Raw genomic sequence first — 138,127 nt, forward strand, 5'->3', positions numbered from 1 at the left:
GCCTCAGTCTCCTCATCAGAAAAATGGGGCGGATAGAAATATCTCTTTTAGAAAGTAAGGATTCAATAAATAACAATCAACAAATGTTAATGACTACTGTGGTTACTGTTACTTTATTACTATTATTTGCCTTGAATTACATGAACACAGTGCAGAATGGGAATAACCAATCCCTTAGCTCCCCCCTGCATTTCACTGCTAAACTTGACAGAGCTTTCCCTGAGCAGGAAGTGAGGCAGGGACTGTGTTCCTTGAGTGACAGATGGAGAAACTGAGGCCTGAGGAGGGAAAGGATTTGCCTGAGCCCACAACAGGCTCAGCAACAGCTTTTCCGAGACCTGGGAGAAAATGGAATGGGGGCGGGGAGCAGCTTGTCTTCCATCTCTGGCCTCTGCCGCCCTCTATAGGACAATCTGGGAATAAAACAGTGGAGTCGGGGACTCTGGAAGCAACCACAGCGGTGCTTGGGAGACTCAGCCCGCCTTACCCACCTCCAGGGACAACAGCTCGCTTCTTCATGAGGTGCCCGTCCCATTGCCTCCTGAGGTTCTACCATCGTCTCCCTGATATCATCCCAGGGGCACCCAGACCACTCTGAGGAGACAACTGTTCAGGTGGGGAAACTGAGGCCCACAGAGGGCAACCTCAGGAATGAGCCTCCCCTCTCTGAGCCTCAGCCTCCAAGGAGAACCCTCCTAGGGCTCCCTGGCACTGCCCTGTGATGACCTGCCTTCTCTGTGTAAGGCAATCCCGGAACGCTTCTTGTGGGGAGGGGGAGAAAAGGAGACTGTGGACTGGCCATTAATAACTATGGTATTAATATAAGTGACACACTATTAATTGCTTGCTTTTTTTTTTTTTTTGGCTGCACTGTGCGGCTTGCGGAATCTTAATTTCCCAACCAGGGATTGAACCTGAGGCCCTAGCAGTGAAAGCGCCAAGTCCTAACCACTGGACCGCCAGGGAATTCCTGTTCATTGTTATTATTTATTATGTTATTATAATGGTGCAATATTAATCATCTACCAGTAGCTAGGCAAGTTTTGAGCACTTAGTGTATGCCAGGCTCTGTTCTAAGGTCTTTTCATGTATTAACTCCGTTATTCCTCTCTCTGATCTTATATGGAGAGAACAGGTATTCATCCCAATGCTACCTGAATCCACGGGCTGCAGAGGTCCCTGGCCCAGGGGCTGCCCCACCGCCTAGCCAGAGACCTGGGCATCAGCCTCCCTGCCTGTCTCTCTCCCACAGCCTGTCAGTCCCCATGTCCTCCCTGCTTTCTCTCCAGGGTCTCCCTATAGTCTATCCCCTCTCCCACCAACACCCCTTCCAGGCCTCAATCTCCCATCCTGCCCCCAACAGCCCAGCCTCCCACAGCTCTTTCTAAAACACAGATCTGACCATGGCCCTCCCCTGCTCCCAATCCTTCCATGGCTCCCTACTGCCCCAGCCCTGTACCACAGCCCCAAGTTTCCTGCATAATCCAGCCCCTGCTGCCTTCCCCAGCTTCATCCCTCTTTACCTCCTCACTCCCTAAACTCAAGCACCGAGTTCATTCCAGACCTTCCATGAGCTGGTCTTACCTCCCAGCCTTTGCACATGCTGTTCCCTCTCCCAGGAACACTATTCCCTGCACCCAGTCACCTTGCTCATTCCACTCACTCTTCTGTTCTCAACGTCTCCTTCTCTGGAAAAGGGATGCGTTGAGGATCTTCCCCATTAAACTATGAGCCCAGGGCTGGTGGGAGTCAGGTCTGCTCCGGTCACTCTGTGTCGCCACCACGCAGCACCAGGCCTGGCACACGGTAGGTGCTCAGTGAACACTTGCTGAGTGAATGCATCTTGTCATAGCTAGGGAAACTGAGGCACAGGGGGCAGGACCTGCTGGGTGGGGGTCCCACCTTCACTGAGGATTTGGCAGGAAGCTGAGGACTTCCCGGGTGTCAGCCTGGAGAGCGTGGGGACATTGAGAAAGAAGTCCCCCGCCAACCCTGAACCAGGTGTGAGTCGTACCAATGCCTGACCTTGTCTGATCTGAGGAGGCAGGAGGGAGGCAGGTCGCGCTGGGGCCCCGAGCAGGTGGAGAGACTGAGGCACCCAGGAGGGGGTGGGGCAGAGCCTTGGGAAGGTGCCACTGGCGCTCAGCCAGTCACTGGGGCTCCCCCTGCCTCTGTCCCTTTCTTTTATTCTTCCTGTTTCTGTCTCAGTTTTTTTGGGTCTCTTTCTGTATTTCTTTCTCTCTGTGTGTCTATCCCATATCTTTCTCTGCATTTCTCTTTTCCCAATGTATTGTCTCTCTCCATCTTTCTCTCTCTCTGCATCTCTCTCTGTATCTGTCTCCATTTCTCTGCTGCCCACCCCCGCCAGGCATCTCCCCCTCTGTCTCTCTCTCCCTCCACGTCTCTGTCTCCCCTGCCCTCTCTCTGTCCCTCTCAACCAAGCTAGATAGGGGAGGAAGCACAGGGCAGGTGCGGCCTGGGCTCTTTGCCCGTTGCCGCCGGGGCTGCCCCGGATTTGTGGCTGTGCCTCCTTTATCTGGGGCTGCAGCTGCCCCTTATCTTCTGGCTTCAGGACACGAGACCAGGATTAGGGCAGCCCGGGCCAAGGACGAGAGCAGGCAGGGCCAGGCTGGCGGGTGGCGAGAGCCGGGGTGCCGGGATGTATGTGGCGCCAGTGAGCCTCAGGGGCTGGGGCTGCCATACGCATCTGAGTGTGTGCGTGTGTACTATGTGTGTCTGTGTGAGTGTGTGTGATGGTGTGTACGCATTTGCAGAGTATGATTGACTTTGGAGGACATCTGTGTGCGTCATTGTGTGTCTGCGTGTCGATGTGCATATTTAAGAGTCTGTGAGCGTGTGTCTGTGTGTCTACTGTATGTGTGTGCATGGATACACACATAGTGTCCACACATTTGTGGCTTCTTGGGGGGGGTGTCTGTAAGCTTCCATAAGGTCTTCAGCCCGGGCCGCACCTCTCAGGTGTCCCCCAACCCCAAGGCCTACCCCACCCACCTCCCCACCCCTCTGCCCCCAGGCCTGATGGCTTTCCCGCCTTGCCAACATGGGCCCCCCAGGGACAGGGCCCTCGATCTGTGACCTGCGGCTGCAAATGGGCCTGTGGGGACGGCTGCTGGCCTTGCTTTTCCCATCCTCTTCTGGAACCAGCCAGCTCCTTCCTGCCACCCACAAGGCCTCGTGGGCCCCATTCCAGCCAGTCGGGCCGGCTCCTTCCCTGGTCCCCGCGGCCCTTGCTCTGACCCCCAGCCAGGAGTGGGGGTCCAGCTGTGCCCCCTGTAGGGGCTGAGGCCTCTCTCGGCCCTCAGCATCATCCAGCTCTTGGTGAGGATAACTTTGTCAAATCAAGAGCCCCGAAAACTGGTTTCAGGGAGCCTCTTGGCTGATAATCAGCAGCCCTGTGCTGAGCCGGCCCAGTGACCCTGGACGATCCCCTCATGTCTCCATGGGAAGACAACACTCACTTCCCACAGCCGCGGGTCTGCACTGGGCACAGAACAAACATAGGAACCATTTCACAGATGGGGAAACTGAGGATCAGCAAGCTCAGCCACCAGCGCTGGGGGATGGAGTAACGCTTATTGTGGGGGGATGCTCTGGCTGGGGGGCAGCTGGAGGGACAGAGGACACAGAAGGTGCCGGGCCACTGCCACCCCTATGGGGCTGCTCCCTGGAGGGGTCCCTGAGGTGCAGCCCTGGGCCTGCAGGGCCTGGATCAGCTCCTGGCGCTAAGATGGAAACTTCTCCACCAGCCAAGTCCGTGTCTTGGCCAGCGGCTGCTGGCCTCCCAAAACCTCCACCTAGGCCTCCACCCATGAACAGAATACTCCCCCTGGGGAGCAGTGGCCATCAGGGGAGGGCAGGGGGCCAGCCCCCAGGGGACAGGGGTGGAGGAGCAGCTGGGGGCCATGGTTGAACGTTCTGGAGTCATCCAGCCCCAGATTTGAACCTCCGCCTTACTGTGTGACCTTGGGCCAGTGTCTTGGCCTCTCTGACCCTTGGTTTTCATGCCACGTGGGCTCCAAGCATGCTGGGGAAGGGGAGGCGTTGCCTGGAGCTACCTGGGGGTCGTGAGGAGGCAGTGAAGGAGCGGATCTAATTTCCCAGCAAACACCAGGGTGGGGGCGGGCAAGTGGCGGGGCCTGGGTTCTGGCTGCCCCTGCACTGTCCCACCCCTGCCTCAGCCTTGACCTTGGGGCCAGCAGGCTCAAATCAGCCCCAGGGGCCACAGGCCCTTGGGTGCCCCCTGCTCTTCGCTGAGCTTCTTCCCCAGCATCTGTGCACTGGGGAGACCACAGTCCCTGGCCACGGGCTGCACTTTCAGCGTGGGAGGTTCAAGGCTGAGTTCCACCCACCCTGCCCCACAGCAGCCCCAGTCTGGAACAAGGAAGGTTTAAAAATAAAGCATTGTAAATACCCGTGTTTCCTGAAAATGGAACCAGCCCCTGAATCCCCTCGGCCTCCCGGGCAGCTGGGAACAAACGGCTCCTTGACGGGGGTGGGGGCCAAAGGTGGGCATGCCCGTGTGTGCCCCAGTGCCTGCTACCATGTGAGTCAGCCAGTGTGACAGGGTGTCCGTCTGTCACCACCTGTCCAGGGGGTGACAAAGCCTGTGGTTGGCGACAGAGAGTGGCCGGGGTGCTCGGTTGTATGAGGTGACACACTGGTGTGTGAGGGCATCACACCTGTGTCTGGTGTGATCACGTGGGGCCGGCCCTGAGCGAGGCAGGGTCTCTGGGGGACTGAGTGTGACGGGGAGCCTTCTCCGTGTGTGACTGGGTCAATGTGTGTGTCCCTGAGTGTGGAGGGGTCTCCTCCCAGGCCGGAGTATGACTGGGTCTCCCCATGGTGGAAGGCGGGCATGGGTCCTACTAGCACCCCCGGGCCCCGTCCCTACGCCCCTGCCCCTGTCCACCCCGGAGGAAGAACCGAGTCTTTCAAGTCGCTGTTACCAGGGCAACCGTTTTATGAGGATCCACATGGTGGGCACATGTGTGTGTCCTGCACCTCATGTGTCTGCACGCATGGGGTCCCATGGCGCCCAGCCCAGCTGGGGAAGGGTGGGCAAGCAGAGGCGGCCAAAGGGCAGCTGGTGACAGCTTAATGATGGCTGGCCGGGGTGGGGGTGGGCTCCTGGTCTGGCTACGTGTATGCAGGGGGGGTACGCTTCCCGGACCAGCCCAGCATGTGCATGTGCGCCCGAGTGTGCATAGCAGCAGGGTCTCCTCGATTCCTGTGCGTGCATGGCTGTGGGGTGGGCACCCGGCGCTCGGGGTTGAGTGTGTCAGAGGGTTTTGTGTGAAAAGTGTGTGTGTGTGTAACGATCCGAGTGTACACGTGTGTAGGAGCAATCCTACCCTGTTCCCTGGAGTCGCCCCTGGAGCTGCTCTGAGGGCCAGTGGGCTGCTAAGTGTGTGTCTGTGTCTCTACAGGGAACTCTGTGTGTGTTGTGTGTGTGTGTGTGTGTAGGGATGGCGCTGTTCTCAGAAGGGTGTCCGGGTATGTGTGAGAACGAGGATGGTGCTGGGTGTGACCCTGCCTAGAACAAGGTTTGGGGGTCTGTGCGTGAATGGCCACCAGTGCCTCCACCCTCCCTTCAGGACAGGGTGTGTGTGTCACTGATAGTGAGTCCCTTAGCGTCACCAGTAGTGACAGACGCTTGGGCATTGCTCACCTCCAGCGGGCACGGTTACTCATACTTAACTCATCTGATCCTTACTGCAGCCCTAGTAGGATCTACTGCTAATACCCCCTGTTACAGATGGGGAAAACGAGGCACGGAGAGGCACGCACAGACCCCTGTTCTTTCCCTCCTGGACCGTGACGGGGCAGCCGCAGCGCCGCCGCTTTGACACACGCTCACCCTCATGCCCCCACTCACCCACTCACAAACTCACAATCGGCCTACATCCTGCTCGCGCATCCAGCGCGACCCACACCCGCATGAGCCCGCTTACAGCGGGTGATGCTGCCTGAGTGTCCCCTGTCACCACGTACACTGCGTAGTACTGCAAGTTGCACAGGCCGCTGGCGGGGGTGTGTGTGTTTTGGGGTGGGGGCGGGGGTCTTAGGAAGACCTAATGCCCTTACAAACCCCCAGGCTGCTGGGATCAGAGGAATGCAGACGGCCTGAATCAGAGTGAGGAGGCCCCAAGAAATCAGGCGGCGGGAGTGAGAGCCAGAGCTCCCGGCCCCAGGAACGCGGGCGGCGGCGGGGACACTGCGGCAGGAGCCTAAGTGCTGCGGCCGAGGGCCGGGCTGCGCGGCGGGTGTTTCTCAGTAACTAGGCCGGGGTGGGGCGGGGCCATGGAGGGTCCAGCCCAGCCCACCCCGCCACAGTCCCGCCCCTGAGTCAGCTTGGGGGCCGCTAGGGGGCGCATTGGGAACGCGGAGCCGTCGGGGAGGGGGCGGGGTGGGTTTGGGCTCGCTGACGGGTCGGGGGCAGCCCTGGGCCTTGGTGCTCGGGAGAGCGCCGTCGGGTGCCAGGGGTGGGAAAGGTATCCCCCCCGCAGGATCTGGCTCGGACGCCAGAATGGGGAGAAGTGCCACTTGATGAGGGGTGCTATGGACAGCGGGCGGCGTCGTCAGTCTCAGGGTATCACTTGCTGTTTTAGGGGAAAACTTTGGGTCTCAGTTCTCTGGAATGACTTTCTTAGGAAGGGGCCTTCTTTTGCTTTCTTGAAAGAGGACCTGGGGAGGACTAGGGGCCCACAGTACTCAGTGGGGTGCGGGGAAATTGTGGGCCATGATTACCGCCGGCAAGGGGAGTGTTGTGGCTCTTAATTCCGCGAAGGGGAATCTGAGGAGGGGTCTTGAGAGGTCCCGGATTTACGGAAGATGCGCCGTCGGGGTTCTTGGAGCCGGGGTGGGAAACTTTTAATCTGGAGGGACTCTGTCCTGGGGATTCCCCCGAGGGGATTCCTTGGTGAGGGGACTTCTTGGGGCCTTGCTTCCGGAAGGGGAGCGGGCAGGACGGGGAGGGGAGGGGTCTGGCAGTAAGACCAGGTTCTCAGTGGAGTGGGAGGACACTGAAGGTCGAGGGACTGGTGTCAGGGGCGCTGTGGCTCTTACCTCTGGGAAGAGGCCCTCGGAGGGGGGCATTCTGGGGCCCTGGCTTTTCTAAAGGATCGCCGCCGGGGTCTCTGGGGCCGGGGACAACGCTGTCTAGGGGTGTGCTGTGGCCCCGCACCCTTGTCACCTGCGCTCTTCAGGCACCCTCGGGCGGGGCGGGACGGGGCGGGGGCGGCTCCCTGTCCCGGGAAATCCGAGCCACCGCCCCTGGCCCCGCCCCCGGCCCCGCCCCCGGCCCCGCGCCGGCCGAGCTGTCCGCGGCGGGAGCGGCGGAGGCGGCGGGACAGTGCGCCGTGGAGCCGCTCCGAGCGCCCGGGCCCCTCGCGCCGCCGCCCCGGAGCCCCGCGCCGCAAGCCGAAGCCGCCCGCGCCGTCCGTGCGCCCCTGCACCCCGCGCCCTCCGAGCCTCCGGCCGTCCAGGGCACCCCCTCAGCCCCAGCCTCCGCCGGGCGGGGATGGCCGCAGCCCGCGGCTGAGCGAGCCCGGGGGAGCCCCATGGGCCGGCTCGCGCCGCGGCCGCCCCGCGGCCGCCCCCTCCGGCCCGGGGCCCCCCGGGCGCCGCGGGCCCAGGCGGCCCGGATGGCGGTCGCGGCGGCAGGGGCAGGGGCTGGGGCCGACGCGGGCGGCAGGCGCGGCCGCCACTGACGGCTAATCGGGCGCCCGGAGCAGGTAAGCAAGGGCAGACGGGGGGCCCGCGCGGTACCGGCGCGGGGGGAGGACCGGCCCCAGGGACAGAGATTGGGAGGGCTTCCAGGGACTCCGGGTAGATCGGTAGTTTCCCGCCTCTAGCCAAGAACCAGCGTGTGTATGAGGGTATGGTCAAGGAGCGACAGGTCCGCGCGTGGCAGGGGCGCGGGGGGCGGGAGGGCGATCTTAAGCTTCTCTCCAAGCCAGGGTCTGGCCAGGGGAGGGGGGCGTTCCTTGTCCGACGAGGCGGGAGGGCTTCTGCCTTCTCGGGCGCCCTTGGGAGCGTCTGGAGCGGGGTGGAAGCGGGGGTAGCCGGAATCCCCTCCCCAGCCTCTAGGAGGGCGAGACCCGGACACCCCTTATGCCTTGTGGTCTACAAGGGGCCGCGGGGGGCATCCGGATCCCGCAGACCCTGGGCGGAGGGCTGCCGTCGCGGCCCAGCTGCACGCAGAAGTAAACATCTGTCAGTGGCGCGTTCCAGCCGCGTTCCCTGCGCGCCGCCGCCGCTGCCGCCGGGGACACGGTGTCCTCCGGTAAGGGCCTGGCTCTCTCAGCTCCTGGAGCCGCTTGTTTAGCCACAAGAGGGCGCGAAACCCTTTGCGGGGGGCGGGGGGGGGCCTTAACGGCAAAGACCGGATTTGAAGGAGAGGAGGCTGTCCTCCTTCCTCGCTTTTTACAAAAGGCATCTCTTGCTCGGGATGGTCTCAGAATTCTCCCAGAAGGTGCGGTTTGTCAGTTCGCAGTCTTTAGGCCGAGGGGGCTGCAGACAGTGGGCAGATGTGGGCTGGGACTGGAGAGAGAAGTGGCCTCTCCCAGGGGTGGATGTCACCATGGTCCCCTCCCCAAGAAGTACTAGCATCCATATAGCATGGGGCCACTGGCCTGGCTCAGCGGGCCTGTGGTTACCTGCAAGGCTGGGCCACCAGCCCAGATTTGGGGAGCAGGACCAGGGGCCTAGGTGGGGGGCATGGAAGGCCAGACCCCTGACTTTCCTCATTCCTTTCTGCCCCGCCCCTCCCCCCCGCCCTGCATCCTTTTCTCTCTGTTCCATGACACTCTTTGTCTTTAAGAGCCCCGGGCTGAGGAAGCCCCAATGGGGCGTGACTGGTCTAGGCGGATGTCAGTGGGGGGAGACTCCCAGCTTTGCCAGCTTCTCCCCACCCCCACACCCATCCCCTTGCCTTGGGCCCGTTGGACACCCCTCCCCACACCCTTCATTCTAGGACTGCTGAGGTTCGGGGTTCTGCAGCCACTCCCAGGCCTTGCAGCCCACTCCCAGCGACCTGCAAAGAGCTAGTTCCAGGGGCGCAGGGAAGAAAACAAAACATGCCCCCCTGCAGCTGGGCACAGTGTCTGAAATTCCACCATCACTGCTTGTCCCTCAGGTTATAGGCCTCAGTTTTCAGGGGGGTGAGAAGAGGATATAGCTTTCAAGAGCCTGGAACAGGAGAGGGAACCAAACAGTCTGCAGCCAGGCACAAGGACACAATCAAGACATTGTTTCCACCAATGTTTGTTGGACAGCGATGGTGTGCGTGACTCTGTTTGGTGTCAGGCTCCTGGGCCTCGTCCTTCCAGACTTGAATCCAGGGTAGAGCCCAGAGTGGGGAGCAAAGGCACTACCTCAGGGTAGGAGGGTCAGGGGAGACTTCCTGGAGGAGGGGCATTGCGGCTGGGGCTATGAAGGATGAGTAGGAGTTCTTTAAATGGGAAAGGCAAGGGCATTCCAGGTGGTGGGAACTGCATATGCAAAGATCTGGAGGCAGGAAATAGCATGGGTGGTTTTGGAAAATCCAGGGTGCCTGGGGTGACCATGGGAGGGAGAGACTTTTCTGAAAGGTTGACAGAGGGAGAACTGGGCTGGGGCCTTCAAGGACGGATTCCTGGAGATGGGGGCTGGAAACACAGAGAGAGGAATGGGTCTTTAATGCATCTGGCATCCCTGGGCCCAGCTGTCTTTGCTGAGAGGCTGTGGGATTCCTCTGCAGATGCAATTTTCCTGGTCCCCCAAGGTGGGGCAGAGGGGTCTGGGGCTCAAGGCCCTCGATGGGAGATAGGGTCTTCCCTCTGCCGTGTAAGCATCAACTGAGCAGGCGCCATGGGAGGCTGGTTCTCCCTATTTCGCAGCTGAGAAAACTGAGGCTGAGCGAGCTGGAGGGATCTTTCCTTATGCTCCATGTAATTAATTCCCAAGCCCTAAGCTACTGTGTGCCAAGCTGTGTAGTAGGACGAAGCAGAGAACAAGACAGGCCCGGTGCCTGCTGCACTTGGCAGGGCAGGGGTGTGGGTTAGGGGGTGGACAGAAGGCTTTCAAACCAGCCAGCCAGCCTCCTGGACTTTCAGGGGAGGTAACGGCCACAAAGTAAGCCTGAATGGGGCCTGGGACACTTTGGCGTGGGTGTTCAGGAGCAGAAAGATCTTCCCTTCAAATCCAAGTGAACTCAGGCTTTGGCTGGTCCTGGAAGAAATCCAGCAGGTGGATCGCACATCCCAGTTGAGGAAACCGAGGCCCAGAGAGGGGCCATGCTGAAAGAGCTCAGTGTGTCAGGGACCCAAGGCAGAATTTGAACTTGGAGACATGGAAGAGGTGACTTAGGTCCCCTGGTTCCTAGGAAACCAGTGTGAGGGTTTGAGTTGCACTGGGGTCTGTGCCTTGGTTTCCCTTTCTGTCAGATGGTCAGCTTTGTGTGGTGTCCTCCTGGCCACTCCCGGAGGACCCACGTCCCTCGCACCACCCACCGGGCCCCATGCCAGCTGCTTAGCCGTGCCAGGCCTCATTAGGCTGATCCTGTTATTCCCCCCCAGGGAGGGCCCCCTGCCCGCCCCAGATGCCTGTGAGGCCGGTCCCAGACCGGCCTGGCTAAGCCAGACCGGTCTGGTATGGTTGAGGTGGGAATTTTACGGGCCAGCTGCAGAGGGCCGGGCCAGAAACGGCGGGTCTGGAAAGCTGGTGGCCCCAACACACACACACACACACACGCACACACACATGCGCGCGCTCCCCGGCCCAGTCTTCCCGAGAACACGCCCGAGTAGCGGCCGGTACAGGAAGAGGGCTCCAGGCACTGGTGGGGAATGGAGGGCTGACCCTGCGGGGCACAGGACACCCCCTTTTCTTTCCTCATCTCCCTGTGCTGTCCCCTGGCCGTTTGCTCCGGTCACACCGGTCCCCTTGAAAAGCCATCATCCTGCCTCTGAGCCTTTGCTCGTGCGGTTCCCTCCACCTAGAACACTCTTCCTAGATCTTCACGTGGGCTTAGCACAAATGCTGCCTCCTCTGGGAAGCCCTCCTTGACCACTCAGCTTAAAAGCAGCACCAGTCACTATCGCTTCACCTTGTTTTATTTGGGGGCTGTTGTTGCACTGTCAACCTCTAAATACCTTGTTTCTTTTCTTTCTTTCTTTCTTTGGCTGCGTGGCTTGAGGTATATTAGTTCCCCAACCAGGGATCGAACCCGGGGCCCCAGCAGTGGAAGCGCTGAGTCCTAACCAGTGGACCACCAGGGAATTCCCTAAATTACCTTCTTTTTTTCTTTTTTTGTTATTATCCATCTCCCTGATTGGATGGTGAGCTTGGCGAAGATGGGGGCCCAGGTTGGCCTTGGTCATCCTGAGCTCCCCGGCTGGCGCAGCACACAGTAGGCACTCAATAAATGTTGGGTGAATGTGTTGGGAGCAGAACCCAGCCTGGCACACTGGGCTTTCTGCCATGTGGGCCATCTGTTTACTTGTTAGTTCTGCTCTGCTGTGTGTCTTTGAGAAAACCTTTTACTTCCCTGGATCTCAGCCCCACTGGCCTCCCAAGCAGCAAGACCCTGCTTTTCCCTTTCCTCCCAGCATCACCCTCGTTACTGGGGTTGTGGAGACATTGAGAGAACAAGTTTAGAGTCAGACCCAGGTTCAACCGCAGCTCAGCCATTTAATTTCTGTGTGACCTTGAGTGAGTCACTCTACCTCTCCAAGCCTCAGTTTCCCTGTGTGGTAAATGGGGCTAATAATAATAATAATAACATCTTTTCCAGGGACTGCGGGGAGAATCAAACATGTGGAAAGCACTTAGCAGAGTGCTTGGTACTAAATAAATGGAATAGCCAACATTGCCAGGTGTTAGTGTTATTATTCTTGGTCTTGTTGTTGTTATTAGGGAGGCCATATGGTACAGTGGTCAAAAATGTGGAAGAGGGGGATTGAGGCTGGGGCTTTGAGGGATGAGTAGGAGTTTGCCCAACCTCCTGAGTTCAAAACCCAGCTTGGCCACTTACGCTCCGTTGGACCCTGAGGAAGTCACTTCAGTCTTTTGGACCTCAGTTTTTCTGTCTACAAAATGGTGATAAAACGGTCCACACCTTTCTGTGAGGCACTACATGTAAAGTGCTTAGAACAGCACCAATGGTGGTGTTTGCTAGTGTTAGTATTAGCTAATTTTTTTTGCTGCTATTATTAACACAAAGCAGCCAACACAGTCTTCCCCAGAAATCACCCTCTCTGTATGTCCACCCCTCAGCCTCACTTTGGCAAAGATAGACCCAGATCCCCTTAAGACAAGCTCAGGACCCGCGACTTGATTCTCAGAGTAGCAGGGAGCCAGTGATGGTTCTAGCGATTGGGCAGCAGGCAGCTCCTGGGCTGGGGGGAAAAAAGGAGATGCTGGGCTCCCACCTCTGGGCAGGCCTGGAAGGTTCTGCTGGGGGTGTCTGTGCCTGCACCCTCCCATGAGGCCACCCCACAGGCTGGCCCCTGGCCCCCACAGATGTGACATCGGAACCAGCTGTGCTAGCCAGATGTTCCTGGTTTACCCCCAGATGTGCATTGCCGGCTTGTGCCTGCCCTGGCCTCCCGGTTCCCACCATGGGGTGAGGCTGGGCCCTGGGCCCTCCAAGGGAGGGGGCACATTTTTGTGGGCTGTGGAATTTGTTTCTTGTTTTGCAGAACCATTGAATCTTGTCTTGAGAGAGGCGCAAGTCCCGCCCCTCATGGGGCCTCAGTTTCCCCATCAGTGGAACCCTAGGGAACCACCAGGGGCCACCTGGGGGAAAGGAGATGAACAGGGCTGCCCTGGGAATGGGCCCAGCTGCCAGCCCCAGACCTATAACACTGATGGAGGAAATGGAATTAAGGGCGTGCAAGCATGTGTCTGATGCTCGGGGCCCACTGCTGCAGGACTTCGGCCAGGCCTGCAGGACTTCACTGAATGAAACGGCCCTCCAGATGAGCAAGGTGTCCTGTGCAGCCCCTTGTACAGATGGGGAACTGAGGCTTCAAGACGGGGAGGAGCTTGCTCCCACGTTATTCAGCCACGAAGAGGCAGATCGGGGTGCGAATTCCGCTGTCTGCACCCCAGGTGCCACAGCATTCAGAAGTATCCTTCCTCAAGGCTGGCCCACATGTGCAGGCTGCCCCCACAGCTGCGCATGTGGCTTCCCAGCCTGGCCCGCTCTGCCTGTGGGCAGTGATGACAGCCCCACAAGCCACCCAGTCATTCCCACAGTTCTGGGCAGCCCGCCTCGGGCCCTTTCTGAAGTTGGGGAAACAGAGGTACGGGAGGACCAGAGACATGTCTGGGAGTGAAGTGCAGAGGAAGAACGGTGCTTGTGGAGGGAGGCACCACAGCTCCACCTGGCAACGGTGGATGGAATTACCAAAGCCCGCCCTTGCCTTCAGAGGACCCAGCCCAGGGTGCCCCTCCAGAAGCACCTCCACCGTCCAGCAAAGACAGACGTGGACCCAGACACTATTTTGGCAGAACTGGGCAAGAGGGAGGGAACTGCGGCTGGGAGGGGGCAAGATGGGGAGCAGGAATGGCTTCCTGGAGGAGGGGCTCTAAGAGCTGGGGCTTTGAAGGATAAGTAGGAGTTTGCCTGATGGGGCCAGTTCCCGATTCCAGGCCTCCCCAGGCTAGAGAGATGAGTGGATGGAGGGGGGGTTCCCCTCCCCTCCTTCCTCTTCCTGGGAACAAGCATGAAGTAGTTTCCTCCCTGAGGTCAGGAGCTCTGCAGGACAAAGGCTGTTGACCCTGGGGACAGGTATGCCTGGTGGGTGTTCCCTGGGAAGCTCGATGGAAAGGTGGAGCCCTGGAACTTAGCCGGGACATCAAGATAATAAGCAGTGTTTCCTGGTACCCTCAAGGAAGCTGCCAGAAACACCTACACACCCTCACCCTACTTCTCTGCTCTCTGAATAACTGGAGGTTTCTGCCTGGCTGTGTCTGTGGGCTACTCATCTCCCCTCTCTGAGCCTCAGTTTCTCCTCCTTCCCTGTCCCAGCCCTGGGCACTCTGTGGCCTCCAGCTAGGAGTGGAAGTCTATCCCAGATCCCTCTTGCTGCACTTCAGACTGGCCTGGCCCCCAGGAAGGGAGGTGTCCCCTTCCCTGGGCAGTGAGGATTCTCCAGGGTCTGGATATTGTTGGGTTGGGAGGGGACCCTGGGCCAGGCCCTGTCTGGGCAGGTGGGTGGCACCTGAAGTGCCAGCAGGTGTGGGGCTGGGCCGGGTACCAGTGGCCCTTTCCCCTGGGTCGCTCTTCTCTTCTTCCCACTTGCAGCCTGTGTCTGTGCCGCTCACTCTCCCCCGGAATCTTTGCAGCCGAGGGCCCGCCAGCACTGGCAGCGTGTTCATGTGTGTGCCCCCCGGGTGTGTGTGCGCGTGGCTGGAATGCGGGATGCAGGTGATGATGGGCATGCCCGTGCACGCACAAGTTCAAGTTCAAGTGCTCACAGGAGGGCTTGGAGGAGGCATGTGTGTGGTGTGCCCATTCTCTGTGTCAGTGTGCAAGAGACAATGTATCTCTGAGTGTGACGGTGCTTGAGTGTGTGAGTGTATCGAGGGTGTGCAGGAGCTTCCACGGGCACGAGAGAGTGTAAGGGGTGTGATTGGGGGAGCTCCTGAGTGCAAGTCAGAGGGCGTGTGTGCACGTGTGCAAATGCTAGTGTGAGTGGTAGCGCTCGAGGGTGATGTTTGTGCATGAAATGCCCACGTGTGAGAGTGAAACACACTAGCATGTGAGTGTGGTGATGTTCAGGTGTGTGTGTAATCCTGTTTGAGGGTGTGTGAGAACACTGAGTGTGTAAGCGGGATAGCATCTGAGTGTGCAAGAACATGTCGGAATATGTGAGCAGGGTAGTGTCTGAGGGTGTGTATGCAACAGTGGGCACACGTGAGAGGGTGTGTGTGTGAGTGGGTCAGAGCATATGTGAGCATGGGAATGCTGGGTGTGAGGGTGAGCCCCCAAGTGTGCCGTGTGAGTGCCCGCCTCCCCTTGACACAAGCACACACATCGTGCACACCTGGTCCCCTCCCTGTGCCCTCTGCCACACCTGCTGTCAGGTCTGTGCCAGAGACAAACCAGTTGGGTGACCCCCATACAGAAAGGCCCATTGTTAACAGACGCTTATCAGCTATGCCTGCCGGGCCCCCTCCACCAGCGGCCCCCTGCTTTCCTGCCCCCCATCAAAGCTCTGGGGGATCTGCGGCTCCAAGTGCTCCTGTGGCTGGGCCATCTCAGGGCTGGAGACCCATCTACCCTCTCAGCCCCCTGTTTTAGGCCGGCACTGTGCAGGGGTCTTATTCCAGTCTAACAGGGAAACCGAGGCACGCCACTCCAAGACTTGGGTGTGAGGACAAGCAGGGTGCTGGGGGTCCAGAGAGGACTTTGCCCACCTGAGGTCTTGAGCCTGGGTGGGTTTCCCTGCCTGTCTCCCCTTCCCAGGTTGGGTGTGGCCACTAGAGTTCTAATCTCAGCTCTGTGATCCTGGGCAAGTCACTTCACCACTCTGGGTCTCAGTTTCCCCATCTGTAAAATGGGGACAAGGACTCTTGTGAGGTTGAAATGACTTAATAATACGCATTAAGTTTGTAGAATGGGATCTGGCATAAAGTAGGGGCTCGTTAAGAGTAAAGGCAGTGGGTTTGAGCACCTGACAAAGGCAAGGGCTGACCTCAGCTTGCTGCACAACCTTGAGAATGAAATCTTCTCCCCGCATCCCACAGGCCGTTCATGACCTGTCCCCATCCCCTCCCTGCCCTCACCTCCTCCCGTGCTCACTCTGCTCCAGCCACACGGGGCTGCCTTGATGGTTCCTTCAACAAGCCAGGCATGGCTCTGTCCCAGGGCCTTTGCACTTGTGCTGTGTCCTCAGACCTCCAGGCTGGGCCAGGGTTTGTTTACATGCTCCCATGTCGGGGAGCTCACTGTCCATCACCACCACCAACAGTAATAATAATGGCAGTATCAAATACCACCAATAGTGTAAGGTCCTCGGACTAACTCCACAGCATTTGCTCCCCCCCATGTGGTGTGTGTCATGTCAAAGAACCAGAGTGTGAATCCCAGATCCTTTCCTAGCTGTGCCCTTGGCCGAGCCCCTCTCTCTGTTTTGTGCCTCAGTTTCCCCAGCTGTAAAATGGAGGTTATAATGCCTCCTTCGTGGTCTCAGAAGCTGATCTGGTACACAGTAGGCGCTTAATAGTGTCCTTTGTTACTGTCTGCCATAGTTCCAGTGCCGGTGCATCCATGGGGCGGGGGGAGAGACGGTTCCAGCCTTACTGCTCTTAATCACGCTCCACCCCACCCCCTTGCGCCATCACATGCAAATCAAATGCAAATCACATGCAAACTAGATGCAAACAGCACGCAAATAACTGCTCAGCTCAGCTCTGGCCAGCCTGCGCGGCCCGAAACACGCGCGTGGGGGCGCCCCGCATCCCGCGGCCGAGCCCAGGCGCTGACCGCCGTCCAGCCGGGCTTTCAGCTCTCCGTGTAAATGTTTACACCGGGCCGGCCGCCAGGCCCCGCGAGGGCCGACACCAGGCAGCCGGGCGGGGAAATGTAAACGCGGGCTGGAGGCCGCTCAGTGGCGGGGAGCTTCTCGGATAGGGTGGCGGTGTGGAGGTGCGCCTGGGTTATAAAACATCGACTGCGAGAATGACGCGACTAGGCAGCCACAACACTGAGTAATCGGTGCCCTAATGGGGGACGCTTAGGGCATTGTGGGGGCCCAGAGAGTGCCCCTGCGCCGGCCTGGGGCTGGGGGGTTGGAGCAGTCAGGGAAGGCTTCCTGAGGGAGCCGCCGTCCAAGCTAAGACTGAAAATGGAACGGGAGTAGGAAGCAGTGGAGAAGAGAATGTTCTGGATGGAAGAACCCGCTTGTGCAAAGGCCTGGAGGTGGGTCGAGGGCAGCTGTAGTCCTTTGCTGCTCACTTCTGGGCATCAGTTTGTCTGGAGGGGAAACCTAGGCTCAGAGAAGGTCAGGAAGTCACTCCCAGGACATCAACATGTCTCAACCCCAGGGCTCCGGCCTCCCGGACTGTATTCGAAGCACCACCTCTCCTCGCCGCCATGGTCCCACAGTGCCCCCTGCTGGTGATGTCCTCACCTTCGTCCACTCTTCCCCAAATTCACTGGGCTCCAGCCACCCCAGCCTCCTGGCTGGATTGGCCATCTGGGGTCACCGCCCAGGACCTTTGCACTGGCTGTTTCCCCTGCCTAAGGTGCCGTTCTCTTCTGCCTGGCCAACTCCTACCTTTGTTCAGGTCTCAACTTTCCTCAATCCTCAGGAAAGCGCTCTGGGACCCCCAGATGGGGGTGGTTCCCAGGTTACCCCTGGCACAGTGCCCACCCCGTCCTTGGCAGCATTCTTCCCAACCTTGTTCAGTGGTTCCTTGATGAATCACTTCTATGTTATGATTGATCATTAAGCAGGAGTGGTTCAAAATCAGGGGCCCCACTGTATCTCCGGTGCCTGGTCCAGCACCCCGTGCCCGTTCATTTGTTGCCTGACAGACAGACGGAGGCCGTGTGGCTGACCATCCCGTGCACGCAGGCTGAGGATGCAGCGCTGGAAGGCGGCGGCCTTGGCCTCGGTGCTCTGCAGCTCCGTGCTCTCCCTCTGGATGTGTTGGGAAGGCCTGCTCCTCAGCCACCGCCTCGGACCCGCGCTTGCCCCGCTGCGCCGGCCGCCTCGCACCCTGGACGCTCGAATCGCCCGCCTGGCCCAGTGTAAGCCCTCCCCCCTGTCTTGGGTCAGATACCCCCAACGACGCAGCGGCCACAATGGTGGAATTTCACGCAGTGGAGCAGGGCCACAGAGGCTTATTTTAGATGGGGTGGAGGGAGGGTGCAAATCCCCACAACGGCCTGGCAGGGGCGTCGGAGGGGATGGCCGCTGGGAACTGGGGTCTCTCGGCTCAGCTGTCACAAGGAATTAGGCTCTAGCCCTGAGGGGCCAGGGGACCAGATGGAGATTAGACCTGGGCATTCGGCCTGGGAGGCCACTGCAGCGCAGCGGGGGGTGGAGGGAGAGGGAGGCCGAACCCGAGGCCCTAGTGACCTGCCAGGGTGGACAGGGACCAAGGGGAGGGGGAGACAGAGAGACCCCTAGAAATAGGAAGAGTCCTAGAAACGGGGAGAGAAGCAGAAACAGAGAGGCACAGAAAGAGAGAAGGATGGGAGAGAAGACGTGGGAAGAAGATGGGAGGTATAAAAATGGAAACGCCCACCCCGGCGGGCGTGGCTGCCACGGCCCAGCTCCCCACTCGCCCCTGGCGCCTGCGCTCTGCAGGTTCTGTGGGGCCAGGACGGTGCGTGGGCCTCGACTTCTTGTGCGCTCATCCACACGTGCACCCGTGCGGGCGGGGTGCGGGCGTGGCCCCCCCGTGGGTAGGGGTTGCGTGCACGTCCGCACCCGCCCTGCCGGCCTACACAATCCTTCTTTCTTGTCCTCACAATGGACAAGCGTGGCCTCAGGCACAGGCTCCACTTCCGCCCCTGCCGCTCCCCCCTACAGGCGGCAAAGTCCCTCCCAGGACACTGAGTCCCAGAGACCCGGGGGTGCCCCCCAAAGCTAGTGCCCCAGGCCCGGGGGGCAAAGCACCCGTGGTGGAATTTCAGGCACCGGGGAGGATCTCAGCCCATGGTTGGGTCCTGCCTGCCTGGCATCCTGTCCCCGGAACCAGCCCTACTGGGGGAAGGGAGTGGCTCCCGATCCCCCAAAGTCCCAATGTTCTAGGCCCTGGGGCTAATGCGCTGATGGTGGAATTTCAGGCTTGGGCCAGGGGTGTGCGGACCTCATCTCTTTTGTGTTCCAGACCCTGTGCACGTGGCCAGGCCTGCTGGAGGAAGGCAGGGACAGATAATATACTAGAAGATTATTCATTGTTTACTTGAAATTCACATTTAGCTGGGCATCTGGCATCTGTATCTTAACCGGCAATCCCCTGAATTAACTCTCTAGAGACACATCTTTGGGGTGGGCACACTAAATGGTGGAATTGTAGGCATCAGAAGTGAGCCAGGTTCAACCCAACCCCAGAGCAGGCAGTGCCGGCCACCCTGCTCCTGCCCCTGGGCATCAAGAACTCAAAAGATGCTGTTTGGGGGCCCCCCACCCCTTTCCACCCTCCCAGTCCCAGCCAAAGTGGGGACTCTGCAAGTCTCACTGAGCAAACAAGGAAACTGGGGCACACAACAGGGCCATCACCTGCCTGAAACGACAAGGCTGACAGTGGCAGAGCAAGGCACCAGAACCTGGGCTTGTCTGCTTTCTGAGACCCCCTGTGGGAACAGACACACGCCCAGGGTGACAGACAGCCCTTCCCCCCTTGGACCTCCCAGGAAGCTATTTCTTTTGGCAGCCAGGTGCGCCAGCTTTGGAGGCAGGTGCGGGCTAAACTCAGGATTTCCTCTCTCAACTGCAAGTGTGACTGCCACCTGCTCAGGGGCTGGGAGCCCCCTGCCTGCAGACCCACTGTCAACACTGCCTGCCACTGCAACGTCTGCACTTATCTCCTGGGGCTGAGGAGTACTGGGTCAGGGGCAGCCACTTGGGAAATAAATGTAGACTGTGGGGTCCTGGGGATCTATGGCTCCGGGCACGAGCAGCTGTGGGAGAAGAGGGCTGGACTTGGGCCAAACCTGGGCACACGATGGAAGCAAAACTGCTGTTTGGGCTTCTCTCTCTGTGCCACTTGCACCTGCCTCGGGCACGTCTTTTCCCCTTTGGATGCCCAGTTTCCTCACCTGTAACATGGGGGTGGCCCAGCATAGGGGTGGGGGCAGCTGGGGCTGAGTAGGAACAGGGATTTGGATCATCACACCCCCTGCTGAGCCCTCCCTTTTCTTCAATGAGGTGAGAGCAGCTCAGTGAAAAGGGGCAAAATCCCCAGTGCTGCTCTGCATAGGGATGGGGTCCACAGAGAGTGCTGGGGGCAGGGGGTGTCCAGAGGAAGACAGACACTCGAGTCAGCTCAGCTCAAGGTGGGGCAGGCTGGAATGTGGTACAGTATGTGCCAGGTTCTGAGCAGTCCATCGTAGGTGCAGGGTCCAGAGAAGGGTGTCAGTAGCCCTGGGGACCCAGCGTGCGGGTGTGGATATGCACCCCCCCCCGACACCGCACAGAGAGGGTGCATGAGCGGGAATCCGGGAGCAAGATAAGTGGTCGGGAGAGGGTGCACTAGCACCTCTGAGTCTCCACAAGGCTCCTTTTTCTCAGGGAACAGCGAGGGTAGGGGGCTCCTTGCCACCCACCCACCCACTGACCCCACCCCATTCTCTCCATCCCCTCGCAGACCGTGCACTGCTGCAGGGCGCCCCGGACGCGGTGGAGCTTCGCGAACTGACGCCCTGGGCCGGGAGGTCCCCGGGTCCGCGCCGTCGGGCGGGGCCCCGGCGGCGGCGCGCGCGTGCGCGGTCGGGGACCCGGCCGTGCGGGCTGCGCGAGCTCGAGGTGCGCGTGAGCGAGCTGGGCCTGGGCTACGCGTCGGACGAGACGGTGCTGTTCCGCTACTGCGCAGGCGCGTGCGAGGCGGCCGCGCGCGTCTACGACCTGGGGCTGCGGCGCCTGCGCCAGCGGCGGCGAGTGCGGCGAGAGCGGGTGCGAGCGCAGCCCTGCTGCCGCCCGACGGCCTACGAGGACGAGGTGTCCTTCCTGGACACGCACAGTCGCTACCACACGGTCCACGAGCTGTCGGCGCGCGAGTGCGCCTGCGTGTGACCCTACCTCACCAGGCCTGGCGAGACGGCGGCCACGCCCCCCGCCCCGACGGCACCCACCGTCCCGCCTGGCAAGCCCTGCGACAGACTGCTCATGCGCAGAAAATGCCGTCGAGGGCTCAGAACTCTCGCGATAACTGTACCAAGATAAAGTGTGGAAAATCGAGCCCCTGTTGTGATTACGCGCTCGGGGGGTGCCCACATCTTGGAGGCGCATGAGGGCGTACGGGGAGGAGGCGCCATCTCCATTGGGAAAGGGGGACGGGTGCGGGTACCACCTGCAGGATGGTGGGAGGATCCCATTTGCTTAGGGGGAAAAGGAAAGTAGATGCAAAGAGGGTCTTGTTTCCGGGGTACAAAAAGGAAAGTGGGGTGAATGGGGGGATGTCGGCAGGGACCTTCTCTCCCACCTCTCTACAGGTCCCCGTGCCCCTTCCCTCCCTGCCTCCCCGCAGGGTGTCCTTCTAGGGAGGGAAAGTGTAACTACAGTGCAGATGAGAAGACTGAGGTCCAGGTGGACCAGGTCTCCCTCACCCAACAGGCCTCCTCGGGCCTGGTCAGCGCTCACCAGGGTGAACTCAGAGCCACTATCTCCTTTCACTAGCTAAAAATATAGTTCGCTGCCCATCTCCCTGCGGGGATAGGTCTGGGGCGGGCGCCAACCCCATCCAACCCGAAACCGGCGCCTGCTGCGGCAGAGCCGGGTCCCCAGGGACCTAGGTCCTGGGACCATAAAAGCTCTGGCCGGAGCCCGAGGGAGAATTTACGACAAGCCCCTGTGGAGGATGGAAAAAGCGCGGTGCGGTGTTTAGATTTGCCTGTGGTGTCACCTTGATGCTTGGCAAGTCCAGGACTGCGCCAGGGTGTTGGGTTCCCAGCTGGCGGGGAGGGGTCGGCAGGTCGCACGGGCTGAGGAGGGGCGGGGAAGAGTGGGTGCTCCCAGCACGGAGCTGGCACCCGGGAGACCGGATGGCGTGGACCCCTCCCCTTCTTCCCCTCAGACTGGGGTGGGGGTCTCGATGGCGCAACTCCCCCTTCCCATACAGCTTTCCCTAAGGCATAGTCGTCTCTCCTCTTCCCTCCCCCCACCCCAGACCGGGGCTCTCAGAGAACAGCCCCTTCCCTCCTTTACTGTTGTGTCTCCTACACTGGCCCCCTCCCCCATTTTCGCACACATCTGCGCTCCGGCCTTCCCAGACCCAACCTCCATCCTGAAGCTGGAGGACTCGAATCAGAAGCTGCCCCCAGGGAGTCTCACCCAGCCAGGCAGGAACACCCCCAGCTCCCTGCTCCCCAGCACCCGCCCTGCCCCCAGGCTGCAGCTGGAGACACTGGAGTCAGCTAACAGGCAGGACTTCCAGGGAGCTCCGAGAGCAGGGCTTGGAGGCCAGGTCCCAAACCGTGGGTGGCCTGCTTGGAAGGCAATTTCAGAGCAGGCAGGCTGGTTGGGGCCCCCACCCATCCCCGCAATCTTCTGACTCTGAGGTTTGGGGTGGTGGATTCCTACACTGTTTGGGCTGACTCAGCCCAGCCATGGCAGAGAAGCCAGAGTTCCCAGACGCTGGGGAAGCTGAGCCTCAGTTTCCCCATCCTAGAAGGCCCTGAGCCTCAGAGAGGGAAGTTGCTCAGCCCAGGACACACAGCAGGAAAATTGGCCTTGGAGCCCGGGTCTGTGGCCCCTGAAGCTTGGCTGCCTTGGTGTGCGTGTGAGTGTGTGTGTGTGTGCGCGCACACCCACAGCCTCCTGGGACCTCGGCCTTCCCATCTCCCACCCAGATCCAACCACAGGGCAGTGGCCCAGCCCACTAGAGAATTGGAACGTAAACAGGGCTGCCCCCACAGACCCCAAGGCTGGGGTTCTCAGCAGTGCACGCCACACACACACACATTCACACTCACACTCGGCACAGAGACTGCCACCCACACAGGGCTTAGGATCACACGCAGACCCACGGTCTACCTGCTTACATGCTCAGTGGTCAGGCACACTCAGAGAGGGGCGTCCTCAAGGTCACCTGCAAGAACACAGGGGCTGCCTGTTCAGTCACACACGGCCACGCCCACCCGCACTCCAAGCCCCTTGTGGTCATCCCGTCACACCCGCTCTCACAGTCACACGTGCCGTGTCACACCCTCTCCCCTTGCCCTCCTCTGGGTGCAGTTCCTGCCCCTCCTCTATCCTTGCGCTGGGTGGAGAACGTCCCCTTCTCCCAGCCCTGCCCCACGTGGACCCCCAGACAGCCCTGCCCCCAGTCCTACCCGTTCTGCGCCCCAGTCTCCCAGGCGGGCGCTGTAGGTTGTTGAGCAGCATTTCTGGCCCCCTCCCACTCGATGCTATCAGCCCACCCCCCAGGCTGTGACAACCACAGATGTCCCCAGACACTCCAAGCATCCCCTGGGAGCAGAATCGTCCTGGAGTGAGAACCGCTGGTCTGGAGTAAGGGAGGACACACCAGTTTTCCTCAGAGCATTCCCATCTGGAAAATGGTGTCAGTATTGCCAACCTGCATACCCCCGAGGTGGTTCATTGACAGAGCAGCAGTACTCACAAGCCAATCCACCAGAGCCATCACCAGTGGGTGGGGCACCCAGGCCAGTTCCCCAGGGGGTGAGTGTCTTGGTGGGTGCCCAGCAGCCACAGCCCCTGGTAGGTGACCGCCCCGTCCCCAGCAGGTGAAGCTCCTAGCAAGCGAGGTCCCACGGAAGCAACATTCCTGGCAGCAGAGGTGCCCGGTAGGGGAAGCCCCAGGTAAGGGAGAGCTCCAGCCACCAAGGTCCCCAGATGCCCAGCAGCCCAGGCCCCAGGCTGGCTGGCTCACGTGAACCAAGACGTGATACTGGTCACCATCTGGTAGTTGGGATCCTGCTGCAACTGCCAGCAGGCCTTACAGAACATCAAGCCCCAGGTGAAGGACCTGGGCCGCAGCGTCTCCCGCCAGCGGAAGCAGCTCAGGTAGCGGGTGTGGTCCTTGTCCAGCGCCAGCAGATACTGGGCCAAGTCCTTGGGGCTCTGAAAGTCTTCGATGTGGATAAAGGCTTCGGGTGGCAGGAACTGTTCATAGTTCCGCCTGCTGGGGCCCAGCACCACTGGCACGGCCCAGGCCTGCTGGGCGTTCTTCCACAGCTTCTCTGTGATATATTTCAGGGTGCAAGGAGTTCTCGAAAGCCAGGTAAAACTTGTACTGGGACAGCCTCTCAGTCATGACCTCCTGGGGCAGTGGCACGTGGGAGCGTCCATACACATCCATTTGGAGGTGAGGTTGCAGCTTCTGATCGTACTGCACCCTGACTGAGTCCGCCCTCCAGCTGACCACCACCCAGGCCACCAGCTTGGTCTTGGCCGAGACGTTCACCAGTGTGTCCACAGGCTGGCCAGGCCATGGCTCGAGCTAGCTGTACGGCGTGAAGATATCTGAGTCCTGGCGGTAGGACACAGTGAGGATGAAGTAGCCATCCAGGGCCTTCAGTTTGGGGCAGTTGCTGGGCGATTCCATGCTGAACCAGACCCAGCGCTGGCTGGGGGGCGGCAGGGAAGGAGTGAGCTGTGCCTTGGGCCTGGAGCTGACCTTTCGGTGATGCACAAGGACCGCATCCGCCCGAGGGTACTCACTGCGGTTGACGGTCAGGTGGCAGTTGGCTGTGCCGGGCCACATCTCTGAGCAGCGGGACAGAAACACCGGGGTGTTGAATGGACACGTCCACAGCAGGAGATGCAGAGGCAGGTGGGTGGAGGGCCCCTCAGTGGCCTGGGAGGGGGTCCCCAATTCGGGGACCCATGTGGGCTTGTCTCGGGACACACGCAGGTAGGAGAAGAAGCACGGAGCCAAAAGCAGCTGTAGCAACAGCCCGGGGAGACAGTGCCAGGAACATTTTATCTTGGCCCAGCCAGGTGGATCCATGGGTCAGAGAGGAGCTGGGAGGAGGGGACAGTGAACACAGCATTACTGCTAACAAAAATAATAACACATGCCTAGAAGGCAGATGCAGGTTACCCAAGTTCATCTTTATGAGTCCTGAGGTAGGAGGCACTGTTCTTATCCCTATTTTACAGACGAGAAAACTGAGGCCAAGGACTCAGTACAAGAAAATGGCAGAACTGGAATTCCAACGAAAAGCATCTAGCTTCAGAGTCCACTCATTCCTACCCACTAGGCCACATGATCTCTGGACCTGGGATACGTCCCGATGGCTCTCGGGTCCCACCTTGACCTTGACCCTGCCCTTTCCCAGCTTTCCCAGAGTCTTTCCCAGCCTAGGGAGAAGACAGAGCTGGTTACAAGATGCTCCCCAGTGCCCTGGAGCTGAGGCTTGGAGCCAGGGCTCTGTCTGGGAGCGGTACAATGTGATTACGTTGGAAGGTTATCTGATGGCTCACCAGGTAGTGTAGGAGTTGGGGGAAAGGGCATTCCTGGTGGACGAAACAGCCAACGCAAAGGTCCGGAGGTGACGGAGAGCCTGACAAGTTTATGGGGAGAGCACAGGAAGTGCTCAGGGAATAAGCATCCAAAGATGGCCCCCCTGGTCCCGCACTGGGGGATCCTGGGTGGCCTCTTGGCCTGACCGATGTCTTTCCACTCCCCAGTCCTTTCCGTCCCTGCAGGCGGTCACAAAGTCCTCCCAGACTCCAAAGCCCAACCACCAGAGCGGAATCTAGGACTTCGGTCCTGCCCCTCTCCACTTCCTGCGGCCCCGGAGCCACCCATTTTACAGATAAGAAAACGGAGGTTCTGAGCGATAGATATGTCTCTTGCCCAAATACACACAGCTAGAGCCCTTATGATCCAGAATCCAAACTCTCTCCTCTTAATGTAATTCCAAACTCCTCTCCCTCTTTGCAGGTGGAGCTCTCTGATCTACAGCCTGGCACTGTCCACTAGAACTTTCTGCTATCGTGGAAATGTTCTGTATCTGCACCATCGCGTGCACCCCTGTGGCTCTTGAGTCCTTGAAATGCAGCTGTTGTGTTGGACAGAGTTTTTAATGCTAAATTAAAATTTAAAAAGGTTCTCTCTTCTGTAAATCGAAGACAACTTCAAGATAAAAAGTAAAGGCAAAGCCAAAAACAGCCTCTGATAGCCAATTCAATGACTGAAAAACTTGACAGTACATTTGGGACCTCCTGGAAGGGCAAATCTGCTCCAACGAGACATTTTTATGGAGTCTAATTACAGATCAAGGATCTACGACGAAAACTGAGTGTCCGAATTAGGTGTGCTGGGGGTGTAAAATACACCCTGGTTTCTAAGACTTCGGATGAGAACGAGACAGTAAAATTATCTCAATACTTCCTCTGTTCATTACACATTTAAATAATACTAGTTTGGATCTGTTGGGTTAAAGAAAGCATATTATTAAAATTAATTTCACCTGCGTCTTTTACATTTTTAAAGTCGGTGGCTACTAGAAAAATATTAATTACACATGTGGCTTGTGTTCTGTTTCTACTGGACAGCATGTGCTGCTCCAGAATTTCTAAGAAAGGGAAATGAGGGATAATGACTCATTATTTGAAATGCACTCACCCTCTGGCCAGAGGGATTGGTGCAAATACCCACAGACATGCCAACAAAACAAGGGCGTTTTGGATAAGCTACCTGTCCATCGATGTGGGACTGGTCGAATTAGGGTCCCTTCTGACAACGGAATACTATGCAGTTATGAAAAATGAATAAAGCCTGGTTTTGGTATTGGGGTATCTTTGTCTGAAAAAACTTAAAACAGAACTAACATATGATCCAGCAATCCCTCTCCTGGGCATATATCAGGAGAAAACCATAATCTGAAAAGATACACGCACCCCAGTGTTCATTGCAGTACTATTTACAATAGCCAAGACATGGAACCAACCTAAATATCCATTCACAGAGGAATGGATGAAGAAGATGTGGTACACATATACAATGGAATATTACTCAGCCATACAAAAGAATGAAATAATGTCATTTGCAGCAACATGGATGGACCAAGAAATTATCATACTAAGTGAAGTAAGTCAGAAAGCGAAAGACAAATATCATGTGATATCACTCATATGTGTAATCTAATTAAAAATGATACAGATGAACATATTTACAAAATAGAAATAGACTTACAGATACTGAAAACAAACTTCTGGTTACCAAAGGGGAAACATGGTGGGGAGGGATAAATCAGGAGCTTGGGATGAACATACACACACTACTATATATGAGATAGATAACAAACAAAGACCTACTGTATAGCACAGGGAACTCTACTCAATATTCTGTGATAACCTATATGAGAGTAGAATCTGAAAAAGAATGAATATATATATACGTATAACTGAATTACTTTGCTGTACACCTGAAACTAACACAACTTTGCAAATCAACTATACTCCAATAAAATTAACATAAAATTTAGGGTTTCCCTGGTGGCGCAGTGGTTCAGAGTCCGCCTGCCGATGCAGGGGACACGGGTTTGTGCCCCGGTCCAGGAGGATCCCACATGCCGTGGAGCGGCTGGGCCCGTGAGCCATGGCTGCTGAGCCTGTGCATCCGGAGCCTGTACTCCGCAGCGGGAGAAGCCGCAACAGTGAGAGGCCTGCGTACCGAAAAAAAAAAAAAAATTAACATAAAATTTTAAAAAATGAATAAAGCCACTGTATTGGCACAGCTCTGCAGGGTGGATCCAGGTTTTCTGGAAGCTGAACTTCCATATTTTGGGAGCCTCTCTAAGAAACGGCAAACAAAATTGAGTCCAGACTTAGATACAGAAAGTAAACTTTATTTAGGGGTCCCTGAAGCTTAAGCTTCATCCACTTCATGGTAAATCCATGCCTGCCTGATACAAAACAGGTTCCAGAATTAAGTAGCTGGATCTAAATCTGCACCATCCAATATGGGGGCCACTAGCCCCATGTGGCTAATGCAACAGAGGAACAGAAATTGTGAAAGTCAGTAAATTTCAAATGTAAATTTAAAAACTGAACAACATAAAACAAAAAATTTTTTTTTATTAAACACTACCCCTTTCACTCCAGCCGTTGAAAATTTAGCATCCAAATAGAAACGGGCTTCAAGTGTAAAATACATGCCAGATTGCCAAGATTTCATATGAAAGAAAGAATGTAAAATATCCTATGTAAAATATCTCATTAGTAATTTTCTATGTCGATTACATATTGAGATAATGCTTTGGATGTATGGGGTGAAATAAGATATAGCATTAAAATTAATTTTACTGGTACCTTTCTATTCTTTTTAATGTGTCTGGTAAAAAGTTGAAAATTACATATGTGGCAGAAATCAGTTTGGCGGTTCCTCAGAAGGCTAAACACATAATTCCATATCACCCAGCAATTCCACTCCTAGATATCTACCCAAAGGAACTGAAAAGCAGGGAGTCTAAGAGATATTTGTATATCCATGCTCATAGAAACGTGATTCACAATAGCCAAAAGTTGGAAACAACCCAGATGTCCATCAAAGGATGAGTGTATAAACAAATGTGGTCCATCCATACAATGGAACATTATTCAGCCTTAAGAAGGAAAGAGATTCTGACACACGCTATACCATGGATGAACCTTGAGGACATGAGGCTCAGTGAAATAAGCCAGATGCAAAAGGACACATATTATCCTGCTTCTATGAAATATCTAGAATAGGTAAATTCATAGTGACAGACAGTAGATTGGCGGTTACCAGGGGCTGGGAGGGTTGGAAGGAGAATGAGTTTTTGCTTACTGGATATAAAGTTTCTGTTTGGGGTGATGAAAAATTTTTGGAAATACTGGCGGTGGTTGCACACCACTGGGAATATACTTAATGCTACTGAACTGCACCCTTAAAAATGGTTAAAATGTCAAATTTTGTGTCTCATATATTCTGCCACAGTTTAAAAAATAATGTGGGACTTCCCTGGCAGTCCAGTGGTTAAGACTCCGCACCCCAGGCACAGGTTCAATCCCTGGTTGGGGAACTAAGCTTCTGCATGCTGCATGGCGTGGCCAAAAAATAAAATTAAAAAATAGGGCTTCCCTGGTGGCGCAGTGGTTGAGAATCCGCCTGCCGATGCAGGAGACACAGGTTCGTGCCCCGGTCCGGGAAGATCCCACATGCCGCGGAGCGGCTGGGCCCATGAGCCATGGCCGCTGAGCCTGCGCGTCCAGAGCATGTGCTCCGCAACGGAAGAGGCCACAACAGTGCGAGGCCCGCGTACCGAAAAAAAAAAAAATTAAAAAATTAAAAATAGGGCTTCCCTGGTGGCACAGTGGTTAAGCATCCACCTGCCAACGCAGGGGACATGGGTTCGAGCCCTGGTCTGGGAAGATCCCACATGCCGCGGAGCAACTAAGCCCGTGCACCACAACTACTGAGCCTGCGTTCTAGAGCCCGCAAGCCACAACTATTGAACCTGTGCACCACAACTACTGAAGCCCCCGTGCCTAGAGCCCATGCTCCAAAACAAAAGAAGCCACCGCAACGAGAAGCCCGCGCACCTCAACGAGGAGTAGCCCCCGCTCGCCGTAACTAGAGAAAGCCTGTGTGCCGCAATGAAGACCCAACAGAGCCAAAAATAAATAAATTAAATAAATAAAATTTTAAATAAAAAAATAAAAATAAAAAATAAAAAGACCCTGATGGCTGGCGGGCTCCTTCTACTGGGCAGAGCTGGCATAACCCCCCGAATGCAGAGGGAGAAGCTGGCAGGTGGCCTTGTGTGATGAAAAGGGAGCGCGATTTGGAATTACACGTTCATGCCAAAGTTTCTGGAAAGAGACCCAAAAGACAGGCCTTTGGGGAGACAGCCCCAAGCAGGAGTGGGATGGAGGCTGAACTCTGACCACAAGCTACTTTGCGCCGCCAGGGATTTTGGCCGTGCACAGAAGGTTAATATGCGGAAATGTACTTAAGATGGATATAGTTTGTTTGTCCTGGGTTTATGGTGGCTCCTCCTAGGAGGCATGGAGGCCCTTGGCAGGGACCTTGAGAAGCGAGGATCCAGGAACGGGGCTGTGGGAGGCCGGGGGCTGTGGGAGGCCAGGGGCTGTGGGAGGCCGGGGGCTGAGATCCCACCCAAGTGGAGCTGGCGATATTTTTTTTCCTAGAAAGGAACTGAAAAACGCCATGATGGTGGGACACCGCAAAGATCAGAAAAACAAAACAAAGTTCCCCCTGCTCCCCTGCACCTCAGGTCCTCTTCCCACAGGACAGGGTGGGAAGGAGGAAGGGCTCTGTGTTGCTGATGGGGGCGGGGGGCGGGCGGGCCAGGAAGCAGCGGGGGTTCTAATCCAGAGCTTTGCCAGAGAGAGAGAGACAGACAGACAGGGAGAGAAATGCTGCTCCTCCTGGTTTGGCAAATCAATCAGAACTTCCCACACCTGCTACACCTCTGGCGCACCTGGTACCCAGAAAGACTCCGGGGAGAGCAGCCTGAAGGTCCTTTCCAGGGGGCAACGATGCCTCCTGGGAGAGGGGACATTTTCCCCAGGAGGCCTTACCTGGATGGACACTGTGCAGGACGGCAAGCAGCTGACCAGGAAGTTTAGGGCCGAGTCATAGCTTGTCACCCAGGGTGTGGATGAGGCAACACCAGGGAGGAGAAGGAGATGGACTTATTTATAGATGCAGCACAGCTCAGCCCAACACCACCACAACTGCCATCAGATAACACAGGGTGTCCTGTCCCATGAGCCGGGTCATCATCTAAAAGCAAAGGTGGGACTCTGCTAATCTCCACCATAAGACCTGATGAGGGAGGGGGTGGAGGAAGTTGGGGACTAGAGTCACCACCCTGGCCTCCCCTGTGGCCTCGAAGCACACATGGCTTTGGGTGTAAAGTTGACCCATCCATAAAGGGAAAAGGGCTGACCCAAACCACTGGTTCTCAAAGTGGTTTCCGTGGGGGCACCAGGGGTTCCATGGAGGATGGGGAGGGGCAGGTGACCAGAATTTCAAGCTTCTCACTTTCCTTTCCAGCAGATCCCACCCCCTTCTTCCGTCTCAGTCAGCAAACGTTTCTTGTGTACCTGCTACATGTTGGGCCCCAGGGATATTGCATGAAGCAAATGGGTGAGACAGATAACCCATAAGGAAACTTGTAAACAAACATAAATTATAAATTGCAAAAAAGGAGGCTGTGGCCTGGTCTGGACTTCCTGGATGTGTGAGCTGAGAGCTAAAGCCCCGTAAGAATTCTCTAAGTAAAAAAGGAGGATGCAAGAGCTTTCCAGGCAGGGGGTTCTCTGGTGGCGCAGTGGTTGAAAGTCTGCCTGCCAACACAGGGGACACGGGTTCAAGCCCTGGTCCAGGAAGATCCCACATGCCACAGAGCAACTAAGCCCGTGCACCACAACTGCTGAGCCTGCGCTCTAGAGCCCTCCAGCCACAACTACTGAAGCCTGCGTGCCTAGAGCCCGAGATCCACAACGGGAGAAGCCACCACTATGAGAAGCCCCGCACTGCAACAAGGAGAGGCCCCCTCTCGCCGCAACTAGAGAAAGCTCGCATGCAGCAATGGAGACCCAACGCAGCCAAAAATAAAATAAATAAAATAAATAAATTACAAAAAAAAAGATGTCTGCTTTAAAAAAAAAAAAAAAAAAAGAGCTTTCCAGGCAGAAGGGACAGCCTGTGTAAAGGCCCTGAGGCAGTAAGGAATGGCAGCATTGGAGGAAATTCAGGAAGGCTGAGTATTCAGGAGCAGGAGATGAGGTCACCACGTTGAGCTGCATCTGGCTGTGGTCATGATGGATATTTAACACAAAGGCGACAGGGAGCCATGGGAAGCTTCCAGCAGACCAGTCACCACCACATAGATTCCTGTTTTGAGATGCTGTTTCAGCCCGCAACGGGGGGACAGGGAAGACAGTAGGGCAGAGGCAGGGAGGCTGGGGAGGAGGGGGCTGCTTCGGGCAGGCCAAAGCCCGAGCTCCAGCTCCCAGGTACTATGATTCCCCTGTTCCCAGATGAGAAATCACTTCTGTGAGGCTGCTTCACACTGCCCGGATATCTACCATCTGAGTGTCCAGTTAGTTCCAGGCTGGCAGAGGTTCCAGGAGGCTGGGGTCCCCCAAGGCAGGGCATTTGTTTGTTTGTTTTTAAATGCACTGATTTTTTAATATAAATTTATTTATTTATTTTTGGCTGCGTTGGGTCTTCGTTGCTGCACGTGGGCTTTTCTCTAGTTGCGGCAAGTGGGGGCTACTCTTCGTTGCAGTGTGTGGGCTTCTCATTGTGGTGGCTTCTCTTGTTGCGGAGCACAGGCTCTAGGCACACGGGCTTCAGTAGTTGTGGCAAGTGGACTCAGTAGTTGTGGCATGCGGGCTTAGTTGCTCTGCGGCATGTGGGATCTTCCCGGACCAGGGCTCGAACCCGTGTCCCCTGCATTGGCAGGAGGATTCCCAACCACTGTGCCACCAGGGAAGCCCAGGCCATTTGTAATAGGGAAGAACAAGTCTTTTTTTTTTTGGCCGCACCACCAGCATGTGGGATCTTGGTTCCCTGACCAGGGATCAAACCCATGCCCCTGAAATGGAAGCACCTAGTCCTAACCACTGGACCATCAGGGAAGTCCCAGGAAGGACAAATCTGACTCTATATTAAGGCATAACCCTCCCAGACTTCAGACAATACTACAAAGCTACAGTAATCAGAACAGCGTGGTATGGGCACACAAACAGACATATGGATCAATGGAACAGAATAGAGAGCCCAGAAATAAAACCACACACCTACAGTTAATTAATCTTTGACAAAGGAGGCAAGAATATACAATGGGGAAAAGTCTCTTCAGCAAGTCGTGTTGGGAAAGCTGGATAGCCACATGTAAATTAATGAAGTTAGAACACACCCTGACACCATACACAAAAATAAACTCAAAATGGCTTAAAGACTTAAACATAAGACATGACACCATAAAATTCCTAGAAGAGAGCATAGGCAAAACATTCCCTGACATAAATTGTTCCACTGTTTTCTTAGGTCCGTCTACCAAGGCAAAAGAAATAAAAACAAAAATAAACAAATGGGACCTAATCAAACTTACAAGCTTTTGCACAGCAAAGGAAACCATAAACAAAAAGAAAAGACAACCTACAGATTGGGAGAAAATATCTGCAAATGATGCGACCAACAAGGGTTTAATCTCCAAAATACACAAACAACTCATACAACTCAACAACAACAACAACAAAATAACCGAATCAGAAAATGGGCAGAAGACCTAAATCAACATTTCTCCAAAGAAGAAATACAGGTGGCCAATAGGCACATGAAAAGATGCTCAACATCACTAATTACTAGAGAAATGCAAATCAAAACTACAGTGAGGTACCACCTCACGCCAGTCAGAATGGCCACCATTAAAATGTCTACAAATAACAAATCTTGGAGAGGGTGTGGAGAAAAGGGAACCCTCCTACACTGTTGGTGGGAATGTAAGTTGGTGCAGCCACTGTGGAAAAACAGTGTGGAGCTTCCTCAAAAAACTAAAAATAGAATTACCATATGATCCAGCAATCCCACTCCTGGGCATATATCTGGACAACTCCATTTTGAAAAGATACAAGCACCTCTATGTTCATAGCAGCACTATTCACAATAGCCAAGACATGGAAACCACCTAAATGTCCATTGGCAGATGAATGGATAAAGAAGAAGTGATAGCTACATAGCACAGGGAGATCAGCTCAGTGCTTTGTGACCACTTAGAGGTGTGGGATAGGGAGGATGGAAGGGAGATGCAAGAGGGAAGGGATATGGGGATATATGTATACATACAGCTGATTCACTTTGTCGTACAGCAGAAAGTAACACAACATTGTAAAGCAATTATACTCCAATAAAGCTGTTAAAAAAATAAATAAATTAATTAAAAAAAGTGGTACCTATATACAATGGAATACTACTCAGCCATAAAAAAGAATGGAACAAAGCCAATTGCAGCAACATGGATGCAACTAAAGATTATCATATAAGTGAAGTAAGTCAGAAAGAGAAAGACAAACACCATATGATTTCACTTGCATGTGGAGTCTAAAATATGACACAAATGAACCTATCTATGAAACAGAAGCAGACTCATGGGCATAGAGAACAAACCTGTGGTTGCCAAGGGGAGTGGGTTGGGAGAGGGATGGACTGGGAGGTTAGGGTTAGCAGATGTAAGCTTTTATATATAGACTGGGTAAACAACAAGGTCCTACCGTCTAGCACAGGGAACTATATTCAATACCCTATGATAAGCCATAATGGAAAAGAATATAAAAAAAAGAATGTACATATATATTTGTATTATTGATTCACTTTGCTGTATAGCAGAAATTAACACAACACTGTAAATCAACTATACTTCAATTAAAAAAAATATTGATTAAAAAAAATCTGACTCGGGATTTCCCTGGCGGTCCAGTGGTTAAGACTCTGCACTTCCAACGCAGGGGGTGCGGGTTCGATCCCTGGTTGGGGAACTAAGATCCCACATGCCACAGGGCGCAGCCAAAAAAAAACCAACAACAACAACCTTTGATCTGTACGATAAGATATGTGCCTTTTATAATATCTAAGTTAGGGCTTCCCTGGTGGCGCAGTGGTTGAGAGTCTGCCTGCCGATGCAGGGGACACCGGTTCGTTTCCCGGTCCGGGAAGATCCCACATGCCGCAGAGCGGCTGGGCCCGTAAGCCATGGCCGTTGAGCCTGGGCATCTGGAGCCTGTGCTCCGCAACGGGAGAGGCCACAACAGTGAGAGGCCCACATACCGAAAAAAAAAAAAATTAAGTTATAGCAATAAAGCATTAAAAAGAAAAATCTGACTCCATTTTATTTTTTTTGTGGTACGCGGGCCTCTCCCGTTGCGGAGCACAGGCTCCGGACGCGCAGGCTCAGTGGCCATGGCTCACAGGCCCAGCCGCTCGGCAGCATGTGGGATCTTCCCAGACCGGGGCACGGACCCGTGTCCCCTGCATCGGCAGGCGGACTCTCAACCACTGCGCCACCAGGGAAGCCCTCTGACTCCATTTTAGTTCTGACCTTTTACTTTAACTCTGTGCTCCTATTGTCTGTGCTTAGACATGCTGACTGCACCTTTTGTAAAAGGATGTTGCCTATAGCTTGAAATATACAGAATAGCCTGACCATGACCTGACCTGACACAGAATAACATTTGTTTTCTTGGAGGTTTACAGGAACATCGTGACCCGACCTTGACCTGACCTACATGGACAGATGCAAGAACAAAGGATCTGACACCACGCCCCTCCCTCAACTGGCCTTTAGTAGTGCTTTGCTGAAACCCTTCGAGGAGTTTGGGCTTTTTAAGGCACAAGCCACCGTCTCCTTACATGGCCCTGAGATAAACATTTCTCTGCTCCAAACTCCGACGATGTTTCAGTACTGTTTGGCCTCACTGTGCGCTGGGCACGTGGACTTACATTGGGTGGGTAACACATTTACAGAGGAGCCTTACCCAAAGCTGCTCATGGCTCGCTCCTGACAGGCAGAATTATCTGGTGACTTATTAAAATATAACTCATGAAGGTCACTGTGTCCTCAGCCCAAGGCCAAACCTTGATAGGCAAGCCTTCAGCCTTCGCACAACGGCCCTGCCGATATGGAAACTGAGGTCTAGAGATGGTCTCTCAGAATCTCAAGGGCAGCAGCGGGGTCTCCAGCTACACAAGCTGCTCTGCCAGGAACACTCTTTGCTTGCCCCCACCCCCCACTCGGCCACCTTGTTAATCCCTAGTCATCCTGCAGAGCTCCTCCAGGGAGCCTACCCAGATTCCTCCCCTGTCCCCTGGGCTGAATCAGATCCCTCCTCTGGCCCCCACAGCTGCCTGGTGTCCCCCATCATAGCTTTGGCCACCCTGTGTCATTTCCTCTGCTGGGCTGACAGCCCCATGAGGACAGAAAAGCCGGGAGAGCACAAGAGTGGGGAAGAGAGAGTAAGCACTTGGGCTGGGGCTTCCCTGGTGGCACAGTGGTTCAGAATCCGCCTGCCAATGCAGGGGACATGGGTTCGAGCCCTGGTCCGGGAAGATCCCACATGCCACAGAGCAACTAAGCCTGCGTGCCGCAACTACTGAGCCTGCGTGCCACAACTACTGACCCCACGCGCCTAGAGCCCGTGCGCAACAAGAGAAGCCACCGCAGTGAAAAGCCCGCGCACCGCAACGAAAAGTAGCCCCCACTCATCGCGACTAGAGAAAAAGCCCGCACACAGCAACAAAGACCCAATGCAGCCAAAAGTAAAAAACAAAAAGAAAAAACTCTATTCACTTAAAAAAAAAGAAAAAAGAAAAAAGAACTTGGGCTGTATCTCAAGGATTTAAAACCCCAAGGCAGGTCTCTTGTGGAGGGCTGACAGTGGGCGGGGCACTGCCTATTTCCACGTTTGGGATCAGAGTTTGGCTGGCTCTCTCTGCAACTATGTTGGGTGGGGACCCTGGTCCTGCCTTTTACTCACTGAGAGAGCTGAGGAGAGGGACTGCCCTTCTCAGGGCCTCAGTTTCCCCCTATATAACATAGGGCCTGTGCTAGCACTGCCAATGCTCCCTTACTCGCTCTAGAGGAAATGAGCTCCCCGTCGAGGGGAGGATCCAAGCAGGAAGGTTCCTCTGTGGAAAGAGTTGCTGTTCAACGGCGCTTTGAGAGGCCCCAAAGGAGCCAAGGAGGGCCTTTATCTGCCCTGGGGCCGGGCCAGGAAGATTCCAGGAGGCCTCTGTCTGACAGCTCCTGGTAGGCCGGGTCTGCAGCCAGAGGGAGGCCCTGGTGCTGCTCTTCTCCCACCTCTTTCCGGGCCCTGTGCTTCAGACCCGCTTGTCGCTGTGTGGCAGCTGGGTGATGGGGGTGGTCTCCACACACATCTGCACCTCAGGACCCCCAGACCCCTACAGTCCCCGGGAGTTCTAGCCATCTGTCACCAGGTCGTGGGTGGGGTGCAGGCTGGGGCAGGGGCAGCCGGGGGAGGGGGAGGGCACAGATGAGGATCTTTCTGTACCCCACCTGCCTGAGCCTCCCACGGGCCTGTCACAGCCTGAACTTGGCTCCATGGGGCAACAGGAGGCTGGGTCGGGGATGGTCAGTAACTGTAGCCAGGCGGAGCCCCGACCCGGCCGAGCCCCAGTCCCAGCTGAGCCCTGATCCCGACTGAAGAGAAGGGGAAGTTGGTGACTGGGGTTCATGGGGGGCATTTGGGGCTCCTGATCACTGACACTCTGCCCACCCACACCCCTCCAGCAAGTCCTGTCACTTCATAGGGACTGGTGATGAAACCCATGGGTGTAACTGAAACACAGGTTACCTGCTGCCCTTCCAAATCCCGTGCTGGACCAGCCTAGTGAGTTCCGGCCCCGCCCAGATATCACACCTGGCGCCAAGGGGCATACCTGACCGTGTCCTTACCCGGTGATTCCCCCCACCGCCCCTAACATCCTCCTTCTGAGTCCTCCTGCCACTGTCCCTCCCATCATTTAGTTTTATGGCCTCAAATCCACCTGTTCTGCCTGCGATTTTTGTGTTTTTTACATTAAAATTTTTTTTAATTAATTAATTAATTTTATTTTTGGCTGCGTTGAGTCTTCGCTGCTGTGCGCGGGCTTTCTCTAGTTGCGGCAAGCGGGGGCTACTCTTCGTTGTGGTGCGCAGGCTTCTCATTGCGGTGGCTTCTCTTGTTGAGGAGCAGCTCCAGGTGCGCGGGCTTCAGTGGTTGCAGCACGTGGGTTCAGCAGTTGTGGCTCGTGGGCTCTAGAGCACAGGCTCAGTAGTTGTGGTGCACAGGCTTAGATACTCCACGGCACGCGGGACCTTCCCAGACCGGGGCACGAACCCGTGTCCCCTGCATCGGCAGGTGGACTCTCAACCACTGCGCCACCAGGGAAGCCCCCTGCCTAGGATTTAATTTCAGACTTTGTTGACATTTTTGCCTGCCTCACACAGCTGGGAAGTGGAGCAGAGGGTGGGAGTGGAGGGGGTTGGGATTTGAACCAAGGCCTCCTGGCCTCGGGATGTGTAGCCGGACCAAACACCAGGCCCTGGGGTCCAGCCTTTGGGGGCTAGAGGAACCCCCTGCCCAAAGCCAGAGAGAGCCGAGAGACTTCCTGACTCTCTCTGGGGGAGGCTCGCCTGGCCAATGCCAGGTGGGGCCTCCCTGGAAAGAGGTTGGTGCCAGGGCCAAGAGTGGGGGACCCTAGTGACCCTCCCACCTCAGGCTTGACCTGAGGACCAGCACGGGGGTGGTGAGGTGGGGCCGTCTGCGCCCCCAGCCCTGGTCTCTGCCCGCATTGGACCCCTAGCGCGTTGCTCAGCCTGGCCTGGTGGGTGAGGGAGCTGCCAGCCCGCTGGAAATTGCACTCCCTGGGGCCTCAAGCTGTGAGCCAAGGGGCAACTGGCGGCTCAGGAGCAGGCCCCCAACACCGCCCCAGCCTGGGATGGGTGAGAAACGAACCACACGTGCAATGTGGGACCGGGATGGCGCTTGGGTACGAGGAGGGGCGCCCTGGTGTCTCCTGATGTTGGCCCCGGCGGCCAGGGCCCAAGGAGGGTTCCCATTCCCCTCTGAGCCTCATAAAAACTTCCAGAAAGAGGGAGACAGAGAGGTAGTCAGCTGCCAGGCATCAGCTCAGTTGGAGGTGGAGACCACACTGTACCCACTGGCCCTGCCCCAGCCTGAAAGGGAACCCTGGCCTGGCCCCCTGAGGGCCCCGTCTGCCTCCCAAGATCCTGGCTCGTAGCCAGCCCATGGGGAGGGCCCCAGGTGTGAGGTGTGTGGGGCAGGGGAGCCATGGGCCTGGCGAGGCTGGCTCAGGCCCGGGCTCACTGGTGGGCTTGGCACTGCAGCTGCCCACCTCACCCACCAGTGCCCCCAACCCCCATCCTGGGGCCTGGCTCCAGTCAAAGGTATCACAGGGGTCCCCGGGTGTCCACTGAGGCTCAGAGAGTGCCTGGACTTCACCTCTGCCCCCAACTCAGTCTCCCTTGGCAGAGCAGCAATTTCCCCCAGCCCCAGAAGGTTCTGGAATGTTCAGGAAGGCCTCATTTAACATCAGAATCCACCTGCAGCCCCTAGGTGGCGGAGCTGGGCTGCTATCTGGCCTCAGAGCTCTTGACTCCAGGAGCTTTGGAGTCTCTCTGGCCGGCAGCTGTGTGACCTTGGGTGAGTGGCGTAGCCTCTCTGGGCCTCAGTCGTGTCATCTGCAAAACAGAGCCCATGCCGGTATCCTCTTCAGGTGATTATCCTCCCACACCTTCTCTGCAAGGCGGGATTGTGGGCAGGGGCTGGAAACCCACAGGCCTGGGCCTCAGTTTCCCCTCTGATGGTATTTTAAAGGATATGGCTTCTCCCTGCCCGGCGTCATGGTGCATGGGGCTGCTGTGTGCAGAGGGGAACGGGGTGACAGAAACCTGGCGTCCCTGTGCTGCCCGCCCCCAGCCTCTCTTCACCCGGGCCCCCTGGCACGTTGGGGTCTTCCTGCCCCGGCACCCAGCCCGGCTGGGTTCATGGGGCTTAAATTTCAGCCAGTGGTGGGTTGAGGAGGTGCGGGCCGGACACGCTTCATTTTCCAATTTCTGGAAATGAAAGCTGTAGGGCCACCTATTGTCGAGCGGAAAAACCGTGTGAGAAAAAAACAATAGCGCCTAGGTGCACTGCTGCTGCCGAGACAGAGAATTCCAGGGGCTACGCGGGGCCGGGGAACAAAGGGCCTTTTTTCTCTCCCTGGAAAGTCTGGTGGAGTGTGTGTGGCAGTTTCGGGGTCAGAAAAGCCAATGAAGGTATTTTGCAAGCAAGAAAACTGTTCGGAGAAGATCTGTCGGGACAAGGAGCCAGAAGAGCATACATTTTGTTGGTTTGTTGTCAGAGGATGTTTTCCAATTTTCTAAGACACCTGTCCCTCCACTGGCAAAACACTGAGCCGGGAATGCTGGCAACCTGGGCACCGGGCCCGGCCCTGCAGGAAGCATATGGAGATGCCATGTGGGGAAGGTGTGCACAGAATTCCCCCATCCCCCTGCCCCCATCACTACTGGTGGTCTCCAGAGAGCAGCAATTTCCCCCAGTGCAGGCTCTCCAAATGTCCCGGAAGTCCTCATTTACAGTTGGAATCCCACCTGCAGCCACTTGGGTCTCAAAAGACCAGCTGCAGCCCCTGGCCCAGCCCCTCAGCCTGCAGGGTGACAGTTCCGGAATTGACCTCAGAACGAGGGGAGAGCCAGGCAGGAGAATGTCAGGCCACATCGGGCTCATCCTCTGCTCCGGACCTTCTTGTGGCCCCCACCGATTCCCGAGGCAGAGCCCACAGGTTCTGCTGCATCTCCCCCAACTCGTGTCCTCACTGTTCATGCCCCAGGACCTTTGCACGTGCTCTTCCCACTGCCTGGAACTCCCTCCACCCTGACAGCCACCTGATTCCCTCAAATAACCCCCTCTCAAATCACTTTATTGCTAACTGCCCTCTGCCAGCACTCCCCGTCCCCTTTCCTGCTTTATTTTTCTCCACAGCAATGACCACCATTTAACTTGACCATGTATTTGACTTATTTCTGTGATTTACTGTCTCTTGCCTCTCTCCCCAACCAGAATGTCAGCTCCATGAGGGATCTTGGTCTGTTTTGTTCCCTGCTGAGCCCCAAGCACCCTGAACAGTGCCTGACATACAGGACAGCCTTAATAAACACGCCTCGAATGAACAAATGAATGAACAGTATTAAGCACGGTGGAAAAATTCTCCTGTTTCCTGGCTTGTCATTGCCTTACCCAAGACTGGGAGTCCTGTGGAGACAAGGCCTGGGTCTCCAGCAGGACTTGGCACTCAGTAAATAGGTGCTGAATAAATGACGGCGCTGGGAGTCCCCACAGACAGAAGCTTGGGCTCTTACTCGGAGAACTGTAAACAAAGACTCCGGGGGACGCTGGACTGTAGAGCAGGAGTGACTCTTGTCCACCCTTCTCCCTGCACCCACCCCCGACTGCCCCTGGCCACGGGCTGTCTCCAAGGGGCCTACAGGTGAGGTGGTCCTGACCCTGGGCAACACGGGGCGGGCAACATGGGGCTCGGAGGGAGCCATATGGCAGGCACAGGCAGGCAGCAGGCGGGAGAGGAATGCTCTGGCCGACAGGAATGAATAAACAGGCTCCTTGGATGTCAGAGGTTGGGGGGTGGGGGACGCCTTGAATCTCATGCTTGGCTGAGGATGTTTGGACAAGGCAGGCGGCCAGGTGGTGTCATCAAGGCTAAAATTAGCCTCCGATTCCCGCTTAACCCCTCCCTCCTGGGCCGGGAGGCCGGGACAGGCCATCACTTCAGTGAGCACTAGCTTTGTGCCAGGCTAAGCTCCTCTGTTACATGAATGCATTGAATCCTCTCAATGACCCCGACAGTTGGTACTATTATTAGCAGTATTATTATTAATCCCCATTTTACAGGTGAGGAAACTGAGGCACCGAGAGAACACTTGGTGTTCTCACAACTCGCATGGGGCAGGGCTGGGATTTGAACCTGGGCTTCAGGGATGGTGCTCTCACCATCGGAGCCTTGCTGAAGGCTGGGGGACACAACAGGGACCCCAAGCAGTGGGTCCCCAAGGTGGGCACACTCCCCCCCCTTTTCCTCTCCCCCAGGGACCTCTTCAGAGCCACAATTTCAGCATCCAAATTCAAATATGTCCACTACAGTTGGCAGCTAGATGCGACCTCAGCTTCCCGCATCCACACCTGGGCCCTGATCCAGAGCCCAGAGCCCCAGGTCCAGCACCTCAGAGGGAGACACACCTGACAGGGAGGCACCCAGGGTCCCGTGGGGCCGGGGTCCCTCTGATCGGTCAGTGTGGATCAGCATCCGGGCGTTTGCCCATAACGCAGGAAGGCCAGCCGAGGCCTGCTGTTCACCCAGGCAGGATCAGGAAAGGGCTGCCAGAGAGAATCCAGCTGAATCTGAACTTCAGGTAGAAAATTAATCATGTTTTAGTGTAAGTATATCCCACGTATTGCGTGGTTCTTTGCTTATTGGGAGTTCAAACTTCACCGGCCGTCTGTATTTTTATTTGCTTAATCTGACAACTTTAGCTCACCAACGCCGAGCAGGCAGGCTACGAGGAGGTTAGATAAGCCACAGGAGGTGCTGGGTGGTGAAGGGGACTCCTGCCCAGCTCCTCAGGGCTGGAGTGGAGGGAGGACTGCTTGGGGGAGGAGGTGCGGGAGGAGCTTTGGGGCCTGTCTTCCCCACCCCCACCCCTCCAGGTTCTGCCTGCTCCGCCCGTTATTCATTTTTAGTGATGGTCACTGGGGCAGAGTGTGGGCAGGGAACACCTGGGGCCTGAGGCTCCCGCAGCTGGTGGCCTCACTAATGGGGACTAGACGGTGAGTGAGGGCTGGCGGGGGGGGGTCCCTGCCCACCAGGGGTCCCACCTGGGGCAAGAAGTGTCCAGTTTGGGGCAGGGGCAGGAAGCAGACCTCCTGCCATTTCCTTTTGCATTGAGATGGGGGACCAGGGACTGCATCTCTGGATTCTTTTACCTGATTCTACCACCACCCGGGCCAGGTCCTCCTGGGCCCCCCCGAGTTCCAGATGCTCAGGGGCGGGGCAGAGGGGGTGCTGCTCTGGCCCTCCTGGCTTCCTCCCACCCTCTGGTTCCCCACGTGCCTGCCTGGCCCAGTGCGGTACCCATGGGGGTTACTGAATCCTCACAGCCAAACTATGCTGTAGAGTGGCAACCGAGGCCGGGAGAAGGGGCTGATTGGCCACCAGTGGCAGAGCTGTGACTGGAACCTAGGACCTTCTCCCACCAGAGTCGGTGCTCTTGGCCACGTCCCTTTCTCTCTTACTTCTGAGCCATCTTCCATGCTGTTCCTCTGGCCTGGGTCACTCTTTTGCCTTTCTCCTGGAAAGCTCCTACACATGCTTCAGCACCCCTTTCTCCCCGGACACCCAGGCCAGGTCAGGTGCCTCCTCTGGGTCCCCCCTGCCCTGTGCCTGTGCAACCACATTACAGCCCCGGTCAGCACAAGCTATAACTGCCTGCTCACGTGTCCGTATCCACCACTGGACTGTGAACCTTGGGAGGGTAGACTGGGTCAGTCTTGGCCATTGCTACGTCCCTAGTGCCCAGCACAGGGCCTGGGACACTGCAGATGGAAGTGCTCTGGAGTTAGTCACAGGGCCTTGGCTCTACCCCCATTTGCTGTGTGACCCTGGGCAAGCAGCTATCCTTCTCTGAGCCTTGGTTTCCTCATCTGCAAACTGAGACACTAGAACCTCCTTCCTAGCCTGAGTCGTACCAGAGGTGCTGGAACCATGCTTGGCTCCCAACAGGAGGCTCAACAAAGGTTTATCGAAAACCACAACGAGGGGTCTTCCCTCGTGGCGCAGTGGTGAAGAATCCGCCTGCCCATGCACGGGACACAGGTTCGATCCCTGGTACGGGGAGATGCCACGTGCTGCAGAGCAGCTAAGCCCGTGCGCCACAACTACTGAGCCTGCGCTCTAGAACCCGCAAGCCACAACTACTGAGCCCACGTGCCACAACTACTGAAGCCCGTCTGCCTAGAGCCCGTGCTCCGCAACAAGAGAAGCCACTGCACTGAGAAGCCTGTGCACCACAATGAAGGGTAGCCCCCACTCTCCGCAACTAGAGAAACCCCGCGTGCAGCAACGAAGGCCCAACGCAGCCAAAAATAAATAAATTAAATAAATTAATTAAAAAAAAAAAACACAATGAGGTACAACTACACACCCACTGAAATGCCCCAAATCTGGAACACTGACAACAGCAAATGCTGGCGAGGATGTGGAGCAACAAAACTCAGGTTCATTGCTGCTGGGATGCAAAATGGTCCAGCCACTCTGGAAGGCAGTTTGGCGGTTCCTTGCAAAATGAAACGTACTCTGACCATAGGACCCAGCACTCACCCTCCTTGGAATTCACGCAAAGGAGTGGAAAACTGACGTCCACACAGAAACCGGCACATATGAATAAACCGGCAGGTTTATTCATAATTGCCAAAACTTGGAAGCAACTCAGATGTCCTTCAGCAGGTACACGGATAAACAAAGTGTGGCACATCCAGACAATGGGAATGTTATTCAGTGCTAAAAAGAAATGAGCTATCAGGCCATGACAAGTCGTGGAGGAAGCTTAAATGCATGTTATTAAGTGAAAGAAGCTGATCTGAAAAGGCTACAGAGACTTCGATTCCAACTACAGGACATTCTGGAAAAGGCGTAACTACAGAGAGAGGAAAAGGATCAGTGGCGGTCAGGGGTGGCCGAAGGAGGGCTGAGTAGCCGGAGCACAGCGGATTTTTCGGGCAGTGAAACTACTGTGCACGATGATATAATGGTGGACACCTGTCATCACACATCTGTCCAAACCCACAGAATGTACAACACGAAGTGTGAACCCATATCCCAGTGTTCATAGCAGCACTGTTTACAATAGCCAAGATACGGGAGCAACCTAAATGTCCATCGACAGATAAACGGATAAAGAAGATAATGGTATATACATATATACATTGGAATACTGCTCAGCCATAAAAAAAGAATGAAATGATGCCATTTGCAGCAACATGGATGGACCTAGAGATTATCATACTCAGTGAAGTATGTCAGACAGCGAAAGACAAATACTATATGATATCATTTATATATGGAATCTAAAAAAATGATACAAATGAACTTATTGACAAAAGAGAAATGGATTCACAGACATGGAAAACAAACTTATGGTTACCAAAGGGAAAAGGGGAAGAGAGATAAATTAGGAGTTTGGGATTAACAGATACACACTACTAAATATAAAATAGATAAACAACAAGGTCCTGCTGTATAGCACAGGGAACTATACTCAGTATCTTGTAATAACCTATAAAGGAAAAGGATATGAAAAAGAATATATATGTATAACTGAATCACTCTGCTGTACACTGAGACTAACACAACGTTGTAGATCAACTATACTTCAGCAGAAAAAAATCGTATCTTTAGATAACCAAAAAGAAAGAGCGAACCCTGATGCCAACTATGGACTTCAGTTTATAACAATGTATCAGTATTAGTTCATCAAATGTGACAAATGGAGCATACTAATATAAGACGTTAATAATAGGGGAAACAGTGCATGCCCGCCGGGGGAGCAAGGTGCTATATGAGAACTCTGCACTTTCTGCTCAGTTTTCCTATAAGCCTAAAACTGCTCTAAAAATATCAAGTTTATTACTTAAAAAAACTTTCAGGGAGTTCCCTGGTGGTCCTGGTTAAGACTCCGCCCTTCACTGACAAGGTCATGGGTTCGATCCCTGGTTGGGGAAGTTCTGCATGCCACAGGGTGTGGCCAAAAAAAAAAAATTTTTTTTCAGGAAGGGTGTGAGTATATTGACCCAGATGCACAGCGACATTCATTACAGGTTTTGCATCACATCGCTGTTTATACCAGGGAATGTGCTTTAATGCAGATAACAAACAATTCAGCCACAGGAGGGAATATTACACAGCCGTTAAAAGGCCAGGGACACTTCTTAATGGAAAGAAATCTGAGACCTATTGTTGGGAAGAAATCGGATGGGCTGCAAAATAGCAGGGACTGACAGTGTAATGCAGTTTCTGTGACGGGAAAGGAAAAATATACAGATGTGCTTGTTTGGGTGAGAAACACTGTGGGAAGGAGAAACAAGAAACTGGCCAGCGGGCTCTGGGGAGGCTGGGTGGCTGGGGTCTTTCCTGAACACCCTTTGGTATATTTTATACTGTGTGGCCTGAGGCTGTTTTACCTATTGAAAAAAAAAAAAAACTTGTAAAATACATTTAAAAAAGACTTCTATGGGGACTTCCCTGGCGGTCCAGTCGTTAAGACTCCACACTTCCATTGCAGGGGGCATGGGTTTGATCCCTGGTCAGGGAACTAAGATCCCACATGCTGAGAGGCACGGCCAAAAAGTTAAAAAAAAAAAGGCTGCTGTGAAAAAAAAAAAAGGGCAAAATAAAAGCATTTGGATGGACTTTAAAAGAAGGTGGGTCCGTGGGGGTAATTTTAGGCCAGGCCATGGGTTTGCCTGCAGCCGCTCCGTTTGAGCTGAAAGCCTCCCTCGGCTCCCGGAGCCTGGCCACCCTCGGCTCACACCTTTGTTGCTCTGCATTCGGAGTATTCAGAGCCCGCGGGGCCCCCCCAGAGGTGAGATGTTGGCTGGTCTGGGGTCAGGTCTGACTGAGCCCCTCACACCTGGGTCGACCACCCAGCATTCTGGGAAGGCCCTGGGAGGCGTGGCTGGCTCCAAGGAGGGACCTGTGAGTGCCAATGCGGGGCTGGGGGCCCAGCCAGACCTCTCTGGATGCCAAATCCAAGGAGGGACAGAGTGGAGGGACGGAGGGTGGGTGACTGGAGGGGAGCTACTGGAGGCCCCCGGGCAGCCCGGTGGCTGCTGCATGCCTCAGTTTCCCCACAGGCAGTCACTCTCTGGCCCAGGATGCTGGAGATGGCCTGTATCCCGGGCACTGGGGGTTCCCCTGGGTTCTGAGCTCTGGATGTCGAGCCAGACAGGGTGAGAGGGGGCAAAGCTCTGCCACCCACTTCCAGAGCCCTGAAGCGATGACTAACCTGGCTTCGGGCTTCGAGGGTGGGGTGGTGAGGGTGGGCCGGGGCCTCACACACCCACCAGAACCCAGCCAGGAACCCTTGGCTCTCCCTTTCCCGAGACCCCACCCTCCAGTCTCCTTCTTGCTTGTTCTACCCTCCCCTCGGTGTGGGGACCCTGTGGGCACAGCAGTGGGTGCCCCAAGGCACTCAGGGCCCCTGCTCCCTCCTGGAGCAGCCCTTTCCAGGGTGCTCAGACGGGCCAGGACCCGAAGCACCTGCTATGGTGGACGCAGGATGGATTCCAAAGTGTGTGCCCTGACTTGCTGTGTCCACCTGGGAACATGCCAGGCTTTGGCCCTTCCTCTCTCTGGCTGGGTTTCGCGTCACCTTGGTTTTGTCTCTCGAGCACGGTTTTGTCTAAATCGCTCTTTTTCATTTACATGTTTGCTCATTTTACTGTTTTACTATTTTTTTTTATACTGTTTTACTATTTCTTCCTTCAGACCAAAGGCTGAGTTCCAGGAAGGCGGGGGCCTCGTCGGTCTTGCTGGCTGATGGGATCCCAGGCCCGAGTCTCTGCCCGACACACGTAGGTGCTCGGTAAACACTTGTCTTGGCTTCGAGACCCTCACAACACAGACGGTTCCTACCTGTCCCCGCCTCCCCCCACCCCCCAGCAGCCATCATCTATGGGGGTGAAGTGAGTGGGACCCCGCCCAGAGCAGGGCTGGGCCATGTATTTACAGAGCCCTTCTGTGTTCCTAGGCTGGGTGCTGACCCAGGGGTATAACAACCAGGATATGTCCCATGCTCCACTAAACAGTACACAGGAGGATGATGGGGGATTTGGAAGCTGGTAAGTGTGATGGACAAAAAGAGAAGAGGCTACACAGCGTGTGGGGTGCTGCAGGCTGGGTGGGGCACCATTTCACTGGCGTGTCAGGGAGGCTTCAATGAGGTGACATTTGAACTGAGAACTGAAGGAGGTGAGTTGGTGAGTTGTAGGGGACATCTGCAGGGAGAGACGTCCAGGCATAGGGCACAGCCTGTGCAAAGGCCCTGGGGCAGGACCAGGCCTGGCGTGTTGGAGGAACAGTGAGGAGGCCCGTGTGTCTGGAGCAGAGTGAGCGAGGGGGAGAGAGGGAGGAGGGGAGGGCAGGGAGGGGACGGGGCAGGCCGTGCAGGGCCTTGTGGGCCACAGGGAGGACCTGGGCTTTTACCCCCAGGGAGGTGGGAGCCCTGGAGGGCTGTGGGCAGAGGAGGGGCGGGGCCTGACTCGTGCTGTCACTGGCTGTTGGGGTGAGGACAGACTGGGGGCGAGGGCGGAGCCGGAGACCAGGATGGGGGTGAGTACCCAGGTCCAGGCGGTGCTGATGGGGGCCGGACCCGGGCGGGAGCTGCGGAGGGAGTGAGATGTGGGCAGAGCCAGGATGGACTCTGAAGGCAGAAGGGTGTGAGAAGGGGTGAGAGGGCAGAGGACCAGCCTCCAGGTCCAGCAGGGGCAAACGGCAGGCCTGTGGGGCCTCCTCGAAAGCGTCGTGTGTCCTGCAGCCCACGTCCAACGTAAGTTTTTACAGGAATTTGTGAGGGTATAACTTTGCTTTTAAGATCACTTGGCCGCAAAAACACCTCCCTTGTCCCACTGGGCGGCTTTTGTTCCTGCCATGGCGACCACATGGGAAGTCTTTCAGAGACCGTCTATAACGCTCTTTGCCAACAACAGCTATAATAATAAAAGAACTAACACTGAGGACTTCCCTGGCGGTCCAGTGGTTAAGACTCTGCACTTCCAGTGCAGGGGGCGCAGGTTTGATCCCTGGTCAGGGAACTAAGATGCCGCACGGCACGTGCGACCAAAAGAATAAACAAAATAAAATAAAGAACTAACACTGAGTGCCTGCTGTGAGCTGGGCCCTGTGACGTCACCTCTTGGGGCCTCAGTTTCCTCATCTGTAAAACAGGACTAATGTGAAGAGCTCACCCCCGGGGCTGTTGTCAGGATTCAACAAGCCCACAAAATGACAGCAACATCACCATCGACAAATGGGCCCTGCTGGCAGGTGGGAAGGGCTCGAAGGGTTTTCTCCTCTTCTCTTACTTGGATGGCTCACATTTTCTCGGCTTGCAAAGAGCTCAGAGACCCGGCCCGGCCTGGAGGGCTGAGTCAGTCCTTGCAGCTTTGTCCCCACTGGCAAGTGTCCCCAGGGCTAGGGTCCTCGGGGAGGGAGTGCCCCACCACTGACCCCAGGCCTGTATCGCTCACCTGCTGTGCCCTCTCCCAGGCCTTTGATCTTGTTCTGTCCTCTGCCTGGGACACCCTTCCCCTCTGTGCATGTCTGGAAAGACCTCTTCATGCCCAGGTCCTCCCTTCTCTGCCTCATCCAGGAAGCCCTCCTGTCGCCCCCTCCCCTCGCTAGTCCAGACTCTCTGGGGCTGGGGGTGGCTTCGTCGAGGCGGGGGATGAGTGTCTCTGGAAAGGTCCTCCACTGCCCCACTTCGGGGCTGCTGTGGCAGGATGTGAGGTTCCAGGTCGAGGAGCAGGGGAACTGGATCCACTGGGCAGGGGCCGTGCCCCCGGGGCCTGTGTGTGGGGATGATGAGGGCCCCTCACAGCCTAGTACATGTTAACGGCTGAGGGGTCTGGGGCTGCCTAGAGCCTGGGGAGCAGCTGCTCCCTCCTGCCCCATTCTGGGGGGGCCTGGGCCGTTGCTGGGGGCACTGCTCCAACGCTGGCCACCAGCCCCCAAAGGGCTTGGTGGGCGGCAGAACAGCCCTGGCCTGAGCTAGAGGGGAAACCGAGGCCTGGAAGTGGGCTGGGGCTGGCTGGCCGTGAATGAGCTCTTCCTGCGCTCTGTGAGCCCTTGGACCTGGCACGGGGTTTGGGCTTCAGGAGAGCAGGGGCTGAGGAAGGGTGTAGCGGGGAGGGGGTCCCTGGGCAGATCTGGTTCTGGAAGCTACTGCTGTGCGGGGGCTGGGAAGTGACCAGCTGCGGGGCCTTGAACAGGTCCTCCCGGCTTCAGCTCTTGGCGGCCCCGATGACGATCACAGGCCCTATTTACGGTGATGACGGGGCCACGCTACCAACCCGCCACCAACTCGAACCTGTTGCCCCTGCTGCCCCAGCTGCTGAGGGGCGGGACAGGTGGGAAGCCATGGAAGGAGGGAGAGGCAGGCAGCAGGGATGGAACCTGACTTCTCTGCGGTCGGGGGCAGGGCCACAGTGCCGGGGACCTGTGCGGGGGACGGAGCACGGTGGGCTCTGCCCCCTGCCAGCTATAGCAGGGACAGACCAGGCTGGTGCAGGAGCAGGGGACCCCGGCCGCCGCCTAGAGGGCAGGGAAAGGGCGCTTCCATGGGGTGTAGCTATTTTCCCTCTTCAGGGAACATCTCTGAGGGAGGGACATGGTCATCCCCACTTCCCAGGCGGGGAAACTGAAGACAGAGCCAGGAAAGAACCAAGTGTTGGGTTTCGAACGCAGGTCTCGGAGCCCAGAGCCTTCTTGGGCCCTCCCCTCCCAGTCCATGGGCCGGTGGGGCATCTCCACCCTCTCTCAAAGACCCCGAAGTCCAGGCTCGGGTAGCTAGGCCTGGACGTGACCCCGAGCCGGTGGCTGGTCCCAGGCCGCACGTGGACGCTGGCGCCCACTCCCTGGAGGGCAGGCTGGAGGAGGGGCCGTGTCAGCGTGAAGAGGCTGAGGGGCCTGGGCTGGGAGGGACCTGAATGGCTGTATGGCGGCTGGGGGCATAAGGAAATGGCGGCGAGGCCAGCCCAGCCAATGGCCGTGGGGCTGGGGCCCTGTGCTCTGCTTAACACCCAGATGAGTTATTAGCTGGGGTGGACAGAGGAGGAAAGCAAGGCTCCAAGCTTGGCTTTCAACCACATCCAGGCCCCCAAGAGAGGAGGAAGGGGAAGGAGGGACAGGCCACACACCAGGGAGGGGGTGCATGAGGGCTGCGACCAGCCTGGCCCGCTCCTGCCACCCCCGGGCCACCTGCAGCGCCCAGACCCCTGCCAGGACCTGATCCCACCCTCACCCGACCCTGCTCCCTAGGGTGGGCCCTGAGAGCCCTAATTTATGGCCCATCGAGGTATGCTGGAACATGCCGGGCCTTCCTTTCTGGCTTCCAAGAAGAACTGAGCCAGTTGTGCAGAAAGCCTGGGGCCAGGCCGTGCCAGCATTCTGGAGCCACCTAAATCACCAGGCCTGACAGGCAGCATCGGGCAAGGACCTCGAGTCTCTCTTCTCGTTGTTGCCGTGGGCGCCTGCCCTGAGGGCTCCCGGTGGCCTGTCACCCACCTGTCGGATGGGGACAAGGCTCCTGGGCCAGGCTGTCCAGGGCTCTCCGCTCCAACACCCAGGAATTTGGAAACGGGCCGTGCATGGGGCCTGGGCGTGTTTTCCACATGCTGTTGGCTTTGGGGGGAGGCCCAGAGAGGGGCCTGCGGGGGGGGGGCCGCAGGAAGGGCTGTGGGCAGCAGGGCCCAGTCCCGCCCCCCATGGGCTCCCGCCCGCCAAGAGAACAGGCGGAGGCCCGCGGACCCCTGCCCGACGCCTGCTCCTCCTCCGGGGCCCAGCTGGCGCCGTCGGCCCATCAGGCACAGACCCAGATGCCTTATCTCCTGCCGCTTCCTCACTCCTCCAGCATCCGCCCTGCGGCCCTCACCAGCGCTGGCCTGTCACCCAGCCCTCCCCGGACAGGGCTGCACCCCAGAGAACAACGGAGCAGGGGAAACTCACACAGACATACACAGAATTTATTATTTTTAGACGAATTTCAACCTGCCCGAAGCCCCAGGAGGCGGCAGGGCTCACACCTTGGGCTCTGCAAACACCTTCCAGCCCTCCAGCTGGCCCATCTTGACCAGGGCGGCCGTCATGCCCATGTACGCACAGGCGGCAGCTCCAATCCCGTAGCTGTGGGCTGTGAGAGCGGGGAGGCTGGTGTCAGGCACGCGCGCGGGCAGCTCAGCCGTGCCCACTTGGGGCGCCGGCAGTGACCGCAAGAGGACAGCCCCCACTGCAAGCTCGGGTGGCCGGGACGAGCCCCCAGGCCCCGTGCCTTTGAAGACGGGCGTGGAAACTGAGGCAGGGAGGAGGGAGGAGGGAGGAGGGAGGCAGCACTCCAGGCTGCTGGGTCCGGGGGCGGGAGGGGACGGATGGCGTGTCAGTCGGTCTCAGCTCGTGTCCTGGCTGAGCCTGCCCTGCGGTCCGGGAAGCGGAGAACATAAGACGCCTGTGGCCTGAGAGTGGCTGCAGGGAGGAGGTCTGCCTGCTGGGCACGGGGCTCACACCCCCATCGCAGGCTCAGGGGCGCTGGTCAAACCCAGACCCCAGCCAAGGTCTCGAAGCGAAGGCCAGGAGGGCGCGGGCCTTCCTCCTCAGCATCCTCCCTCTCTGCCCTGCTGGAACCGTCCACGGAGCACTCCCGGTCTGCTGGGCCCCAGGCCCGGCGGTTTATCTGAGTGTGGCCTCTGCCCGCCGCGCACCCCCGCCCCGCCCAGGCGAGAAGAGCCGTCTGCTTCCAGGAGGCTCCACTGTGCAAGGCTGGCCTGGGGCCCGGCCCGCCTCCCACTAGGGAGGCATCCGCTCCTGCTTCCCGGGTGCCCTCGGGCCACCTCATCCCCCCTCAGAGCCTCAGTCCCTGCATCTGTAAAGTGGGGATGGTGAGAACGGCTCCCCTGCAGGGCCCTGGGTGCTGGGAGAGGGGCGGCAGCTCCAAGGCCAGCCCCACCTGCTCTGTGCGTGCTCAGGGGTCGGCGGGGGAGACAGGCGGCGACCTCGTGTTCTCTGACAAGACGCGGCAGCCAGAGGAGAGAGATATGAAGCGAGGGCGGGCGGGGGCCAGGATCACATGCCCTGGATCGTACGTTGGGGCTCGGAACAGCGAGAGGGGCCGCCATGCTGACATCTGGGGGAAGGGGGTTCAGGCAGAGGGCACAGCCCATGCCGAGGCCCTGGGGCAGGACCGTGCCTGGTGTGCAGGGGGGCACAGCAAGGAGGCCACGGGGTTGGAGCGGAGCAGAGCGAGCGAGGCGGCGAGGGCAGGGAGGGGACGGGAGGAGTCCGCGCGCCGGGCCTCGGGGGCCGTGCCAAGTGTCACAGGCAGCCACGGGAGGGCGAGAGGGTGTGGCGAGGTGGGCGCGGGTAGCTGCCTGAGCAGCAGCAGCTTAAACCACTGCTACGCTAGCTGGTGGCCAAGGTTCAAAGGTGCTGGGAGCTCTCAGGCTCTGCAGCTGGACGCGCGTTCTTGCTGCCCGCCACCCCCACCGGGCCCGGGCCCAGGCCCAGGCCCAGGAGACAAGAGAGGAGGGAGGGGTGGCAGAGGTCAGGGGCGCGGGCTCACTCACTGCGTGCTCCCAGGGTCAAGCCTCCGGCGCAGCCTCCGAGGAAGTAGTTGAGAGGGTCGTCAGGCTTCTCGCGGACCTGGGCGCTGATGCAGGAGGTGAGGCCGAATATGGCACCGATGGCGGCTGTAGGGGCGGAGGGGAGGGACGGGCCCTGAGTCTGAGTCAGGGGCCCAGACCAGCGCCGGGAGGGCCCCCGAAGGAGAAGCCCACGCGCCGGGCGGGCTCGCTCGCTCACCTGCGGTAAATGTGTACCGTCCTGTCCTCGCTACTCCCTCCAGGAAGGAGGCTGGGGTCCGGAGCGCCACGCTGTAGGCGGAGACGATGAGGCCTATGGGAAGAGAAGGTGGGGAGGTGAGTCAGACCCTGGCCCTGGCTGGGGCAGGCCCCTCCCCATCCCACAGTGACCGCTCCCTTCATCTTCACGGTAGCCACCAAGGCGGCTCCTGGCGCCACTGCTTGGCCCAGCGGGGGCTGTTTCAGGGCTCACCCGGGGTCCCACAGTCGATGAGCTGGGGCCCAAACCCAGCTCCAAGGCCTGGGCTCTCACCTGCCCCCTCCAGCCCCCAGGCCTCCCCCCACCAAGGCCTACACAGTGCCACCTGTGTCCCCGTGCCCTTGCTGGCCCCCCGCAGGGCACCAGCCCAGCACACGGCCTCTGCAAGGATGGGCTGGGGCCTTGGTGGCTGCGCCGGCACCCTGGCCCTGCTCCCCACTCCCATGACAGCCTCCATCCACCCGCAGGGCCCAGGGTTCCTTAGCAGAGGCTTGGAGGCTCGCTCCGGGGCCACCAACGCCTCTTCCTTGCCACCGCCGGGCCCGTCCCTCGCCCCTGGCTGGCTCAGCCTCGCCACTCTCGTCAGCTCTTACATCTCTGCCGCCGCCCCAGCTGCCCTGCCCCTGACGTTGGCTTTTACGTGTGAGGGGCCCTGGTGGGGGCCAGGCCTGGAGCCAAGTGCCAGGTGGGCGGCCAGGCCCGAGATCCTAGCCTGGGGCATCCTGAGGGAACGCTGACCTGGGCCGTGTGTGGGTGTGGGGTAAGGCTGGGGCAGCCTCGGGCAGCCTCCCCAGCCAGACCCTCTTCAGTGAACATTAGACCAAAGCCCAGCTGGCTGGCTCCAACACGGGGCTCCCCACCCTCCAGCTGACCCTGCTCGGGGCAGACAATGCACCCCTCCTCTCCCGACAGACCACCAGGGTGAGCAGGCCACCAGCACAGACCTCCTGGGGCCAGCCCACCCCAGACAAAACACAACTGCCACCTGCCAGGCGGCAAGGGCACCCACCGCCCCATTCACCCTCCTCGGGGCCCAATGGGCTCAGTCCCCTCTGATCCGTCGCTTCGTGGCGGGGCGGGGTGTGTCCTCAGACAGGCAGAGCGACTTGCCCGATGCCACCCAGCAGAGCAGCCTGGAAGCCAGAAGGGTCTGTGACCCAAAGCCACCTTCACCGATGCCCCAGGGATGTGGGCCCCACCAGGTCCCCAAGCCTGCAGCTTCTGGAGACCTCACAGCTTGCGTGCAGCCCTCACGTGACCTTCCTGGCTGAGCAGTATTCCCCTCAGCCCTGGCTGGGGTTCAGCTCACAAGAGCTGTGGGGAACTTTTCACAGTGCACAGCGGGAGGTAACCTTGAGAGCAACCCTGAGGAGGGCCAAGACGGCCACCCCGCTTGCCAGACAGGGAAACTGAGCCCCAGGGACGACAGGAAAAGAGCTACACATACAGAAGGCTCCCTCATGCAAGGCGCCCCCCTGGGGACTCCCCAGATCGAATCCCTCTTGGTCCCACGATGAACCCTAGGGTCCCTGCTCCCCTCAGAGTGGCTGAAGGCTGGGAAGGGGGGAGGGGGCCGGAGTCTGGGGTTCCCCCAAGCCTGCACGGCCTGCCCGGGCCCAACAAACCCCCTTCTTCAGTCATTCTCTCACACATCCCCACCCCCAAACCCCACCTTGTAAAGAGGCTGAATCAGAGGGGGCTCCCCATCCTGCCTGGGACCTGGGGAGGCATGATCTCCAGAGCTGGGCCAGGAACGAGGATTTATGACCCTCTGCCGAAGAACCACTGACAAGATTCAGTGACGGTCCCCAAACCCAGTCAGGCAGTGAGTCCTGGCGGGGGAACCTGATTGACCCCACCCCCATTTGCCTGCGGTCCTGCCTGAGGGACGCCCAGTTCACAGGCCACGTGGGACACAGAGTGCCCCAAAATCCCAAGACCCCTCAGAAGTCCTTTACCTGGGAGCGGATGACCTGGAAGGCACCGGACTATCCCAGGGTCAAGGACTGGCCCCCTCCCCCCAGCAATCATTCAGTAGGTGATGTGCCAGCCCGCGCCCCCGGGAGCCCACCTAACTCCTCAGACGCTGCAGCCACCCTCCCCAGCACTCACCCCCTCAAAAGGCCCCTCCCCAGCCCCTGCGCCTGCTCCTAGCCTCCTGAAGTGACCGTCTTGACACGGTGCACGTTCATTCATTCACAATCTGCAACTGTGGGCCCACACACATTCACTCATTTACTGTGTACCTTCCCTCACTCATTAATTCATTCACAAGTCACTCATTCATTCATCCTAGTTACTGCGGGCCTTCCTTCTCTCGTTCATTCACAAAATCATTCATTCACTCACGAAGTCACTCATTCGTTCATTCCTAGTTTTACTGCCCTTCCTTCCTTCCTTCCTTCCGTCACTCATTTGTTCCTCCAGTTATTGTGTTCCCACAGGGCGCTGGGCTGGGCTAGAGCCTGGCTCCCTGCCCTCCAGGGGCTCACCATCCCAGGGAAGCCAAGTGTGAAACGAGTTCCCTGGGTGGAGGGCTGAGGGGCGGCAGGGATGGAAGGAGCGGGGAGGTGAGGGAGGATCCAGGAGCACGTTTAACCAGGTCTTGAGTGTTGAGTGGAGTTGGTCAGTAAGAAAATGCGGGCGGGCAGAGTGAGTGACACACGCACACAGCGACGCCCTCGAAGACCCCTGGGCCCCCTGCAGGGCTCCTGGAAGCCAGTGACCACCCCCAAAACTGAGTCTCTCCACGACCACCCGACATAGCACCTCCGTCAAAGGTTTCCACCCGCACCCCCTCAAACACCCACCAACAAGTCCCCTCCAGGTTCTGTTCAAGCAGACGCCACAAAACCCATCCCCTAGGGCTCCCCCTTCAGCCTTCCTGAAGACCATTCAGGAGGACCCTGGAGGCGCATTCCTTGCCCCAGTCACCCCCAGGAGCAGACCGGGATTTGCAGCCCGGCTCCCAAAGACGCCGGGGCAGTTCATCCACCTCTCTAACCTTCAGTTTCCGCCTCTGAGAAATGAAGATGATAATGGTGCCTCTTATTAAATATGCAGAAAATGGTAGCGATGACTAGGTCCTAATGCAAATCCTCCCAGTGCAGACTCAAATTCTGCCAGGCCCTGTTGCAGGAGCTGGAGATACAGAGGTGGCCCCCAAACCCATCATACCTATGTCTCAGACTGAGATTGGGAAGGAGACTAGAAGAGACGAGACTCCAGGGTCTCCCTTGCAGAGGACTGCCAGGGCTGTGGGTCCCCTCAGATTCCCCCGAGGCTACCCTTATGGTAGCTGCTGACTCACTTCATTCATCATCTCCGCAGCGCCCCTAAGACCCCTCTGATGGCCCCCAATAAAAGTTTCAGATGTCTCTGACCACCCATTTCTCCTGGATCCTACAAAGACCTCATCCCACTCCAGAACCTTCTCAAACTTCTGCCTCCGGACACCTCAGTAATAACCCACGATCCTCCCAAATTATCTCAAAGACACCCAGTTGGAAAGTCTCAGAACCCTCCAGCTTCTCTGACCCCGATAACGGCTCCGGAGGTCCCACTCCACACCTTCCCACTCCATCTCTTTCCCAGAGCCTGGTGAGCGTTTCAACAATAACCTCAAAATGCCAGCACCCAGGGATTTTGACGACCCCAGTAACCAGCTTGTCACATGTACCACGACCTCCCAGGGCCCTCCAACCCTGCCACACCCATCCCCCCACAACGTCTATCTCACACCAGCGGTCCCCATGGCCGGCTCAGACACCCCGACGATGGTCACGTACCACTCCGCGAGATTCCCAGCCCCCATGGGACCCCCTCGGACTGCTCCCAGTGACCCTATGACCTCTCTGCGCCCTGTAAGGTAGTCCGACACCTCCACAAAGTCTATCTTGTACGAGAGCCCCCCCAGCGTCCCAAGGCCGCCCCAGACACCCCGACAATGACCACTGCCACCCCGCGAGATCCGCAGCCCCTCCAGGACGCCCTCGGACAGCCCCCAGTGACCCCATGGCCTCCCTGCGCCCTCCGCCCTGGGGACCCGACCGGCGCTCACCAGTGGCACCACCGATACTGGTGGTGGCGTAGGCCTTGCGGTGGCACTCGGTACCTTCGGGGATGTCCCAGTACTGGTGAAGAAGCGTCTTAGCCATAACGGAATACCCCAGGCCCCGCACCGCAAGACGCCCCGGCTCCCAGCACCCAAGGGCGGACGCCGCTGACTCTCGCGAGACTTGCTGGGCGGCGCGCTCAGCCTCTCCTGCGGGCGGGACGGCAACAAGCGAGCAACTTTATTGAGCGCCGCGGACGTGGACACGGGTCGCGCTCAAGCGCTGGAATCGGGACTGGCGTAAAGGAAGAGCGCGTGCAGCCCTGGCCGACTTCTGGAGGGGGAAACTGAGGCCGACCAGGATCAGTGAAGGCAGACGTCTCTAGTTCAGTTCAGAAAGTCCTGGGTCGGGAGTGGTTTGACTCCCGGAGGTGGGGCCTAACTAGGGGCGGGACTATCAAAGGTACTAGCCCTATCCACAAGCACAGACGAGACCGCGGGGCCGTGCTCCACTTGATAGGAGAGAGACGTCATTATGGGGCGGGACGTGGCGGGATGTGGCCACTCCCAGCGCCCGAATCTGTGGGGAGGCTTGGTCACGCCCAGTGGCCAGTCTTAAGCCAGAGTCTGAACAGCGTGCGACTATTTGGGGGCGTGGTCAGTTCAGGGGCTTAACGCGAAAGTGTCCAATCCCAGTGCTCGGATTCTTAGCGCGATGTGGTCTGTGCCCAGTTTGTGGCTAGTCCAACCCCTGGGCGGGATGAAGAATGCTCTAGGCTTGGGGCGTGGCCAGAGCCCAAACATAACCTGAAGGGCACTTACTTGACCAATCCGGAGCTGCACGATTGCCTAAGGCGCAGGAACGCGGCCAATGAGAGAAGGGCAGCCTGTTCCAGGGGCGTGGTCAGGCTTGTGGGCCTGACCAACGCGGCGCGTCAGCTTCTAAGTAGTGGGGCGGGGGGGGGGGGGTCCTGTCTCGAGGGAATGACCAATCCTGTTGCCAGAGCCCGAACTGGGGCGCCACCAGAGGACAAGGCCAACCCGGGGGCGTGGTTTGTTAAGACCATGGCCAATCTTGGAGTTAGGCCCGGCTCAGGGGTGGAGTTTCGAGTTGCCGGAACCAGCGAGGGTGTTCGGGTTCGAGGAGGGCGAGACCCAGCCCTGGGGGCGGAGCCTAGCAGTGATCGCGGCCAATCACGCTGAAGCCCTGAACGGACCCCTGGGGGCGTGGCCCCGCGGGCGTGGCCAGGCCCGGTTCCGGGCCGCCCGCGGGCGTGGCCGGGCCTGGACCGCGGCCGGGGCCATGTCAGCGCCGCCGCCCCTGCAGATCCGCGAGGCGAATGCACACCTGGCTGCGGTGCACCGGCGCGCGGCGGAGCTGGAGGCGCGGCTGGACGCGGCCGAGCGCACGGTGCGCACCCAGGCCGAGCGCCTGGCCCGCCACGACCAGCAGCTGCGCGCCGCCCTAGAGGAGATGGGCCGCGCCAAGGACCGGTGAGGCTCGGGGCCGGCCACATGGACTTCTTGGAGGAGGTGGGCGGAGGCAGAGCCGAGACTGGAAAGGAGGATCGGCAGGGGAAATCGTGTGCATTCACGTGGAGCCGAACTACTGGTGGGATTGGAAAAACAAACACCAAAATACTTGACTTAGTTTTCACTATGTAAAGTTGAGAGATGTCATACAAGTGTGGGTATCTAACTTAAACACGGTCCATTTTACCGCTAGGCAAAATCGGGTGGTCCTGAGTGGTGCAGGGACCACCAGCCGCCTGATGGAGGTACTGGAGCCATGGCAGGTTCTTGAGGAGGGGAGGATGGGATGATATCAGCAGTTTTGAAGAGTCCCTCTAGCTGAGGGTTGAAAGGGACGAGACAAGTGCCCAGGGAGGAAGGTGGTGCTGAGGACCGGGTGGGAAAAAACTCAGAGCTGGTTGGATTCATTACTTCACCTTTACTGAGCATCTACTATGGGGCCAGGCACTGTGCTGGGTATTAGGGCACATCAGTAAGACCTAATGCAGCCCTGCCCTCAAGCAGACACATTGTTAGGCAGTTCCAATATGGGGTGATTGGGTGTGTGTGATGGAGGGCCACATGGCTCTGAGGGGGTCCAGAGGGAAGGCTTCCTGGAGGGGGAGCCATCTAAGCTGAACAACAAATAGGAAAAGATGTAGGGGACAAGGGAACTGCAGGAAGAGCTACGGGGATGGATGAGGGAGTGTGTTAGTCTGCTGAGGTTGCCGTTAAAGAATACCAAGGACTGGGTGCCTTAAACAACAGCAGATCATTTCTCACAGTTCTGGAGGCTGGGAAATCCAAGATCAAGGTACTGACAGATTCAGTTCCTTGTGAGGGTCCTCTTTCTGGCTTGCAGATGGTCATCTTCTCACTGTGTCCTCACGTGGCACACAGAGAGAGCAAGCTCTCTGGTGTCTCTTCTTATAAGGAAACCCTCATGACCTCATCTAAACTTACCTCTCAAGGCCCCATCTCCAAGTACTATCACATTGTGGCGTAGGGATTCAGTATATGAATTCGGGGAGGGAGGGACACAGACATTCAGTCCGTAATAGGGGGTTGGAGGTCAGGAGCAGGGGAAGAGAACCTCTGGCTCCCCTGTGCCATAACTGCCCCGTCTTGCCTTCCTGCCAGTGAGATTGCCACTCTCCAAGAGCAGCTGCTGACCTCCGAGGCTACTGTCCAGAGTCTGCAGGCTGCCGTGTGCCAGAGGGACAAGCTCATCAGGCAGCTGCAGCCCCGGGCTGAACTGCTGCAGGACATCTGCCGCCGCCGGCCACCCCTGGCTGGGCTGATGGCCACCCTGGCTGAGGCTGAGCGCCTGGGGCCCCTGCCGGCCAGTGACCCCAGTCACCCACTCCCTGGTGGACCCAGTTCACACCTTGCCAACAGTATTGGGGAGGAAGAGGACAGAGACCACCTCCAGCCTGCTGTGTTTGGGACCACTGTGTGAGTCCCAGATTCCAGAATGGAGAAAGAGGACCCCTACGGGGACTTTTTCCACTGCTGTGGGTGTCCTTGGGGGTCACCAGTACCCCCCGAGAGGACCCCGTGGCAGAGCCATAATCCTGTCCAAACGTCAGAACCTGCTAGAGTCATAGGTTTCAAATGGGCGGCCTGCAGGCCAAATGCAGATGTTGAACCCGGAGAGAAGTTTTTCTTTTTTTAAAAACAGAACTTTGAATCAGTCACCTTTGTTGGAGAACTGACAGTGCTGACACAAAAATCTGGATTTCTAGCTTCAGACTGGGCCGTGCCTGCCTGGATCTGAGTCCAGGGCACCCTCCTTAGTGAGTGTGAGTTTCAGGCCCCACACGTCTCTTAGGGCCAGATGTCTGGCCCCTGAGGCATCTGAGTTTGAGACCTTTCTGGTGGAGGCGGATGATTTGAGTTTCTCTCTTTTCCCCTTGCCCCGATTTTTGTTCCTCCTGAAGCATTCCCCATCCTAAAGCTTTTTCTTATTCTCATCTCAGTCCAGAATTGTGAGCCTCAACCCTCAGGCCATTTTGCATTGGTTACATGAAGACAGTTTTAATCCTAGATTTTTTTCCCCGAATTCTATCCTTCCCTCAACCCAGAGAAGAGCGTGCGTGTGGGATGTGCTGAGATGTCTGCAGCCAGGCTTTGCTGCCCAGGCAAACTCGGGCATCCCATAAGCTTTTCTTGATAGCGTCCTGCCTCAGGGTCTTTACACTGGCTGTTCCCTCTGCCTAGAATGCTTTTCCCCCAGCTGTCACATGACTAGCTCCTTGTCACTCAGGTCTTTGCTCAAACGTCACTTCCTCCCAGAGGCCTTCCCTGACCACCTTACTGGAAGTCATTCTTCTCCACTCCACCCCCACTGCCTCATTTTATTTCCTTTATGTAACTTCTTACCATCAGAGTGGAAGCTCCATGAGGGCAGGGTTTTTGTTCTCTGTTTGTCAGCAGTGGCTGGCACACCCTGGGACACCTGTAGGAACAGGATGGGTCTATGGGCCCTGAAGGGAGCCAGGGACCCCAGCACATCCCATGAGGCACCCCGGCCAGTGTAGCTTTTGTAGCAGCAGCTGACTCCTTTTTATATTCCTTAGAGAATCTATTTTTTCACTCCTTATTTCTATGCTGCCCTTCTTGGCCCAAGATATTCGGGGTGCTTTTTTTAAAAAATCAAAACAGGGAACCCTGTGCCCTTCTCTGCCCAGCCCAAGTGTCTGGCCTGGTACCATGGTAGCTTTTTCCCGCCTCCTGACTCAGGGAATTGTCATACCAGGAAGCATGGCGGGGCACAGGCCCTTTCAGCCCGGAAAGCTCAGCGTCCACCCTCAGCCCTCAGGATGGGGCCGCCTGGCGTCTCACAGTGACCCCTCAGTGTGGCAACAATGGCCCGGTTTTCTCCTTTGGACGAATAAGGCTTGGGGGGTGCTGTCCGTAGGAGGCAAAGGCAGGCTGGCGCCTGTCGGAGCTCAAGAATAAACCAAATGATTTCATGGCATTGGTCCTTCCTCCTTTCTTCCTGGTGTGGGAGCTGGAGAGGGGGCTGCTGTGCTGCTCCTGGTCCAGGGTGGGGCCCCGCTGGGTGGGGAGACACAAGCTACAGTCCCAGGAGCTTGTGCCAGGCACTCTACATACACGGTTGTGTCTCATCTCCTCAGACAACTATGCGCACAGGCATCACCCCATTTTACAGCTGTGCAAAGCAAGGCTCAGAGAGGTAAAGTGAAAACGGCCTCTGGGTCGGAAGGGCCCTGGCCACTTCCAATTTTTTATTGTTGAAATTCTGATTCTCTTAAAAATGTGGAGATGCCCAAACAGAGCTACAATAGTTGTGGTTACATTCTACATTTTTCTATAAAAAAAAAAAAACTCGACATTTGTAACCCTCATAAAAATACACAATGGAGTATTTCTTTGCCTACGCAAAGAATTTTGGACTGCAGCAAGCCACAAGAATTTCTGCAGCAAAGTGCCACCGCAGTTTCTCATAAAACTGATGGTGTTGCAATCGGCTGTAGCTTGAATCGCAGCGCCGGGTGGCTTGTGATCCACGGCTTGGCTTCTGACTGTGGCAGCAATTTTCGACAATACCACTGTGCTGTGTGCAACTGCAAGTTTTGAAAAGCTTCTGATGATCTCTGGGTCTCTGCGGGTGGTGGCGTCCCCAAACGGGGGCCCACGTTTTAAGTCCTGGGAAATCCATTATCATTTTCAATCCTGACTGTTGGTGTAACGCTCTCGGTTGGCAAGATGTCCAAAGTCTCGACAGAAGGCATTCAGTGATGGCGGCCTTGGTTCCTCTTGGATTACGGATGTCAGGGGTCAGGGTCGCTTCTCTGGCCAGTACTGAAGCCCCTGGCTCAGCAGCTTGTCATGAGCCAGCCCACCAAGTGATGTTTGAGAACTGGAAACCAACCACCAGGTGACCCATATTGACTGGCCCTAAGTAACTACCAAGAATTGCTTTGTCCAAGTCAACGTTGATGTCTGTAGGACCCAGCTGTGAGCACCACCTGCTGGACGGGGGCCTGGGTCACCTCCAGTCCTTTAAACTTGGATCCCTCAGTAGCTTTGGCTGCGGCCCTGTGAAAAAGGGCTGGTGGCTGGTGAAGCCCAGAGAGGGGAGGGGACCTGCTCCAGGTCACACAAGAATTGGGCCTTGCCTCCCTCCATCCAGGACACTGGTCCCCGCAGGGCTGTGGCCCACCCTTCCTCCTTGTGGTTAGGAAGTGACCCCCTCCCCCACCCACCACCTGGGCCTTGCTTTATCCCAGGACCTGGGCACTGCAGGGCTGGGAGTAAGCGAGCAGGACAGCAGGTGGACAGTGGCGGCAGCAACAGCACTGCCCTGTCCCTCTCGGCCCGCCATATGCCCCCACAGGGCCGTGCTGAGGGCCATGAGGCTCTGGTGCATAGAGAGTTACAGCTGGGGCCCCTCCCAGTCTCCAGGGTACCGTCCCTTAGCAACAGCCCGGCCCGGCAGGACACACTGCCAACACTGGGCAGAGCAGGCGGAGCAGCTACCCAGACTCCAGGACAGACGAAGGCCAGGTGAGTGAGCGGGGGCACCTGGCCTGTAGCCTGGTTGCCGAGCGGGAGCCCCTCCAGATCTCTCTCCCATCCAGCAGCCCAGGGAGCCCTGACCCATCATGGATGCTGTGGACGCCACGATGGAGAAGCTCCGGGCCCAGTGCCTGTCCCGAGGGGCCTCGGGCATCCAGGGTCTGGCCAGGTGAGCTGTCCCCTCACACCTCCCCAACCTCCTGGATCACTTTCCAACCACGCACCCTGCCCCCCAGGTTTTTCCGCCGCATGGACCGGGACAGGAGCCGGTCCCTGGATGCAGGGGAGCTCCAGCGGGGCCTGGCCGAGCTGGGGCTGGTGCTGGACATGGCCGAGGCGCAGGGCGTGTGCAGGCGCTGGGACCGTGACAGCAGTGGGACGCTGGACCTGGAGGAGTTCCTGCGGGCGCTGCGGGTGAGGCCGGGCGCATGACCGCGGGCAAGTCCCTTCACCCTGTCATCCGGGGGTGCCAAGTCCTTACGGGCTTATCCACATCGGTGTGAGGACTCGGGGGACCTCCCGAGCTCCACCCCCTCAGTCACAACCGCCCCCCCAGCCCCCCATGTCCCAGGTCCGGGAGGCAGTTATCACAGCCGCGTTTGCCAAGCTGGACCGCAGCGGGGACGGCGTGGTGACTGTGGATGACCTCCGGGGGGTGTACAGCGGCCGTGCTCACCCCAGGGTGCAGAGCGGGGAGTGCACGGAGGAGGAGGTGCTCCGCCGCTTCCTGGACAACTTTGACTCCTCGGAGAAGGACGGGCAGGTGAGTGCGCGGGTACCCCACCCCCTCTGCCCACGCCTGCGGTCCCCCCTGACAGCCCGTCTGCCCCCAGGTCACGCTGGCCGAGTTCCAGGACTACTACAGTGGCGTGAGTGCCTCTGTGGACACGGATGAGGAGTTTGTGGCTATGATGACCAGCGCCTGGCGGCTGTGAGCAGTGCACACCCACTCGGCTGGCACCATGCAGCGTAGGGCCCCACCCGGCACCCCTGGGCCAGGGCCCCTCTCACCTGGGCTTTGAGCTGAGCAGTCCCGGGGTGGGGGATGGAGGGGACTGTGGGAAGACTGAGGCCGCAGAACCGGCTGGATCAGGTCTCCAGGGACACGGCTTGGCCACCAGGTGTCAGTGGGACAAACGTTCCAAAGATGGGTCACTGGTTCAGGAGCCCAGGGAGTAAGACCGTCCATGCCCACGCCATGCCGACCCCAGGTCTCCTCCTGGCTCTGCTCAAGTGAACCCTGCCAGCACCCTCACCCCTCCCTTGTGACTCCTCCAGGAAGCCAGGCAGCGCCCGGGTGGGGAAGCAAACTGCTCTTCAGTGAAGCAAGGCTCTGCACAGAGCGGCCGGTCCCGGAAGGCAGCCGAGCTTGGTCACCTGCCCAGGTGTGGAGTGCGGGGCAGGCCAGGCTGCTGAGGAACTGTTCCTGGTCAGGTTGCCTGGCTTCCTGAGGCCCCTGGGGCACGCAGGAGGCCAGAGTTTTAGTTAAAAGTTTTAATGTAGTTCCCAAATACATTTCATATGACAATCTTACATAAATGTTCCAAAACACATGGGCGTTATCTGGTTTTACTTGTCACTAGTTGGCTAAGGCTTAAAGCAGAGAAGTGTGACCGGATCTGCTGGGAGGGCCTTTGGTGTCGTCCCGTGGCTCAGGCGCGGACGCAGATGCGGGCTGCACAGGCCACCCTGAGGTGTGGGCGGCACAGCTCAGACGGGCCTCCCCCTCACCCTGTGAGGGCCCTGTGCACAGAGGCGGGCGGCACCCAGCTGGCTCTTGGCCATGCTACGGGGTGGGACAGGTAGAGGGCGCCACTCCTGTGTGTGCTACGAGCATGGGTTCTGCCCGTTGTCTGGAACCGGTCCGCTCGCTGCCCCCTCCTTGAAGGCCCTGCCAGGGTCCCCCTCTGCCTCTCACAGAGGCCCCCAGCCCTCGACGGTCTTGGGGGCAGAGATGTCCAGGGCTGGGCAAGGAAGGAACAGCCAACAGCAGGAAGCAGGTTTGCACCTGGGTGCCTGACGAGTGACCCATGTTATGGGGACAGACAGGATGTGGGGGGGAGCCCTCCCACGCCCTCCCACGCCCAGTGACCCTTTTCTAGATAGGCTCTCCAGGCCCAGGGCCCAACCCCTCCACACCCCATGACTTGGCCTGGAGGAACCTCAGGTGGGGAGCACCCCCAGCACGGGGGCCAGGGCCACAGGGGCAACGAGGACGCAGCCCGCGACGGAGCCGTGCCTGCTCAACACACAGAAGAGAAGCGCCTCGATCTAGGAAACCAAACACAAAGCCTTGGGGGGGAAAGAAAAAGTCTAAAAATAACCCCCCCAAATCAGAACGTGGGAGCTGGGAGGTAAAGACAGTAGTAACAGAAGGTCCAGCAGGCCCAGCGTGACATTGTGTGGACAGACCCGGTGCCCGGGCAGGTGGAGGCGGGGAGAGCCGGCGACACGACGAGGGTGGGGTGAAGAAACGAGGGGTCCCAGTCCCAGTGAGAAGCCGTGACAAGTCTTAATGTGCCATTTCAATTCAAGGTGGGGAGGGAAGAAATGTTCTTTTTCGTTTTGCTCATCAATATGATGAGGTTCGTGTCCCAAACCACATTCAGGCAGTTCCCGAGTCTGCTTCTGAACGGGACGTGCGGATCCAGACTGTGGCCACCCAGCGGGGAGTGTGGTTCCCGAGCCCCGCGCCTCGACGCTGCCGGAGGGAGGGGCGGGCGGGCGGGCAGACAGACGGACAAAGCAGCAGGCTCATGGGCAGCCGGCTCCCGGCGCTATGTGCTCCCGGCCGTCTGCCCGTCCCCTTCGTCGCCAGCGCCTGTGGGGAGCGGTGGCCTGGCCGTCAGGTGTCTGCCCTGGACACAGCCCCACCCCTCGGGTCAGCCCCGGGACCCCTGGCTCACCGCCTCCAGTGGCCCCCGACGGGGCCAGGACGTCGTCGTCGTCGCTGTCGTCCTCGTTGGACGGGGCCACCCCGGGCTCGGGGGCCGGCGTCCTGGCCTCCTGCTCCTGCTCCACGCGGCTGCGCAGGGCCAGGATGCGGTGGTGCAGGGCCGCATACAGCTGGCCCGTGTCCTTGGAGCTGGCCTGGAGGAGGCAGAGGGAAGGGCCAGGTTACAAGGCCTCATGGGGAGACCCCTCCTCAGGTGATGTGGCCGCAGCCCCTGCCGTAATGGGATGCTCCAGCTCCCGGGCTGGACTGGGGAGGAGCCTGACCTCTCTCCTCGACAAACCCGGGGAAAGCAGACCGAAGCTCCCCCAGGCCCAGGGCCTGTCCTCCCGAGGGGTCCACAGAGCCTGCGGCTGGGCCAGCCTTCGGCGAGCCATCCCGACCCTGGAGGCCTCCTACTCTCCCCGGCCAGGCCCTCAGTGCAGGGCTCTGAGTGCTGGGCATGGGGCTGCCCTGCCCTTGTCCAGGGGCTGTTTGGACAGCTTTGCTCCCTGAGAGGTCGGGGGCAGCCCAGCCCGTCCCTGGGGCTGCTCACCGAGATCAGGAAGACCTTCACGCCCTGGTCCTCCGTGTCCATGGCTGTGATGCGGATGCTCTTCTCACTGGCCTTGTCCATCTGCATCTGGGCCCACAGCTTGGTGTTGAGGATCAGCCGCAGGCTGCCCTGGGTCCGCATCACTGCAACCAACGAGGCCATCAGCCCTGCCCCCCACCCCTCGACGAAGCCGCTATGAGAACAGACACAATCTGCAGGAAAGCCAACACCCCCAGGGTGAAATCCCACAATTCCCCCAAGGTCCATGAAAGCCTCCTGTCTGCTGTGCGGCAGCCCTGGCAACCCCCCACCCCTGGTGGCACATCCAGTGGGTGGAGCTGGTGCCAGGATGGCGGATCCCCTGGGGAAGGGGCTGGTCAGGCGGCAGCAGGAGGCGCAGGTGGGGCTGCACACTTGGACACGCCACACGAAGTCTACGCCCCCTGATTGTTGCCACCCACAGGCCAAGGCGCAGCTCCTGCCCCATGAAAAGGAGCTAACTGCTTAGAGGAAGGGTCAAGGCTGACTGCTGCTCAGAGCTTCCATCAGGAGGGAGACAAAGGTAGACTGAGGGCAGCACACAGTGGAGAAGAACAGGGGACAGGCCTTCCCTCTCTGGAAATGTGTGTGAGACCACTAGTTCCACCCACAGCGGGCCCAAGGCCAATGTCGTCCTGCTCAATTTGTCCGAGCCTATCCACCCTGCCCGAGTCCCAACACCGTGGACACAGGTGAGCCCTGGCCTTCCTGCCAGCCCGGCCCTCCCCACTGGAAAACCCGGCGCAGATTACAAGCGGTCACCCCAATCTGGGTGACCCTCACCCCCGGCAGCCCTCTGGGCCCGGTCTCACAGCCCAACCTGCCCCCCGAGGTGGACTTGGAGGGAAAGGAAGGTCAATGCCAAGGATCAAAGGCTGCGTGGGGTGAAAGGAGACGATGGCCGGGAAGGATCTCAACAAGGGAGGGGACAGTGCAGTTACAATGAGGCTGGTCACAGGCTGATGACCCAGGGGCAGAGCCACGAGCCGCGGGGGCTCAAATTCCTGCGCCCTCTCTGTCCACATACACTTGCATGTTTCCATTAGGGAAAATGAAAAAGAACGGTGCCCGAACAGAAGCCCAAGTGCATAAAAATAGTGCTGAAAGGACGCAGCATGAGCTACGCCTGGGCCAGGAATGGACGTTTCTGTAAAGGCCACAGGACTATTTTAACTTGGGAGGATTAAAAAAACAAAACAAAACAAACAAACGAAAAAAACGATGGGGCTTCCCTGGTGGCGCAGTGGTTGAGAGTCCGCCTGCTAATGCAGGGGACACGGGTTCGTGCCCCGGTCCGGGAAGATCCCACATGCCGCGGAGCAGCTAGGCCCATGAGCCACGGCCGCTGAGCCTGCGCGTTCGGAGCCTGTGCTCCACAACGGGAGAGGCCACAACAGTGAGAGGCCCGCGTACCGCAAAAAAAAGAAATAAAACAAAAAACAAAAAACGAACACACACGTTTCACATATATACAAACATGCCTGCACACACATCCGTTCTGTAACAAGCGTACTTCCGGGAATAAGATTCGTACTTCGGGGAATAAGATTCACGTTTAGATGGCCCCAGTAGCATTATTTACAAGTCAAAAAAAATTAGGAACAACCTAAATGTCCATCAACAGGGAAATGGCTAAATACATTCACGGTTGATGGAATGTTAATTAATATAGAAGTTTGTCAAAAGCAGTCATATTTTAAGGAAAATTTCACAACACAGGAACACGCCCACAAAATGGCAAGTGAAAAGAGCAAGAGACAAAGTCACCCCACTTCCTTAACAAAGATCCACAGAACAGGAATGGACCGCCAAAACATTCTTGGCAGACAGAGATTTCCCTCTTTTTATAAAGAGATTTTCGTTGATGTTTGATTTCTTTGTTTACTCACCATGAAACAACTGATACTTTATAAGAAAATAAGTTTGAAAATGGCTAAATCCTTTTATCCACTTTCACCATCAGGAAGAGGAACATCACAGAAGGGCTGGCAGCTGGAGCCTCTGGGCCAGGCCGGGTCCCGCAGGCTGAGGGCCCGCTGTGGGTGCAGATAGGGAGCCCCGCCCCGCCACGCCCCAGGCCCCTCCACAGAAACCTGGCCGAAGCTCACCTAGTCGGGACTGCAATGTCCCATCGTCAGTTGATGCCATGTCGTTGAGTCTGAGCAGCCCCCGGCCTCTCTCCACCCACGACTGCGAGGTCTTGTCAAAGACAAACAGCTTACACTGGATCTGGAACACAAGGCGGTCCTCTGGGTGAGCAGGGACCCTGGCCAGCAGACAGACCTCGGGAGCCTGCAGGGAACCCGCGATGAACCAGCAGGGTCAGCGAACTATGGTCTGGGGGACCCGTCTGGCCCTTGGCCACTTTTCTGTCCTGCCCTCGAGCTAGAATGGATTTTACATCTTTACGAGTATTAAAAAAAAAAAATCATTAAGGAAATGCAAATCAAAACCACAATGAGATACCACTTCACACCTACTAGGATGGTAATAACCAAAAGGACAGATGACAACAGGTATTGGAGGATGTGGAGAAATCAGAACCCTCACACCTTGCTGATGGGGATGGAAAACGGGGCAGTCGCAGTGGAAAACTGTTCTCCAACATCTTAAACATGGAGTTATCATATGGCCCAGAAATTCCACTCCTAGGTATCTACCCACGAGAAGTGAAGCACGTGTTCACATAGAAACTATTACGTGAATGTTCACAGAGAATCATTCTTAATACCTCAGAAGTGGAAACAAACCAAGCGCCCACCAACAAGTGACTGGATAAACAAATGTGGTCTGTCAATACAGTGGACTGTTATTTATTCAGCCTTGAAGAGGAGTGAAGAGCTGACACATGGTCCACCAGGGATGAACCTCGAAAACGTGGCGCTCAGTGAGAGAAGCCAGACACAAAAGGCCACATGTTGTACGATCCCATTCACATCAAATGTCCACAACAGGCAAATCCACAGAAACAGAAAGTGGGTTTGCCTGGGGCTGCAGGAAGGGGGATGGGCAGTGACTGCTCATGGGCACAAGGCTTCTTTTTGGGGGGGCAAAAATGTTCTAAATTAGTGAATATAGTAAAAACCACTGAACTATACGCTTTAAAAGGGTGAATTTCATAGTATGTGCACTGTACCTCAATAAAGTTGTTATACAAAAAAAAAAAAAAAAAAAAAAGCAAGAGAGACCACACATGGCCCTTTACAGGAAAAGTTTGCAGATCTTTGTCAGTATTTCTCAAGATGGATAGATAAGAAAAACTGTGAGTGGGGGAAAAGTACCACTAAAAACTCCCCAAAGCCACATATACGTGGTTTATAGACACACACGCAGGTATGCGTGAAAGGACGAAGAGCAGATGGAGGCCCACCACACTGGACGTGCTGCCCCAGGAGGGGAGGGAGATGGGGACCGGGCACGGGTGCCACGAAGTCTGGTCTAAAAAAAGAACACAGCACCACCGGGACAAAATAATCACAGCTGTTGACTCTGGGTGGCAAGAGGTGTTTGTTACACGTCTTTGTAGTTCCCTGAATTACCGAGACCGTCTCAAAACAGACCGTTTTGCTCTAAAACAAAGCAGTACAAGAAGTCCGCTAGCTGCACCGACGGGTCCCCAAGGCCGGGCGCGCCTCACCTGCAGCACGTTGCTCTCGGCCTCCTCCCCGGTGATCACCTCCACCTTCTCCAGCAAGCACTTCCGCGCCGTTGCCTTGGTGTAGGCGGCTGCCGACTCGGCCAGGGACTCTGCAATGTTATTAGCTAAACGACATTGACTATTGATTTGGTCAGGGGGAGGGTGTACCTCACAGGACACCCAAAGGGTGGCTCTGGCCTCAAGGGGGCCAGCGCCTCGGGCCCACAGCGGACCCTGGCAACGCGCCCGGTAACTCTGCCTCGGAGTCTGCAGGGCGGCCACCGGGAGCGGCCAGTGCAGCTGCGGCCTCCCACTCTCTCACTCAGGCGAGGACAGCAGACAGCGAGAGACCTCCGAGGGCGCTGAGGAGCGTCTGCCGCCTCAGGGCGAGGAGGAGGGTGACAATCACCTCAACCCCATCCTGGTCGCCAGGCAGGGCCCCGGGCCTCACACCCTTCCTGCTCACTGGACCTCAGCACGCACGGCTGTGGGCTGTGGCCGAGGTCCCCGTCTCTTCCTGCCTCCCGGACCCCCCCAACAGGAGGGGGCAGGACCGAGGCCTACCTTTCTCGGGGGTGGCCTCCTGGGACGAGGACTCGGACCCGGACTCGGCCACTGTGTTTTCTCTGTTGGCATCTGGGCTGACCTCGTTTAACTTGGGCGGGCTCTGCGGGGAGCGAAGGTGCAAAGGAGGAGGGGGCGTGTGGGGGTGGTCCCGGGGGGCTGACTGCTGCAGGACAGGGAACCACTCTGCCGGAAGGCAGCTCCTGGTGCCCCTGCCCAGCAGAGGACCCCCCTCTGCCGACGCTGGCTTCCCTCCCGCACTCTGGGGACCCGCCCAGCCCCAGCCCCTCCCCACTCAGTGCCTGCCGAGCACCATCAGATAGAGGCAGTTCTCAGTCCTCACAGGCCCGCCCGGGACGTGCACGCGAGCTGCCTCTGGAGCCTCTGTGGCATCACCTGGAGGCGTGTGCCACCAGCTGACCTTGGGCCACCTGGTCCCCCTGGCCCGTGAAGCAATTCTTTGCCTACTTCATTGTAATCGAAAAAGGACAGTACTGACGCTCGAGAACAGAAGCAGGCGGCTCCTTAGCGTTACAAACACTGAGACCAAGACGGCAGGAATCAGGTGGGCCCCAAACAGCGCCTGAGCTGCCCTCACAATGGACACAGCGGGGCTGTGTGTATATGATTTGAAAAGAAAAGGAAGAAAAAGAAGGAAGCAGGTAACAACCCTAGAAGCCCATCCCGGGCTGGCTGGGCTCTCTGGGACCGGGATGTGGCCCGTGGTCAGCCATGTGCCTCGGCCGTGGTGTGTCAGGAGTGCAGGGGACACTGGAGACCCTGCAGGGTCGCCCCCTCACCCCCTGCTCTGTGCTGCAGCCTCGCGGTGGCGATGGGGCTGCCCTCCCTTGGCTTCAGAGGTGGCACAGGGTGGTCCCGGCCCACATGGCTAAGGAGTCTGGCCTGACGGCTGTCACCGCACCTGCCCTTAGCCGGGAGGAAGCGCGGCCCGTGACTCAAGGGAAGCCCCTCTCAGGATGAGGAAGGACAGGATGCGCGACACTGGCTCCTACAGAGCCTCCCTAGGCCACCAGCGCCTCCCCCCATTTAAGCTGAGTCTGAGCTGGGTCTTCTTTCTCTTACTTGGAAAAGAAAGAGTTCTAATTTCACAGGACTCAAGGCAGCAGCCACACCCCATGTGTCCCGGTGACCCGTGGGAGGCTCCGAAAGCCTTCCGGGCCCCGAGAAGGACAGTCCCCACGGGGGTCACTCACCAACACGCGCTCACTCATGTTCTGGCCAAATATGAATTTGCTGCTGGCAGCGTCGGCACTGTTGGCTGAGCTCTCTAAACTGAAGAGGAGACACGCTGTGAGCGCAGGGTGGCACAGGGCCAGGCGGTGTGCACGCCCACGTGCGCCGTGCACACACACGGTCGGAGCGGAAAGCACGGTCGAGGCCCCGCTCCGCCTTGGGCTGGATGGGCGTGCGAGGGACAGGTACCCGCAGGCCTCCGTGCCAGGCCTCTCCAGGTGGCAAACACGGACCCTTGGCTCGCACCGCCTGGTACCAACTGCACAGGGGTTCCATGTGACACACCAGATGCCCGTCTTTCCCAACCCCCAGGAGGTGGGCAGCACCGCACAGAGGCCGAGCGCAGGGGCGTTCTGTCCACTCCCCGCAGACAAACCCGGCTGTCTCTCGCCAGTGGGCTGCCCCCGGGAGGCACTGCAGCTCTCTGGGCCCCTCCCCAGGCCTGCACCAAGGAGGTGATGCCTCCTACGGGGCGGCCGGCAGGTCACACGGGATGACCTTCGGGGAGTGCTCAGCAAACGGCAGCTGCCCTGGTGGTCACACTTCATCCGGTTTAAGACATCACAGGCTGCACGTGCCTCCCAATTTGGGAAACACTTAGGTGCAAAAAATGCGTCTTAAAATATCTGATGCGCTCTGCTAACCGGGGGCCAGGCAGGCAGCGAGGTCACTGTTCCCACCGGGCCTCTCTGAGGTGGGAGCCTGCACGGAGCCTGCTCTGCTGGCCCATCTCCCAGGCAGGGACGAGCCTTCCTTCTCAAACACCCTGGCAGCCAGGCTGCTGGCAAGTGCCACCACCCGTAGCGCCAATGGCGAGCCCGGATCCAGGGCAGGGAGCACGTGGTGACGGGAGGCAGCCGAGCTGTCACTGGCCCACCGGGTTCTGTTCCGGGCACGAGGCCCGGGTGACAGAGGTCACTCCCAGGGCTGGGCTGAACAAGCCCACGGGACTGGGGTCCTGCCTCAGATGTCCACTGAAGCCCGCCATCCCAGCCCCTCCACATCTGTGTCCAGAGTGGAAAAGAGGGAGGGGCTGCAGGGTGACCGGGATTCTGGCTGCACGTGCCCTTGCCCTCCCGAGGAAGGACTGGGCTGGCTCCTGGTCCAGGAGGGTCCAGGCTTCTCTGGGCCCTGAGGCAGGTACCGTGGGTGACCGCGGGCCCGAGGCGGAGGCTCTCCCCGGACAAGGCTGGGCACCAGGCCCGAGGCGCAGACCTGGAGCTGATGTACTGAAGGAAGTAGTTGGTGGCAGCTGGCGCTTCTGAACTGGGGTGTCCGGTGTTCTCCATGTCCACTACTTCAGCGTTCTCATTTATTAACTGGGAAACAGAGAGGAAACACTGCTCAGAGAACGGCACGTCCTGGACCTCTGCAGCTCAGCCTGCCTCCACAGGCCCTACGCCAACATGCGGCATGGCTCCGTCTACATGTGTGTACCCTGGGGTGTGGTAAGAGTTAAGATACGAAAACAGTCCGTAAGGCACTAGGGAGCCTTTTCTACCTTGTTTTAAAAAAGCACACTCAGGCTGGCACCTTGTTGGCATTTTTAGCAATGCTTCTGCACCGAGGAATCACAGATCGCTTACAAATCTTACACTTTAAGGGGTTCATTATAAACAAAACAGAAGCATCATTTCTCGAGGCTGCTTCTATGCCAACTGCCATGCTAGCCTGGTTAAATACATTCTCCGCTGGAGCTCTCCTGGGAACGCTGAGAGGTGGGTGTTAGCGACCCTGCTCTGAGTGAGGAAGCAGAGGCTCAGAGGGGCTAAGAAACCACGGCTTCGAGTCGCCCCCCCCCCACCCCACTGAGAAGCTGGGATGCAACCATGAGACGCCCGGATCCCCACGAGACATCGTCCCCACCCCAATCTCAAGGCAGCGAGGAACAGACTCGACCTGATGGCTCAGGCCAGGCCCCCGGTCCCCAGCATGGGTGGATTTCCAGGCCCTTCCTGCTTTTGCTTCCTGCTCCCGGGAGGGAGCAGCTGCCAAGGGACTCATTATTTTGCCTAAAGCTGTGCAACATCAACACCTATTTTTGTGTCTCTTGGGGTATCTGTGCTTCTACTGGACAGTGGGCACCAAAGGAGGAAGCTGACGGCGTGGCTTAACATCTCCTCCGCACCCGACTCGTTTTCTCGTTTCAGGGCTTCTCACCTTCTGCGTTACTGACCCCGGGCGCGGATGGTTCCCTGAGGGGGGATGGGGGCTTCCTGGGCACTGTGGGGTGTTGGTCAGCATCTCTGGCCTCCACCTACTTAGTATCAGTGGCACTTACCCCCCAGCTGTGGCAATGACAAATGTCCCCAGACACAGCCACTGACACTGCCCCTCAAGCCTCTAGGAGCTTCTTGCCAGATGAGCTGCTGGAAATGGCACAGAGGGACCTTCAATCCCTGGGGCTGGGGCAGGTCTTCCGAGAGGGCCAGCACGTGGGGTCCAGAACCCAGATCCCCTGCCACTGCCACATGCTCCCCACTCCCGACTCAAAGTCCCCAGACTAGACCAACACACCTGGGGGGCAGCCAGGAGGTGACAGATCCTGTTGCCTCCTGTGGGAGAGAAAACAGTATCTTTCCACCTGCCCTCCTTGAAAAAAAACAAGGTGATGGCTCTCAATTGGGGGTGACATGGTCCCATGGGGAACATTCAGGACCGCTGGGGATGCTTTTGGTGGTCATCACTGGGGGTGGGGAGAGGGGGTGCTGCTGGCATCTAGAGGGCGGGGGCCGGGGATGCTGCTCAACACCCTACAGTGCCCAGGACGGCCTTCCACAACTAAGAAGGATCCGGGCTGAACGATGCTAATGCTGAAAGATACCCTTAAGTAAGCACATAAAAATCTCTCTGGCGACCTGGAAAGCATCGGATCCTAATGTCTGCTTGTTCCTTGGCTATAAACACGTCAGCTGTCAGGGCTAAGTTGCTTCTCTGAGCCTGGCTCCTGGAAGAACGAGGGAGCCTGCCACCAGGAGCCACCACTCAGCCCCACACTGGCAGGGGTGGGGCAGGGTGGGGGGCAGCCGGCCGGGGTGCTGCCAGGAGTCAGCAGCACAGCATGGAAGGGACAACAAGCAGCTGCTGGGCGCTGAGGCCCAGGACCACCCCAGACACGGCCCCCACTCCCCACCCCCGGGAAAATGAACCTGGGGGAGGCGTAAAAAGATCCCTTTGCTGGGTCAACAGCTCACCCGGCCCTCTGACCACATACCTTAACTCTGTCCCTCAGGTTCTGCCCGAACACGAACGCCTGCTGTGCAAGCTGCTCCTTCTTCTCGCAGCTCTCCTCAGAAGCACTGCCAGACTCATTTTTCTGCGAGTCTTTCTCCTGGTTAAAACAAGCAAACAGAACAACTGAGAAGAAGCAATACATCAGCCCTGAGAAGCGAGCTGAGCCATCTCACACCACTGCATTTGCCTGGCGTGAATCCTGTCGCGAGGGCCCTGGGGTGGGGGACCAGGGAGACGCCTTAGGGCTGGGCGGGACCAGACCTCTCCAGGGAGGGGAGGGGCGAGGTCTTGGCAGTGCCCTCGTCACCGGGAACACTGGGTGGAGACGGCGGGGTTGGGGGTCACGTCCAGGTCTCCCTCCAGCTCAGAGCCCTAGCCACCAGTTTCTGAGAAGCAGTATGCTGTGGGAATGACTCCTTTTTCCAATTCCACTAACTGTGGTTTCAGGGTGGGGGGCTCAGGGACATCTGAAGATTGAACTGGAGATGTTCATTTTCACCATTCAAGCCTGAACATCTGGCAGCAGTATGGCAGGGGGTGGGGGAGGCAGAGGGTGGAGAGCCTCAGGCAGCGACCTGTCTGCTGAAACTGGCAGAGTGGAGATAAACACACGGGTGCACTCTGTCTCCGTACGTGGAGCCCTGGGTGTGTTGTTGCAACTCGGATTTCAAGTCCAGTCTCTGCCAACCGCAAATGCAGGCTCTTCATTAAATGCCCCTTATTTTCAGCTGCTATGCAACGCTACTGGAAAACATATGCATCTGGCCTATATAATCCCAGAACGCTAGAGGACTTTTTTTAAAAAAAACAAACGATTTCTGGGCTTCCCTGGTGGCGCAGTGGTTGAGAATCCGCCTGCCAATGCAGGGGACCTGGGTTCGAGCCCTGGTCCGGGAAGATTCCCACATGCCGCGGAGCAACTAAGCCTGTGCACCACAACTACTGAGCCTGTGCTCTAGAGCCCACGAGCCACAACTACTGAGCCCACGTGCCACAACTACTGAGCCCACGTGCCACAGCTACTGAAGCCTGCACACCTAGAGCCCATGCTCCGTAACGAGAAGCCAGCGCAATGAGAGGCCCGTGCACCGCAACAAAGAGTAGCCCCCGCTCGCTGCAACTAAAAAGAAAGCCTGCGCACAGCAATAAAGACCCAACGCAGCCAAAAATACATAAATACATACATAAAAATAATAAAAATAAATAAATAAAACAAACGATTTCCAAGCGGACTCCCAAGCACACTTCTGCCACTAGAAGCAGCACATGTGTATGAACCCCTGAGGAGCTGCTCGGCTGTAGAAAAGGGACAGATGACATCTCTCCACACACAGCGGTACAAGGCCCCAACAGACTACGTGCGTGGAAATGAAACAGGCCTTGGGCTATCCGGCCCTAAGCGCCAGAGCCCTGCTCGTGGCCCCTTTCTCTCGGAACCAACTGTGGAGTTCCTGGCGGTCTGGTGACCTGGCCAGTCAGTTGTGGTTACACATGGAGACCTCTGAGCAAATCAGGATGCTTTAGCATGGGCCAGCCTGGATACGGCCCAGAGCGGCCAACAGCCCACGCGCCTGGTGAGGCCCTGAGAAGCTTCGCGTGCAGCGCACTCCCTGCCCCGTCGCCGACAGACCTCAAGTGCTGGTGCCTCGTCAGAGGGACTCCTCCGGGCGGGGTCGTCAGGGGAAGCCGATGTCGCTGCCCCTGGGCAGTCTGCCGGGACACTGACCCCGTTGGTGCCGCTGCTCGGGACTGTGGGGAGAAAAGGACAGCAGACATCTCAGAGGTCAGCCCGCACCACCTTCAGTACCGCTGCCTTCTACCATTTGGGCTGACAGTGTAATGTCTCCTTCTTAAAGGAAAGGATCTGGAATCAATACTGAAAGTCACAAATTCTTAGGTTAGAAAAACCCAAACCCAAACCTAAAACCTCACAAAAGAAAGAATCCTTTATTGCTTATTCCACAAAAAATCATGTGAATTTTCAGTTTATTTAGAAATACTACTACTTAAGGGAAAAAAAAAAAGAAAATATATGTGTGGAATAATTATGAGTTTTATAAAACTAGTTTTACTAATAGAGTCTTTTTTCTATGCACTTTCTCCTTTAAACAGTTGAGATTATGTGACATGTACAACTTTAAATCTGGCTTTGTTTAGTATTAGACCAAAACAATTTTCCATGTAATTAAAACCCTTCAGAAATATTAACTATTTTTGCTCCCGATGAAGAGCTCTTGAATTGTAGGGAAAGATTAAGAGGAAGAGAAGAAAAGCTTATCAGTATTAAGAAAATTAAGGATGAACTGAAAACCCCACCCTTTGTGGATATAATGGAAATATGGTTCAGGTCTCTCAGACATACAGAGCTGAGTTTTGCCTGCAAACACACAGGGACACATCTGGGCCACTCAGGGCTGGGGGGCCAGCTCTCAGGAGGCCAGTGGAACTGCCTGTCTTCCAGGCTCATTGGGGATTTGAGGGCTTGTTTCTCCAGCACTCTATTTCCCAGTGCATTCAGTAGACGGGGCCAAAGCCACCTGTGTTGTGACGCGGCTGTGCCCTGACGTGTGAGCCTGGGAGGGGCCAGGGCTGAGTCACTCACCGGTCTGTGAGAGCGCCTTTGGCTGCGGGGCTTGTAGCACTGCTGGGCGAAGCACACTCCGCTGCTGCTCCTTGGGCTTCTGGCTCGGCAGACCTGGGGACAGAGGTCGGCTTGCCCAGGCCCTCCAGCCGCAAGGGAAGAAATGCAACCCACCCCCACGCCGGCTCTCAGGCACTTTACGGAAAAATTCACCCCAGCAACCCATCTGAGGTCCCTCCTGGGCTAGACTTTACAGGGAAGCATACTGAAAAAATTAAAGACCCAAGGTATTTTCTTTACAGTTAGACATACAAATTCTGGCTATTGTTATTTTTATATGTGATTAAATGAAACTCCCATGAAACTGATCATGTCTGCAAATTAATCCAGTGAGTACAGGAATGCTACAGGGGGGACCAAGAGACAGCTGTTCTCAAGGGTGGGGCTCGAGGGTCAAGGGCAGACGGTGAGGGGAAAGCAGCGAAGCCACAGTTCACCTCTCAAAGTTTAGGACTCTGTTAGGGGTCACGTAAAGGTACCCCTTGCACCTGCTTCTCAAAATGCCACGTTGAGAAAATCCCTCTGCCAAACATACAGGGCAAGGACCACGAGAACGCTCCCGGCCCCGCAAGGGCTTCCCGCTGGATGTGACGTGTCTCGATGGCGCGAGCGCCGGGCCCCGCTCACTAGCGGCTGCTCTGCTACTCGGGGTTAACGCTGTGGGCAGATCGCTCAGCAGAGACAGTCTCACAACTGAGCTACTGCCTGGCACGGAGCCTGAACGCCACCCACCAAGCCGGGCCCGCTCCCTCGCCGCCACCTCCTCGGGACAGCGGGCTCACAGGCAGGAGAACCTCCCTGGTCCGACGGGCTCTTTCCAGCGGTGTTCCCGTGCTCACGTGTCAGAAAAGTGAGCCCGGACCACACTGGCACGCAGAGGCCGCAAGGCAGCCACTCTGTGCTCCTCCTTCAAGGCGGACACCCACCTGCACTGGGTGCCTGGCCGTGGATCAGGGTCGGCGGCTTCAACCGGAATCCACTGCTCTTTTCCTCTACAAGCATAAGAGAAAAAATAAAAAGCGGGCCTGCCTGGGGTGGGGCAGCAAAGCTAGGAGGGACCGGGGCAGAAGAGGACTGTGGTCTGGGCTTCAGTGGCCATTGGCCTGGGGAACTAGGGAAAATGTTTCCAAGTTAAAACAGAAGAGCAGAGGCCCATCCAATCCCATCTGTAAGGGAGGAGGCTGAGGGCTGCAGGCAGTGCTGGCCCTGAGGTGAACTACTGGCAACAGAAAACTGGAGGGCGTGTGTGGGGCTGGTCAAGCTGCAGTCCACCCACCCAGCTACCTGCCGGGGCTGAGAGCTCAGAGGCTGGGCTGTGCTCACGGGCCCCAAGGAATATCAGGGAGCCACAGAGTTCTGGTTCCTGGGACCCAGCTCCCTTTCCAGGAGGACACGTCTGTAATCAGGAGAAGCTTCTCTACTACCAGCAGACCTCTGAGAAATGAGATGCATTTTCTGTGGTGAAAGATCAAAGGTGGCAGACGGCAGGCTCTCTCCAGATGTGCCCGGAGTGCTTGCGGCTAATGAGGGCGCTGGGAGGCCCAGGAGGAGGAGGGGGGGCCTCCCTCAGGACGAAGTCTGGGATGGACAACTATGCAGAGCTGACAAACACAGGGGCTCAAAGCCTGGTTTCAGCTCAGCCACCAGTACACACAGATCCCTTAATCCCTGCACCTTGGTGACTCTGCCCATCTCAGGGGGCGGGGGAGATGACAATCTACTGCATTCCCTGATCAGAAGGATCAGGATAAAAAGCCTTGTGACTCCAATAGGACACGTCTGTCCCCAGAAAAGCCCAGGGACAGCAGCATTTTGGGCCCCAGAGGCAGCCTCATTTTTGTGCTAAGGTCCAGCCCACGGGGAAAAAAAACCCTTTTCGGGTCATAGGGAACAAGATCAATACAGAGAAATCACTTGCGTGTTTTTACACACCAGCAGCGAGGAATCCGAAAGTGAAGAAAACAATTCCATTTACAACAGCACCACAAAGAATATAATACTTGGGAATAAACTGAACCAGCGAGAACTACAAAACATTGCTAGAAGAAAGTAAAGACTTAAATAAATGGAAAGATACCCCAAAAGGCCACACAGTGTATGACTCCATTTACATGAAATGTCCAGAGCTGGCAAATCCACGGAGACAGAAAAGTCGATTTGTGGTTGCCAGGGGCTGGGAAAGACAAAGTGGGGAGGGGCTAGGAAAGACAAAGTGGGGAGTGACTGCTCAAGGGCATAGGGTCTCTTTTTGGAGTGACAAAAATGTTCTAAAATTATTTATGGTGATGGGTGCACAACTCTGTAGATACACTAGAAACCCTTCAACTGTACACAGAAACACCACCACAAACACACCTGGTCAGCCCACACTTTCAGGTATGAAACAAAATCAAATCAGAATTTCCAAACAGGGGGCTTCCCTGGTGGCGCAGTGGTTGAGAATCCGCCTGCCAATGCAGGGGACACGGGTTTGAATCCTGGTCCGGGAAGATCCTACATGCCACGGAGCAACTAAGCCCGTGCGCCACAACTACTGAGCCTGTGCTCTAGAGCCCGCGAGCCACAACTACAGAGCCCGCGAGCCACAACTACTGAGCCCGCGTGCCACAACTACTGAAGCCCGTGCACCTAGAGCCCGTGCCCTGCAACAAGAGACGCCACCGCAATGAGAAGCCCGTGCACCACAACGAATAGTAGCCCTTGCTCACTGCAACGAGAGGAAGCCCGCGCACAGCAATGAAGACCCAACTCAGCCAAAAAAAAAAAAAAAAAAAAAAAAAAGAAAACAAAAGAATTCCTAAACAGGAAGGCCCTCTTCCTGAGGGCTATGTGTTGGTGAGCCAAACTGCTCTCCTTGGGCAAAAACAGGTTTACAATAAGTAACTCTCACTGCTAGCCGGCATGAAGGAGCTGCTCCCGACGGGCTCCGGGGAGCCTGCGCTGGTGGAGCTGGTGTCTCTCCCGTAGAGGGGTCGTTAACACCACACTCAGGAGAGCCAGACAGCACAGGACGCAGGGGAGGACATGTTGCCAGATGTTCCTTTTGGGAAGGGAAATACTGAATTACATTTTCAAAGCCCAGGATTATTCAGAAGATGATTGGCAATTTAGAAACACTAAAAAAAAATTGCGATGAAATTCGTAATTCAGGTATTTTAAAAAGCCCTCAGAGCTGGCTTTGCGGTGTTCACACTGGGGCTAGAGACTGCGCTCACCACCCTGCTCTGACCGTCGGACCCCTGGGGCTGACCAGGCTAACCAGCAGGAGCGACAGGCCTGGAAAATCACTGCCACTGACCCTGAGCACTGGGCCCAGTGCCTGGCCCACCCCAAGGATGCACAGGACATCCACGCTGAATGTTGAGGTGAATGGACACACAGACGGGCGTATGTGCCGCACTCGCGATGGCAACCGGAGACTGGGGACGGCAGGGCCCAGAGCAGCAGGGAGGGTGCTTACAGGGCGGAGCACCCTGGAGGTCCTGCCACAAGCCCCGTCTGCACTGAAACAAATGCGGTCTCTTCTCATGGCCTCCAGAAGCTCACTTTTCCTGCAACGCAGTCAGGGTGCAGTGAAGAGGCACTGCCTGATGGCCAGAGCCCATCACAGGGGTGCAAAGTCATGCCAAGGTCACAGGGGTGCACAGGCCGCTGTACCCGTGTCTTCTCAAGGGCACATGCACGGCCCCCCGTGAGCTTGCTGTGGGGCAGCCTCCGTCCTCTGAATCATGCCTGAAGCAAGCAGGCTTCTTTGTGCCCCACCTCAGAGAGACCCAGGTGATGAGGGAACTCCGGATTTAACCAGGAAGACAGATCAGAATTTACCTGGTGTGTACCACAGGCTAAAAAGAATCTGAGAGAAGGTAGCTTGGCGGGGGCTTGAGCGATGAGTAAGTGCGTTGAGGACAAAGGGAGCCAGATTTCTTACTGTCAGAAAACAGGCAGAAATACGAAGCGGGGGACGGGGGGGAGGTGGGGCTACAATGAACCCTGTTGGTGCTGGAAGCACCCACCCGAACCGGGGGTGACCTATACAAGGAGACAGAACAGCAGAGACACAGAAACACGTGCAGATGTGAGTGTGTGTATGCGAATAGGTCTACGTATGCGTGTGCTCCTGGCTGCGTGTGTTCTCAGCTCTGGGCACGGAGAGGGCCCGGGAGCAGCGACAGCCCCGCGGCGACCAGCACGCAGAGCACTCCGATCTTGGTCTCTAGAGCCCACTCTCCACTAAGCAGAACCAGGATCCCCTTGAGGAAAGGGAGGGAAGAAGATGAGCCTGGAACCCCTTATGACAGAAAGAAAAGGACATGCTTGAAAGAATGACGCGGACATGGCCAAGGGGCACAGGCTTGACGCGGCTCCCGGTGGCCAACTGTGGGATGATTAAAATAAACTGATGGTGAAGATAAAATCTGAATGTTAAGGTAAACACTACTAACAACAGATTATAACCCACTGACTAAAACAGGAATGCAAACATCCATGTGGATCTAGTAAACACGTGAGCAAGTGAGTGGCGGAGAAGAGCTCTGCTGTCCAGCAGAGTGCCGACCGACAAGAGGCAGAAAATCCCCGCCCGGCCATCACCAGAGTAGTAGCTGCTCCCAGCAAGAAAACATCTCTGGAGGCTAACACTGCAGCAAAAAGTAAGAAGAGGAATGAGATTTTCCAGAGTCTCAAAGTATCTCTCCAGAAAATATTAATCAAAGGGTGAAAAATGACTTTTCAGCGGAGAACCTGGGCGGGCTCCGCCCTATTCAAGTAACAGGACAGTAAACACCATGAGTCAGTCACCAGCTGCGGTGCACAGGAGGCACACAGCTTCACCTCTGTGGTGTTCTAGCCCCCAAGGGTAAGTTGGTCCAGTCACCGGGAAACAGCGGGAAAGCCAGATTGAAGGCCTTCTCCAGTGTAACCGGCCTGCACTCTGAAAGGTCATAAAAGCCAAGGCAAGCCCAAGGGACTGTTGCAGATATGTGATGTGTGAGCCAGGATCTGATGCCTTTGCCATGAAGGACGTCACTGGGACGCCCAGGGAAATTCGAATGGGGTCTCTAGGTAGAGGGATAGAGAAGTGCTTTACCATTCTTAAGTGTTAATTTTTTCCTGCAAAAATTAAAGCTAAAAAAAATAAAAGGCAGGCAGGCAAGGAGCTAAGAATAAGAAATTCACTCTGCAGAGTGGCGGAGCCAGTCTATCACCGCTGCACGCGGCAGCGGGTCCAGGGGCTGGGCTGTGGCAGGCCCGCCTTGCTCAGGGCTGCCCTGCTCTCCATGCTGCAGGATCAAGGTTTCGGGGAAGAAGCGGGAGTGAGGCCGTCGCTCAGAGACCTCAGGGGCGAGCATTAGATTCCTAACAGAGCTCAAGGGCTGGCTTCAGTGGCTGATCACCCACCCCGGCTGACACGGCCCCCGCGGTTCAGAACGTGACTTGCTAGGCCAGTGCCCAGGTCTTCCCAAGGACCCCTAAAAACCAAGCTCCTCTTCAGGCCCCGTGACGGGGGTCAGCTCAAAACAGTTTGCCTTTAGAGTCAAAATGAATTCAACTGTTTGAAACAGTGTCATCAAATCAACCCTCAAAGTTCTAACAACTTGCCTCTTCCCTCGACAGTGCCCTTGTGCCAGAGTATGACTGATCTCGCAGCGCTTTTGAAGTCGGCAATGAATTTATATAAGGCAGGCTGGGTTACAGAATTCGGATGGTTACACTCGCTCATTAAATCTTTTATGAGGAATTTCAGCCACGTGGGAGAAACTTTCAGGAAATCTTGGAGTTGGTTCTCTAGTGAGAGACCAAAAAAGGAAAGCTCCACATTCTTCAGAAAGGATCAAGCTATTTTCCTTGAAGTTTAAAGGCTCTGATTAAATATATTTATCTAAACAGATCTAAGTAATGTTAATTCATGTGAGAATTTAATACACAGAGAAGGGGTCTGGAAAATTACATAAACTTCAGAGTGGTTACCATTGGGATGGTAGAGTGCGTGGGAAATGGAGAGGTGGATTCTTTTACTCTATGTATTTCTGAGTTTTTAATGATACAAATGTATTGTTTGTGTAAACTTTTGAAAAATGAGTAGTATACTTCATTACAGGTTTTTTTGTTTTTGCTTGTCTCTCTCTTTTTTTTTTTAAAAAAGGACTTGAAACTCCTTGTAACCAGGCCCTGCTTGTAGAAACAGAAATTAAGGGCTGATGAAGCCTGCCTCACACCAGATTCCAAAGCTGTGCAGTGAAGAGTTGGGGAGCTTTAGGAACTGAAAAAGAAGGTTGCCTTCAAACCACCCATTCCCGTTTAAGACCTTGCTTTTCATCCCAGGAAACCCCCAGTGACCAGCCGAGAAAGGTAAAGGGACGCGAGGGCTCACCTGGTTCTGAGTCAGAATTGCCTGCAGATGGCTCGCAGAAGGTGGATGGCATAAAAACATTGTTTTTTGATACTGTCAACATGGAGGTGCAGGCAGGGGAGGGAACAAGAGGAAAAACAGCGTGAGTAGGCAGGGCAGACGTGCACAGGATCACTTCTCCCACCTGAGGGGTCGTCTCCAGGCCCCACCGCTGGGGAAGGGGGGTCAGCATTGTGAACGTGGCCTTAGGCAACTCCCAATAAAAGTGAAATCCTGGGACTCTTTCTAAAGCAAAAGAAAGGTGGGTGTCCAGTGGAACGGCCTGAATCTGTTTGATATCTAGCAGTTGACTCTGGCCTGCTGTGGCCACCTGCCTCGCCCTTGTGTCCCTGTGGGAGCAGCCAGGAGGGAAGCGGACGCACCCGATGTTCCGAGTCTCCCCTGGGGCCAAGCCTCAGGCCCTGCTCCTTGTCACCAGTCGGGGCTCGGCTGGCTGCAGACCCCCTCGCCTCACCTGTCTAGGATCTTACAAAATCAACTGCTTCCCGGGTTGTGGGCCAGGCAACAACGCAGTGGAGCTGAAGATCTAACTGTGCGGACAGAAGGCAGCTAGCTAAGTGGAAACAGAGTGCAGTGCCAAGGCCTCCAAACGTGGGACTGCTCGTGGCTCCACTCCCCTGATGGCTGGGTGCTGAGCATCCCCTAGGTGGTGACGCGCGAGGAGAGGGCTAACGCCTGCTGGTCCTCTACCCCTTTAGCCTACGGTCACAGCACAAACCACCTCCTCTCTCCTCCGCTGCACCTTCTCGATGCACAAAGTGCGGTTCAGCAGTGGATGGTGAGCAGGAAGGAGCATGACCAGTGGCCGGAAGTGGACGCTCCCTCCTCCTGTAGTAAGGCTCACGTGACAAGCGTGCAGAGATCCTTAGAAAAGGACGTAACCGCAGCCTGCACTGTAGACCGCCCGGAAGGCTCCTCAATGCCTGGCTAGCAAACGACAGTGCCTCTATTCAGGGGGGTCTCCCGCAGTTGTGAAAAAGGATGAGGCAATGTCCAAAACAAGTGTTCAGGGAACAGGCATGAAATCAAGTGTTACAGGGATGATCGTAAGAGGACACTCACTTTCTGCACTGTACGTTCCTGTGACTTTCACATTATTCTTGGAAGCAGAAACAAAGCTTCCAGGAGTGTCTTTTTTTCCCCTTAAAGTGATATCCTTAGGGCTCACACTTGTAAATGTTTTACATGAATTCCCAAGAATGAACTTCAAGCTGGGGAACTGGAGAGTGTCTGTAAGCCAGCACCACAGACAGCACAGGGCGACGCCAGAGTGGACGGAGCCAGGACTGGGGGCGGGCGTGGGGAACTCTGCCGCAGCGTTCACCCTCCAAGGCGCAGGGGTGTCCCCAGGCTTGCAGAGCCCCCTGCTATAGTCCCAGCATCTCCCTCTACCCCAGGAACCCGCCTCTTTCCTGCACCAGCCTGTGTCCACCAGCTGGTCTGCTGGCCTGTGTGTGTGTGCAGACCTGGCCCCAGGCTGGAGCTTCCAAGCCCTTGGGCCCACCCACACCCACAGGGACAGGGTCCCAGCCTGGCCAACCCTTCCAGGTTCCCCCAAGCCCCCTTGTCGGGGAGCTCACGGTATTCCACCACCAAAGTGCCTGCTGGGGCCACTGGACTCCCTCCTATGTACTGTCTGTGTGTGTGTCTGGGCTTCTCAACTGGCCCACTGGGCTCTAGGCACATGGATGAAGGGCCAGGAAGACACCCCATTTCCCCCACCTTCAGTCAACACATGGCCAGTGGCCCTTGCAAGGTGGACGTGCGCTTAATGGTCAGAGCCCCGACCAGGGCCCTGACGGTCCCTTTCAGAGGGACGATTTCTTCGCAAGTCTTGCTTATTAATAGTCTACTAGGTCCCACCCCTCCAGACGGGGGCACCTGTGCTACCCTCGGGCACGCTCCAGCCTCGCTCCTGACGGAGACTGAGTTAATTCTAACGGGACATGCAACAGGGGACAGACAGGGGTGTGAGGCGCTGGAGGGGAACAGCGGGCTTGGAAACACAGGTGCTTTCACCGTCTTAACGAAGGGCCGCAACTGTTACCTGACTGTGAAGGCGGGAATTGCGTCAAAGAGGATGTTCTTTCTCGCTTGATGGGAGGGCAGTAATTTCCATCTTCTCGGTCAGAATCTACAGAAAATGAGGAGAAGGAGAAAAATCAGGCTGCTTCCGCTTTTACAACCAAAGCTGGTGAAACATTTGAGAGATTTCCTCACCTTCTCCACCTTCGGGGCTGGAGCCTCCGGCTGACCTCTGAAACAAGAACACATGTAAGGGCGGTCAGAGAGGGCCGCATGGCCCAGGGCCCGGCAGCTCCTGACTTCTGCCACAAACGGATCCCGAAATGTAGTGCTGAGGGCGTGTGGCCTGGGCTCAGTCACCCGGGTCACAGACAGGCTTTCAACCTAATGCTCAAAAATCCCCCATGAACCGTCACGCCTCTGCCTCACCAGGCCTCGTGCCAAGGAATCCTCTTAACGGCTGGGAACGCGTTCCCAGCACAGGATCAGTTTCCGTGTTTCTCCACCGGGTACAGCTAACTGGCGTTCCCCCACCCCAGCCCCCCAATTCAAACAGTGAAACTGGATCTGGCCAAGTTCACTTTGCCAAGAGCTGGAAAGCGACCCTCTCTGCACCCTGAAGGGCTGCAGGAACGCTGACACTGGCTGCGTGACACCGGGTCATGGTGGTTCCCATTCCTGGCCCTGGCACACCCCATGGTGTGGAACCGTTTCGAGGTGGGCTGTTATTTCCAGAGCAGCTGAGAGCTTTGAAGCCTTGGGCCAAAGTGTTCAGAACAGAATCCCCAGGTACAACAGCTCAGACCGCAGGACCCACCGAACGATCATCAGCTGAGAGAGAAAGGTGGCTGAAGAATCTCCCCCTTGACAACCTTTAATTTTAGAATGCGAACGAGCAATTAAGAAGCTTACAATGAGTCCCCACCCCATGTGGGATAATACACAGTCCCTGCTGTACATCCCCTCTCAGGGACTTGAGATTCTTCAGAACTAAGCAGCCAAAAGCAAACTTTGAAGGGTGAACATCACCACCCCCGCCCCCGAGTCACCGGTTTAAAGAGCAAGCAGGGGAGCCAATTTTCTTATTTTCAGAAAAGCCCCTCAGGAGTCAAGTTTAGCCAAAGGAGGACCACCTGCCTCGAGGAGCTGTTAGGGATTAAATGAGATGATGCAGGGAAAGTGCTTGGCAAGCTGCAAAGCTGCGTGTAAAAGCAGTAACTGCTGTAAATAAGAAAACTGCAGACGAGGAGCCGGGGGACCTCCTAGAGCTGGGGCAGCACTTTCCCTGTAAAGGGCCAGAAGGTATTTTCAGCTTCACAGGCCCCATTCGGGCCACACGTTGTACATTCTTTATTTTGTTTTTACAATCCTTTAAAACACCATCTTAGCTTGCAGGCTGGACAAAAACAGGCGGGGGGCAGAGTTTGCAGACCCATACTAAAGGACAGTGAGAGCCTGGACGGTAAGAAAAGGACCCCAACCTGGCCTTGCCCCCCAACCCCCGCATCAGAGACCATCCACCAAAATGCCTGGGAGGGCTTCCGTGGTGGCACAGTGGTTGAGAGTCCACCTGCCGATGCAGGGGACACAGGTTCGTGCCCCGGTCTGGGAAGATCCCACATGCCGTGGAGCGGCTGGGCCCGTGAGCCATGGCCGCTGAGCCTGCACGTCCGGAGCCTGTGCTCCGCAACGGGAGAGGCCACAACAGTGAGAGGCCCGCGTACCGCAAAAAAAAAAAAAAAAAAGCCTGGGAAACGCGAAACCCTCCTAACACAACAGGGGCTCAATACGTGAACATATCATGGGGCCCAAAATGAAATAAAATACCCAAGGGTCCAGCAGGCTGGCTCTACATGAGTGCAAAACAGTGGCCAGGGCTCGAGCTCAGAGCATGAAGGCACTAAATCCTGCTCTCGAAGGCTTGCCAAGCCTAGTCAGCTTCTCCTAGCTCTGCATGTCCTAAACCTGAAACACGGGGCAAATTATTTCACCGGACCAAGCTTCCACTTCCTCACTTGGAAAATGGTGGGGCCAGCGCTTCCTCTGTAAGGAGGGAGGTGCAGGGGGTCAGTGGGCTAAGCAGGCAGCGCCGCGTGGACAGCCAGCTCACCCCCTCGGGATGTCATACTTCGGGGCAGTGCTGGGGGAGGTGGGAGAGCCAGGTGAGGGACCAGGGGACCCTTGGAGGGGTGGAGAAGAGGGTCTTAGCATGGGGGGCCCAGAGAGGTGCTCTTGCAGTGCTGTCATTCTACGGGGCCCAGGCTGGCATCTGACAGAACGGAGCCGTGTCACCAGAACATCGGGTGCTCCTCTCGGATGCTCCCCTCGGATGCTCCCCTGCCCTGGGTGACACCATGAAGGCACAGGCTCCAGGCCCCTCCCTCCTACTCCTCCACAGCAGGCCCAGCCATCCCCAGCCCAGCCCAGTCCTCGCCCTCAAGTCCCATCCTCGACTCTCCCCCCAACCCCCCCGCCTTTTCACTCAACAAGCATCTCAACTCTCCCAAACCCACCCATGGCAGCCTCTGGGGCCTGTGGGATCCACTGCTTCCTGAATAACTTCTGGCACCTGGAAAATGGCCAGCCCCCTGCCTCTGTAGACACTGCTCCCTCACCCACGGACACCGTCCCTTCCCTTGCCCCCCAGATGAAAATCCCTCAGGCCATGGCCTCACCGCTCCCTGCACTTCTCCATGGCTCTCACTCCAGTCATGGGTCGGTGTCAGGGTCCCCCTCTAGCCTCTAAGTTCCAGGAGGGTATGGCCCCAGCACACGGTGGGGCTCGACTGGCCTGTGTTCAGTGGAAGCAGCCGGATTCCAGGCACTCCATGGGCCATGGAGAAGCCGCCAAGGCACATGTCCCCCAAGTTACACACAGAGCAACGGACCCGAAAGCTGTGAGGCCAGAGTGTCCTCCTGTTTCTCAGCTGCTGGGGAGGACAGTTCTCTGTCACCTCAATCTCAAGAGGACCCCCGCCTTTCCTCTTGGCTAGCTAGGTTAATTTCCACATGTGTGAATTTCCGAGCATTCCTTCTGCTATGGATTTCTAATTTTATTCCATCGTGGTCAGAGAAGACTGTGTGATTTCAATCCTTTTAAATCTACTGAGACTTGTTTTGTGGCCTAGTGAGTGGTCCATCCTGCAGCTTCCTGCATGCCCCTGAGAGGACCGTGTACCCTGCAGCTGCTGAAGTGCTCTCTGTCCTCGTCCTGCTTCTGTCTGGACGTTCTAGCACCTGAACATGAATGTGGAGCACTGAGGTCTCCAACAATGTACTGGATTGTCTATTCTCCCCCTTCATTCTGTCAGTTTTTGCTTCGTGTATTTTGGGGCACTTTTAACAACACTTAACTTCCTCGCCTCTGCCAGTGACACCCCAAACCTCTCAGGGATCTGGGTCTCCTTGAAAATTTGATGGGTGCTAGGAGCCCTTCTCCAGAAAAGTACCCAGACCTCAGGGCCTGCAGCCCCGCCTCTTGGGGCCCAGGACTGCTGAGGCCGGGCAGCCTCCTGCAGCACTGGGCCCCCTTCGTCCATCACACCCTAGCCTTGCTGTCTCCTTCCTGTTTCCTGAACATGTCAACCCTGTTCCTGCCTCAGTGTTCCTTCTTCACGTGCTACTTGCACAGCCGTCCCTGACCACCTCCAGGGTGAACCCCTGCTCACAGGCTACCCCATCGCCCAGCAAGCAGGAACAGCTCCTCTCCACCCTACCCTCCAGCCTCTCTCGGGCCTCTGCCCTGTTTTGTGCATCACAGTTGGGTGTGATATAATGTGTCTACCTATTGTTTGTCTCCTGCTACCATGAGGCCCTACCCTGTCTGTTCTGCTCACAGCTCATACACCCCACACCCAGGACACTGCACAAAAGACGCTCAGCCAAGTATCTACTGCACAAATAGAGCCTGTCCTCTGCCACAGCCCCTTTGGTGACCTGGAGAAGAAAGGGCACCTGGCCAGACAAGATCAGAGACTCCTAGACCCCCGACCCCTGGAGACCCTCAAATCCATGCTCCTAGTCTATTCTAAGACCCACCCCACAGGCATGTGGCAGGCCTCTTGGTCCTGGAAAAGCTGGGAGGCTAAGGCCTGCAAAGGACAGCACAGGAAGATTCCCCAACTGGAAGGACCTTCCAGAGGCTGCTGGAACTTCCTGGTGGATCTGAAACAGCCGACTCAGAAACAGTGAGGAAAGTGACGCCAGCAACTCTCCTCAATAGGAACTAGGGCAAGGAAGCAGGAAGACAGACTGCAAAGCGAAGTCATTTCTGCTTGCCTTTGGAGCCTACTTGACAGCTAAAAACCCTCCACCACTGCTCATGCGAGAAGCAGCCTGCCTCCTGCTCCTGCCGGGGAAGGCCTGCGCTTGCCATCTGGGCCTGGCTGCCTCGTGCTGTCTTCCCCCAAAGCAGGAAAAGGCCTGGTGTGCAGCAGCTCCCCTTCAACCCACACAAGGCCAATGCCAGCTCCACAGACACTGTCCTAGGACACAGCAGCCTGGGGGGCAGGACCTCTTCCACGTCAAAGTGGTCTGGGGGCCACCCCTCGCCCCAGCCAAGGGAACAGCTCTTCAGGGGTCAGTCTAGAACAATGCCTGGGACACACATGGAGTCAGGCCTTGCAATCCCAACTCCTTGGAGCCCAGAAGGCTGCAGCCAAAGCTCAGGAGCCACTGCTCCAGGGACTCCTGTGAGGAGGATTTTAAGAGCAGGCTTTCAGGATCTGTGCCTCTGGGGAGGAGCGAGGACAGAGCAGGGTGTGGAAGCCCTATTTCCTCCTCCGCTTCTTCCCACAGCAGAAGCCACCACTCAAGGATTGGGGCTTCAGGATGACACCCCGGGGACGCTGGGACCAGCACCCTTTAGGGATGCCACGACGAAAATATGCCCAACGAACACTTGCATGAGGAGGCTGAAGAGAAAGAAGACCAAAGAGAACACTTCAACTTATTTTTCTGGCACTGGTGAATGAATGAAGTGGACGGCGGCCAGGCCGCGGCCTAGCGAGCAAGCCCGCCCTGACTGCGCGCCGCAAGGTGGCCTGAGTCCCACCAGCGGGCGGGGCAGGCAGCGCAGTCCTCTCCCCTCAGAAGATGCTGGAACCTCAGGGGAAGCAGCTCATCCTGTGAGGTGCGTAAGTCCCTGTTGCCAAGTACAAAATAGGAGGGAACGCCTAACCCAGGATGGGGCCACAGGCGTGAGAAGCTTCTGGTCTTGGTGTAAAGGATGAAACAATGAAAATTACAATCGTTAACTGAATCACTCTGCTGTACACCTGAAACCAACACAACATTGTAAATCAACGATATTTCAATAAAAGTTAATAAATACAATTATGACTGTAAAAAAAAAAAGAAAATTACGATCGTTCACTTTGCTAAGGCTTGAACCCTTCCCCCCCCAAACATGGCTCTCATGAGGCTGCCTGGTGTGGCCTCGAGAGGACAAGGCTGCCAGGCCAGTCCAGGAGGAGGGGACGGAGCTGAGACACAGACACAGACAAATGGGCAGTGAGCAGGAATGAATGGTGCTGCCTTCCTGACCTCCCGGAAAAGACCAGAAAGCAAGACCATGTCAGGGAAATTCCTTCCAGAAAATGCCAGACACCGTTTGGCCTGCCTGGGACTCAGTGATTCCCCATTTGGACAGCCCAGTTAGAAAGCCCGCTGCTGGACTTCCCTGGTAGCGCAGTGGTTAAGAATCTGCCTGCCAGTGCAGGGGACACGGGTTCGAGCCCTGGTCCAGGAAGATCCCACATGCCGCGGAGCAACTAAGACCGTGCGCCACAACTACTGAAGCCCACGCACCTAGAGCCCGTGCTCCTCAACAAGAGAAGCCACTGCAATGAGAAGCCCGTGCACCACAACAAAGAGTAGTCCCCGCTCGCTGCAACGAGAGAGAGCCCGCGCATGGCAACGATGACCCAACGCAGCCAAAAATAAAATAAATAAATAAATAAATAAATAAATTTTAGAAAGCCCACTGCTGGGGCTGCAGGAAAATGGACGCCTGGGATTAAAAGTCACTTAAGGGGGGCCTCCCTGGTGGCGCAGTGGTTGAGAGTCCGCCTGCCGATGCAGGGGATACGGGTTCGTGCCCCGGTCTGGGAGGATCCCATATGCCGCGGAGCGGCTGGGCCTGTGAGCCACGGCCGCTGGGCCTGCGCATCCGGAGCCTGTGCTCCGCAACGGGAGAGGCCACAACAGTGAGAGGCCGCATACCGCAAAAAGAAAAAAAAAAAAAAAAAAAAAGTCACTTAAGGGGTGTCCTTGCCTTCATGTGGACCACAGGCAGATTCACTGCTGTTTATTCTGTAACTGAGGGAACCAGCTCAGAGATTTTTACCAAAAAGGCAGACATCGAAAAAAGAAAAAGAGAGGTGGCCTCCCAAGATGTGAAAGCTGGGCAGGGGTGGGGCAGAACGAGGGTCAAACCCCGTGCAGATGCCAGAGGATGAGGGGCTGGGTCCAGACTCTTTCTGAGCTTCCTGGTGGGTCTCATAAACATATTTCAGGCTCGGCAGTGCCTTGGTGCAGAGCTTCAGTCTGGTAGACTTCAGCCAGCCTCCAAGTGAGCATTGGGAACGCTCGCTGTCTCCAGATCAAACGGACAACTTAATCTGGATGCGGTTTGGTCTCCTTCAAGCTGCCTTGTGAGAGCCAGGAAGTCTGATATATTGAGACTTTTTCCTGGTACTGAGTCTTCAATGGCCAGAGTTCTGATGAGACTGAAAGACGATAAGGGCCCTTTATAGGCAACAATTCAGCGAGCCACTATTTATTATAAAGAATTTGCAGCTTTACACTTGCCCAAGGGATCGTGGAATAAAGAAGACACTAAACGTGAGGGATGAGACCTGTCAGGTAACATGTGGGTGTGTCCTGAACTCCAGTGTGGTACCGAGCAAGCTCCAAATCTGCTCTGATGCAAAAGCAACTAGTCCGAGTTAGCCATAGAAACATCTCAGCTCGGGAAGAAGCTGGGCTCAGGTTCCATCTGCCTTGATCTATGCCCTAGTTGACCTAAAAAACAAAGGTTACTTTGCCTTGATGCCTAATCAGCAGAGAAAGCCCTGGTTGGCTCAGAGCTGTCACAAGTGATGTGATGGTTGCGCTGCTGGGACTTCTGACAGAACTGGGATCCCCACAGTTACGTGTGTGTATGTCACAGGCACGGCCTTGGCTGCGATGCTGGTACATTCAGAAACTGCTTCCCCCAGCCCCGACTCTCTCCCACGTGACATAACAACCGTCACCAGGCTCCCTGCCATCGCGCTTGACCTTGCATTTGCCAGTTGGGGCACTGCTTGAATGTCTCGGAATTAGAGTCTCTGACCCACAGTCCAAAAGAATTGAGGAGCCGAGCTCCACCGGCCAGGCCTCAGAAATCACCATCTGGACCGGCCACAGCCCGAAGGCGAGGCCCCCAGGGTGCTTCCTGCACAGGCCCCGTCTCACCAAGTGGTCATTAGAAGTAAGGGGCCCGAAAGAGCCTTGCTTCTGGAAGGGCAGTTGCCGTGACACAGCCTCTACTGTTTGCCACCCTCCACTGAAAACCCTCGACCTCTTCAGCAGGAGATGCTCCGTAAACTGTGCTTTTCAACCCAGGCAGCAGCAGAAGGGCCCAGTCTCCTGGGCAGATCCGCACAAAGATCACCTGTCCTCAGGGAACTGAAAACGTGGACTTGCAAAGGCCGAAGGCATGAAACTCATGATGCCCAATTTGGGAGAAGGTTCCAGCCTCCAACCTCCAAAGCTGAAATGCCTCTGAATTCTTGCTGTCAGCCCTCGTGTGAGGACTACGCTCCCAGAACTCCCTGGTGTAAGCACCTCGGGCCGGAACCTCTTGTGGGCTTCCTTACCCCAAGCCCACTTCTATGCCACGTGGGACTCCCCCATACCCCGCCCCACACAGGGAAAGCCTTCTTTTCCCACCACACACCGATTCCTCCAGAATGTTAAAGTTTGGCTCCAACCTCACCTTGGCTGAGTACCACTTCTTCCTGCATATCCCAGGGTTTGGTGGCTCTAACTGAATTTTAGCGGCTTCCTTAAGGACACAGAAGACTGGTGATGGGACACGGGGAACCGCTAAAGCCCTGGGATTGTGACACCCTGCAAGGCTGCCCAGGGTTCAGTGTGGCAGAGCGGGATCCTCTGTCTTCTTGAGAGTCATTTTTCCCTGTCATGAGAATGGGGGACTCTGGCACTAGGTACCGAGAGGACAAGGTTTCGATCCTGAATGTAGGCTAATGTTTACCTTTCCCAATTTATCAAACTCCAAAAACTCAAGACATTTCTTGTTCTGGAGAGCTCACAATCTTCTCCACCTATAATCTTCAAAAGCCTTCTGAATACAAAGATAAAGGGTTCAAGGGATTCCCTCTGGATTCAAAGGAAGAGTCTCTTCTTCTTCCTGCTTTGATTGAAGACAAGCAGTTCACAGCCCAACCACAGTCCAAACACAACCGGTCTTGCAAAGCAATCTGCAGTGGACACCTTTTCCTATAGGTCAAGGAAGCCGGAGCCTTTCGTGTTTCTAAGGTAACTGAACTTGAATGCCCAAATTCAGGGAGAGGAGAAGGAAAAATGGAAGGAGGGAGAAGGGGCCGAATTTGATGTGGAAGGTTCTACCCCACTACTCAATTCCTCTTTTGACCCCTCGCCTCTTTCAGGAACCAAGACTAGCTTCTGGCTATGGGTAAATGTTCCCCCAACTAGAAAAGTCTCAATGTAAAAGGGGACTTCCTCTTTCCTGACTTTTTGGCAGCAGGAATTAAAGGGAGCTGAAGAGGGCCTTTGTCGTTTTTTCAGTTATCATCAGCTGCTGACAACCTGGGGTGTGGATCTGAGGGGCCCGGAGGGAAAGGGGCCAGTCTGGGTTGGGAGCCCCGGGCCGTGGGATGCCGGGTGGAGGTGGACTTACCCCTGCCAGTTCTCGTGGAAAAGGAAGAAGCTGGGCTTCAGGAGCGCTGGCTGAAGCACTAGCGGGGGCAGGAAGCTCTAGGGCATGCTCACCAGCTGACTCGGGGTGACCCGTGCCATGGTGGGGGGCCTCAGCCTCCCCCCGAGGCTCCTCTCCCGAATCCGACAAGTCTTTTTGCTCTGCAGAGGACTGGGAGCAAAAAAGACAATTTTCCTTCAATGTAGATAAAGCCAGCAACGCGGGGCAGGGGATGAGGGCAGGGGAAGGTCTGGAGATGCTCGGCCTTTAGCAGCTCCTGCCCGGGAGGTCAGGCCAAGAGAGCTGGCACATGCTACCGTGTTCCGCTCCACAGAGCCAGCCCTCCACACTGACAGAAGGGCAGTGAGCGCGGACCTGCTGCTGTCGGACCTGGCAGGGAGCTCTGAGGTGTGCAAGAAGTTGGACCCTCCTTCTGAAAACTGCAAGGTGGCCCCTGTGGCACAGAGACCCTCTGCCGATGGCAGCGACTGAGGAAACACACCCCTGTGACCAAGACAGGGGCGGTGCCTCTAGCAGAGGGGAACAGGGGCAATTGTGTCAAACTGTCCCCAGGGCTTAATAACCCATCCACTCAAACATACTCGTGAGGGGAGGTGGGCGCCAGTACCCTGTCTGGCCACTGGGAGAGCCAGGGCGGCGGGGGCCAGGGCTTCTGCACTGGCTGCGGCCCCGCCAGCACCTTCCCATCTCTGCCGCTTAAACCCGAGAGGAAGGGAACGCTTTCTTGCTCGGTGAGCGCAGGTGTGGGGTGACCCCGCAAGCTGGCAGACACACAGAGAGCCAGTTTTGTATCAACGGACAGGTGGGTGGGGCTCCGGCTGGAGGAGGGAGCCCCTCGGCCTAGAATTCTCCCAGGCTCCCCCCGCACATCCCGGGCCAGGGCTTATCTAGAAAACAGCCAGGGGAAGGGGAAGCCGGTCCCCGAAGTCTTCGTCCTCAAAAGCACAGACACCCCCCTCCGGCATCCTTTGAGGTGGTTCTTGGGATTCTGAAGGGGCTTCCATGGGCCGAGGGCTCCGTGGCCAAGACTCTTCTTGAGAGGTGCGTTACAAAGCTGGTGTCCTGGAATAAATACGTGGGCTCCGGTCCCCAAGCCTCCCGCCTGGCATCGTCCACCACACGTTTCTCTCGCGTTGTGAACTAAAAGACCACGGGGCCACCCTGTCTCCCTGCAGACACAGCTGTGTTCTTCCTGCCTGTGAAGTGACTGAAACCTCTTTAGATAGGACTTGGGACTATTTTTAAATGTGTGAGCCTGCTAGATGAAAGGAACTACACAGAGGATTTTAAGAGAACTTTCAAACATTCTTAGGAAAAAGCAAAAGCAACACAACTCATCCATACATTTAAAAAAGCCACCCAAATTGACTCTTCCTATGCAGGGGAGAGCCAAAGACATAAAAGGCCCTCCTTCCCAGGCCGCCCCTCAAACCTGTCCAAGGCACCGAGGTTGGTCCATGCACCAGTCTGCTGCTACTTTATGGCTAGAGATTTAACACCATTTTAGAGAGAAAATGAAACCCAGAGCTCTAGGGGAAATTGCCTATCTCTGTTCAGAACCACTTGGATTTTTTTTTTAAATCCCTGCTTTTCGAATATAAATGTTGAAATGCCCTCATGGCATGGCAGACTAGAGATGAAGCCAACGTCGGAGGACCAAAAAGAAATACAAATGCTATTCCAGCATTTTCTCCTTGGGTCTGAGTAAGCTCTAAGGAACCAAGATAGAGCCTGTAGTTTTTCAACATGTTTGTTAAAATCGGACTTCGAGATTTTGGCAGGCTTTGACATCATCCTAAAATATACGTGGCTGACAAAAAAACCACGCATACAGCGTACGCTTGTTACACACACAGTAAGCTTCCAGTGTTGTTGGTGACACCCTGTTTTCTGCCCAACTGCTGTTGTAACTGCTTTCTGCCTTTTTGCTAAATGGACATTATCCTGCCAGTGCAACCCCAAAATCTTCTGCCTTCAGATTAGCAAATATTTGGAAAATAAAGTAAATGAAAGAAACGTTCAGTCGTCACAAACAGTGAAACAAACTATGGAAGGAGATTCAAATTCTCTTCACGTTAAAGAGAAAAAACCTGTCTGTCTCCATTCAAGGCAGTTAAGAAAAGGTTTTATTTTTGCCCCTAAAACACAAATGGATGGAAACGCAAGCATTTTTGTGAAGAGCGCCATCTTGAGGAAGCTCAAGAACAGGAACACAGTAGAGACAGTTCCTGTGCTGTCAGTCTGGCTCCAGGTTTGCGTTTCGGGTGTCAGGACTGGAGTTCCGCTGCTGCCCGATGCTCTAACACGGAACAGTGGGAGGATTTGATGACTTGTCCTGAGACCAAGGGACGTCACCGGCAGGCCACCACCACCAATCTGTGGTTTGCTGCAAATGCAACTCCAACTGTCTATGGGCCTGACGGAAAATCCTGTGTGTCTCTGTCACCAAACCAACACCAAAACGCCTGGGCTGGCAGCCTAATTTTCTTCTTTTTGATTTCAAAGACTTTGAAGGGGGCCGTGGGCTCTTGGAATGCATCCCACTGGGGCACTGGTGGTTTAGAGATCATTCACTGAAAGAAGGTAATGCTCCCACAGTTGACAACGGGACTTCTTGATCTTTGTGGATCAAAAAGTGGCTCAAAAAATAGCTGTATGGGAGACCTAGGTGACAATTAGGAAAATTTCAATGTGGACTATATATTAGAGAGCACTTCTGAATTAATGATCATTTTCTCAGGCGTGCCCATGGCACTGGGGCCATGGAGAAGAATTCCTAGGAGGCGCCTGCTGAAGTATTTAGGGGAAAACTGTCAGGTGGGTGCAACTTATAGTTGAGCGTTTCTGGCATTTATGATAAAAATGGTAACGGTGAAGCCAGGTGAAGGATACCCAAGGGTCCACAGTACCATTCTTTTAACTTTTCTGAGGATTTGAAAAAATTTTCAAAAACAGAAAGTTGAAAAGGGAAAATAAAAGCTCCCTCAGAAAAAAACAACGGCAACCTGAAAAGATCTTCCCAACTCTTGCTACTGTGGCGTGAGGAGGGAGGGCTGAAATCACAGCAAGAGGGGGAAGCTGGGAGGGTCTCAAGGTGTCATTTTGTGAGAAGTGTCATGGCCACTCCTTGCAGACCTACCTTCCCGTCGTTTCCCCTGGGCCGGGGAGCCATGCGGCCATGGAGCCGGCTGTCCAAGCCTCTCCGCTTCCTTCCCGCCCGACGCCCGAGCTGTCATAGCAGCAGAGAAAGGAGGAGGGCTCCGTGTCCACTGGGCAGCTGCCCACCTGGCAGCTCAGAGGGCGGCCCCGACGGACACGCAGGCTCCTCCGGCCTCTGCCATTAGACGCAGACCGCGCCCTTCCGGTGATCTTGTCACACAAGTGTGGCAGCAGGCGAACTCTGAAGAGCTGGAGGCCAGTTATTTCTAGAAGCCCATTTAGAGCTGGCACTGAGTCAATATTTTGATGCGCACGTTTTCACGGTGACGAGCACCTCCCTGGAGACTCTTCAGGTTCAACCTCACCCCGTTTACGTAATTGGCATCAACCTTCTGAAGGTGACACGTGTAAGTCAGCCTTTGAATTACGAAGCAACAGAACCACCTCAACCGTGAAAACAGTACTGAAATAAGAGTTAGCCATTTTAAAAGCATTTTAAATTCAGTCAAATAAACATTACGTTCTAGCGTTTCACCCTGCTGGCTGTCAGAAAGTCTTCAGGTTTTAAGAATTATTCATTCCAATTACTTGTTTCAAGTCTGGGTTGGCAAACTTTTTCTGTAAAGGGCCAGATACTAAATATGTTCGACTTTGCAGGCCACCTGGTCTCAATCCAAACCCCTTCACTCTGCTGTGGACAGCACGGGTGCGGCCTCAGCTCTCTGCACGGGCCAGGCGGGGCCGAGCGCCAATAAAGCTTTATTGACAAAAACAGCAGTGGTGGCAGCCCTCTTAGTTGGCTGACCCCTGTTTCAAACTAAAAGTGGTTCAAAAGAAAATCATAATAAAACTCAAAATTCTAGAAAATCCCAATTTTACGGAAAACCTAAGAGATTTTACATCTGAAGCAGAACCAAACACATCCACCTCTAAAAGCCAGAAGCACATCAAGCCCCTTCACGGTGACTGAACTTCCAAAGGACAAATGATAAAAACACATGTATGCATTGGTCAGGGCCCAAGGGAGAGGGGACGGCAGAGGTTGATGTATCTTGAAAATACCACTCTGAAAACTGAAACCAAAAGGGAAGAACATTTCCTTGTTTCGTTTCCTAAAAAGATTCTTCGGCATAAGAATTAACAACGGGAAAGATTAATTTGAGAACAAGCCAAGCAGATGAGCCCCGGCTGACAAAGACACCCTGCACGGGGGTGCGGGTAGGGGTCTCAGGGCAGCCGCTTCTCCTTCCCGCCCCCTCCACGCACTCACACCTTCCCCGGCACAGCCCTTGAACGCCGGGGCTGCTCTCTTTTCAGGCCAAGGGGCAGGGTTTACAAGCAGCAGCCGGGCCACCAGGAGTCCCGAATCACCAGGCCAGCAGCCCCCAAACTCAAAGCCGGCCACCCTGTGGGGGGACCGGACATCCACCCGAGCACCTGGTCTGTGGGTCACGAGCCCTGAGCCAAGAAGCCCCTCAGATGCTGTCCTCATCAACAAGATGCACACGGATTTCAGAACACCTGCATCAACGCAGCACACTGGTCACCCTGAAATCTTGCCGTGGTTATGACATCACACCTACTGCCCCCGGGCATGAGGGCAGGGACCATCCATTTTTTGGACAAATAGAGGGAGTCCTCATACAAGCTTGGGAGGCATCACCACAGAACATCAACCATCTCTGGACACAACCCCAATGACTTCAAGATGAGCAACCACATGCGACTTTGTGGGAAGGCACTGCTGCACGCACCCACCAGTCCTCTGACGGGCTGCTAGCTCATCACGATGAATTAGGCGAGGTACTTCCAACATCAGGGAAAAGGAGACATTTAAAGCCCAAGAAGGGGGAAGCAAGCTAACAAAGATGGGTGGTGAATATATAATGCAAGCTGACTACTAATTGTTCGAAATGCATTTATGCCAAGTTGGTTGGGGCCAAAAAAATCCCGTGAAAATCTTTAAAGGTCCTATTTTCCCCTTAACCAGCACTGCTCCCTCTCCTCTCCTCCCTCCCCCTGTCCCCGGTCCCCTTTCTCTCTCTCCTACCAGATTTCCTAATGCACAGTACTTCTAAAGCAAATCATTAGGAATGAGAAGGAAGCTGATTCTTCCACTGTTTTTTTAAAGCAGGGTCTCTGAGCCCTGTCCATACACACCCCGTCTTAACCTCGTGCCATGGTAACCTAAAGCCACCGGGCCTTTCCTCCGTGGCAGAAGGTTCCTCGGCCATGCGACCTGGGGAGAGAGAGCTTGGGGAGAAAACAAGGCAGAGTAACCAAGTGAAGGGAGAACATACCGGCCCCTTACCTTTTGTCCTTTATCCTTCTGAAACACAAAGACGGGCGGAGCAATGGCAGGCTTTTCTGCAAAAAGAAAAATTGGTGTTTTTCCCCCCAACACTATATTCGTACAGTAAACAAAGCTACATTCGTTTGTAATAAGTTAAAAACAAAAAACAAACCTGGTATAAAACTAGTAACTCGCAAGATCATCAAATAGCTCAGAAAACAGTTTCTTCACATGGATGAGGGGAAGTGTTCGGTGTGTAAAAACTCGACACAGTGGTAGGATACGTGCACTTTTCTGTGTGCATGTACACACCAATAAAAAGGTTTCAAGACTCACTCAGAACAGGCCATGTCACTGACGGAGGGAGTGCGATGTGGAGGGTGGCAGGCTGCAGGGTGCCTGGGCGGCTGCTACTCAGCGCCACCAACCGTGGTGCTGCAGGAACGAGGCACAGAGACGGCAGGTCCCCAATTTCAAAGGCTGGAGACTAGTTTTAGTTTTTTAATTTTTTTTTTTTTGGTCACGCCACGTGGCTTGCAGGATCTTAGTTCCCCGACCAGGGATTGAACCCGGGCCCCGGCAATGAAACTGTCGATTTTTGACCACTGGCCCGCCAGGGAAATCCCTAGGTTTTTAATTTTTCCACATCTGCAGGCCAGCTGAGGCCAGGGGTGACCCATTTGCAACCTCTGCCCACGGGACGCATGCTCTTTGGAGAGCTTACTCTGCTCAAGTCAGCCCTGCATTCCACCTGGGTCTCTAAGTGAGCACCCGTTAAAAAAAAAGAAGTGTGGAGTTGTGAGAAGTCTGAAAGGCCATCTTGCACAGCTGCTGTTGAAGGAAGAAACCCTTTGGGATGTTGTCACTGGACCAGGGAGATGCCGCCGGTAGTTCTCAGGCAGCTGAGTCCATGGCTCTTGGCCACTTGCCCAAGCGGGCGGCCGCTCAGGAAGGCCCTGCCACTGGCCAGCGGGTTCTGGACAAGGACTGCCTTAACCCATGGGGGGCCCGGAGGCGCCTGCCTCACTGCCTGGGGCCGGGGCGCGCGGCTCTGGGTGCGCTGATGAGCCCTGCTGGCGTGCCCAGGGCCTCCCTCAGCACTCGAGGCCTGGAGAGTGGCGTTGATGGGAAGCCGGGGGGTCATGAATTTGGGGAGCACTTGCACAACCCTTCCCCGTCCCTCAGTTGTGGGGAACCGAGGTGAACCAGGAACCCGCACTCACACAGCTTTAACCCGGCAGGACCACTACGCGGGAGGGGACACAGTCTGCGGGCCATGAGAGCGCTTCTGTGGGACGCGGTCGGAGAGTCTGGTCTGGAGCATCAGGGAAACGCTCCCGAGAAGAGGCAGCTGTGTTGAAGCCTCAAGGAGAAGAGTGAAGGGAGAGGGGCAGGTGTGAAGGTGACAGGGAGCCCGAGGGGCGGATGGTGGCGACGCCAAGGATTTGGGACGGTTGTAAAAGGAGTGGAGGAAGCACAAAGAGAACAGAGTTTGGGGAAGGGGGCGAAGGCGATCACCCACAGGAAAGCAGAGGGGGGGCGGGGGGGACAAGGTTTGGGGGGCAAAAGGACAAGACCGAGATGGGCAAATGGGACACTGTCCCACTCCCCACCCCGAAAATTCCCACCCCACAGAGGAGTAGGACAGACACCAATCTTCACTTTGGGGCCACAGCCCACCGATGGTGACCATTCCCTCCGCTGTGCTCACTGAAGCCTTGTGGCACTTGGGTCCGATTCACCACGACAGTCCTCCCCAGGCACAGCCCACACAACCACTGGGGTGAATGACATCTAGGAGACCAAACTGCCAAAAGGGAGGAGGGTGGAGGCGTGGAAGGGTCTTCCATGCTTCCCAAGACAGCTGTCTCCCCGGCACAGATGCACAGTTGCTGCTCCACAAACCCGGGGGATCGAATGAAAGCATGAATGTGCTTACTGCCGGGCAGTAAATGACAGCAAAGGAAAGCTGGAGGGACTCTGGGGACAGCTGCAGCTTCTCCACACCATGTCTACCACGGGCAAGCCCAGACACCTTCTGGCGCTGCCCTTTACCCCATAAGCCTAGCACCCGGGGCTGTGGGGCCAGACTCCAGCCTCACTTCTGCATCCGACTGCCGGCCAACCGCAAGGCTCGGGGGTGTGCAGGAAGGAGCTGGGATTTTGGTCAGCCTAGGGCCCCCCGGCCTTCCTCACCTCCGTGGTTGAGATGGAGCCCAACCTGGCTCCAGGCCCGAGGAGGAGAATACTGCATGCCCTGGCCCCAGGGGACACGGCGGCACATGAATAAGGCCAGGCCGCAGCCAGCGGATGAGACTCGGGTCCAGGACTTCCGTTGGAGCTACTGGGGAAGGGGCGCTCTTTCTCTGCTGGGGCTGCCAGCAGCCGGGTGTCACCACAAGGGGCCCTGGAGCAGAGCCAATCCGGCAGGAAGCAGAGCTGGGGATGGAGGAAGAAACTGAATCCTGGAGACGCGGCTGGAGGCCCGGGCCAGCAGGCCCGAAGCTAACCCCACCCCCACCCTGACTCTTCAGTGAGGCCAGCAGATGCTGATTTTTGCTTAAGCTGGCCTGAGCTTGACTTCTGTCTGTCCCTTGTCTCTAAGAGCCTCCGGCCTCTCCGGGAGGAGAGGACTAGCCGCTGTAGACTTAATTAAACACACACCATACCCTGTAGAAGAAACCTGGGACTGGCCTCACAGTGAAGCCAAAATGCTCCTTCTCTTCCTAGCAGGCATCACCACCTGATGTACCGTGTGTGTGGGGGTTTATTATGGTCTGTCTCCCCTAGTAAGGGATCAACTCTATGAGATAGGAGCCTCTGCCTCGTGCCCCTTGTGTCCCACGGTCTGAGAACAGTAATCGGCACCCTGCAGGGATTCAACAAGTACTTGATGGAGGGATCAGTAAGGCAAGGGGGGCACTGAGAAAATGACTGCCAGGCTGTAAGGAAGACTGGAACGGAGAGGAAGCATCTGAGTGGTAGAGGAAGAGCTTCCTGGTGCTGGAACTGTGATGGCTGATGTGCAGGCACCCAGGAGGGGCTGCCTGTGGGCTCCCGGGGCAGGACGGGAACAGAATTAGTTTCAGCAGGAGGCTGCCTGTGGTGCGAAGGTCCTGCCCAGCACCTCCTGGACCACACGGCAGGGTCTGGGCGCAAGCTGGGAGAGGTCCCATCTGCTGGAGGAACCCTCCTGCACGGCAACGGGGCATGTCGCACGGCTGCGGGCAGAGGCCAGCGAGAGGGGGGCATGGGGCTCTGAGCTTGGAAAGCAGACCTCCCCTCGTCACCTCCACTGCTGTAGTTCAGACCTCCCTCCTCTCTCTGCCTCTACCCTCACCCCCTGAAGTGAGGCCTCCACAGAGCAGCCAGAACCACTGGTGTGAAACTCACACTTTCAACTGGGCAACTCCTCCCATACTAGGGTTGAAGGCCGTTCAAAAAGGCCACCCCACACCGACCATGACTGTGGCACTGAAGAGTCCCCAGCATGTCCCACGCCTCTGGACTTCTGCCTGGCTTCGTCCCTCTGCCTCCAAGACATTCTCAACTTCTCTTCCGTGGCCGACACACATTCAGGTAGAGACACCACCTCCTCCAGGATGCTCCCAGTTTGAACTGGGCTCCTGAAGCCTGCTCTGGCTTATATCCTGCATGGGTTACACCAAGGCTACCTGTCCAGGAGGCTGAGAGATCACAGACACAGCATCTGAAACAGCTCTGCACGCAGCCTGTCACCTGGTGTGTGCAGTGTAAGAACCGTCCAGTAAATGTTTGAACTAAACTCCTTCTGTACTTCTTCACATGGGTAGCACCAGCTGCTATGTGATCACATAAATATTTATGAAGCCCTTGTTCTGTGCAAGGCATCACAGGAAAAATGCGGAAAATGCGGAACGGGAAGCCGGGGGCAGAAAACTTCAGGGTAAAATGTCTGATGAAAAGGGAGGGTTGTGTCTGTTTACGTGGCCGTGTGTGTGTGTGTGTGTGTGTGTGTATGTGTGTGTGCGTGCGCGCGCACACACACATGCTATTTGCTTATTTGCTCCCCTGGCAGTATCCTCTCCTGGACCTTAAGCTCCATAAGAGTGGGGCCTCTGTTGTGTTCGCCTCTGTATCTTCAGAGCCAAACGCAGTCTCACACATAACACATGCTCAACAAGCAGTTAGAGAGCAAGCGGAACGCCGTGGGCCACACGGGCTGGGGCCAGGGAGGCCTGGGCCCTGGAAGCCCACCTCGCGGGCCACAGGGACCCCTGCGGAGGGCAGGTTTGGGGGACAGAACTTTGGTCAGTTCTCTACCAAAGACACAAAGCATCAGAGCCATGCGTGTTTCATTTCTGCTCATCCGCTTTAGGTCCCAAAGTCCGTAAACTGCAAGCTAGTCCCGAGTCCACGGCAGCAACACACACGTGCCCCCTTCCAGGCAGACTGTCTTTAACTGTCCCACATCACCAATGCTTCTGGTTGTCACCGAAAAAGCAGCGTCATCCAGACAACTGACACCCAAGTTCGGGGAACGAACAGGGGACAGAAGCAACGAGGCTCCTTGGACCTGCCTGAAGCCCCAGTCCAGCTTTTCTTTCACAAGTGAAGGGAAAACCACCACCAGAGATTTGCAGAGAGACCTAGGCCACCGCAAAGACCTAAAATATTAAAACGTTAACCAAATACACATTACTTGATCCAGCTTCTGTCCACCAGGTGTTTTTTTCTTTGTTTTTTGGTTCTGTGAAGTGCTCCCTGGGACTTCCCTGGTGATCCAGTGGTTAAGAATCTGCCTACCAATGCAAGGACGTGGGTTCGATCCCTGGTCGGGGAGCTAAGATCCCACAAGCTGTGGAGCAACTAAGCCCGCGCACCAAGTAGGGAGAAGCCCGCGCACCGCAGCAAACGGTCCGCATGCCACAACTAAGACCCGACGCAGCCAAATAAATAAATACTCCTTCATCAAATTAGTCTGTAAAAAAACAGCCCACCTGGAGCATTGAACAGACTCATCAACATAAGAAGGGTTAAGAAAACCAACAGTAAAGAAACCTGTTTCACCAAATGTTCCCCAAAGTTATCTGACCAGGCAACCCCTTTCCAGGAACACCCGTGACGAGGCCTGAGAACCTTGGGTGACTGCGGCCAACACTGCTGTGTGAAGTGGGGTGGGATTCGGAACCCTCAAGTCACCTCAAAGAACAGCCCTGCTCTGGGTGGCGCAGGCACTACCGTCTGGGACACGCTGAGTGCGTCGGCCTCACCTCAGCTTCCCAAGGTGCCGATGCCAAGTCCAAGGTGGCTGCTCTTGGTCTGAACCCCTCCCCCATTCTCCTCCACACGACCCTCCTCAGCTCCTGTGCCCCAGATGGCTCCCTGCCTGAGCCCAACCGTGATCCCAGCTCCCAGCAAGGGAAAGCCCCTGCTTCCCCGATCCCCCAGGGGGCGGTGGGTGGTGGCTGGGAGGCCGGGGACAGACCTGGACAGGCTGAAAGGAGTAGCCCCTGGTGACACCTCCCCGGTGACATCCCGGCCCACAGCACGGGCTCTCCCTCCTGTCCCCTGCCACCCTCCACCCAACTGTCTGCTTTGGATGTAAACCTTGGGGCAGCACAGCTGTGATCCCCAAGGACCAGGACTGGGTTCTGGACTTGGTCTTCGCAGTCCTGGTGATAAGCACAGACAGGTAAGCCCAGGTGTGGGAAGTCGCAGATCTCTGCTCCTGTGCCACCCCTCTGCCAGATGTCTGGGACCCCTCCCTGCTCCCAGGGGCACTGCTGACGTGGCTGTGACCGTCAGGGTGCCCTGCCCACCCAGCTGAGCCGGGAACCACTCCTCCAGCTGCACCTCGCGCTACGTTCATAGAGGCAATCATGACAGTCACTTGTCAACTACAACTTCCAGCGATTCCACACATCTGAGTGCCCACTGTGTACCAGGCACCATGCTGGCTTCTACGGTGTGCTGGTGACATGGAGAGACATGTCCCCTGCCTGCCAGGAGCTGACATCAGACTTAGTTGGACGTTACAACACAGGGGAAGCACAGAAGGCACTCAGACCGTGGAGCTGGGGCACCCAACCCCGTGAGGCTGCAGAGAAGGAGCAGATCAGGGAGGGCTTCTTGAAGGAAATGCCACTTAAGCAGAAGGAACAGCATTTAGCCAGGTGACCAGGAGCGGGGAGGAATGAGGCAGCACTGGAGGAACTGGAGGAAGGTCAGCGTGGCACCACTGGACTCCCTTAAAGACAGATGGGAAACACGCCAGCCCAGGGCGAGAGGAGCGGAGTGCAATCCCTCACACCTGCATGGCCCAGCGTAGAAGCTCCTGGCAGGTAAGCACCAATCACACTCAGGCAGTTCCTATCTTGAGCAAAGGAACCAAAGATGGCTCCAAAGAAGTCGGGGGTCCCTAAGGTGCAGGCTGCCTCCTGACCCAAAGGGCCGTAGACCATTCTCCCTGCAGGGAGTGGAGGTCCCTGGGTAACAAAGGGGTCACCAAGGAGGCAGGCCCTTCTACTAAAGCAGAAACGACTGACCAGGGGCACTGGGACAAGGGAAAGTCCTCGGATGGCTTGGGTGGGTGCGTGCATGGGAAGTTCTAAAAGCCCCACCCTGAAGGCATCGCTGTAATCTGTGTACAATGTCTTTGTCAGGGAGAGAGCCTGTAAACTGCCTCCTCAATTAGTGGGTAAGGAGGGTACAAAGGAGGAGGAGAGTTTTAAGAAGCCCCACACTTGTCAGAATTAAAACAGTGGGATTCCTGATACCACCACTACAAGCAGTCCAGGGTACAGCACTCAGGGTTTAATCTGTGTCTTTTCTGCCCAGAGATTGACTGGTGGCAAAACCCTTGAAACAAAATGCCTCCTGTGTCTATTTCAGACCAGCAAGGAAGGGGACGGAGGGGGTACTGCCCTGCAGCCAGTCTAAGGAGGAGGAACTCCTAGGGAGAGGGTGGGTGACGGCAGCTGCCCGGATGTGAGGAAAGGAGGCCAAGTCCCTACTGCAAGCAAGGGAAGGGGAGCGAGGAGCTGGCCTGGACCCCAGAGGTGGCCCCGGGGTAGAAGGGTGTGTGCCCCCACCCTCCAGGCCTCTGCCACGTAGTCACAGCGAGGACATTCCCAGATGGGGTTTTCCCAGAACCCTGGGATGGTCTCTCACACAGGCCAGCAGTCATCGATCAGAAAGCTTACAGGCCAGGCCCCGAGGTGCTCAGCGCTTTATCCACATCACTGTCCTGAAACTTCACAACCACCTTAGGAGGTAGGTCCTTAGTTTACAGAACAGGAACGGAGACTCAGAGAGGGCGAGCGACTTGTCCAAGGTGGGGCTGGGTCTCCAACCCAGGCGGGCCTGTCCCTGGTCCCTGACCCCCGCTACTACCCATGCACCGCAAGGACAAAAGGGAGAAGTCACCACCCCATTTTGCTTCCTCCCATCTTTCCCGCTCAGGTGGGCCTCGAAGCTAAGAAACTGAGACTCTTCTTTTGAGAAGTAACATCAGGAATAAAGCAGCTGTCAGTGAACATTCTAGACAAACATCTCTGGAAGAGTACAAACGAAACTAGAGGGTGAGCGATGGACTGTGGGGTGGGCCCGAGGCTTCCAGCAAGTCTTGCGACCATCTGCTTCAGATGAGTGTGCAGTTACACCAAGGGCAGACCCTCAGGCTCCTCGAGGAGAGAATGGAGACCCACGCTTAACGGTGAGGCCTGCTACGCCTCTGCAGCTGTCAAATGTGTAACCGTGGGAGACTCTACGTAACACATTCACACCGAAGGTGAAAACACACACATTCTCTGTGTGTTTTCAGCACCGCATGCAGGCTTTCCTTCTTCACACTGTGCAGGGAGGCAAGTACACAGAAGCCACGGGCAGGCCTGCCCCTCGACAAGCTCTGGCACGCCCCTGTGGCTGCCTCCAGCCTCTGTCTCTGAGGATGTCTGCTAAACTAAACAGAAGAAAATATGTAGACCCAGGAAAACACACAGTGAAGGGAATCTGGAATATCTTGGCCTGTTCTGTTTATTCCCCTCCTAAACGATGGATCGAACACCTGCCAGGAAATAGCCCCCATCTGGAAAGCCACAAAGAATTCTTGTCCAAAATGTCAGCAAGGTAGTTGTGCAAAATGAGCTTTAATCCTGCGCTGATGTGTCTTAATCTTATCTGTGCAAAAAATATGGAAAGCATCTTGCCAACACAAACAACAGTCTGTTAATACGTGGCAACAGCTTTAATCCTGCGACACTTACTATCTCAACCCTTCGAGTCCTTTCTTTTCTCAGGAATTATTATAAACAGTCCTGTGCAGCAACATAAAGGTGAATTTGTCACCGATGTGTCAACTCTGTTCGCCAACTAATTCTTTGGTGAAGAGTAGAACTGATCTCAATCATGCTGTTGCTAGGCAATACCTCTCTGATTTCAGTGTACCGCAGGCTCAGCTAGTGGGCAGTGGGTCCCTTCATTCTTTTTTTGGTACTTGAATATATTTTTCCTCAGGCAGCTCTCAACTGGTCTCGTGGAAATCATAGGGGGGCACAGTTTTGGGAAATGATGGTATATCTTTCATCTTATGCCCTTCTTGCTGGAATGCTCTTCATCACAAAATTACCATCACCTACTGAAACCCGAGCCACTCTTCAGGGCTCTAACATGACCCTACATTTCTGACAACAGCGGGGGTAATAAGCCACTTGGATTTGCTGAATGGCCCTAACTAGACCCAGAGGCAGGCGCTTTACATACCCCGTCTCATTCAATGTCATCACAGCCCTATGGCATAGAAATTATTTATCGTCTCTGATTTGCAAATCACAAAACAAGACTGAGAGGCCTCGGAGAGACACGTGCCCTGCCCAAGTCACGAAGCTGGTACACAGCAGAGGTGGGACCAGAACCCTAAGCCTGACTTCCAAGTTGGGTGCCTCACATCTCCCTCGACCCCTCTCAGGCCAAGCCACATCCACTTTCTTTGCTTCTAGAAGCACCAGCCCTGCAGCCCTCTCCGATCCCTCCACCCCTGCCCCATCCACTCAGACTACAAGCTGCTGGGGCAGACCTTGCACTTTGGATACCTCTGCGCCTTAAATCCAGGAAAACCCCCATAAACCTATTAAAAAATCAAACAAAGTCACTCAGACTACAAGCTTCTGGGGAAGACCTTGCACTTTGGATACCTCTGTGCCTTAAATCCAGGAAAACCCCCATAAACCTATTAAAAAATCAAACAAAGTCAGCAACCTCACCTAAAACTACTGAGAAATCGGGGAGCCAGCTTTGACAGCACTTTTCTATTCTGCCACTAGATGGCGCGACACAAGCACAGCTGAGATGAAGTATCGATGCAAGCGGCCGCTGAAGATTCAGGGGAAAGTTCCAGTGAAGACAGCGGAAATCCCCTCACAGGAAGGAGAGCTAAGGACTCCAGAAAATCTGCTGAGGCTGCAGACCAAATGATGAAGTTTGGGAACGCGGGCGCTGGTTTCTGGGTGTGTTCAGATGGGCCTCAACCACCTGTGGCTGGGACCCTGGGCAAGTTCACGTGCTTTCCCCACCTACTGCCTGTGTCTGTCAACAGGGATGGTACCTACACCCCAGTCGGTTCGGAAGGACTGAAGGAAATGATGCCTATCAAGTGCTTGGGAAGCGGCTGGCACGCAGTCCAAATTCCACGCTGGCGTTACTACTGTTACTAGAATTCCACAGAGACTGCAGGTACACTGACGCCGTCTCAAAGCAGGGGTCTTGGACTCCAGGACTGTCGCCAGGCCCTCAACGATGATAAACACCTCTCGGTCTGGCCCCTTCCAAGAGTTGCCTGGACATGAGGACACCTCACCACAAATAGTCTCTCATAATCCCTTGAGCCCTTCTGAGGCCGAGGGAATCACTGAGGTGAGAGCCGACGGCAGGCCCGCTAGCCAAGCCCTGCTCACAGCAACACGACTTCCTGAGAACCCACGATGAGCCAGGTGCGAGGCACCAGGCACTGGAGACAGGAGGAAAGGTGGACGAGGCCGCAGCCATCTAGTGGGAAGAGAAGAGAAAAACAAGCAGCCGGAGGCGTGCGGGGATAATGAGGAAACCCTGGAGGCAGGCGCTAGACGGCCGCTGGAGCAGGGTGGTGGGCAGAAGGGGGCCGCGGTGGTGGGGGGTGGGGGGAAGGCCTCTCCCAGGCGCCATCTGAACCTTGGGTGTGAAGGAGCGACCAGGTGAAGGCAGAGTATGCCGGGCAGAGGGAGCCCCAGGAACGAACATCCTAAGGACAGGAAGAACCCGGAAGAGCCCATGTGACCCCAGAGTTTCCTTAGGGGAGGGTAGGAGTTTGGGGAGGGGGAGCATGGTGAGGAGTCCAAGCAGGGGTGTGATATGATCCGGTTCATTTTTCGGAAAGACCACCTGGCAGTGGTCCTCACGAATCCTTTCCATTTCTGCGTGTCATGAAATTTTGTAATATGATGTCGGGGAAGGTCACCCTGGGAGTGGTGAGGAGAACAGATCTCAGGGAGGCAGGAGTTGTTGCCAAGGGGCCAGCGAGGAGCCCTCAGGTGCTGTCCAGGTGAGAAGCGGCAGTGACAGGGAGGCTCAGGCAAGTCTTGTGGCCTTGCAGCCTGGGCGAGGCGGCTGGAGCCTGACTATTCTGGAGACAGAGCGTGCTGGTGCCTGAGCTGTGGAAGCACGCCTCGCTCACTCAGTGGCCGACGTGGTCAGCAATCACAACCCCCATTTTTCTGACAGGACTCCACAAGCAGGCGGCCCCCTCCAAGTGGCACTGATGAAGAGTAACCCAGGCCCTAGACTCTCAGATCCCCAGCGGCCACATCAATGCTGCAAAACATCCCTTCTCCTCTGAGCAAACAGGAGCCTGTTTTCTCACTCCTGCCACCTGAGAAGCCAAACTCTCCGGAACTGTGTTCCCCACTCCCGCTCTGCTGTTACAGATGCAACACAGGCGTTAATTCTGGGCCTATGAATTCTCAAAATTCTGGGTGGCAAGCCTGGGCGAGTTTAATTTAGCAAAGGCATTTAAAATGTACTGCAAAAGCAAAGCTTACCTCCTAGACACGTGCATGGAGAAACCACTGTCGTCTCTGTCAGGTTTCAGGAGAACGAGGGCCCAGGGAGTCAAAATGATCCACTGGAAAGGATGAGCTGGGCTCCTAGACTCAGTGGCTGGAGGTGGGCACACTGGGACAGGCCAACTCCTCTTACAGACATGGCCTTGGGCTTCAGCCCCCGTGAAAGGGAATGGCCCAGATGCAGAGCATCTCGGAAGGTCCTCCCCTTGAACTTGGAACAGTGCTGAAGGTCACGGAAAACACTGTTCCCCCTTAACAGGGACATGAAGTCCATGATGCCTACGGCTGCCAAAAGGCCATAATGGAAAAAAAAGGTTGGGAGGGTGAGCCCTAAGCTCTAGTTGGCAAACAGCTTATTCTTGGACGCTTTTATTTTGCCCCCGATTCCACCCCCCGGACACTGGGCAATGTCTGAAAACATTCTTGGGTATTACGATGGGGAGGAGTTACTAACAGCATCCAGTGGATGGAGGTCAGGGGTGCTGATCAGCCTCCTACTGTGCACAGGACGCTCCCCCAACCACAAATGATCCAACCCCAAATATCAACTGTGCTGAGGTTGAGAAAAAGACTGAGTCAGATCCCTAACTCACATAATACACCAAAGTAAATTCTCAGTGGGTCAGACGGCACAAACCAGGGTGACGCCCCAGCATCTGTGAATTACCTCCTCTCTCCCTCCGGCTCCATTTGTGTATTTAAATGTGTGCAGCATCCTAGGACTTTAGTAGATCAGAGGACTATGTTGCACAGTCTCTTGGCAGGGGGAGGGTCAACAGAATCCCCTAACACAGGGGTACTCAAACAGGGGCGATTTTGCCCCCGAGGGGACATCTGACAACGTCTAGAGACATTTGGGTAGAGGTCAGGGGCACTGCCAAACATCCCACAATACACAGGACAGATCCCACTGGAATGTCTCAATGAAACTCTGCTATAACCCGAAAGGAGCTTTTTCTCTACCTAGGCATCCAATCAGAAGACTAACAGCCAGTAGTAACTGACATAGATCTGCACCCACCAGTGGGCCAATCCCGTGCCATACGTTCCTTTCACACAACAATCCTCAGACTTGATTAGCATCGTTCCCATTCTACAGATGCAGGAATTGAGGTCAAACAATTTGCCCAAGCTCCTGGCCAAGTGGCAGAGACAAGACACAAACCAAGGGCACTTCCGACTGTGCCACAAGCTATCACCCGGAGCCTGCCAGTCAGTTCCGGTCTAAAATTCCTTTGAGGCTTGAGACGGGGAGAAACCCACATGGATCTCCCTACAGGCCCCACTCAGGCCAAGCACCTGTCTAAGAGGTGCTACGACAGGGCTGAAACCCAAATGCCAGCCAAGGTCAGGCAGGCACTGGAAAAGGGGGAAGCGGGCCAGGTCCCAAGCAAGTCGGTGGAGACAGCGGCGTCCAGGAAGGCACAGTCTATCTCAAGGTGGCAGCTGCTCCTTAGTCCTGGCAAATCATTACTGTGCAGGAATGCAGGCTGAGGCTGGTTGCTGTTTTTCAAGAGAAATCAGAAGCCTGGATTATTCTTTCCCCTGAAATCTCGGAATTCTTAAGTACTGGCTCCTAATTAAAAGCAAAGGCAAACCTTAATGAGCCAAATTATATACGCCTGTTTGCCCCCAAAGCAAGGTTACAACTTCTGCCTGTGGTTTTTGACTCTGGCTCCACGTCGTAAAACATCTGTGGGGTCCTAGACACTGTGGACCTCCTGCAACAATCTCCAACGGTGCAGCCAAAGCATCAGTTTTAATTCTCCTCCACAACCTCCTCAAATAAGCGTGAAGCGCGGTCAGGGTTAAGATTCACAGCAAGTGCTACGCAATAGCACCAAGTGCCAAGACAACCGAGGATGAAGTGGAGTACAGGGACTTTACTCTGAGACCCTGTGCTGTATAGTTTTCTACCAAGCAGTGCACAGCCACACCGAACACGGCTCGTGGGACCACAGGAAGGTTAGTGCACGAAGGTGGCAAAAACAAACCCCCTTCAAACAAAACAGAGAACCCCTGCTGCTTGCTGCCAGCACTACCACCAGATCATGAATAGACAACGAAGCAAACCCATCTGCCTCCTGATGCTTTCAAAGTACCATGGAGAGCTACCAAGGCTCGGCCAGGTCAATACCAGCTGCCTTTCCCAGGTAGTTTTCATTACATGAGAAAGGCCCTTTTCAAGTCCCCCAAATCCATCCCATTGCTCCCCAAATGGCCCCCATTTCCCACTCTACCCCAGCCTATTCTCTGGGCCTGAACTCACTTACTAGGCAGGAATTCGACTGGTACCTAAAATGCCCCCTTGGCCGGCCCCAAACACCGTCCCCGCTCCCAAGGCCATTCTAATTAAGCTCCCTGGCTCTGACCCTAGGAACTTCCTGTCACCTCCTCTCTCTCCAGCTCCTTCAGCGTACAAGCACATAGCAGATCCCAACCGGCCCTCATACCCCAGGATGCCCGCAGGTAACGGGACTGCTGGGGTGAGTCCATTTTCCAGTTAACTGGGAGGCAGGCTGGAGATGTGGTGGAGAAGTTTTAAACTTGCAGAACTGCAAGCTTTTCTGTCTATACAAAGGATCCCCGTCAAAATTTAAATTTTCTTCCAAGTACATAAAGACTTTAGTATGGTACCCTCAGCTGCCGCCAGGCCCCATCTGCCCCGGGGGTGAGAGGCACGCGAGAGTTGACCTCAGGACAAACCCCAGGGTTAATGTTCATCATAACTTCATGAAAACTTTGAAAAATTGCTTCTCACTTCTCCTAAGAATTAAGTTTAGGGCAGGGGAAGGGGGTGATGAGAATCAAGTGAACTGAGGATTCCAACTGTTCTGAGTTCTAGCTCATCAATAAAAACTCAGCTGCATCCCATCTTCTCTGGGGTTAGGTTTTAAATCAAAAAGTAAGGTGAGAACTGATGAAAGCCAAACCACCCTTGAAAATCTCTGGACTGATACTTGGTCAGGCCAGATCGGGGGTTCTCAATGGGGGGCAACTGTGGGGGGGCTCCCCCCACCAGGGGACACTGAGCAATGTCTGGACACTTCTGGTTGACATGACTGGCGGAGGGGGGAGGGTGCTATTGGCATCTAGTGGGTCGAGACCAGGGAAGCTGATCAACATCCTACAATGCCCAGCACAGCCTGACAACAGAGAATTATCTGGCCCCAAATGCCTAGAGTGCCGGGGCTGAGAGCCCCTGCCTAGATGATCACGCAATCAAAGTCAAGACAGAACCTAAGAGGACGGACAGCCCAGCTCTGGCTGCCTCTCATCCTGGGCTCACCCCAGGGGGTGGATTCAGTGGGGGTGGATTCACCTGCACTGTTCAGACTCACTTCTTGCCCTCTCTTGCTTCACTTTGAACACTTCAGCTAAATGGGTCTGTAACATAAGTCCACCACAGTAAAAATAGCTACTATTTACTGTTTATTACCAGGCTGAGATAGGCGCTAAAGAATTTATATGCGTTAATTCAGCCAAGGGTCACAGCAACCATGGGATAGATACGATCATCGTTATCCTCATTTTGTTGGTTAGAAAACTGAGGCTCAAAGGAGTTAAGAATTTGGCCAAAGTCACTCAGAGAGTACAAGGCAGAGTAAAAACACAAACCCGGTTCTAATGCAAAGCCTGTGCCCAACCATCACTTTATATGGAGGCTCTCACTGAGGGTGATTCTCCCCACCTCCTGCCCTGGGACACTACACAATGTCTGAAGACATTTTTGGCTGTCATGACCCCTGGGGTAGGGGTGCAGGGGAGGGTGTGTGCTACTGGGATCTTATGTGTAGTCAGGGATGCTGCTATGATGCTCAACATCCTACAGAGCAGAGGACAGCCCCTCAACAGAGAATCACCGGGTCCAAGATGTCGATAGGGCCAAAGTCGAGAACCCTGCTTTATACGGTCTCTTGGGTTTCCACCCTGCGTGTCCGCAGGCTGGCAAGGCGTCATATGCACGTGGTATCTTTTAAGGCTGGGATCTAGAATCCAAGATCTCCTATAGCTCAAATATGCTTTGCTCACCCTCTTCTCAGTCTCTTTACCTTTACCAGGGACTAAACGCTGCCTTCAAATCCCGATGCCGGTCTACAAGGCAGAATAACTCCAGAGACAGGATGATTAACGACTTTGGGATGTATCAGTAGCGAAATGCCGAGCAGAAGAGAATATCCCAGGACACAAGTGTACAACACCCACACACTCCTAGGAGAGAAACATTCCAGTTGGGCCTTAGTAGTCATGGACTACAGGACTACCAACAAAGGGCCATGGGAGTTGCTCTCACAGCTGAGATCGCCATGGTAAGGAGAGCCAGCAAGGTGCTATTCTGGATACACAACTGGAAGTGCTTCTTTCCACACAAGCACAGCGCTCCTAACCTGTACTACTCAAGCCAGTGCTTCTCAACCCTAGCTGCACATCGGGATCACCCGTGCTGTTTTCTCTCTCTATAGATGCCCAGGTGTGAGGACGGATATGCTTAGGATCCCAGTCTGGAAAGGCAGAAGCCGAGAGGGGCGTCTGAGATTAAACAACAAGTGGGAAAGCACACGTATGGCACAGTCCCTAAAGCTTCAAAATGCATAGGCAAGGAATTCCTAGTTCACATAGTGGATAAGAAATTAAAGATCCTAACAGGCTGCACAAGCCCAAACCAGAAATGGAGTGGAGAAACACATGACAACCAATTAAAGGGCAGCAGAGATATGAGAGGCATAAAAGACCACTAAGATTTGATGTTTTTGGAGACAGCTAGGCCAGAACTAGTGTCAGAGGCAAAGTACTAGGTGAGTGTGGCATTTACTAGGCAAAAACTTTAAGTCCTACAAAACAGTCCGTTTTCTCTATCTTACACTTAACCTGTTCAACCACGCAATTTACAATCGACAGCTCATGTGTCAGCGCATATGCTAGAAATGGTGTCCCTGGAAAACAGGAATCCATAATTTTCCCTTTGTGCTCAAAGGTATACCTCACCACGAAGGTCCTGACTGATGAATTCACTCATTCCTTCAACAAACATTTCTTGGACACCTATTCTGCGCCAGGCACTATCCTAATTGGGGTGGGGGATCCATCAGTGGCAGAGAGAAATCCTCGCCCTCATGGAGCTTACGTTCTAGAAGCAAACAAGCAGACCTAGCACGCCGGGTTGGTGCTAAGTGCCGTGGGGCAACATGAGGCGGGGCAGAGGGGATAGGGAACGCGGATACGATTTGAAATAGGTGGCCAGAGAAGTTCTCAACGATAAGGGAACATGTGAGTAAAAACCTACAGGAGGGGCAGGAGCGAGCCGTGGGGACACGTGCAGGAAGGCTGACTCAGGCAGAGGAACCAGCGGGTCCAAAGGCATACAGGAGAGAGGATGTGGACCACGCAAGGGACGCGGAGACAGCCAGAGTGGATAAAGCAGGGCCCGTCGGGGACAGAGTGGCGGGAGAGGAGGACAGGGAGGTCTCGGGGGCCATCTGCCTTCGGGGTTGGGAAACTGTCAGCTGGCTAAAGGTGGAAGGGAGGCCCAGGCAGCAGCAGTGGTGGTGGTGAGAAGTGGTCACCCCCGGAAAGATTTTTAAGGTAGAACTGACAAGATGTGCTGTGGCACGGGAGAGAAAGAGGAGTCAAGGGCGACATCAAGGTGTTTGGCCTGAGCCATTCAAAGGATGGACTTGCCGTTTACTACAAGTGGAGAACGACGGTGGGGTGGGCGGGTTTGGGGGAGAAAGACAGGGGTTTTGTGTGATGTGACTATTGCACATCCAAATGGAGATGTCGAACGCGACGTCGCACGAGTCTTGAATTCAAGAAAATGAATGAGCCCAGTACACAAATACACAAAGTGTGTCATACTGACTCGCATTTATCCAGTCCCTGTTCTGCCTGTAAATGGATCTTGTGAATGGAATGCCTCAACCCTCCACCGGCTCCTTTGTCTTATCAAAGACATGCGGCGTACATGGCGGGGTGGGGGTGGGGGGTGTTCTGAAGTCAGACCACCTTGATCCACATCCCTGCTCCTTACTAGCTGTGTGACCTGCCTTGGACAAGTAACTTAACCACTCTAACTCAGCTTCCTCATGGAGAACAGGAGCCCACGGTACCTTCCTCCGGGAGCTTTTGTGAGGAGTGAGGGTTACTCCAGATCACACGCGCCCAAGGCTTTGAACAGTACCTGGTAGCACTCCAAATGCTCCAGCAGGGTGAGCACTTATTATTTGTCATTCGTGCATTCGTGCCGCTCAGTACAAACCTCAGGCCAGCAGGGAGCAGGGTATGGGGGGAAATCAGGGCCAGGCAGGTAGATCGCTTGCCTGTAGTTGTGCACCTGGACACGGAGGGAGCTAAAAATAGGCCTCAGAAAGTCTTGAAGCTACTAGAGATCTCAACGCCACGATTGATTTCATCAGACAGCGGCTGATGGGGCGCTCTCCCTGGGCCATTCGGAACTGTAACCTTGTCAAAATCGCTCAGCCAGGATGTCAGCGCTCCGCAGAGGAGGGGATCGCACAGTCTCTGTCTCTGTCTGAGAGTGCAACCAAAAAAAACGGCCGAAAAGCCGCCAGGGCATTCAGTGGCTCACATCCTGCGGCTGGACCTAAATGAGCGGAGACGAGACGCGACTCTCGGGTCGCCAGGAAGGATCCGAGGGAACTGGCGGGAACTGGGGGGCTGAATTGGGGGTGGGGGTGAAAACAAACAGGACGTTCTCCATCCTCGGCGTGGGGCAGGCCCGCGGAGGATGAGAAGCCCACAGGACCAGGGGGTGGGCCGGCTCGGCAGCCAGGCCGGGGAAGGGGAAAAGCCGGGGTCCCCGATAACGAGGGGGCGGGGAGGGAGCGTGGCGCGCTGGGCCCGCGACCAGGCCCGGAGATCCATTTACATCCGAGGCCGAGGCGTTGAGGCCGCGCTCCCGCCCCCTTCGGCCCCCGGCCTGGCCTGCGAGGCGGAAGGGCCTCAGGGCCGCGGCCCCCGCCGTCTCCAGAGCCGTCTGGCCGGACGGTGGCAGGGCCGGGGCTACCGGGAGTGATGGGCCGGGCCGGTGAGCCCGGCCTGAGGGGACGCAATGGGGGACGGCTGCGGGACCCGCTGGGCCGCTCTCCCGGAGGAGACAGGCCCCCCGCACCCCGGGGTGCTCAGCCCTCGGGCCTGTGGCCCCCGGGCCTCCCGCCGCCCGTTCCCTGGCCGCCGGCTGGCCCCCGACGGCGCCTCCCCTACCTTCGTTCGCCAGGTCCGCCATTTTACTTCCTTAAGCCCTCCCACAAGGCCCCGCGCCGGCCCGGGCTCGTCTGCCTTCTGCCAGAAACTCCCGCGCGTGCGCACTTTCCAAGTCGACTCCGAGCAAAGCGGGCAGTTAGCGGCTGCGCGCGGAGCCCAGCGCTGAGAAGCTCTCGGGATCCGGGTCCGAGCCGGGCCAAGCTCGGAGCACGCGCCTGCGCATTAACCGCCCCCGCCTCCTTTTCCCGCCGACCGAGGGGGCGTGGGCAGGGCAGGGCAGGGCGCACGCGTAGTGGGCCTCGCGCGCGCCGCGAGCAATGTGGGAATCTGCGTTCCCTGCGGCTGCGCGCCCGGAGTGGGTCTTCACGCTGCTGCTTTCCGCTTGTTTTTCGGCCTCGCACCCTCGGTGGGAGCTTGAACCGTGGAGGGCGCCGCGACCGACGCCTTCTCCTAGGTAGATCCCTGGGTCGGGGCGGGGGGCGGGGCTTTCCATGTGCGCGGTCCCGAGGCCTGGAGGGAGGCCTGTAGGGGGTCGTGGGGCGCCTTGTGTCACCCCAGGCCTCAGTTTCCCCTTCTAAGGGACCAGTACTTTAGGCAAACTTTCTGAGGCCACGTGGAGAGGTGGGTGATGGTTGGGGGAGTAGAGGTCAGAGGTTGAGGATCACTGGCCAAAGGGAAGGTTCATGGCGGGGCGGGGCACAGGTGTTGATCCGGGACTTGACCTCACAGAGCCATCAGAATGGGAGCTCCAGGACGACTGGCCCCTGAGGCCCCGTACTGAACAGCGCCTGGCACCGAGCCTCATCGAGTGTCTTCATCGATCACGTGGGCTGATGGCCACTCCCTCCCCCCCCCCCCATGACTGAGAGGAGAATATTGGACGCCCTGGGCTCATTCGCGACTCACCTGCTACGCAACATCCCGCGGGCTCTGCCTCATCTCCTAAATAGAGCCCAGATCTCCCCAGCAGGGCTCTCTCTCCCTACTCCAGGCCAGACCATTCTCATCTCTCTCCTGGAAAACCCGATAGCATCTTTCTCTCTCTTTGCTCTCTTTCCTTTCATTCTTATGAAATAAGCAGCACACAGAGGAATCTTTCAAAAATGTGAGTTAGATCAAGGGCACATCTTTCCTCAGTGCTTCCAAAGGGCTTTCTACTGAACTTGGAATAAATTCTAAACCTCTTGTTCAGGCTTACAAAGCCCCCCTGTTTTTTGCTGCCATGCTTCCCCTTGCTCGTTGCAGTTCAGCCATATGGGTCTTTCTGTGTCCTTGGAGCTCACCAAACCCCTTCCAGCCTCAGGATCTTTGCACTGGCTGATCCCTCTGCTTGGGACTTTGTGTCCCCTTTTTTCCTGTTTGAGTCCCAGCTTCACTCCTGCTCCAGTATGATCTGGAGGAGGAGGTCCTGTAGCCTGTGGGCCACATTTTTAATTATTGGGAGAAAACCAAAAGAAGAATTGCTCATGACATGTGAAAATTGTATGGAATTTAAATTTCAGTGTCCATAAATATAGAGTTATTTGAAAACAGCCATACTTAGTCATTGACATAATGTCTATGGCTGCTTTTGAGCTGCAGAAGCAGAGCTGAGCCCTTTTAACGGACTGTCGGGCCAACAAACTTAAAATATTTACTCTTTGTGGCTTTATAGAAGTTTGCCAACCTCTAATCTAGGACACGTGTATTTACATGGTTGTTCTACACATTTCTGTACAACCAGTGGGGTGTGGTGAATGTTTAACAACAGCTGCTTCTCTGGGGGGAGAATGTGTGTTTCTGTCTGTCTGTGTTTCTATGTGTGCCTGGGTGTGTATAGTTTATTGTAAATTTTACTATTTTCCCATCACTTTAAGTCTTGAAGACAATAAAACAATAAATTGGACCCTGGCTTGTAGTGCTGATTTTCTTGGTATAAGTAAGTATACTTCAACTATGGCTGATTTCAAGCTACCAATGTGAATGTCACTAACCAGAGTTGAGCAGAGGTGTGCGGTAGCACACTTAGATTTTTTTTTTTTCCTTCTGGAGCCTGCTGCTTTCTTGCAGCTCCCAAAACAGCATCAGCATCACCTGGAAATCTGTTGAAAATACAGACTCCCAGGCCCCAACCCAGACCTGAATCAGAATCTGCATTTTAGCAAGATACCCAATAGACACCTGATTTTGCTACCCTGGATTTTGCCTCCAGGCTGAAGGCACAGGCCACAGAGCTTGGTTAGAAATTCTTCAGGAATAGCTAGAATGTCACTTTTGGTCACCCGCAGTGTGTAGACTTAGGTTTGCTCATTTCTAGCTTATTGGTATCACTCTATTCAGTACATTTCGTTATCTATAACTTCTCTTGAGTAAGTGTTATTAGTTTAGGTTTACATTAAGTAGGTACTGTATATCACCATTTCAAGTATAAAACCACTAAGCCACAAATAGGAGATAACTTTATCACGAATAGGAGATAAACATGAAAACAAAGCAATGTTTTTAAATTCTGGGTAGATACTATTGCCTGCCAAGGTGCTGTGCCCCAAGCCTGCTTTTTTTTTTTTCTTTTTTAATGTAAAGAGATGAGCAAAGTATTGGAGGCATATTAAAGGCACATTATCACTCAACTGAAAACGCGATGAGGAGTGAACGAGAATTGAAAATGGGGTAACTCTAATCCACGAGATTCCTTGTCATTTAATGCCCTGTCTGCATGTCTCCAAAAGTCATTTCATATACCACATCCATCCCACACTTCGGGAAACTCCCAGCAACATGTCACCACTTGCTAAATATAATCCAGTTGTGGTTTTTTAAGGGACATGGAGAGATGCTAAACCCATCAGCCTGATGAGCCGACTCAATCTCCCTTGGTTTCACAATTCTTATCCAAGTGCTGAGGCTGCCAACATCGTGCCCCTTAGTTGTTCCTTTGCTTGCTTTATTTTGTCTCCTCTAACACATTTAGTCAACGTTTTTGTTTTTGTTTTTGTTTGGCTGCACTGGGTCTTCGTTGCTGTGTGCGGGCTTCTCATTGTGGTGGCTTCTCTTGTTGCAGCGCATGGGCTCAGTAGTTGCGGCACGCGGGCCCTAGAGTGAGTGGGCTTCAGTAGTTGCGGTGTGCGGGCTTAGTTGCTCTGTGGCATGTGGAATCTTCCCAGACCAGGGATTGAACCCGTGTCCCCCGCATTGGCAGGCGGATTCTTGACCGCTGTGCCACCAGGGAAGTCCTCAACATTTACTTATTAAACAAATATTTGTTGATTACCTACTGTGGTGGTTTTAAAACGGCCCCAAATTCTTTGACCCTCTTCCCATCAAGAGGTGAGGTCTCAAATGCCACCTGATATCACTTATATGTGGAATCTAAAACATGACACAAATGAACTTATCTACAAAGCAGAAACAGACTCAGACATAAGAGAACAGACTTCTGGTTGCCAAAGGGGAGGGGAAGCGGGGGAGGGATGGATTGGGAGTTTCGGATTAGCAGATGCAAACTATTAAGTATAGGATGGATAAACAACAAGGTCCTACTGGGAACTATATTTAGTATCCTGTGATAAACCACAATGGAAAAGACTATGAAAAAGAATGTATGTGTGTGTATATATATATATGTGTGTGTGTGTGTGTGTGTGTGTGTGTGTGTGTGTGTGTGTGTGTGTGTGTGTGTGTGTGTGTGTATAACTGAATCACTTTGCTGTACAGCAGAAGTTAACAACATTGTTAATCAACTATACTTCAATTAAAAAAAAAAAGAGGTGAGGGCTCTGTTTCCCATGAATGGGAGTGGCTGGTTACTGGTCCATCAGTAGAGTCCGTGGAAATGACAGCATGTGACTTACGAGGCTGGGTCATGACAGGGACAAAGGATGCAACTTCTGCCTGCTTTGCTGGAACAGTTGCCCTAAAAGCCTTCAGCCGTCATGGATGCTGTCCACCCGCCCTGAGGCTGCCATTCTATAAGGAAGCTGAAACAGACACTGAAAGGCAAAGCCCTGAGAGAGACCTGCCCAACCTGGCCCTTCCTGTTTCTCACCCCCATGAAAGATAAATGACAGTTGCTGTTATGAGCCAAGCCACTAAGTTTAGGAATATTTGTTACACAGCGGTATATATCCACCACACCTCCTGTGCCTGACACACTTCTACATGACATTCTAGTAGAAGATCTGCAGGAGAAGCACTCTAGACAGAACAGTGAGTGCAAAGGTCCTGAGGCAGGAACCAGCTTGCTGAGCTGGGAACAGAGAGGAGCTCAGTGTGGCCAGGGCAGAGTGAGCGAGGGGCCATGCAGGGCCTTGTAGGCCATAGAGTTCTCAGAGGAGTTTGAGGTTTTTCCCAAGACAAGGGTTGGAAGTGGGAGATGGAGGGATCCAGATGGTTTCCCTTGACCATCTTACCTCTCTGCTGCCTGCTTCCTCCTTGGCTCATCAGGAGACAAGTCTGAGGAACCCCCAACCCACCGAGCCTGGGCTGAGCTCTGAGAACTGGGAACTTCCTTCTCTACAGCCAAGTTGGAAAACAGCTTCTGTAGTCGGGCCCAGGAAAAAGGGCTTTCACAGCTGTAACTCTGTTCTCATCTTCCCATCATGGGCAGGGAGCTGGCCCCATGAAGTATCTGCTCTGTGCCCAGCCCCACGCAAAGGGTGAGGACCCAGATATTAATCAGCTACAGTTCCTGGCCTCCTCTGCTCGGCAGCCCCACCCCCCACGCCACCTCCGCGCCCCCTGCCCCCCGCCCCGCAGTCCACGGGGTCAAGTTCTTGACAGCAAGGTGTCCATTGTGGCTGACGCTGAGGCCAAGAGGGGGACCCCTGACTCGAGCTGGGTGCACTAGCTTCTCTCACTCCCATATTCTGCAGCAGCTAAATGTGGTATGGAGCTAGGAGGAAATGCTGATCGTACTCTATTTTATTTGTAATTAAAAAGATTTAATCTTCAATTTAAAATAAATTCAGACTTACCCTAACCCTAAAAAAAAAAGAAAAAAATGCAAGTTTACAAAGAAGTTGCAAAAATAGTACCAATAAATTCCATACAGCCTTCACCCAGCTTCCCCAAATGTTAACATCTTCCGTAAACAGCACGATGATCAACACCAGGAAATTTACACGGACGCAGTAGGACTCACTAACGTAAAAACATATTCAGGCCTCATCTGCTGACTGCCAGTGTTTTGTTCCTGTGCCAGGATCCAGTCCAGGATTCCTTGTTGCATTTAGATGTCATCACTCCTCAGTTTCATTTAGTCTGGATTAATTCCTCTTATTTTTCCTTCACCATGACACTGGTGAGGCATGCTGCTCAGCTATTTTGCAGAATACCCTTTCATTTTGGGTCTGTTGACTGTTTCCTCCTGATTAAATTCAGGTGATGAAGTTTTGGTGCAAATAACATGGATTAACCTATCAGGAGGCACCTGATGTCGATTTGTACCATTTACAACTCAGATCACTGGTGTCGGCCAGTTTACCACAGATACTTTTCCCTTTGTAGTTATTGAATATCTTGTGGGGAGATAAATAAATAGGGAATAGTTGAGGAAGAGGAGAGGCAGACGGAGAAAAGAGGCAGCTAGCTCTTGCACTCCATTGCTTGTGGTCTTTCCATGCATGATTGCAATTTTAGTAAACAAAACAGCCTCCATTCTAGGCAAAATTCCGAGCTGGCTGGTTTCCCCGGGTAAAAAGGAAGAGGCTGTGTCACAAAGTGACCACAGGGGGGCAGCAGAGGATTGGGAATGAAATCAAAACTGGGCTCTAGGATGAAAAGGCAGTTAGTTCAGTTCCTTCTAAGTAAATAAACTTGCAGAAACTCGAAGGCTGTGCCCCAGCTGAGGCCTGGCATCTTCTGGGAAACAGGTCAGGTAGTTGCTGGCTGCTCTGCTTACACTCCCAGCGCTAGGCGTGCGCCACGTCCAAAACAGGGGCTCTTTATCCTGGGAGGGCTTCAGGGGGGCCTGAGAATCCCTTCTGAAACTGCCTACAAAACTCATGGGTACTGAGGGTGTATCGGTTTGGAGACTGCTTGCAAACCCCCCAAAACACCTGTGTCAAATGTGAGCAAGTGGAAAATTTGCTGGAAAGTGATGAGCATGCTCCTGAGATCAGAGAGAAAAGAGAAGAAACTGGGCAGCTCCAGTGGGTCTTGGGAATCGGTGGGTCACCCCCGAGAATGCTCAAACCTCAAGCGCTTTCAGTCTTATATTCAGCTCACAATTCAGATTCTGAGGAGGAGGTGTCAGATGCGTCCAGCATGGCAGGGCACGTTATTAACCCCTGCCCCCTCCTGCTTTCCCCGACTCTATCCACTTTATGCTCCGGTCAGTTATTCACTGAGCAAGAGCCTTTAGGTGGAGGGGTCCAGTGGACAGTTGTACAGAAGAGGGCTGACAGAGGGGAGTTTGACGTCCATTTTGAAGTCATGGGCCATCACTCCCGGGATGCAACCCCCAGTCCCCGCCAAGATCTAGGAAGCCCTCCCTGTCTCCCTCCCAGCTCACCCTGGGCCACCTCACATGTCAAGCCCGTCCCCTCCGTCCCCTCGGCCAGGAGCAGCCTCCGTCAGTGTGTGCAAGCGCCCACTTACAGATGGTGTTTCAAACGGTGGGAAGAAGGGTCACTGCCCAGAAGGAATCGGAGTGTTATGTCCAAAGAAGGTGGAACAGACAGATGCTCGGTAGCAAAACCCCACAGGCGTCCATCACAGAGGATCCTCAAAGGGATCCATGACCTCAGCACAGGTGAGAACTAGTCTCTAGGACTGTGGCTTTCAATACGTATGTATGTTCAGTACACTTTACATGCAGCCCAATCCTGTATGTGTATGTACACACACATTGTATAACATATACTGAGATGTTACAAAGCCATAGTTATCTTTGCTAATTACACTGACACTCCTGATCTTTTCTATTTCGATCTTGGTCCATTACAAAGAAAAACGGGTCAAATCCACCGACTTGATGTCATAGCCGCTTGGCCTGCTGCTCTAGCAGCCCTCTTGCCTCTGGTCCCCTGCCTTCATCTGCACTGCAACACTTTGACCCCCGGCCGGCCTGTACAATCTTCACAAGTACCTAGTGACCCTTGCTTCCATTTTCTTCGTGTGTGATCCGCGCGCCAGAATGTCTTTCTAAAGCCCAGTTTCGATTATATCAAAAAATGGTGGTGGTGGCCTCCTGAATGAATTTGATTTTATCTGTGCAAGATTTGGGAAATACAGTATTGAGCAAGGCAGATCAGAGCTACTCACCCTCAGAGCTCATGGGAAAGAGATTTGCCAACAATCACAATAAAGTATAGTGCAGGAAATACGGGGTGGAAGGGATCCATCCTAATCTAGCTGGGGATCTTCCAGGAAGGCTTCCTGGAGGAGGTGTCAGTTAAGATGAATGCTAAAGAGGAAGGGTTGTGTGTATGTGGAGTGGAGTTTAGGTGGGAAGAGCAATGAAGGTGAAAGAGCCTGAAATGAGACACTGGGGTGAGTTCCAGGAGCAAGAAGTCAGAGCAGGGACTTCCCTGGTGGTCCAGCGGTTAAGACTCCACACTCTCATTGCAGGGGACCGGGGTTCGGTCCCGCACACTGCAACTAAAGATCCCGCATGCCGCAACTAAAGTGCAGCCAAATAAATAAATATTTTTTTAAAAAGATCATGCTATCTTAAAAAAAAAAAAGTCAGAGCAGCAAGTGGGTCACGGGAGGAAAAGACGAGTGACAAGTGATATGGCTGCCAAGGTGTGAAAGATGCAGAGAACTGGTAATAATGAGAATGCTATTACCGGGTGGTTCTCACCTGGGGGAAGGGGGCACTTGGCAATCAGTGTCTGGAGATATTTATGGTTTTCGCCACTGGGGGTGTGGTACTAGTGGGCCAGGGATGCTGCTCAACGCCCCCCAGTGTCCAGAACGGCCCCCCTCCAACCGAAAGACCTAGCCAACCCCAAATGCCAAAGGTGCCAAGGTTGAGAAACAATTGTTGAATGCTTACTCCAGTACTTTCTATAAATTAACTTATTTAAATCTCACAACAACGCTGTGAGGTAGGAGTTTTCACTACCCTTTTTTCCCAGATGGGGAAACTGATCTAAGTAATTTACCTGAGGGCACAGCTAGTGTCCAAGCCCGGCTGCCCCTGCTGCATCTCCAGGTGGGGAGGTCTCAGGGAGTGGCCAGGAGGAAGGAACCAGTGGCCATGTTAGGGGCAGTCTGGAGGAGGGAGGGACGGAGGGCATGCAGGTGGCCCTGGGTTTCTAGCTCGGGCAGTGGGATGGGGGTACAGGCAGGAGGTCTGGATCGTCAGATGCTGAGCTCCTGTCTTGCCCTTTGAAGGGCGAGGCACCCACAAACCTCTGAGCCGTGGTGGGCGGGCAGCCGTGGAGCAAGTCAGCAGCACGTGGATGAGGTCATGGAGGGTGTGGAAGGAGCAGGACCCAGGTGCAGGGGTTGGGGGGGCAGCTAGAGAAGTGGGAGGAAAACTGGGGTGGGGGTGACACTCCCAGCCAGGGAGAATCTCTCCCTTCTTACTTAGTATTCCTGCAGCTGATGTGTGTGTGTGTGTGTGCGTGCACACGCACACACATGCACACCTCGCATCTCACTTCAGAGTTCTTGCTACCAGAGAGTTCTTGGAGGCTAGAATGCCTATGGGTCCCCCTGCAACCCTCCCAAACTGTGGCTTATTGAACTCTGACTCGTGGCCATTAGGGTTATAATGATCACCAGGAACCCAGGTTCCTTCTGTCTCATTGCTTTGCCATCCTTATTTTATGATGTCCACCTTGAGGTCCAAGATGGCTGCCAGGGCTCCAGCCATCCTGCTTGCATTTCAGCCAGCAGCCTCATTTTCCCCATGTGCACAATGGTGGACGGGGTTAACACCAACCTTGGAAGACTGTCAAAAAGAAGAGAAGAATGGACCACAGTGGCGAGAAGCCACTGTGATTGGTCAGGACCTCCTGGAGGCTCTTGGTAGAACTGGGTCCCCCTTTCGCTGTGCCTGTGCCCCGGAAACCTACCCAACGGGCCACCCGAGGGACTCGATGGCCCACGGGCCTTTGGCAGCCTCCCCTCCCCTCCTCATCTCCTCTCCAGCTCCTGGGGCAGGAATCACGTGGGCATCTCCTGTGCTCAAGAGCCTCGCCAGCCACCCAGGTCCTAAGGTGCTCTCCCCTCCCAGGGACCCTGCCGCCTGGCCCCGGGCCGGGATCTCCAAGGGGGAAGATTGGGGGGCGGCTCCTGCTCCCCGCAAGAGCTGGTGCTGCTCAGAGGGCCTCGGGCTGAAATCGTGAACCACGGGAGCGTAGGGACGAGTCTGGGTTCTGCTGGGTTCTCAGAGCCTGGCAGAGAAGTCGGCCTGGAATCAGGGCCTGGCCACCCGGCTGAGGGGAGGCTGCGTTTTTGCGTCCTGAGGGCTCCTCCCCAGGACTGGCCACAGTATTTGTGGGGCCCAGTGCAAAATTAAAGCATGGGCCCTTTGGTGGAAAGCTCTTAAGAATTTCAAGATGGTGGCAGCAGAGCCTTAAGCCAAGCACAGGCCCTGGAGTTCCCAGCCTGGGATAGCGATGGATGATTTTAGTGTCACCTGGGGTCCCCAGGGCCTCCACCCCGGACAGAGGGGCCTGGGCTGGGGCCAAGGCTGAGCATCTCTGGTGGCACACGGGGCACCAGCCTGGCCCCTGAGAACCAGCTTTTATGGGCGACTAACAGGGAACTGCGTCCACGTTTCTGGAACATCCTCCCACCTGTGGGCCCTTCCTGAGCGCATCGCTCTCCTCTGCAGGGTTTCTTCAAAGTCCTATAATCCCCTGTGTCACGGTCCCCCAGAGTGGGTGGTCACAACAGTATGGATGCCCGGCCCGCACCTTAAGCCCACGAACCAGGCTCTCTGGGGATGGGGCCCAGGAACTGGCGATTTCAGAAGAAGCTCACGCCCTGATTCTTAGGGGGTTCTGAAGTTCGGGCCCCACCGCTTTACCAGATAAACCCCGTAAACAACCAGTGGGCTGTGTCAGCGGCCGGAGCGTGGATTTATTCTGCGTCTGAACCAGTTTAGTCTGTTTACAAACAGTCTCGCCCATCCTGGGCTGAGAGTTGTTTTCTTGCCCTCTCTGGCCTTGCTAAATGCTCCTTGTGTAACATTCCCCAGAGAGCCGGAGGAAAGCACCGCAGCCCTCCCTTCCTGGGCTCGTGTGGCCCAGGTCTGGCCAGGCTGGCTGTGCCAGGGCCAGGGGAGTGTGGGAGGGAGGGCTGCGTCCTCCAAGGCCACTGGAGTGGGCGGCGGGACAAAGGCTGGAGTGTGGATTGTGACCCACAACGGGCACGTTCAGTGTGTTTATTGCAACGGGAAACGAGAACGGGCTCGGAAGGCTGGTGTCTTTACTGTCATTTATATTCCTCCTCGCAGAATCCGGCAAAGGACTAGACAGAGCATAAGGCAGAAATGTGGAAGAAAAGGCAGGCATCACAATCCAGGAGCCGTGAGCTTGAACGTCTCCCAGGAAAGGAGATGTAGCTTTAGAGACATTCCTTCTGTCTGAGTTCATCTGAGTCTGCAACTTTAAGACCACACGCACGTTGTGATCATGACGGGCTTTTGGTTTCTTAAAATGAGATTTCTCGTCCTTCCCTGCTGCTCTCCCCAGGCACCTGCGGGTGCCAGGGATGCACAGCGCTCCTGCTTGTCGAGAAGTAGGGTTTTTAAAGGCCTCGTGAGTTTACATTAGTACCTTCTGCATGAATGAGAAAACAACACGGGGGACTGAATATACTGCAATATACACATTCATAAGGAATGTTCTAATAACAGAGCACAAAACTATTTGTATGAACATATTTCCAAAAGGAGAAATTATTGCATTTGAGAAGCCGATGCTTCTTAGACCAGAGGTTTGTCTTTCTTCTTTGCAGCTGCTTCGGGAGCAGAACTCTGGCACAGGGCTTACTGGTGCAACATGTTACGAGGGACACAGATCCGGAGAGTTTCGAGGTCAGGGCTGGGACAGCCCTTGGGATTCGTTTGTCCCCAGAGAAGAGTTTGGACCCTGAGCAGTTCAAGATGGGACCTACCGGGGTCACAGTGCTCTGGGATCGCTACTTCAAAGGCAGACATTCTGGAAGGTTCTGTGGAGCGGGGCTCAGGCACGGCTGTTCGTGCACAGACCTGGCAGGATGGCTGCCCTCAGAAGGCGCAGCAGAGACCCTGACCTCCTGGCCCCCTTGGAACAAACTCATTCCAGACCTCACAGCTTAACTTGACGTTGGCTGTGAACCTAGACAGATCCCCAGTCCTTCTGGTTGCTGATCAAGCTTCTGGGTTTGATTTTGAAAGGCTCCACCATGTCTTGGCATGAGCGGGCCTGCTTCGGTGACTTGTTCTTTGAGCCATGTGGGGCCGTGGGCTGCGTGCTGTCCAGGGACGCAATTGGCGGTTGCTTCTGATCCCTTTGGGGTCTAGAGACGGGGCGCCTGGCAGCAGGCAGGGCAGGAGGCCACAGGGAGAGGACCGAGATGGCCTCTCCCCACCACAGGGCCTGAGGGGGGCTGCAGGGACATGGCCAGCTTGGCGCTGCCCAACAGCTGTGGGACATCCCTTCCTCCCCGGGACCCGCCAGAGTTTTTTCAAATCAGGGTGAAAATCGGAACCAGCTGGCAGGGGGAGATGCCCAAAGTGGAGGTAGCGACTCGCTCAGCACAGCCCCTTCCAGCTCTGGAGGCGGATGTTTGTGGTGGGGGAAAGAACATTCAGAAGAAGGAAAAGGGGTCTGGGCGCCCCATCTGAGCCTCGGCCGTGCGCGCAACGGTTTTCCTCTTGAGGGAGAGCGTGTCCTTTAAGGGCACCCTGGCCCGGGGGCCCCGGCACTCAGAGTAAAGGTCACTTCATCCAGGAGGCACTACCGCGGCGGAGCTCTGGGACCTGGAGCCGGGGCAGCGCGGCCCAGCTAGACGCCCTGCAGCGGGTGGTTGGGGTCGCTGCGCTCCCGCTTCACCAGGGGCTCGCCCCGGCCTCGGGCCTCTGAACGGGCCTCGCTGCCTCCACGGTCCTCGCTGAGGTCATCTGTGGAGGCGGGGTGGGGCGCGGGGCACATCTTCAGGGGGCACGAAGGGGCCAGGGCAGGGCACTGCCTCCGCCTGGGCCTGGGTTGACCCAGTCAACCTGGAGGCCTTCCTCCCCACGACCAATGCCCACGTGCCTGGGCCGTGCTGCCGGCAGCGTCGCCCTTGGCGGTTGGGCCCCCCCACCTCCGTGGGGCAGGGGATGGGCCCCCAGGCGGGGGCACTCTCTGGCCCGCCTGCCCTGCTCCCCCTCTGGACGTGGCCGCAGGAGGCCCTCACCCAGCCAGCCCCCGCCCCGGCACCAGTCCTGGCCGTGGCCCTGCCCTGAGGGGCCTGGTGTGCAGGGACCCAGGGAGCAGGACTAAACGTAATCCAGCAGGAGGGGCCCCTCTGCTCTGAGCCCCCAGTGGGCTGCTGTCCAGTGTCCCCGCCCCAGGGGCCGCCCTGATCGCCACCAGGCCCAGGACAGGAGGGAAAGCCCAGACACACCCACCTTTGTCGAGCAGTGTCAGCGACAGGGAGGCAAGATCGTTGAACTGAAAGAGAGAAGCCCGGAGTGAGGGCCCTCCGCAGAGCAGGTGCCGGGGAAGGTTAGCAATGTTCTCGTCCACAGAGGAATCGGGCTTTTGCTTTGTAAGTGAGAGGGCTTCTGCCGTGAGAAGCGGCCCTGAGGCTGCTGGGTGTCTGGGTGTGGCCCCTCTAACACTTTCCGGGGCCCTGCTGGGAGCCGCTGGAGGGCTGTGGCCTCTGAGTGGTCAGTGAAGGAAGAGCCGCTATTTATCACGGGCTTATCACGTACTAAAAGCTCTACAAGTGTCGCCTCATTTCTTCCTTGAAACAACCCTGTCATGACCCAGCAATTCTGCTCCTCGGGCTATACCCCAAAGAATGGAAACAGGTGTTCAAACAAAATGTGTACATGAATGCTCACAGCAGCACGATTCACACCAGCCAAAAGGTGGAAACAGCCCATCTATCAACAGATCAGCAAAGTGGTGCACATCTGTGCAATCAAACAGTATTTCGCCATAAGGACAGAAGCACCGACACTCGCTACCACGTGGACGGACCCTGAGAACACGATGCTCAGTGAGAGAAGCCAGACACAGAAGGACACACAGGGTGTGATTCCATTGATGGGAAACGTCCAGAACAGGCCGATCCACAGAGACAGAGAGTGGGTTCCTGGTTGCCAGGGGTTGGGGGGTTTACTGCCAAGGGGGTGGGGTTTTCTTTTGGGGTGATGGAATGTTCTGGAACAAGATAGGTGGTGGTTTCACAACGCTGTGAAGGTACTAAATGCCACTGAATTGTTTCCTCTGAGATGGTTAAAAAGGTAAATTTTACTTTCTGTGTATTTTACCACAATGAGGCAGAAATCCTGCCCGGGCCACGTAAGTAGGGGACGGAAGAGCCAGGGTCTGTCCTGTTTGGGCAGGCGAGCTTTTTCCCACCCGCCGCCTGCCCCCCCACGAGTGTGTTCTCTTGGGCCCCAAGGCCGGCCCTCTCATCCCGGGGGCGCTCACCTCTCCCATCACGGCAATGGGCGTCTCCCCAGTGGCCTCGGCGACGCGGTGCTCCACCAGGTAGAACATGTACTCGTCGTAGAGCAGCCGGATGAGGTGGAAGGAGCCAAAGCTGGCAGCGCTGCGCAGCGTGAGGTCGCGGATCACCATGGAGCTGAGGTGGCAGACACGGGCTGGCACCTCCGGGACGCCAGGCTCCCCTCCAGCCCCAAGCTGGCCTGTGAGGGGCCTGCCAGCCTCCCAGACCACCCCACGGCCTTTCCCATCCTCCCCATCCTTAGCCAGCAGTTGTAGGCGCCTAAAAACAAGATTCAAGTTCAGGGCACCTTTGCCTCTTTCATCCAAAGCAGGGGTTGGCAAACTGCGGCCCAAGCCAGACCAGATCCAGCCTGCCAGCCAGGAATGGTTTTTACAGCTTTGAATGGTTGGCAAAAAAAGTCAAAAGAACTGTATTTCACGACACATGGAAAGTACCTGAAATTCACACTGCAGCGTCCATTAATAAAGTTTTATTGGCTGTGCCTGTCGTTGATGTGCTGTGCGCCTGGAAAACTTTATCCCTCAAAAAGATCTACTATCTGATTCTTTCCAGAGAAAGCGAGCGCTGATCTAAAGGAGTTATTTAACGTGGTACCCGACCAAAAACCCTGGCCTATACGTGCACTGCCACGTGGCCCCAAACACCTGGACACTCCAGCTCAGAACTCACCTACTCTCAGTGACGTCTAATCGCTGTGGTAGCGAGAAAAGAAACAGGAAGGGATAAGACAGGAGAGGAACCACGGGGCGTCGCCCCGGGGTGGCCCTGCCGCCCTGGAGTCCAAGCATCCAGAACCTGGCGAGATCAGTCAGAGCACCCAAGCTGCAGCCATCAAATCATTTCCATCTGTGTAAAAACACCTCTCCCCCGGCTCCTGTCCGGGGAGTCTGTTAACGACTTTGGCTTTCAAAGCAATGTTGGCTCAAATAACCTTTTTATTTATTTATTTATTTTTGGCTGCGTTGGGTCTTCGTTGCAGTCGGTGCTCAGGCTTCTCACTGAGGTGGCGCCTCTTGCTGCGGAGCACAGGCTGTAGGCGCGCGGGCTCAGTAGTTGTGGCTCGCAGGCTCTGGAGAGCGGGCTCAGTAGTTGTGGCGCACGGGCTTCGTTGCTCCGCGGCATGTGGGATCTTCCCGGAGCAGGACTTGAACCCGTGTCCCCTGCATTGGCAGGTGGATTCTTAACCGCTGCGCCACCAGGGAGGTCCCTCAAAGAATCTTTTGAAAATTTAACGAGCCTCAGTTTATCTTTTAACAGGTTGAAACTGCTGCTGCTTGCGTGTTAGCAATGGGGCATGTGGGCAAGTCAGCAAAGACAGGCGACAACAAATCAGTTTACTTGATTCTTCTTGCATCTTCCCAGGCCAGTGTGCAGACACGCTCTGACGGCACTTTGGTTCAGCAGTGGCAAAGGAGAGCTGGCTCCAGCCGGCTGTGGCTTCGAGATGCCCTGGAAGGGCAACCAAGGAGGGGACCCGGGTGGTGCCTGCCTGTGTCCAAATGAGCACGTTAGGAAGCAAAGGTCACCTGAAGAACGTTCACAAAGAATGAACACAAAGGCCGCGTAAGTGGGCACAGGGAACAGGCTCGGGGTTTGGGATGTGTTTTCTGCTCAGAAGCTCCTTTGGCTCTGTATGGCTGACCCCCTAAAGGTAAGCGAGTGAACACAGACCACGGGTCCCTGGGAAGGGGCCCCTCACCCCCTCCCACCCTCCCTTCCCCACGTCTGGAAGCGGTGCTTGGTTTTCATGCTGCTGCCGATAACACAGGCCTGGAACGAAGCTGCTTGCATTTCAAAGTGTTAAAATGTGGTCTGTGCTGCTGCTGCTCTAACAGGAGACCCCCAGGCCCGAATGCGTCGAGTCACCCTCCCTCTCTGTGCCCACCCAGAGGGGTACCCGGCACCCTTCCCTGAAGGACCCCCTGGATCGGGCACTGGTACTCAGCACCCCCCAAGCCTCAGTGTCTGGTTTGAAGCTTTGGCTCGAGAGGCTTTTCTGAACCGTCTCCATGGCCACCTTGGTATGTTTTGGGTTCTCCAAACGGGCTTGCGACTTTCTGCAGTGGGAACATCAGTGAAACTCCACTGGGAGAAGCTGGACTCGAGCCCAGCCGTCAGCTCACCCAGCCCCTGCCCACCGCTGTCCATTTGCTGGTGGACGCTACAGAGACAAGTCCCTTAAACTCAACAAGCTGGAGTCAGGTGGAGCCTCCGTCGTTACAGAGAAAAGCAGCCCCCGCGCACGGAGGGCACAGCCACTTTCAAGCCTCGGCTGGGTTCTCATCTCTGCAGTCTAAGTCACGGGGTCACCCTGCCAGTCCCGATTCCTCAGGTCACGACTTCCGGCCACGGGGGCGGGGGCTGAGTCCCCACCGGCTTTCTCCGCAGCCACCGACTCCGACTCCGTTCCTCCCCCATCACCCCAGTGTTGCTTTATCGCACTTTTTGACGAAATCCTGTTCCCTCTTTGGTGATGGGGTGTAGTCCACAGCTGAGCCACGTGGTCAATCAGGCTTACAATCCCTTTCTTGTTCATTCATCACTCAACATTCGGACGCTGAGAAGCGGCAGTGAACAAGGGCGACGTCCCGGCTCTTGAGGAGACACGGGTGATTGTCGAGGAGACAGGCAACGGACAAGCAAACAGAGAACGGGGTGACAGGCAATGGAAGAAAAGCCAGGCGCAGGGGACAGAGGTCGAGAAGGGGAACGCTATTTCACTCGGGAGGTCTACAGGCTTCTCTGAGGATGATCGGGCCACAGGGCTCCCTGGGGAAGGAGGCTCCAGGCAGGGGAGGGCAGTGCAGAGGCCCTGAGGCCAGCAGGCCAGGGCAGAGCATGAGGACGGCGCTGGGGACAGGGAGTGACTGGGCCAGCAGCTGGCCGAGGGGTCAGGAAACTCTCCGTTAAGAGCCAGACGGTTGTCTTCTGCTCGTCACTGCTCAACGCTGCTAAGGATCTGTACACGAATGGGCCTGGCCTCATGCCAATAACATTTATCTGCACAGCCAGGTGGACAGCGACCTGAGCCCTGGGCCACAGCTGGCTGGCGGGCTGTCCTGCACGGCCTGCAGGCAGACAACAGCTGATTGCCTCCGTTTAACAAAACGCTCCACTTCCACGTGTTTATCGCTGATTGGGACCGGAACTCCGCCGCAGGGCTTCTCTGGGTGAGCACAGCCCACGTTTTCCGGGCCGGGCAGGGTTCCCCGCTCCCGTTCGCCCAGGTGAGAAGTGCAGTGTGGGAACAGCTTTCCCTCGGCATCCTGACTACACGGCTCCCCTGCCTCCTGGGCCCTGCATGGCCGCACCCAAGTCTGATGCTGCTCTGGTTCCTGGCCTGCAGTGTGACCTGCTGTTTTCTCCCTGGAAGCCTTTATGATCTTCTCTTATCCTAGGTGTCTGAATGTCACAGTGAGGCTTGGAAGCTCATCCACTGGGCGGGGAACCCGGCAGCTCGCGGAAACTTGAGCCCTTAGTTATTATTTTCTTTCCCTCCGTTTTCTCTCTCTTAAAAAAAAAAAATTCCTATCAGCTGGATAGTAAACTGCCGGGATTGATCCTTTCATGTCTTTTTCTTTCTCTCTTGGTTTTCTTTCATGGGTTCTCTTTCTCACGTTCTTTTTTCTTTCTCCATATGTTTTTCTCTCTCATGTTTACTTTCTGTGATGGTTAGTCTTCCGTGTCAGTGATGGGCAGTGATTCAGTGAAACATTAGTCTAGGCGTCGCCATGGTTCCCGTCCACCATCCCTCGACTTGAGGTGGAGAAGCTCAGCCTCCACACTGGGGGTGGGCCTCACCTAGTCAGCAGAGGGGCCTTGGGAGCAAAACTGAGGTTTCCCGGAGGAGGAAGGGGTCCCCGCCTGCGGACAGCAGCATCTGCTCCCCGGCTTGAGCGTCCAGCCCGCCAGTCCCTGCTACGGACTTCGGACGTGCTGGCCCCGCGATCACGCCTGCCCGTTCCCTGAAATAAATCTCCTTACATTCACACACACACACACACACACACCTAATTCACTATAATACAGTTACACATCGTTTTAAAACATGTCCACCTAACCCTCGCCCAGGACCATCCTGTGGGGAGTCGACGCCCGTCCCTGCCCCCGGCTTGCACTTGGCAGTGAGGGGATAAAGGCTCACGTCGCATCCTGTTTTCATCCTGTTGCTGTCCTAGCTGGCCCCTCGCACGGCGATTCCCCACCTGGTTCTTATTTCCCATCTGCCACCACCTGCGCTCCTGTTCTCTCTAGATGCTTCCTTTACCTCACTCCGTGGGGATGCTCTGGGGGCAGAAACAAAGGCTCGTGCTTGAGCTGCCGTGTCTCTCCAGCAGGTGGGCCGGAGATGACGGTTTCTGTCTGCAGAAGCCTTTGTAACCCAGTTTTAGGCCCCAGGGGGCTCTGGGCCTGCCCCGGGAGCCCCCAGGAGTGAGGCCCACAGGCTGGTCTGCGTCTCTGGGCCTTGGCCTCCCTCCCAGGCCTGGAGCTCTCTGGGAGATCGAGGGCACACCTACCTGTAGAAGGACCATTTCAGCAGGAACTGCCGCGCAGCCTTCGGGAAACTGGGGCTGCCCGCGTGCTGCTTCAGGACCTGCGTGACTACGTTGTCCAGCCAGCTGGCCCACTGGTCCAGGGAGCTCTGCTGCTGCAGGGTCAGCTTGAAGTCCTGCTCCAGCCGCTGCACCACGGCCTCCTCGCACTGGCACACCCAAGAGGCCTGCTCCTGTAGGGCGCGGGCAGGCGAGGGCTGGGTCAGGACGGAGGGACAGCGATGTCTCCCGGGTGCGGCCCTAGGCCGGACACACACAAGCACAGACACCTGCTGCTCTTGACCTTTTCCAACTGCGAGCTCGGCACCCGCTTCATGGGGCAGAGACGGATGACCATCCAGAGGGAACCTGCCCGGTTTCCAAGGGCCTAAATCCAGGCTCCCTGCATCCTCGGCCCAGGCTGTACCACATCTTCGCGTTGTGTTATTTCTAAGTGGCCACTCCTCTGTGTGTGTGTTTTTGTTTATTTGGTGGATAAACTCAGGGCCTACACTAGACGTAAACAAAGCAGCAGGACTCCCCTGATGGCAGCTGCGCTTTCCTAAGCCCAGAGGAGAGAGCCGTGAACATGGCAGTGGGAAGGCAAATTTTTAATGAAAATGGACCAAGGTGTCGTCCCAGAGCCTGGAGGCCAGGGGGACGATCACGCAGTGGAGCCCGGGGGTCCCTGATGACTGTGGGCGCTTCAACCCCGACCCTTTTCATGCAACAGAAAGGTGAGCCGGGCCCGGGTGTGGGGCCGGTTTTGCGGTAGGCTGAGTTTGGTGGGTCTGCGCATTTTTCTAGCGGGTGGAAGCCGGGTCCGCACGCCCTGGTCCCAGGCCGCGGGGAGGTGCGCAGGAGAGTCACCTGCACGTTGGCGAAGTCCACGCGGTTGAGGTCGCTGAGCATCTGGCTGATCTGCGCCGTGTTCTGCAGCACTGCCCGGGCTGCCTGCGCCAGG

General features: G+C 55.9%; 7 protein-coding genes and 1 long non-coding RNA gene across 19 annotated transcripts in view; 4 read left to right on the forward strand and 4 right to left on the reverse strand.

Moving 5' to 3' along the window:
- Positions 1 to 7,684: 7,684 nt before the first annotated feature.
- NRTN (neurturin) lies at positions 7,685 to 20,844 on the forward strand. The gene is made up of 3 exons (XM_082623332.1): positions 7,685 to 7,754; positions 17,549 to 17,764; positions 20,332 to 20,844. The coding sequence occupies exons 2-3, from the start codon at positions 17,596 to 17,598 to the stop codon at positions 20,754 to 20,756; spliced, it is 594 nt and encodes a 197-aa protein (XP_082479458.1). The 5' UTR covers positions 7,685 to 7,754; positions 17,549 to 17,595; the 3' UTR covers positions 20,757 to 20,844.
- Positions 20,845 to 23,570: 2,726 nt separating this feature from the next.
- Positions 23,571 to 24,683, reverse strand: LOC309805073 (3-galactosyl-N-acetylglucosaminide 4-alpha-L-fucosyltransferase FUT3-like; the record flags this gene model as incomplete). Its single annotated transcript, XM_082622894.1, is given in 3 exon segments — positions 23,571 to 23,894; positions 23,896 to 24,144; positions 24,148 to 24,683. Coding segments are annotated over 3 exon segments (1,080 nt in total). The 5' UTR covers positions 24,655 to 24,683.
- Positions 24,684 to 51,025: 26,342 nt separating this feature from the next.
- Positions 51,026 to 57,352, reverse strand: NDUFA11 (NADH:ubiquinone oxidoreductase subunit A11). The gene is made up of 4 exons (XM_082622966.1): positions 56,969 to 57,352; positions 52,870 to 52,962; positions 52,635 to 52,757; positions 51,026 to 51,208 (listed from the first exon to the last, which is right to left on the reverse strand). The coding sequence occupies exons 1-4, from the start codon at positions 57,063 to 57,065 to the stop codon at positions 51,096 to 51,098; spliced, it is 426 nt and encodes a 141-aa protein (XP_082479092.1). The 5' UTR covers positions 57,066 to 57,352; the 3' UTR covers positions 51,026 to 51,095.
- Positions 57,353 to 58,227: 875 nt separating this feature from the next.
- VMAC (vimentin type intermediate filament associated coiled-coil protein) lies at positions 58,228 to 61,445 on the forward strand. Its single transcript, XM_082620708.1, has 2 exons — positions 58,228 to 58,456; positions 59,615 to 61,445. Exons 1-2 carry the CDS (start codon positions 58,266 to 58,268, stop codon positions 59,931 to 59,933), a joined length of 510 nt encoding a protein of 169 aa, XP_082476834.1. The 5' UTR covers positions 58,228 to 58,265; the 3' UTR covers positions 59,934 to 61,445.
- A 254-nt stretch (positions 61,446 to 61,699) lies between these two features.
- CAPS (calcyphosine) lies at positions 61,700 to 64,435 on the forward strand. Of its 6 annotated transcripts, XM_082622762.1 has the most exons (6): positions 61,700 to 63,007; positions 63,065 to 63,188; positions 63,256 to 63,433; positions 63,576 to 63,782; positions 63,853 to 63,950; positions 64,298 to 64,435. In XM_082622762.1, the coding sequence occupies exons 2-6, from the start codon at positions 63,106 to 63,108 to the stop codon at positions 64,341 to 64,343; spliced, it is 612 nt and encodes a 203-aa protein (XP_082478888.1). In that variant the 5' UTR covers positions 61,700 to 63,007; positions 63,065 to 63,105; the 3' UTR covers positions 64,344 to 64,435. The 6 variants fall into 6 exon arrangements, with proteins under 6 accessions (XP_082478888.1, XP_082478887.1, XP_082478885.1 ...); XM_082622761.1 differs by having other exon boundaries at positions 61,701 to 63,188; XM_082622759.1 differs by having other exon boundaries at positions 61,702 to 63,007; positions 63,065 to 63,433.
- On the reverse strand, positions 64,408 to 119,143 carry RANBP3 (RAN binding protein 3). 7 transcript variants are annotated; one of them, XM_082622738.1, is made up of 18 exons: positions 119,024 to 119,143; positions 100,746 to 100,801; positions 95,237 to 95,425; positions 86,506 to 86,542; positions 86,333 to 86,419; positions 84,247 to 84,318; positions 78,803 to 78,868; positions 77,838 to 77,930; positions 76,866 to 76,984; positions 75,216 to 75,332; positions 73,217 to 73,320; positions 71,962 to 72,040; positions 70,748 to 70,850; positions 70,184 to 70,308; positions 68,655 to 68,775; positions 66,508 to 66,650; positions 65,926 to 66,109; positions 64,412 to 65,840 (listed from the first exon to the last, which is right to left on the reverse strand). In XM_082622738.1, exons 1-18 carry the CDS (start codon positions 119,043 to 119,045, stop codon positions 65,797 to 65,799), a joined length of 1,761 nt encoding a protein of 586 aa, XP_082478864.1. In that variant the 5' UTR covers positions 119,046 to 119,143; the 3' UTR covers positions 64,412 to 65,796. The 7 variants fall into 7 exon arrangements, with proteins under 7 accessions (XP_082478866.1, XP_082478867.1, XP_082478864.1 ...); XM_082622739.1 differs by having other exon boundaries at positions 64,413 to 65,840; positions 70,184 to 70,293; XM_082622740.1 differs by lacking the exon at positions 84,247 to 84,318 and having other exon boundaries at positions 64,408 to 65,840.
- Positions 119,144 to 119,182: 39 nt separating this feature from the next.
- On the forward strand, positions 119,183 to 120,908 carry LOC309805001. Its single transcript, XR_014294212.1, has 2 exons — positions 119,183 to 119,477; positions 119,753 to 120,908. It is a non-coding gene; the product is annotated as an uncharacterized lncRNA (long non-coding RNA).
- Positions 120,909 to 129,309: 8,401 nt separating this feature from the next.
- Positions 129,310 to 138,127, reverse strand: part of RFX2 (regulatory factor X2) — a 98,136-nt gene continuing 89,318 nt past the window's right edge. Inside the window, exons 14-18 of the mRNA XM_082622736.1 lie at positions 138,034 to 138,127; positions 137,149 to 137,357; positions 132,592 to 132,745; positions 131,559 to 131,601; positions 129,310 to 131,066 (exon numbers count right to left, since the gene is read on the reverse strand). The exon at positions 138,034 to 138,127 is cut by the window's right edge and continues 56 nt beyond it. Of these exons, the coding sequence (XP_082478862.1) occupies positions 130,951 to 131,066; positions 131,559 to 131,601; positions 132,592 to 132,745; positions 137,149 to 137,357; positions 138,034 to 138,127 (616 nt within the window). The 3' untranslated portion in view covers positions 129,310 to 130,950. The remainder of the gene's footprint in view (positions 131,067 to 131,558; positions 131,602 to 132,591; positions 132,746 to 137,148; positions 137,358 to 138,033) is intronic.

This window comes from Mesoplodon mirus (genome assembly GCF_964341445.2).
Source record: "Mesoplodon mirus genome assembly, chromosome: 5".
In the NCBI taxonomy this organism is placed as follows: domain Eukaryota; kingdom Metazoa; phylum Chordata; class Mammalia; order Artiodactyla; family Ziphiidae; genus Mesoplodon; species Mesoplodon mirus.

Bases quoted from the DNA above. Each gene is read 5' to 3' on its own strand.
- RANBP3 (XM_082622738.1), bottom strand. From the start codon at position 119,045: ATGGCGGACCTGGCGAACGAAG. The intron at 84,319-86,332 runs GTAACAGTTGCG...CCATGTTGACAG, and splicing joins ATTCCCGCCTTCACAGTCAG to TATCAAAAAACAATGTTTTT. The intron at 77,931-78,802 runs GTGGGTGTCCGC...CTCTGTCCCCAG, and splicing joins CGGCCAGGCACCCAGTGCAG to GTCTGCCGAGCCAGAAGCCC.
- NRTN (XM_082623332.1), top strand. From the start codon at position 17,596: ATGCAGCGCTGGAAGGCGGCGGCCTTGGCCTCGGTGCTCTGCAGCTCC. The intron at 17,765-20,331 runs GTAAGCCCTCCC...ATCCCCTCGCAG, and splicing joins AATCGCCCGCCTGGCCCAGT to ACCGTGCACTGCTGCAGGGC.
- CAPS (XM_082622758.1), top strand. From the start codon at position 63,110: ATGCTGTGGACGCCACGATGGAGAAGCTCCGGGCCCAGTGCCTGTCCC. The intron at 63,434-63,575 runs GTGAGGCCGGGC...CCGCCCCCCCAG, and splicing joins AGTTCCTGCGGGCGCTGCGG to CCCCCCATGTCCCAGGTCCG. The intron at 63,783-63,852 runs GTGAGTGCGCGG...GTCTGCCCCCAG, and splicing joins CCTCGGAGAAGGACGGGCAG to GTCACGCTGGCCGAGTTCCA.
- NDUFA11 (XM_082622966.1), bottom strand. From the start codon at position 57,065: ATGGCTAAGACGCTTCTTCACCAGTACTGGGACATCCCCGAAGGTACC. The intron at 52,758-52,869 runs GTGAGCGAGCGA...CCGCCCCTACAG, and splicing joins ACGGTACACATTTACCGCAG to CCGCCATCGGTGCCATATTC. The intron at 51,209-52,634 runs GTGAGTGAGCCC...CCGCTCTCACAG, and splicing joins CTTGACCCTGGGAGCACGCA to CCCACAGCTACGGGATTGGA.
- VMAC (XM_082620708.1), top strand. From the start codon at position 58,266: ATGTCAGCGCCGCCGCCCCTGCAGATCCGCGAGGCGAATGCACACCTG. The intron at 58,457-59,614 runs GTGAGGCTCGGG...CCTTCCTGCCAG, and splicing joins ATGGGCCGCGCCAAGGACCG to TGAGATTGCCACTCTCCAAG.